We start from the raw sequence: 144,179 nt of genomic DNA, 5'->3' as shown, positions 1-144,179 counted from the left end.
GTTTGAATTGTTTTTTAATCTTGTGTTGACTTCCACATCAAAACAGTTAAGTTAGAAGACAAAGGATGCTTCTTCAGTTGCTGGTAGCAAAAAGCTCCTTTGTACTTTGAGCCTTCTCTACAGTGACATCAATAGGCATTCCACTGGAGCCACTAAGATGTCTGTCTTTCTACAGAGCAGTCAAGTCTTTTTTTATTTGTTTTGTAATTAAAGCCTGGTTCTGTGTGGGAGAAAGGGAAAGCAATACCCTAGCAACTGAAGTTAACTCATCTTGCTGCTTCTAATTTGCAGCTACTCTTTCAACAAGATCAACTTTAAGGTTTGCTCCAGCATTGCTCTTTTGAAACTATAGACAAAGAATCATGAAAGGCAATAGTGGGTATTTCAATATTGTTAAAATTGTGTGTCATCTTTGACGAAATTATTTTTAGCCAGTCAGCCCTACAAATGAGCTGAATGGAAAAGTGGAATTTGATAAATGTTCCACAGTTCTTTAGGAAGTACAGTCCCCATTCCCTTTGCAATGCTTTGCTTTGCTACTTTCTTTGGCAGAAGAACATTAGGTTAACATTAAATATTAGAATATCCCTTTTCTTCACTGGCCCATGAAAGGACCTAGTCTGCTCCTTAGCTTCTAGCTCTGATATTACTCTTGTAAACAAAGTTCCACTGAAGAGTCTATGCCTTTTACTACTTCTGTAAGGCTTGTTAGGTTACTAGAAATTCAATGACAGCAGAGAGTTTAGAATATGACATATTCAGAGTCTAATTAAAATTTATCTTGGGCTAAGATTAGTCTCCTAAATGACAATTCCTAGACCATCTCTGAGTCTAACCAAATATCCTGTGATTGTCAGCAATAAATAAATAAATAAGCCTATTGGAATGTACTAATTAAAAAAAATCCTACTTTCTACAAAACAAAATGCTAAGGATAACATCAGGTAGATCTCAACCCAATAGCAGTGATTTCCTGTTTTCTTCAAGTCTGTTTACTAATGTTCCACCAATGCATTTAAAAAGTGTTTCAATTTATTATTTTTTTATTCTGCTCCTATAAATACATCACAAACCTGTCATTATTGGAATGTTGACTTGGGGAGTAAAATAGACCAAGGCCACTTATACTGGTCTCAGAGTGTATTCTTTCTTATCGCCTTTGAGGTGAAAGGTGTAGTTTTGGTTAACACAATTCTCCTAAAGACTGTAAGCACTGCTCTTGGGTCCCTTTCTTTCATTGCTAAACCTCGGACTTTATTGGAGTTTCTGGTTCTATCATCCATGGTTAGAAGGGAGGAAAATATTAGCAACACAAATCTTATTTACCCATAAAAACAATCATTTTTGTTTCCAGTCTAAATGTGATTTCTCTATTTAATCTCTCCTATTATTTGATTATACAGAGAATTAAAAGTTGTATTATTTTTTTCTGTGTTACAGAGTGCAGAGTGGGGAGTCTGTATCTGGCTCCCAATTGCAATTGCAGTACATTGAGCTCCATAGAGACAGTCCTGGGGCAAGCAAGAGCCAGACAGGCAGTATGAGACTCTGTGCCTCATGGAAGAAATCAACTAAACATGGGCAAAGGAGATCCTAAAATGCCAAGAGGTTATGTGTCTTCATTTGCCATCCTTGTGTAAACTTGCTGGGAGTAGCACAAGAAAAAGCATCAGAATGGTTCTGGGAACTTTACAAAGTTTTCAACATGCTCAGAAAAAAATGGAAGACATGTGTGCCAAGGAAAGGGGCAGATGGATCTCTGTGAGTTCAAGGCCAGCCTGATCTACAGAGCTAGTTACAGGACAACAAAAGCCAGACAAAGAAACCCTATCTCAAAAAACAAAATGTGAGATATTTGAAGACCTGTCAAAGGTTGACAAGGTGTGTTTTGAAAGAAAAATGAAAACATACATCTTCTGCAAAGGGGAGAGCAAAAAGAAGTTCACCAATGCACCAAATAGGCTTCCTTTGGCCTGCTTGTTCGGTTCTGAATATCACCCCAAATCAAAGGAGAATGTCCTGGCTTTTCCATTGGTGATGCCGCAAAGAAAATGGGAGCAGTGTGGAACAGTAGGCAGCAGACAGTAGGCAGTAGCCTTACCAAAAGAAGGCTGCCAATATAATGGAAAAATATGAAAAAGATATTATTGCCTACAGAACTAAAGGACAACCAAATGCAGCAAAATAGGAATTGGTCAAGGCTGAAATGAGCAAGAAGAAGAAGAAGGAGAAGGAGAAGGAGAAGGGAAGGAGAGGGAGAGGGAGAGGCAGAGGGAGAGGGAGAGCGAGAGGGAGAGGAAGGAGAGGGGGAGGGGGAGGGAGAGGGAGAGGGAGGAGGAGGAGGAGGAGGAGGAGGAGGAGGAGGAGGAGGAGGAGGAGGAGGAGGAGGAGGAGGAGGAGGAGAAGGAGAAGGAGAAGGAGAAGGAGAAGAAGAAGAAGAAGAAGAAGAAGAAGAAGAAGAAGAAGAAGAAGAAGAAGAAGAAGAAGAAGAAGAAAGTAGAAAGTGTTGGCAGAGGCTGCTTGTTCATTTCCCTGATGCCCAAACCCAAGTAATAACACAGAAACTGTATTAATTAGAACACTGCTTGGCCAATCACTTTAGCATATTGCTAGCTAGCTCTTATATCTTAAATTAACCCATTTCCATTATTTTATATTTTTACTATGAGGCTTGTGGTTTACTGGTACTGGTGAGTGGGCATCTTCCTCTTCTGATGACTACATGGTGTCTCTCTGACTCTGCCTTGTTTCCTCCTTTATCAGCTTGAAATTCCCGCCTTGCTCTACTCTGCTAAGCCACTGGCCAAAGCAGCTTTATTCATTAACCAATAAGAGTAACACATTAACAGAAAGACTTCCCACACCAGAAGAGGAAGATGATAAAGAGGATGAAGAGGATAAAAAAGATGAAGATGATGATGAATAAGTTGGTTCTAGTGCAATTTTTCTTGTCTATAAAGCATTTAACCTCCATTTTTAAGAAAAAAAATTGAAATGTACGACTGTGTAAGATTTATATCTTGAAATTGTATGGTATCTTTTTTTTGTGCAGTTAACATGTTAGAGAATGTGCCTTTAGATAGCCCTGTCCTTGTAGTATTCTCAATAGCCACTAACTTAACTGATAAGAGTCTGGGGGCTGTAAGAAGGCATGGAAATTCCAATCAGGTCCTTGTCAGTGCAAAAGCACAAATTAGTTATATATCGGGATGGTAGTTTTCTGTTGCTATTTTAGTTTTGCTTTAGATTTGGTCTTCATATTTAGTTGTCTCTGATGAAGCTTATAAGAAAATAATTTTTCTGTTAACTGAATGCCACTCTGTAATTGCAAAAATTGCAACTGTTTTGTTGACATTTTGAGTGCTTCCAAGTAAACACATTTTTAAGAAATAATTTTTAAACAAGTATGGATTTTATACAAAGACATTAATATAAACATATTTCAAAATATTTTAAATATGACATTCTTAAATATCCACATTATGTAAAGGACAGTCATTTCTCTTAAGTTCTTGGGTTCTGAAAAGTTCCATCTTAATAGAACCTCCTATAGTTAAGAATGATGTTTATATATTAAAGCATTTATACAAGATTTCTCAAGACTCTCCATCCCCTTCCCCTGAAGCTTCAATATGCCAATGTTCTATTCCAGAGTTCCCAAACTGGTACATAGCACAAATCACAAGTGCTGCACATATATGAATTTAAATTTACTCATTTTCATAGTACAAAACATTTTTAAAAACCCACTCTATCGCATCTAATATAGCTGAAATGTATCATTTGTTATGTTACTAATGATAAAACACTATTATTGGGCTCGTTCCTTAATCATAAGAAAGTTTTGAAATCATTTCACCTGGGACACCTGTATACCACTTAGCTGCATTTCATATAAAGAGAGTGTCATCTGCACTAGGAGGTGCAGCTTTGCTTTATTGACATAACAGTCTTTCTCTCTGTAGACTGGGGTGTAAACTGAGAGACAGACAGTAAGTTTACATGTGAGAGAAGTCCTGACCCCCAGGCTTCTCCTGCAATAGCTGCAGAATATACAGGTTTTCCTGTAGCTGCCAATTTTTAGATTTCTCGCTCTCATGTCTTTCTGTAGCACGTAGAGACTAAACAGAGTCAAGAATGTTACCCAGATAATCATATGAGCTGTCTTGATTCCACTTAGCTGCTTCCAGCTTCCCATGCCAATAACCTACAGAAAGTCCAGCTAGAGCTTCCCACATTTCTGATTGCAGGTCAGTCTTTTACCACATACAACTGGTCACCCCTGACCACCTTAGGTAAATGAACAGCTCTGGTTATAGTCAGTTAGTAGTCTGGGCTTATCATCTCAGTACATAAGATTCACTTTCAGTGATAAAAACTCACGGGCCTGTGCTCTGTGTGGACGATACAAAGAGGGTAGCAAGGGTTTGGTCATCTCTGTTTACTAGAAGCAATCCTGGAGCTCTTCTGCCCTTCATCTGGACTGCAACGACAGGCACATCTACCAGGCAGGGGAAAGAAACAGGACTCAGTATTCCCAGGTTTTCACAATCCTTTTCTCACTCTGTTGCACATGCCTGGAGAGAAGTTTCTAAATTCTGATAAACCTAGCTGGCAGGTAATGGTTTTAGGAACAGGCAAGATGTATGCTCAAAATGAGGATTAGTACTTTTGTTTTGGCCACAACTAAAATAGAAAGAAAGCTCCAAGGAACAGACACTTCTGTGACTGTGAAAACTGCACAGCAGTGTGTCCAAAATGATACCAAGAAAATGTAGTTTTGTAAGCACAGCAGTGCAAATGTTGTTTTTAAAACTTTAATTAAAGGAATATTTAATTATGGCAAATAGGGGAGTGCTTTTTTTCTAAGTCCATTTCTTGATAAAGAAAATTAAGAAAAATTTTTCTAAGTAGTGGTTCTTTGTTTAGACGTCTGACCTTTTAAAATGACAGTGACGTGACCTAAATGAAAACTTCAGTTTTTTAAATTGCCATTGAATGAAAAGTCTTTATTTTTGGAGAAAAGGAAGAAATCCATTTTTAAAGCTAGGCTAAGGAAATCACACCTCATTGTTTTTAAGGCATTTATAGTCCGAGGGTCTCTAATATCCTATTATTATGTTTATTACATTTTAGCCCCTTCTAGAAGTAAGAAAATTCAGGAGTTTGGACAAAAAAAAAAAAAAAAAAAACCTATGTCCTTTCCCACAGTTTATCAGTTCTTGTCTGGTAGGCTACCAGACAATCGGCTTCAAACTTATATGAACTACAGTGTTTTCACGCTACTAAAAATCTTCTCCTTTTCATAGAATCTCTTTGAGATATTACATAGTAAGAATGTGTCATTTCTGCCCTCTAAAAGATTTGCAATGCAAATATCATGCCAAGAGGGAAATCATATCACTGCACTGTGATGATGAGCTCTAGTTCATCATCGGCTAATTGAGAAACTTCACAAAATATTAATATAAATGTCATATCTCCATTGGACAGGACACAGAGTAGTGATTTCGATTTGGTTATAACTTACATCATCAGTGAGCCTTGAAGTCTGCTATCTTACTCTTGCAGCTCTGGTCTTATCTAGGATGTGAATTTCATTGGGAAGCTGGCTGTCTTGAAAAGGAGGGAGAGGATGAGAAGAAAAATGAGGCTGGGAGGCTTAACAACATTTTCACTACTCATCAACAACATGGACATTTCCATGATCAGGGGATGGCATTGCCTTCTGTCAGTAATTCTCATCCTTTGTTGTAGCCTGCCCATCCAGGGTCACCTCCTGCCACAGCAGTTTGCATACCCATGCTGGCTCTGAGGTCTGATTGAAGAACAAGGAGAATCATGAGGACCTGGGTGATGAAAGAATTTTCCCTGGCTTGAGGCTCTCACTTTGGTTAAAGCCTCTTACCATCAGAGCATCACGAATTCCAGCATAATTAATAACTTCTCCTATGGAAGTTGCTGACAGGTGTAGAGTTAATATTTCTCTCTTATTTGTGTATTACATGTTAATGTAGCAATTAATCAGGCATGAAGCCTGAATGATAGAATTTTTCTCTTCTCAGGCATTCTCTGGGAATCCCAAATAAGATTACCAATGTTGTTGACTGTGAACAACAAAAACGCCCCGTCTTCATTTATCCCTGAGATCTACAGCTTTAATCTTACTTGGCATCCTCGAGGAGCTGCCTGATTATCTCATTTATGTTCTTTAGCATCACCCCCCTCAAATCCGACATATGGCTTTTGTAAAAACAGCAGAGTGGCACTCACTCCTATGGAAGTCCACACCTGTGCTTCCTGGCTGCCTTTTTTCCTCTGTTAACCCTCATGTTTAAGCCTACTCTAAAGCATCTTTATTAAACACAACAGTGCTTCATATTGACCAGTTCTGAAATTCTTTTTTTTTATTTGTTGAAAAAAAAAATCCGCCTCCTCCGCGTTTCCCATTTCCCTCCCCTTCCTCCCACAATCGCCCTCTCCCCCCCCCATTCCTTTCCCCCTCCCTCAAGAGACTGAAGAGCAGTCCAGATTCCCTCCCACTTCTATCCAGGTCCAGGAAGGCGAGCATCCAAACAGGTTAGGCTCCCACAAAGCCAGTTCATGCATTAGGATCAAAACCTAGTGCCATTGTTCTTGGCTTCTCATCAGCCTTCATTGTCCGCCATGTCCAGAGAGTTCGGTCTCATCCCATGCTTATTCAGTCCCAGTCCAGCTGGGCTTAGTGAGCTCCCAATATATCAGTTCCACTGTCACAGTGGGTGGGTGCACCCCTCTTGGTCCTGACTTCCTTTCTGAGTTGCAGTCACCCGCCCCAGCTTGACTGAGTCAAGATCCCTAAAAGATGAAAGGAATTCATCAATTACAGGTGACAGATTGGAACTGAGCATCTTGTGTCCCTTCCTTGGCAGATTTGCAGCGTAGTCCTTGTCCCAGCACAGCTGTGTGTGTTTTATCTATTAGTGAACCACCAAAAAATTATTAAGGATATTTTTTTTCTTTTCTGTTTTAAACTTTTAACATCACTTGATAATAATAAATACTTATCCTGTCAGGGAGTTACCTTGATCAAGAGAGGATAGTATAACACTGTGCTCTTGGATGGGGGCATTCCCAGGGTGAGGTTTATCTATTACATTTTGGTTATGATGACCCTGAGATTTCCACAAATGTGGGAAACCTTTGTGCATATTGTGGCAATAGAGAAACTACATGTATGCTTTCTAGTAGAAAGTAGGAAAGAAAAGAAAGACAGAAAATAGAGAGAGGGGGAAAAAGAAAAGAAGAGGGAAAGAGAGGGAGGGAAGGAGGGAGGAGGAAGGAAGGAAGAGAGAGAGAGAGAGAGAGAAGAAAAGCATGAAAAGTTTCTGCCCACTTCCCATTAGACTTACATGAAAGAGAAACTAGCCATGCTCTGTACTTTATAGATGTGGATAATTTCATGAGGATCTTATTAGAAGTTTATGGAAATTAAGTCCGAAGACAGAGCTACCTGGTCATATTTTCATGTGAGCTACACCAATTTCTGTCAACCTTAGCTTGATATTCCATTGTAATAAATATCTCTAGACTTTAGAGATCTGATTATATGCCATCACATGGAAGTATATTATTATCTATTCCATCATCCCTAGTGGGTTATATGTAGCTGAAAGATTTTAAAGTCATTGATATATTAAGTTATATTATGTATAAAATCAAGTTAATCTTCATAAAGTAATGTTTAATTGTAATAACTATATTAATCATAAAGAAAGAGGGTGTGTTAGCTTTATAGTCAAGACAAACACAATAGAGAAACAATATTAAAGGGGGAAATTTGTTCAAAGGTTTCTATCCAAGACTGACTGGAACCAGTATTTCAGAGCCATGGCAGAACATCATGAATTCCAGCATTTATTTAAGAGGCTCTGCTTTTTATGGCAACCAGAGTGGGGGAAGAGGTATTTTTAAGACAAGATACAGTGCTTGAAGACAGATTCCCAGTTATGTACTTCCTTGGTGTGTCCTACCACTTAAGGTTCTTAAGACTTCCAGAAACAAACTATCAACTATCAACTAAGGGCTAAATCTTCAATATATGAGCCTCTGAGGAACATTTCATAATCAAACTATAACAGGTAGACTGAGGCATAGAGTAGCTAAATAATTTACCAATAAATTTTCAGTCAGTAAGTGGATGAACCAAATTCAGTAGTCTACTAGCTTTAAAACAAAGGAAAGGGGTCTTTGCATGACGCAAAGACATTAATCTTGCTTAGTTCAGAGAGTTAAGGTGACAGACAAAATTAATGACCATGAGAACTATCACAAACCAGTGGATTCATGGCCTGTTGTCTTATAAACTCAAAGAATGATATTGATAAAGGCCATGATCTAAAGCTACATGGAAGCAAAAGACATCATTTTAAATTACAGTTTCTAGTTCATCATGAATGGATATCAAGGCTGGTATCCAAGCAGAAACCTATGACCAGGAGCTGAAGCAGAGTACATGAAGGAACTTTGTTTACTCACTTGCTGTCAATGGCATTTTCAGCATGCCAGGACTACCTTTTTGGGTGTTGTCATCAACCAGAATTGCCTGGTCACTCTCATATAAATCATTAATAAAAAAAAATGCACCACAGAGTTGTCACCAACCAATCTAATGGATGATGGAGGAAGGTCATTGGTTAATTATAATAAAGAAACGGCTTGGCCCTCATAGGTTAAAACATAGGTGGGAGAAGTAAACAGAACAAAATGCTGGGAGGAAGAGGAAGTGAGCTCAGATGCTATGCTTCCCCTCTCTGGGCCAGACACGATGAAGCAAGCCACCAGGTCAGACATGCTGAATCTTTCCAGGTAAGCACACCTAGTTGTGCTACACAGAATATTAGAAATGGGTTAGATCAATATGTAAGAGCTAGCCAATAAGAGGCTGAAACTAATGGGCCAAGCAGCGTTTAAAAGAATACAGTTTGTGTGTTGTTATTTCGGGTAAAGCTTGCCGGTGGCGGGAGCTGGGTGGCGGAATGCAACCCGCAGCTCCTTACTACAGATGGAGACATGTTCTCAATTTAGATTCCCTCTTCCTAGATGACTTGTGTCACATTCACAACAATCCAAACCTCAAACTATCATCATGAACAAAAGATAAACAAAGATTATAGCTAGAATACTGAAGGAAGAAGTAATTATAGTGTTGGAGAGACTGCTTAGAAGTTAAGAGCACTAGATTCTCTTCCAGAGGACCTGGATATGTTTCCTAGCACACACATGGAGATTTAAAACATTCTGTAAATCTAGTTCAAGGAATCCAACATCTTCTTCTTGCTTAGGTGGATACAGGCACATATAATAGTACACAGACATCCATGAAGGCAAAATACATATACACATAAAATAAAGTTTGAAAAATTAAAAAAATGGAGTTACTGTGATGGCAGTGTGAACCCAGAGAATCCTCATCAGCATGAAACCTGGTTTTCTTGCCTCCTTTCTCAAGTCATCCAAGCGACTAAGCTGTTTTCTATTTTTTTTTTAAGTGGGCTCATTTTGGAAGCTAATCAAAGGCTTTTTTTCTTCATGGGAAGAGATGAGTCTTACTACTTACCCATGCTGGTGTTTATGCAAAAATATCCTCACTTCAAAGGGAATAAGAAATATTTTGTTTTGAGTTGAATATGAGTGAACCTGGCATGGGAACAGAGAGTCAGATTGCCCCAAATAATATGTTCCAAAAAGGGAGTGGTTACATGAACTTTTATAGTCACAGGACAAAAGAAACTGTAAGTCAAGCCATTTACCAATTATGTTGACGAGAACACCAGAAAGTTGGGTTATAGCAAAATGGAGAGAAAATTCAGATATTATCAGATGACAGTCTTAGTTTTAGGGCTGGTGGAAGCTAGTGTTCTGTTAATATATTTTAATGCTCTTACCTGATTGGTGGCAGGTCAGACACAGAAGGGATCTAAAATAGCTGCTAAGAAACTTAAGATATCTTACCTTAGTTGTGAGTCTATAATACATTAGTACTCACAATCACCAAGTTCTAATTATTCAATCTGAATTATATAATCTTTCAGTAATGGCTTTGTGGGGAACTTTATAGATCCTCTTGGACAAACATCATAGAGAACAGATGAAGGTGAGGCTGAGTAGACCGGAAATCATTCTTCAAGTGATATCAGTCGCCAACAATCTGGGTGTGGTAGATTTTCTCCTCTGCATATGACATACCATTTGCATAGGTATATCAGCACAAATAAAGGTCATTCAATCAAGAATTGCCCTCTGTGTTTATCATTATACACTTTAAGTAGGTTGATGTAGTAGATTCCTTTCTTAATGTACACAATTATTTGTATTTTATGAAATAATTTATTTGATTCTTGAGTATTTTAAGTAGTTTATTACTTAAAATAAGTCAAGTTACCTTTAAAAATTTTTTAAGTTGGTTTGTTTTTTGTAGTAATATTGTTAAGTAGAGTTGATAGCACTAATTTTAAGAAATATTAGTCCTCAATATTCAAATGATTCTAACTACCACTTGTAATTAATAATTTATTTTGGTATTGCATCACATATATGTTTGGAGAAGTAAATATATACTTATATTTCAGAAAAGTTCAATAATAATACAGTAGTACTTTAAGTTTTTTCTGAAAAAATGCTCCATTTTCCCTGAGCCAAATATTTTTTGTAATAGAGATATATTCAAAGAGAGTACCTACTAAATATTTAAAATACACTTTTGTTAATTAAAATCTTAATTTTAAAAATCCAAATTATATTGAATAGTGAAATAACTATTTTATGAAAGCAATAAAAAGAATTTTTAACATGAAGACTTGATTTAAGTAAGCTGGAGGTTATTACAAATGTGCAATTAACACAAGAATATATTATTATCCCCACTTAATGTCATTAAAACTAAGATAAGAATTATGTTATTGCTTACTCAGACATTGTTTAGAAATCTGTGTTGTTGAAACTTCATGGATATAGCTTCACTAACTTTTCTAGGAGAGAAAATATTACAGCAGACTTCCTGACTTTCTAGCTCTTACAATCTTTCTATCCCTTCTTCTTCTTCCGCATTTCCCAAGTCTTAGGTGCAAAAGTTTTATTCTTACTGCAGTAGTTAAGATACTAAAGAGGAAGGTGTAAATTTCCTGGGCCCCAATCCCAAACAATAAATTTAAGGCAACTAAGGAATACTGACAGTAGGATAAATCATTTTCCCCAAGGAAGAGCAAAGCAATTACTTATCCAACACCAAGTGGTCAGTTCTGAAATTATAAACAGCCAGGAAGATCGTAAAGACTGAGAAGGTTGTATTTATTTATTTGAGGAAGAGCAATGAGAGGTACATGGAAGATGCTGGAAGGAAGAAGGGAGAAGAAAATGAAATGCAAATGTATTTTAATTTCAAAAATATATTTAAAGAGAATTATGTTAACCATTTAGGAATATTTAAGCAGACAGATTTCAAAATGTTTTTGATAAATTTTTAAATGTCTAAGTATAAAATGATTTTAAGATTCATGCTAGAAAAGAATGAGATCTAGTAGCAACATTTTCAGAGGAATTTTGAATTCAATTACTTGGTATACTCAGTTTTTGTTGCATTCTGCTTTGTGCCATTCAATTTTTTAAATTTAATTACTTTTTAAACTTCATACATGGACACTGCATCTTCATCATTTCCACTCCTCACTCCCCAGATCTAACAACTTCAGTATCCTACCAAACTCATGATTGTTACACATACACACACACACACACACACACACACACACACACACACACACACACACACACATATATACTGTTAAATGTGTTAAATGTCCTTAGCATTCCTCACATGTACATGTGACCAAGACTGAATAATTAAGCCTGAACAACCTGTTGTGGGACTCCCTAGGAGGTACTGATTGTCTCTTTCATCAGTTGCTGTCCACATATAGTTCCTCATAGAGTGGTAAGAATATACAGCATTTCTTATGTCCACATTGGCTTATTAACTAAAGTTGTCATTAAGCTAGTCTTGTTCAGGCAAATGTATTGTAGAGAGTTAGTGGATGCATTTTCCCTGTCTCGTCTAGGATACACCATCTAGCAACATGCATAATGGACCAATGGGTCTGACAGTCTTTCTCCTCTTCCATCACTTCTTCCTTATCCTAAAATACAGGGGTGGTGATGTAGATGTGTCAGTAGGAACTGGGAATTCTGCATGCTCTTATTCCTCATATATTTTTATCGAGTGTGTATTTTTGTATTGCTGTCTATTTGATAACAAAGAAGCTTCTTCAACTAAGGGTGAGAGTTATAGTTTTATTAGGGTTAGAAATTATTATGATTCAGGAAAACATTAGAACAAAGTTTCCTTTCCAGGTTTATGACCTCCCTAGACATGGGTAATAGTCTCAGTTTGTAGTTCAGAAAGGAATTACATTCTATTCAGTGGGTGTTACATAGTTATCCAATTGTATAACTATATAATCAGTTACCCCAGATAAAATTGACCCTATTTTACCCCTGAGACTATTTTGTCCATCCAGTCATTTTTTGAGTTTGTAGGACATTTAGCTAGGGAATTCCAACCACTGCTTCTTTCCCTTGGAAGCATATTTAACAGCCTCTGACAAAATGAGAGCCAGACCCCAGGGAGAAGGCTTGCAGCTCAGCTCCAGCTTGATTACTCTAAGTTCTATGTCCAAAGCATGCGGTTTATCGAGCAATAGGGTCTAACCTTCAAGTTCTGAAAGGCAATGACAATAGTGCATATCACTTTGGTTGTCTCTTGTATTCTTTTAACCAACTAATTAACTAAAACAGGAAGCGGTGTGGAAATGTTACACAAGTGAAAAAAACATACTACTGGTTACATATTCTTAAGAGCCCAGTGCAAGATGTGGAACCTCTTGCTCATAAATAATTTTATATTTCAAAATAGTCTAAACCAAGCTGTGCTCTGTTGGCTACTTGTCATGTATCCAGGTCTCTACATGGTAGAAAGTGTGGGATTGAAGTATGGAACACTGAGAACCTTCAACGGGAAGTGGAATTATTGTGGCTCTTGTAAGATGACTGAAACTTTTGATATGCATGGTCAGGCTCTGGGCCAAGTGTCTCCAGGTTCTTAGCCTCTCATACAAGGAATTGAGTATAAGATCCACATTGATTGTAATGTGCCAAGTAAAGTTTATTCAAAATCAAAGTTATAGATAAATTAAAAAAGAAAGATGATCTTAAGAATGGCAATAATCACAATACCATAAGAACAACAGTGCACAGGTTTCTGATATTGCTTGGAGAATCTTTCTCTGCTGTTCAAGAGAAGGAGTTTGTTTATTAATTTGGATGGTTTTCTATTCTGTTTGACAGTTTTAAAACTGTATAACCTGTTTCTTTTTTATATAAATTATTTTATTTCCTTTTTTATTTATTTTTATATTATTTAATTAAAAATTTCCACCTCCTCCCCTCCTCCCATATCCCTCCGGCTCCCCCCATGCCTCTTCCCCTCCCTCTCCAGTCCAAAGAGCAGTCAAGGTTTCCTGCCTTGTGGGAAGTCCAAGGTCCTTCCCCACTCCATCCAGTACTAGGAAGGTGAGCATCCAAACAGAGTAGGCTCCCACAAAGTCAGTACATGCAGTAGGATCAAAATCCAGTGCCATTGTCCTTGGCTTCTCAGTCAGCCCTCTTTGTCAGCCATGTTCAGGGAGTCTGGTTTTGCTGTCCTAACTTCCTTGCTCATGTTCTCCCTCCTTCTGCTCCTCATTTGGACCTTAGGAGCTCAGTCCAGTGTTCCAGTGTGGGTCTCTGTCTCTAGCTTCATCCATCACCAGATGGAGTTTCTATGGTGATATGCAAGATATTCATCATTATGGCTATATGATAGGGCCATTTCAGGCTCTGTCTCCTCAGCTGCCCAAGGATCTAGGTGGGGACATTTCCATGGACACCTGGGAACACCTCTAAAGTCAAGTCTCTCACCAACCCTAAAGTGGCTCCCTTAATTAAGATATATACTTCCCTACTTCCATATCCACTCTGCCTCCATCCCAACCATCCCATTCCCACAAGCTCTCCCCATCCTCTCCTTCTTACGTTTTTCTCCCCATTTCCCCTTACCCCCATCCCATGCCCACCCCCAAGTTTCCAATTTTTGCCTGGCAATCTTGTCTCCTTCCAATATCAGGAGGAAAACTTTATGTTTTTCTTTGGGTTCACCTTCTTATTTAGCTTCTCTAGGATCTCATATTATAGGCTCAATGTCTTTTATTTATGGCTAGAATCCACTTATGAGTGAGTACATTCCATATTCTTCTTTTTGGGTCTGGGTTACCTCACTCAGAATAGTGTTTCCTATTTCCATCCATTTGCATGCAAAATTCAAGAAGTCATTGTTTTTTACCGCTGAGTAGTATTCTAATGAATACGTATTCCATACTTTCTTTATCCATTCTTCTGTTGAGGGGCATCTAGGTTGTTTCCAGGTTCTGGCTATTACAAATAATGCTGCTATGAACATAGTTGAACAAATTCTTTTGTCATATGATAGAGCATCTCTTTTTACTTATTTATTTATTTTTTGATAGAGCATCTCTTGGGTATATTCCCCAGAATGGTATTGCTGGATCCTAGGGTAGGTTGATCCCGAATTTCCTGAGAAACTGCCACACTGATTTGTTTCTTTTTCTTCCTTTCTTCTTTCCTTCCTACCTTTCTTCCTCCCTCCCTTCCTTCCTTCCTTCATTCCTTCCTTCCTTTCTTCCTTCCATTTCCTTTCTTTCTTTCCTTCTTTCTGCAGATCACTTTCTTTAACACATCTGATTTTAATAATATAAATTCTGTAATGGTTTGAATGAGATATCACCAATATTCTTAGGCATTTTAATACTTGGTCTCCAGTTGGTAGTGCTATTTGAGTAGGTTTTGGAAGTGTGTCCTTGCTTGAGTTAAGTATGTCTCTATAGATGGGTTTTGAAATTTTAAAAACCTTGCTCCCTTCCAAGTTTGCTCTCTCTTCTTCCTTGTTGTGGTTGAAGATGTGAGCCCACAAGTCCGAGTTACCACCTGCCAGTTCCAGCCACAATACTTACTGCTTCTGCTCACATTTCCTTGATGTGATGGTGATGAACTCTTATTGTTTTGAAGCCACATGCCCCAAATAAAACCTTAATTTACAAGTTGCCTTGGTCATGGTGGAGAAAAAGCAACTAAGAGAAAAGTCTGATTATATACACACATAAGATTGTAAATTGGTGATTATCTCTAAAGTTTTATTTAGAGGACATTTTGTCTTAATTTTCATGAACCCAAACTAGTTCAGGATGGTATATAGTACCCTGATATATTGGAAATAGGATTAAATAGATTCTGTCTGTGTCTGTCAGTCAGTAAGAGAAGGGTACATTTATTCAATTGTTTAGAGCAGGTGTTGGGATAGTTAGATGTGGATAGAAGTTTGAGACTGCTAAGAGTTTGCTGGATGCAGGGTGTATGTGTGCATAATATGTGCAAGTAACAGTCTTGGGCTGCTGTGTGCATCGCTAGAATAGACGTGTGTGCATCGTATAAACCAAGTGGAATCCCAGGTTATTAACATCTTCCTGTGCTTTCCTGCTTCAGTTCGGCAAGGAGGAAAAAACATACTAAGCTAGGAAAAGGTCTTAAGAAAATAAGATAAGAGCTTTATGAAAACATACTTTCAGTCTGTTTGCAGAATGACAACTTTGTGGCTATGGAAGAGATATGAGAGCAGGGATGTTGAGGCTGTAGGGATCAGGGAATTATTGAAAGGAAACAATGAAAGAAAAAAGTGAATGATCATTTAAAGTTAATCTACTGCCTGAGATTTTGAGTATTTAATGTCTCTTATCTTCACTAATTTTCATCTGAAAATTAGGATGCTCTACTTTGGTCTCCACTACCCATTATCTATGAGACCTTAAATAAATCACTTTCTCTCTCTGACCTTGGTAATCTAATATATAAACAAAAGATTAGGATGTTCCTTGTATGCCCGAGGATAGCAATATGCCCAGGACACACCTAAACCCCAGCACTTAGTTTTCATTGCTGTCATGAATGGTGCAAGTGTTTGTTCACATGCATGAACAAAAGTGGTAAGAATATTGTGTATGCTGTAGTGTGTGTTCATATGTTTACAATGTTGTCTAACCAATTTGTTACAACTTGAAGTGTCTAGTAAAGTACCTCCATCTTCAGGGCTGTAAAATGAAGGTACTAATAATTTTTGACTTGCAGGTTTTGACACACAAACAGTCTTACTTAAAAAAAAAAACAAAAAAGCTCATTTTTCTGGAGCCCGATAAGTGACCATAGCCTGGGACGTAGAGTTAGACTATCCTAAATTCCATGTTTCAAATGTGGAAGCAGTGTGTGGCAATTTTTATTGTAACAGAACAAAGAAAATCATAAATTGAGACTTCTTTCAAATGCACTGAGGGAAATATCAGGTGGGGGATTGAGGCAAAGTGGTAAATCACTGCTACAGGCCTCAGATGTTATCTGATGACTCAGATTTTGATTCGAGAAAACAAGGGTTTTGTTAAGTTAATAGATTTCAAAAGGTTTTCTCTGTCCATCACAGTGTCACAGGCCTGGGATGGTACACATGGCACAGACGTTCTCAGGGGTGAAAGGGAGTCCAAGGCAAATTACAGTTAGGCTCTGAACCTATATAACATCCATCTTTCCCACCGCCACTGAAGCTCTAACCACAGGATTCAGCCTTGAGGAAACTTCAGTGGAGGCTTTGGTTCTTCCTGGGACCTTTTGTTAACAGTTACCAGTATGAAGACTAATGTTTAAGATATATGTAAAATCCTTCACAAATGTCAGGCACAGGAATTACTTTCTTTGTTCTTACTTACACAAATCATAAACTAAGCCCAAGAAGGTAGGTGTTTGTGTGGTTTTTTTCTTCACTCTCATCTTTCCAGACCCTCAACTCAGTTGTCTAAGTAGAGGCTCAATGTACTTGCTGAATTTGTTAATGGGCCACTGTGCAGTATTTTATAGACTAGACTTGGAATAAAAAAATAAACAATAAAAAGCTAGATCTGATGCTTATGGGGGTTGGCCATTTAAATACACTAGTAAAGGTCAGTTGGAATTACTAGCAATTATATTTTCCTTTCCTCTTTCAACCTTTTTCATCTTTCTCCATTTTTTTTCTTTTGGTTACAGATTAATATTAAATTTGAAGAAATAATATCTTCTTTTCTCATTATTAAAGTTTTTCAGAAATGATTAGTCATACACATCTGTAGTAGTTTGAATGTAATTAACCATGATTTTCTCATAGGGAGTGACACTATAGAGGTGTGGTCTTGTTGAAGTAGGTGTGGTCATGTTGGAGGAAGTGTGTCACTATGGCAGTGGGTTTTGAGGTCTCTTTTGTTCCAGCTTTGCTGAGTGTGACAGACAGGCGACTTCCTGCTACCTGCAAGATGTAGGACTCTCAGCTATTGCTCCAGCACCATGTCTGCCTCCATGCCGCCATGCTCCCTGTGATGATGATAATGACTGCACCTCTGAAAATGTAAGCAAGCCACCCCAATTAAATGTTTTACTTTATAAGTGTTGCTGTAGTCATGGTGTCTCTTCACTTCAGCAGAAACCCTAAGTAAGGAAATATCTTTCAAATTGAAAATTACATGAAAAGCAGGCAGAGAGCTCTGAACTGAAAGGGGTCTCACCAGGTAATGGGAACCAACTTGGTTAATTTTGTTGGTAACTGGCAGTAGAAAATGTGATTCGGACTTATGGAAAAAGCTTTCTCTTTCACTGTCTATGCACCTTTGTTCATCCTGGGAAATAAAAAAAAGTGACAGCTTTGTTGGAGGCACTTTACCAGGGATTGGAAAAGGCAGTTAGGACACACAAACAAACAAAAAACAAACAAACAAATAAAAAATCCCTTTCATTTTCCCTGACGCTCTTTTCTCAGACATTTCCAGGAGAACATGAGAACACGGATAGAGAATACTATAGGAAGGTTTAAGAAATGCAGGTTTAGATTTGCATTTCTCTGATGGCTGAGGATGTTGATCATTTCCTTAAGTGTCTTTTAGGCATTTTAGATTCATCTGTTGAGAGGTCTCTGTTTAGGTCTACACCTTTTTTTTTTCTTTATCGAATTACTTGTTCATTTGATGACCAATTTCTTGAATTGTATTTTGTAAATCAGCTATCTGTCTAATGTGGGGTTGTCAGTTTCAGGAGGTTCCATTTATTAATTATTGCTCTCAGGGTCTGTGTTACTGGGGTTATATTTAAGAAGTTGTTTCCTTGCCAATGTGTTCAAGTGTACTCCCCACTTTATCTTCTATGAGGTTCAATATGGCTGGCTTTATGTTGATCTTTGATCCATTTGGATTTGAGTTTTGTGCATGGTGATAGATATAGATCTATTTTTATTCTTCTACATGTGGATATTCAGTTACATCAACACTATTTGCTGAATATGCTTTCTTTTTTTTCCATTTTATATTTTTTCCTTCTTTTTCAAAAATCAGGTTTTGTAAAAATGTGGATCGATATTCAGGTATTCAACTCAGTTCCACTGGTCCTCCTGTCTGTTTTTTGTCAATACCAGTCTGTTTTCAGTACTATATCTCTGTAGTATAGTTTGAAGTCAGGAATTGTGATGACTCCTGAAGTTCCTTTATTGTACAGGATTATTTTGGCTATCCTGGGACTTTTGCTTTTCTATATGAAGTTGAGTATTGTTCTTTCTAGGTCTGTAAAGAATTATGTTGGGAACTCTGAAATTCCATTTTACTCCTGTCAGAATGGCCAAAATCAAAAACACAGATGACAAATTATGCTGGAAAAGATGTAGGATGAAGGGAACACTCCTACATTGCCGGTGGGAGTGCACATTGGTACAGCTGCTTTGGAAATCAGTATGGCAATTTCTCAGAAAATTAGGAAACAACCTACCTCAAGACCTTGCAGTACTATGTTGTGTTATTTATCAAAAGATTGTTAAATCATATCACATAACATCTGTTCAGCTATGTTCACAGCAGCATTATTTGTCAAAACCAGAACCTGAAAACAACCTAAATGCCCCTCAACAGAATAGGGATAAAGATGATGTGGTACATTTACCCAATAGAGTACTATACAGCAGAAAAAAAAATAATGACGTCTTGAAATTTGTGGGTAAACGGATGGATCTAGAACGCATCATATTGAGTGAGGCAACCCAGAGCCAGAAAAACAAATAAAATATGTGTTCACTCATAAGTGGCTTTTGTACATAAAGCAAAGAAAAACAAGCCTACAATTCACAATCCCAGAGAACGTAGACAGCAAAGAGGACCCTAAAAGAGCCATACATAGATCTAATCTACATGGGAAGTAGAAAAATACAAGATCTCCTGAGTAAACCTGGAGTGATGTGGGAGTGATTTCTTATTAATAAAGAAACTGCCTAGGCCCATTTGATAGGACAACCCTTAGGTAGGCGGAGAAAACAGAACAGAAGGCTGTGAGAAAGAAGCTGAATCAGTGGGTCGCCATGATTCGCCCACCCGACATAGCTGCAGGTTAAGATCTTCCCTGGTAAGCCACCTCGTGGGCTACACAGAATATTAGAAATGGGTTAGATCAATATGTAAGAGCTAGCCAATAAGAGGCTGGAACTAATGGGCCAGGCAATGTTTAAAAGAATACAGTTTCCGTGTAATTATTTCAGGTATAAAGATAGTCGTGTGGGCGGTCGGGTGCCAGGAATGTAGCCCGCTGCTCTTATTTCAACACTGGAGTGTGGGGAGCATGGGAAAGGGTAGAAGGGGGAGAATAAGGGAGTGGAACAGAGAAAATGTATAGTTCAATAAAAAAAATTAAAAAGAATTTTAAAGAATAAATACAGAAGAAACGACAATAGAAATCCCCCCTCCTCCCAAAAAAAAACCACCAATAAGTCCAAACCAAACCAACCAAAAAAAAAAAAACCCCACAGGCTTAAAGTAAAAATAAAAGAAAGTAAGGTTAAAGTGACAAACTTTGCTTTTATAGGCTGTACCAGACCTAGAAGACAGGATATCAGAAACCAGTCACTGAGGGGAACTGAATAAGTGAAACAAATTCACCTAGGGTCACATCCAGTTACTCAGAGTCTATTCTTCAGAACAGCTTTCTTTGAACCTGAAGCGCTGTGTAACTTCCCATTTATCAATAACTATGCTGCAATAATCTTTTCAGCCACAAGGGCAGGAAAAGTCAAGCTGAAAGGCTGCTATCATCAATCTCCCGCCATGCTCATGGTGTTCATTGATGTTTTAAAATGTTTCTCATTTTACAGTGTGTACACTGTATAAGGGTTTTCTTAGAATCTGTTTATATTATTCTTAGTCAAAGGTATGCCATATAACTGTCTTTTCACCCAAATGAGGACTTTACTCAGTGGCACACAGCCTGAGTCTTCAATTAAAGACTCAAAACAGTTAACATTTTCATTCCTTCTGGTTTTATTTTGGTGTTGTCTTCACTGCGGGGAAGGAATACTTAACGTTCTCAAGAAATCATTTGAGTAATATTATCACTCTAAGAATTTGAAAATCTTATCTTCTTTAAACCGCGTGATTGTGTACTAAATAAGGTAAGAGAAAAGCTTTTTTTCTCTCTCTTTTTCTTTTTCCCCAATGCAGAGGCGGCTATGAAGTTGAGATAGTGGAGATTCATGTCTTCTGGGCTGAAAATCATTTACATTTATTTGATCTGTAAGATTGAAATCAGATCATGAATGCTCCCTGCCTGGGAATGTGTTATTTGTTTTCCAAATAGCTTTTAGATATGAGTAAGATGTTCCCATTAACATTGTGTGAGGCTGATCCATTAGAATCTGGCTTCTCTAACAGACACAAAGTTGCTCCCTTCTGTGTGGGTGTTGGTGGAGGTTGGACAGGGAATTTTATTCTGTAATGCCTCATCTAGTGACAACACAGGACAACTGTAATAAATGGAGTTGAGTTTTGTGTGTGGTCAATAAGCAAACTCTTTTCTTGATAAGCAACTATGAAAGAAAAGTGGACAGAACTCATAAATATTGAAGGAGGTTGTTTATACTATACACAACTCAAACAGCAAAATGCCAAATTGGGAAGCATTTATATTCCATTCTTCTTTCAGAGAAGTGTTGTCAATTTACAAGAAAAATCTTAGTTTTGGGGTAGCAGGTGTCAGGTACTCTTTGTGCTGCAGCTTCATAAACACATTTTTTTGAACTTTGAGAACAGTAATATATGTATCTACCAACAGTTGTGGTGTCACACAAGGTCCTTGCTCACAAGACTACAGTTGGATTCATTGTCTTTAGTGAGGAAAGAGGGATTTCTCAGAAGGATCATAAAAAACACAAGGAGCGTCTTTAAACAAGAACAGTGATGACACTCCTGCCCCATGAGGTGGCTATTTTCTTAACTATTATGTACAAATACTTCATTAAGGAAGTCCAAAGTATGAATTAATACTTCATTAAGAAATTCCAAGTCCCAGGTAGAAAGGTCCAGCTAGCAGAGACCAGATCTTTGACTGTGACCAACTTTGAGGCTATGGGAAGAATAACTATCTGTTTAGAGTTCATAAAAAGGGGCAGTATGCACTTACATCACTGTTCCAGTGGGCATTTGTTCTCAGACAAAAAGGATGTCTGTATTCTGTAGACCCCTCCAATGACAAAAGTCTCACTATTATATATCTGTATTTTAAAAATAAAAGATTATTAACATATTTATAAAAAACATAAATATGAACATCTCTGTTTTTGCTATTTGTTATGCTTTTCTGTAACTTCATATTTCCCTTTTACATTTAATAAGAATATTGATGAGATTTTCATCTTTACCTACTATATCAATAGCTCAGAAATCAGTACTTTACATCTCTAGCCCCTCTATTTAAATTAAAAGCTCAGTGAACTTTCTGTTTATTCAAAATGGATAACAGGTGTTTTTCAATATCTGGGGAGATAAGCACTGTAACTTCCTACTATATACCCACAGCTGAGGACGCTTAATCCTGTGCATTAATGGTATAGTGCTATCACATAATCTATGTACAGTCTTCCATCTACTACAAATTATCTCTGGGTTTCTTATATACATAATACAATTTCAATGCTATGAAATACTTCTTACACTGTACTGTTTAGGGAAGAGTGACAAAACTTGTATGTACATACTCAATGCAGATGCAGTGTTGGAGTCTGGCATAGAAGTAAAGCCATGGATGCCAAAAGCTGACTACATTCTAAGTGGTGGAAGAAACTATGTACATATCCCAAAGACCATTATCAGAATTTTTCCCTGAATATTTTGATATAGTGGCTGGAAATACACATCCTTCTTAGAATCTTTTGCAGACAAGATATTATTTAACTAGATTCAAGCTCAAGATACATATTCAGAATCCATCAGAGAAGCTTTGGGAAGGTCTTTGTTTCCAAAACTAAAGTAGAAACGAGGCAGAAGCAGATTTCTTTCACTTTCCTTTACCTTGAGCACAGTAGTAGCTCCAGCGGCTGAAGTGAAAGCCCAAGAACTAAGTTATATTAGTCCTGAAATCTTGGCACTGAGTCTGGGCAATTTCCATCTAGACTCAGGCTTCTTGACATAGAGTAAAATCACCTCTTAGTGTCTTTAAATCCACTGTTGGTCAAGTATGCTGTCATTTGCAGCTTATAGCCTTTCCAGGTGATGTGGTGATTTAACTAGTTCCACCATTCACCTTTGCGTGTTTCACATCACAGTGCCTCCAGCAGTACTGAGTGTGGACTTTGACTTTATACTAAGAAAGGTGAGTGCAACCCATGCTCTCAAAGAGAGAAAGATGGTGCAGGGTATAGAATCAGTGGGGTTTTTTTCATTGCTTTTCTCTTCCTCTGAAGAGATGTCATGACCGACGCAACTTATTTTTTAAAAAGCATTTTAATTTAGTGACTAATGGCTACAGCTGGTTAACAGTGTATGATCATCATGGTGGAGACCACTGAAGCAGACAGCAGGAATGGTATTGGAGCAGTAGGTAAAAGCTTACATCCCAGTCATCAAGTTGGAGAGGGGGGGGGGGCAAAGGGAGAGGGAAGGAAATTGGGACTGGCTTGAGCTTTTGAAACTTTGAAGCACACCCCCAATGATACACCTCCTCTGACAAAGCCATATCTTCTCATCCTTCCCAAGCAGTCCGCCAACGGGAAATCTAACATTCAAATATATAATCCTACAGAGGTCATTGGCAGTTAACTTACCAGAGTGAAGCCATGTTTAAACTTTGCAAACATAAAATAAGGATGTAATTAATTTTTGATTATATTAAATAAATAGAATAATCTGGTATTGTGGTATTGAATCGATTGAATAAGATGGCATAAATAGTGCATTATAAAAAAAGCTGTGAGTTATAAGGAACAATGAGAATGATATTTATTATAAAGGACGTTCTATATAGTAGTGTCATTTTTATATCTATATAGTCACTTCTTACCAGTTTATAGGTGTGTGTGTGTGTGTGTGTGTGTGTGTGTATGGCATGAAGTCCAAAAGTTTTTATTGGCAAGTCAGCTAAAGACCACTGTTCAACTGTTAAAGATCCTCAGTCAAGAAGACCTGTATAAAGTTATTAAAAAAGCATGACAAAATTAAAATTAGGATCTTCACCATTGCTTCCTTCTTTTGTTTCTTTTTTTTTTTCTCCACTGGAAAATTTGAACCTATCCTACTTCAACTCAGATAGGACTACACAGAGATAATTTAATACTTGCATCTCCCAACTATAAAATCAAATCACCCTCCCTATCCACACACCTGAGATAAACTAGAGCGAGGTATCATTTCTTTTGATTTACTGCTTTTCTCACGCTGTCTATAGCTCAGCCACCTGTCTCAGGTTCTGGGATCAAGTTTATTCCAAATTAGAGAAAATTAAACAACTATATGCAACCATATACAACTCTAAGATTAACTTAGCTTTTACTTGGCTTGCAATGTATTCCAGTTCAGAATTTTTTTTTTGCATAGAAGACACCAAATAGTTCAAGTTTTGTGGAACATATGGTCTCTGTCACAGCTACCCAGCTTGTCGGCAGCTGGCAGGCAACCTTTGATAATGCGTCCCTCCTCTAATGAAACTGTGTTTACAAAACCAAGTTAGACTTTGCCCATGGGCCACAGTGTGCCAATGTCTGCTTTAGCCTATTTATCTAACCCTGTTTATTTAGCAAATCTTTCTTTTACCTTTTCTACAACTCAAATTGTAGCTCACAATCTCAGAAGAACAGGATATACAACTTCCTTTTCTTTAATTTAGACTAATGTCTAAATTCTGGTGAGTCACAAAGACTAAAGCTCACCCAACTCAGTTGGTTTATATTCATAATCATTTTAACATTATGTTATCAATCTTAAGGGCCTATTGACTCAGGTTGTTTGCTAAAGATAGTGAAAATATATATCAGCTCAACACTTTGTGACTTCTTTAAACCCTTGACAGGCTTCAGATTTTCAATATTTCTGCCTCAACCTCTTAAGTTCTAGGAATATTACTATTATTACTCCAGAGGCAGTGTGTGTGTTCAGGGGGGGTGCATACACAGTGCACCTGTGATGCTGAACTCACTGATTCACAAAAGCTAGGCACATAATATATACTAAGATAAATACCTTCTTTCAAACACAGACTAATCAGTAGGTATCTGATCTAATACACTCCTGGCCACACATCTCATAACTAAAGATATCTCCTACATATAAGAGCACACAGAAATTATTAAAAGATTCTGACCTAAAGCTTCCTTTTCTTCCCATGGAAACCCTAGTTAAGTCTCTGGCTGAAGCACCTCCTTTAGTTTCTGAACAGCACCGGGGCTTTCTACACAGAGGCTTTGATTGATATGCACCTTCCTTTTGAGAGCGGTGATAACAATGATTACCCTTCCCATTTCCTGATCTGTTGACCTTATCCTATCAAAAAATGAAAAAATAATATAGAAATGATAAAAACCTATATTAAAACATGAAGTGCCCTGAAGACTAACAAGCAAAAATAAGAATGAATATCTGAGATGATGAAAGCACAGAACCAGGTAGCTACTCCTTCTGATGCTTGGTATTCAGGGCCTTCGAAACACACACACACACACACACACACACACACACACACACACACTCACTCACTCACTCACTGCTGTTTCTGGAGGGATAGCCTAGGAATTAAGCGACTGGGGCAGGAATATTGAAAGGGAACCCGTTTGCCCAGGTTGAAGTAGTCTTCGCAATGTCACGTAGCTGGTTATGTTTTAACTCTTTGAGTTTTTTACTGTTTTGGGTATTTGCCACACGGTTTCCAAATAAATCACATATGGAGGATTATTCTTATAATTTCCAGGCATTAGCTTGGCTTATTTCTATCCCACTGGGCTTTTAGCTTTCTTTATCCTATACATCTTTTCCACCTTTCCGTGGCTTGCAGTATAGCTGGGAGGCTCGCTCCTTGATCTCTTTTTCTTTCAGATTTCTCCTTCTATTTATTCTCTCTGCTTGCCAGCCCCACCTATCCTTTCTCCTGCCTTGCTACTGGTTGTTCAGCTCTATATCAGGCCAATCGGTGTCTTAGACAGGCAACGTAAAACAACGTTACAGAGTTAAACAAATGCAACATAAAGGAATGCAGTATATCTTTGCATCATTAAACGAATACTCCACAATATAAGCAAATATAACACATCTTTAACAATATTCTACAAAAATGTCATTAATACATGGTTGTTATACTTTTCTCTTCATACTGGAAGTTCTCATGGCCCCTGCTGTCCAGCTGCACATACTTTCCCATCTATTTTTTGGTTTGTGAACTCTCTGCCCTGTGTCCCTTAGAACTGCAAATTTAGTAATTCAAAACCAATGTTTTTGAAATTGCTAACTGTTTTTGCTCATGCCACTCTTTGAGCAACAATTTCAAAATGTCTTAATGCTCAAAAGCTGGACTTCCAAATTTTTTTTTTTCTGTTGGTGTTTTCTTTTGAAACATCTCAGAGAAAGAGCTCTGGAAAGGAGAAACACATTGGCAGTTGAAACTGACTATTAACATATCCCAGGTTATGTTGTGGTCTGTGGCTTTCTTCTCTTGCTTACCATCTTTCTTATGGACTTTGTGGGAATGTTGGTCCTTCATTCTGGGTTTCACTAACCTATTATTGTTTTATAAATATTTCCCAGTCTCTCCCTAGCCCACCAATGCTGCATGTAGACCAATTCTATGTTTGTAGATGTAAAAATGGAGTTTAAAAATCCCAAAGAAACTGGAGAAATATAGGTTCTGAAACTTTTATGTTGTTTAAATTTTCTCTTTTAATTTTGTTCATTATAAACCTGGCTATCAGGACAACTGTGTAAAGAAATAAAAATGTCAATCCTTTAACGCGTACAAGGAAAGAGGCTTCTGCAATAAAGATATGAAGTGAGAAACTACCCAAACCAGTGTCTTTGTGTGCAGCCAAATGAGAGTTAACTAAGACCAGAGCCCTGCACACAAAAGGACAGCCTATCTCCCATGCTTTTGTTCTTCATTCATTCATAAGTTCAATAAATATTTATTGAGCATTTGCTGTATGCCAAGAACAAATCTGTTCAATGGGGTACATTAGTGAACAAAAGAGACAAAATCCACCACAATCCTCCAAAATAATGGCAGGAAATAAGTACTTAGTAGCTAACAATTTAATAGTGCTATTTTGTGCCAAGCATTGGTCAACTTGCTACAATCTCCCAATGAGAAACTTACTATTGTTCCATCCCTATTTTGTAGATAATATTTAGCAATTTTCCCTGGATTGGGAGATCTAGGAAAAGACTGAGCCAAAATTCGAATCAAACAGATGGGCTCCAGAATGTAGCTCTCAATCACTCAGTCTTCCCTTTGAGGTTAAGAAGTAAGTTACAGAGGATGTTAAAAGGCATTGATCTAAAACCTGGCCACCTGAGTTTGATTCTCAGAACGCACGTAAAGGTAGAAGAGAATGGACTCCATAAAGCTTTCCTCTGATCCATATGCCTGCTCCCCTATACACACACAGTACAATAATGATATTAATAATAGCAATAAATTTAAAGGCATTGCATTTTTAAACATTTGTTTGTTGAGACAACACTTTATTGTTTCAATACAGTATGTGCCAATGTATCTAGATTAAAAACCAGAGCTTCTTATTAAGAAAAAAAATAAGTGCAAAAAGGGAATAGAGCATAGTAGGAAAGATTTCACTAATGAACGTTTGGTCAAAAAAGACAATTTTACTGGAGTATAGAAAGAAGAGGTAATAGAAAAAGAGATAAAATTCTCTTGGAAGAGGGTTCCTACAGAGGGAATGGCAATTGCAAGGTCTCTGAGACAGGATTATTTCTAGCATTAACAAGAGCTATTTTACACACTATCTCATCAAAAGACACGTGTGTTCTTCAGAGAGCACCCATATTTAAGAAAATGCAAAATTTCCAAAAATGGTTAAGAATGCCTTCTTTCTAATAATTTCAAAATTTTGGTTATTTTTTCTTTGACAATTAAAGGGAAAATAATCGATAATGATGGCTTACACCTTTAGTTTTAGAACACTTAAAAAGTAGGGGCTGGAGAGATGGCTCAGCAGTTAAAAGTTCTGGCTACATTCCAGAGGACCAGAGTTCAATTTCCAGCACCAACATGTCATCTCAAGACTGTCTGTAACTCGAATTCCAGGGTCTCTGACTCCCTCACACAGACATACATGCAAGCAAAACACCAATGCATATAAAATAAAAAATAATAAGTTAATAAATAAATAAATAAGAAAGTAGAGGACAAACGATTTCAAGTTTGCAACTTGCCTGGGGTATATGGTAGGTCCAGTCTCACAAAAGCAAAGAAAATGAAAAATGCAAGTAGATAAGAGTAAGAAGCGTAGAAAAGAAATTGAAAAGCAGTAATGACTGACACTCTTTGATATCATTCATAACTCAAGACATTGATAAAATGGTAAATACAAAGAATTTTAATATATATGTTTATTTTGAGACAAGAATGATCATCTTTTTAGTTTTTCTTTAAAAAAAACTTTCTAAAACTTGTGACATAACAGCATATGACTCTTGGGAATGAAGACACTTGGCAAGTAGTCAACAGAAAGGGTCACACCTGCCCCCCCCCCAAAAAAAAAAGACATAACTCACAGATCTGGTCTTGGATGGATTCAGTAGTATTTTTTTGTATCATTTGCTTTTTACTAACCTCTCCAAACTCCTCACTAACCAGCTAATATTGTTCCTGTTTTACAGGAATTAGCGATTAAAGAGTTTGCAACAGAGACTCCCCAGCCAGGTCCTGGCAGTACTGCCTGCATTTGTGAATGCCTGGCTGCTTTGCTCTGCTCTGTAACAGATGGCTTGTTTCTAAGGACCAAGTCCTTTATTTTCTTTCAAGTTTTCTTTTGGTTGCAAATAGAATGGGGTCCTGGCAGCGCAGTATTCACTCTCTTCTGCCCTAAAAGACATTCATCAGGGTCTAATGAGGAGATAACTTGGACTTAGAACTAAAAAAGGAAAAAAAAAAGAAAGAAAGAAAACAACAAAATCAGATTTCAGCCTTTTTACTTAACTGGTGATGCAATTTATAAAAGTGAGCTTTGTACCCTCTTCAAAACTTATTTAAAAGAGGAAAACAGGCTATTCACATAGATTTCTTAAGACATTTTTATGATAAAGTCAAGCTGAAGTATTTCAACAATTAATGTCCTCAACAATAAAAGACTTTGTTATTGTTCTGTCTTGGTTTTCATAACATTTGGTTCGAGAATAATTCCTAATGTCTTTCTCAATGTATTATTCTCTTGTGTAGCTCCCAGACTCCTCTAATCTTCTGTTTTCTTCATCCATTTTCTGTTTAAACCATGATCCTTTTAAAAAGGATATGTTTAAAAATTGTACTCCTTTGAATTAATGCATTTACCTCAGTAATCCTGAATAGTGAGGCTTAAGTTTTCTCCCCTTCTCACCTCATTTATATGTACTCTTAGGTGACATTGGCTTTGCTCACTTCGACAGAATACAAGAAGGCCGGCAGTCAACTGGATTTCATCCAAATCTCTGGTTACACTTGTTTGGTCACACAGCTCCCATCTGCCAGTACCAAACAGCTGAAATGTAAGCAGCTGGTCCAGTGGAACAAGGAGATGTGTACGCATTTGTGGGGAATATGGGATCCATGCTGAGGAAGGCAGCAGAGAGTGAAGACAGCCTTAGCAGCAGTAGTCAAGAAACACAAAAAGTGACTTATTGTGTATTAGTCGGAAATTACACTAAAAGTAACTGTGGATTAACAGTGTTCTTTTTATTGCTGGACTTATTTCATAAGTATGTACTGCTTAATGACATTTATGTGAATATAACTTTGTATTAAAATGAGATTATCGAGGCTATCCCCAAAGAATATTTGCTTGGCTAGGGGGAGAAATAAATGGACAAAGTCCTTGCCATGGCAACATGAGGACATGAGTATAAATCACTAAAGCCTGTGTAAAGCCATACAATAAAACATGTTATCTGCAATGTATCTGTAACTCCAGCAAGATGGGAAGTACAGATGGGAGAATAAACAAAATTTTGTGGGATAGCCATCCTGGAACATGCAGCAGCAACAACAACAACAAAAGATATTTTCTCAAACAGGCTGGAAGGCAAAAAACAGTCACTGAAGTTCTTTGACTCTACACATTCACATGGTGGTATTAATATACCTGCAAACACACATACAGACACACCACACACACACACACACACACCACATATACAAACATTAAACAGTGACAAAAGTTTCTCTACTTACAAGTGATCCTGCTATTTTGTGGTGTGAATTTGATGTATATCACTTTCTTCTTTGCCATTTACTCCCTAAACTTTCTGGACTTCATTCTGTCCTGTTTCCTCTAATCTCTTACTTTTGTTTACTGTAAAACTGTTGTTTCTTTTCTAACATACACAGTTGTATTCTTCCTTCTTTTAAATAGTACTCATCTGAAGTCAGAGGTTGCAGAACTCATAGAGAATTTCTATTTCCAGCTCCACATATTATTGTAAATATGTCCTCAATTCTTCTTCTACTTTTGAACACTACTTCAGTGATTTAAAACAACTTAGTTGAGAGTCATGTGTTCCCAAGATGTGGGGAAAGAAAAACTGAAAAGCAATGTTACATTGAGAAGCTATGGTCAAGTCCACTCGCATACTAATGCTGTCAGAGGCAGGTGCTAAGAGGGACTTTGGAGGCAAAATATTTATTAGGGATCAGTAATCAATGCAGCTAGCAGAAAGACAGGTGGTAGAGTGGTGTGTTAAATTGTGATGCAGATAGAAGATACCAGAAGGGAGTTTTATTAGGTGTGTCCCAAGATGGACCCATACTAAGTCCTGGCACAGAGGTGTGATCACACAGGATCACACAACTGTGATCGTGGGAAAGGGGAACATTTGCTAAGTGTAATCAATCTAGAAATTACTAACAGCTAAATGCTCTGGCAGGATGGTACTGTCCAAAGTTGGTAAGCAAATGTTTTGTGAAGAGATGTTAGAACACATTGTGGACACACTGACAAGTAGACCTCTGAGAAATACAATTGTGTGGATACACTTAACAGTGCATGTACTGTTAGATTTTCCTTAGCAGTTTGCTACATTCCGCACTGGCAGCATCGACTCTTGGAATTTACCCAACCAATATCTCTAGGGCTCTTTTTTGCTCCCTCTCCACCTCTGTCAGACTCTCGCTATGTAATGGGGGCTGGCCTTGAACTAACAGATACCTGCCCACCTCTGCCAGCTGAGTGCTAGGGTTAAAGATGCTCCCACTGTGCCCATCTAGACAGCATTTTTAATCAAAGCTTAAGCTTCCCTAAGCTTCCTCTTTGTGCATGCATCTGTTATCCCATAGAATCGGTTGTAAACAAATACTGAGTTTGAAACCCTGGCTTTAGCTAGCTCATCACAGGAAATAGCTCAACTCTTGCAACCATAGTTTCAGAAAAGACTGGTTTTATTTCAGATGATAAAATTTGTAGACAAGTATCTCCTTGCTCAGTGTCGCTATCCTCACATATTTGTAACAAAAGAGAAGAGAGTTATGTGCCAGCCTGAAAAAGGCTTTGTGGAGTGTCTTCCCTTAGCAACATAAGGAGGGATGGACGAGTGCTGTAAAGATTAGTCAGAACTGCCCTTCCTGACACCTTCATGAGAAAGCAGCTGCTGTAGTGCTTCTCCTCCCGCCTCCTATCTCTCTATTCGCACTTCTCCAATCCCCCTTTCTCAATCCCATGCAATGCCTTCCCTTTCTTGATTAGACAGTTTCAATTCTTACATATATGTAAGCCTATTTCCTCCTAGGAAATAAAGAAGGTAGGCACATTGGCTGGAATTGATTACATGTACTACATCTGAAGTCATTCTTTTGAAGTGTCCCTGCAGGTGATTGCCCCAATGGTTCCCAAGGATCGTCTGACTTTCTAGAATGACTTTATGGAAAGTTCAGTACTGTCTGAAGATTTCTTCCTCCTGGGATTTTATAAATATGCTAACAAAATTTATTGTAGCTTGAGCAGAAGTGTCACTAAATAGCAATTAAAACTTCACCTAAATGGTTTGTCTGGACATCTGAACGACAAAAAAATCATCAAGGCTTTGGAATTTTGTTTTCTATTTCAGACTTGTGATTACTGTCCATTTGGGATTTCAAAGATCCATTGCAGGAGTTCAAGTGGCATTTACATTAGTGTCTCTTTTGACAGTAAGCTGCTAGCCTGTGAGAAAAACTGAGAGCAGAGCTGGGTGACTTCTTCAGGATTAACAGCAAGATGAGAAAGCTCATGTTAGCCCTTGTTGATTACTCTAGATGTGAACTCTAGGCTTATCTGAATTCACCTTAGGATCAACCATAGCACGGTACATAACAAGAATCATCCACATATTTGCACACTCACCATGGTGCACAGTCACCCGGCATAGCGTCCAAATTACACTCAGCATATGTTGTATTCCAATCACATTTTCTTTCCAAGTTTGTACAGATAGCGAAGTCCATATAATGAGTGTTAATCATTAGTATTATTTCCCTTATGTCATCCTCAGTCCTGAAAGCTCTTTAAGCAGACACATATTGTTTAATTATATGACGGTTACAATTTAATTAGGTACTATTATCCCCATTTTACTGACAAGAAAATTGTCTCAGAAATTTACGCAACTTTTCAAGTAGCATTAGCTAAAGAGGGTAAAGCTAAAACTAAAACCTGCTATTTGTGGCAGTGAAACTCTTGCTCATCCACCTAGGGAATGGCAGAACTAGAAAGTAAATCCAGGCCCTAGAGTGTCTATGAAGCTCCTACAGTATTGGGAATCAGAAAAAGTCAAGATAAATCCAAAGGAGATGGTGTATATATAGAAGCAAATTCCAAGACCAGATATAAGCAAAACTGCATAATAATAATAATAATAATAATAATAATAATAAAAGAAACTCCCCAAATCCCTGAGTTAGTTATGTAATCTCTGTGGAATGCATGCTTGCTCACAAGGAAAGAAAAGTTGTGTCTCCAAAGGTAGGTGGGGCAGCTTATCTTTTTTTTCTCTTCTTGTTCCTCTTCCTCCCCTTGCTCTCCTCTTTCTCAATTTTTGCCCATACAGATACCTCCCCACATAGTTCCAGGATCTAATTTCAGGCCTTTTTTATTTGTTTTATTGATTTTTATTGAGCTCTACATTTTTCTCTGCTACCCTCCCTGCCTTTCCCTTCCCCTTCATCCCTCTCCGAAGGTCCCCATGCTCCCAATTTACTAAGGAAATCTTGTTTTTTTTTCTATTACCCGTGTAGATTAGACCTATGTGGTATGGGTATCAAGGTAATTGTAGCCTCATAAAAAGAGTTTGACAGTGTACCTTCTGTTTCTAATGTATGGAATAATTTGAGGAGTATTGGTATTAGTTCTTCTTTGAAAATCTTATAGAATTCAGAGCTGAAACCATCTGGTCCTGGGCATTTTTTTTGTTTGGGAGACTTTTAATGACTGTTTCTATTTCTTCAACAGTTAAGGGTCTATTTAATTTGCTTATATGGTCTTGATTTAATTTTGGTAAGTGATATTTATCCAGAAAGTTGTTCATTTCCTTTATGTTTTCCAATTTTGTGGAGTACAGATTTTCAAAATATAACCTGATGATTCTCTGTATTTCCTTCGTGTCTGTTATGTCCTCCTTTTTATTTCTGATTTTGTTAATTTGGATATTCTCTCTCTGCCTTTTGATTAATTTGGATAAAGGTTTGTCTATTTTATTGATTTTCTCCAAGAATCAACTCCTTATCTCATTGATTCTTTGTATTGTTTTCTTTGTTTCTATTTTGTTGATTTCAGCTGTCAATTTGATTATTTCTGGCCATCCAGTTCTCTTGGGTGAGTTTGCTTCTGTTTGTTCTAAAGTTTTCAAATGTACTGCTAATTCACTAGTGTGGGATATTTCAAGCTTCTTTATGCAGGCATTTAGTGCTATGAGCTTTCCTCTTAACACAGCTTTCATTGTGTCACATGAATTTGGGAATGTTGTGTGGTCATTTTCATTGAATTTTTGGAAGTCTTTAATTTTTTCCTTTATTTCCTTCTTGACCCATTGATGATTAAGTTGAGCATTGTTTAAGTTCCATGTGTTTGTGGGCTTTCTGGAATTAGTATTGCTGTTGAATTCATGGTGATCTGATAAGATACATGGGGTTATTCCAATTCTTTTGTATTTGTTGAGGCTTGTTTTGTTACTAAGTATGTGGTTAATTTTTGGGAAGGTTCCATGAGGTGCTGAGAATAAGGTATATTCTTTTCTGTTCAGATAGAATATTCTATAGATGTCTGTTAAGTCCATTTGAGTCATAACATCTGTTAGTTCCCTTATTTCTCTGTTCATTTTTTGTCCAACTGACGTGTCCAGTGGTCAGAGTGAAGTGTTGAAGTCTCTCACTATTCTTGTGTGTAGTTTAATTATGATTTAAGCTTTAGAAGTATTTCTTTCACATCTCAGGGTGCCCTTGTATTTTGGGCATAGATGTTCAGTATTGAGATTTCCTCTTGATGGATTTTTCCTGTGACTAATATGAAATGACCTTTTTTGTCTCTTTTGATTGATTTTAGTTTTAAATTTATTTTGTTAGATATTAGGATAGCTACAACTGCTTGTTTCTTAGATACATTTGATTGGAATATTTTTCCCAATCCTTTTGTCTGAGACAATGTCTGTCTTTAAGTTGAGGTGTGTTTCTTGTAGGCAGAAGAAGGATGAATTCTGTTTTGGTATCCAATCTGTTAGCCTGTGCCTTTTTATAGGTGAGTTGAGTCCATCTATATTAAGGAATATTAATGACCAGTCATTGCTACTTCCTGTTAATTTAGTTTTCATTGTTGTTAATGTTAATTTGTGTTTTTTCCCCTTCTTTTGAATTTGCTGCTATGAAACCATCAATTGTCTATGTTTTTGTTGATATAGCCAACTTCCTTGGGTTGGAGTTTTTTTCTAGTACTTTGTGTAGGGCTGAGTTTGTGGCTAGGTATTGGTTAAATCTGATTTTGTCATGGAACATATTATCTTGTCCTTCTATGCTAATTGAATGTTTTGCTGGGTATAGTAGTCTGGGCTGGCATCAATGGCCTCTTAATGTCTGCATAACGCTTGACCATGACCTTCTGGCTTTTATTGTCTCCAATGAAAAAGTCAGATGTAATTCTGATAGGTCTACCTTTATTTGTTACTTTACCATTTTCCTTTGCAGCTCCTAATATTCTTTCTTTATTCTGTATGTTTGGTGTTTTGAGTATTATGTGGCTAGGGCATTATTTTAAATCTAGTCTATTTGGTGTTCTGTAAGCTTCTTGTATCTTCATAGGCATAGGTTTCTTTAGGTTGGGAAAGTTTTCTTCTATGATTTTGTTAAATATATTTTCTGTGATTTTGAGTTGAACTTTTCCTAATACATATTAGGCTTAAGTTTGACCTTTTCATGGTATCCCATATTTCCTGGATATTTAGGGTTAACCTTTTGTTAGATGTAATGTTTTCTTTGACTATGAGTCTATTTCCTCTGTTGTATCTTTAGCACTTGAGATTCTCTCTTCCATCTCTTATATTCAGTTTTTCATGCTTGTGTTTGTGGTTCTTTTTTTTTTTTTTTTTTTTTTTTTTTGGATTTCGAGACAGGGTTTCTCTGTAGCTTTTTGGTTCCTGTCCTGGAACTAGCTCTTGTAGACCAGGCTGGCCTTGAACTCACAGAGATCTGCCTGCATCTGCCTCCCGCGTGCTGGAATTAAAGGCGTGTGCCACCACCGTCTGGCTGTGTTTGTGGTTCTCATGATTTTTGTTTTTATAATTCCCTTGGCTTGTGTTCCCTTTATTGTCTCTATTTCAGTTTTCAAGTCTTGAATAGTTTTTTTCATATATTTGATTGCTCTTTCTTGTTTTTTTTTTTTAAGGGCTTAGTGATGTCTTCCAATTTTTTTGTTTGCTATTCCTCCATTTATTTCAGGGAATATAATTTCCTCTTTAAGAGTTTCAAACATTCTCCTGAATGTTTAGGTCATTTTCTTCTGCTTCATCTTGGTTGTTCAAGTGTTGCTGTTGTAGGGTCATTAGGTTTTACTGGTTTTGTATTGCTCTTTGTGGTGTTTCATGTGTTCTTACCTTTTCTATTCATCTTTTTCTTTCTAATTGGTGTGGTTGGGGCTGTCTGTAATTCTGTTGATTAATCTTCTAGGTGCCAGTGAATCCAAGGCTCATATGGTTGTTCTTCATGGTATAGTCAGTGCCACAGTTCTAGTTACCCGTTTGGTCACTCAGTGTTTCTGGAGGTCGCTCAATGCTTCCAAGCTTTGTTCCACTCCCTTTGAGTTTGCTGTCTCAGGTCTGCTCTAGCCTAGGTTGTCAGTTTAGACCTGTTTTTGTAAATATACCTGGTCTGGATCCTTTCCTGCAGAGGTCCCTGGCTTAGGGTTGGTTCTGACTCTGGCTCCTATCTACTTTCTTGGAGTTCCCAGGCTTGGGTTCACCCAGACTTGCAGAGGACCTGGTACAGGCTTACTCCATCAGAGGTCCCAGACTCATGCTTGGACCTGCAGAGGTTTCTGGTTTCTGCCTATTCCTTTTGATGTCCCAGACTAAAGCCCAGACCCACAGAGTTCCTCCTGGCTCAAGCATACTCCCTCAGAGGTCCCAGATTCATGCGCAGACATGTAAGAGGTCCTTGCTCAGGCCTAGTTCCTGAGCACTCACATTTGGAATACCTTTTTCTTAATAACAGATTGAAAGCATTCACCACAGCTTGTGAGCTTTGCAGAGAGATTGGGAGAAAATCCTTTCTGCTGCAGTCATCTAGGGGGACAGTGAAGTACTTTGATCCCTACCATAAGAAGCAAGAGACTTTCTGGTCAAACCTTTTCCACATCAGTCAGCAGAGTCAGGCCTTTCTAGTAATCAATAGCACGTAATTCTTGTGACCTTGACTTCTGTTGTTTGCAGTGTATCCATAGCATCATGGGTACAAGAGTTGGTGAACAGCCACAGAGGAAAGACTTGCTGTTTTTGCTATTTTTCTTCACAATGATATCCTCCCACTCAAAGTATATTGCACTGTGATCTCTGGTTACCTTAGCTTTATGTTTCCTGTATTACCCAGCAACAAAAAGAGATTGATGTGTACTTCCATTGCCCCCAGAGAGTTAACCTCTAATCCTTCTTTTGCAGTGCCAATACAATTACTCAGAAGCAATGGCAGTGATAGTTAGAGTCTGTGGAAATAACTCCAATCTATCCATCACTAAACTACAGTCTAGGACATCAGAAGCTCAAATATGAACCAAAATATACCAAAGAAAATCCTACACCAAACCAAACCAAACCAACAAGCATTCTTCTGTTTTAGGTCAGGGAGCATCGTAATACAGATTTAGCTTGTTCCTCTATTTTAGTAACTTAATGTTCAGAACAGAAAATTTGGTCATCATTTGTGAACATTTAACAGCCAACACAGATTGTTTGCATTCATAGAAATGCAGATTCTGTTGACCATGGCTTTAGATTCTAGCATCAATGTTTCCAATTAGGACACAATGGAATTGTAAATGGGATAGATACTGACATATACTTTTTAAAATGTTTTTTGAAGTTGTAATTCCATTATTTCGCTCCTTCCCTTTATTTCTTTCAACCCCTAGTATTTATACTCCTCTTGCTCTCTTTCAAATTCAAGATCTTTATTTAATTAACTATTATTATATCTGTATGTGTGCTCATAAATATTTAGTTACAACCTGCTACATCTGTATAATATTACTTATATGTATATATTTTCAGGGATGACCATTTGTTATTGTACAGTCAGTCCATATACTGAAAATATATGTCCAAGAAAGACTATTTCTCCTGCGCTCAGCATTCCTTAGTTATCTGTAGTGTTTTAACTAAGGTTGAGGCCCCTTGAGTTTTCCCTTTTCATGTTAGTATGCCTATTGATGCTATCCTTCTCTAGGTTGTGTTTAAGTAGCCATGATGGTGAGGCTTCATGGACACAGCCTCCTCAATATTTCTAGAATATACAACTCACAGAAAACATGCTATTCCTCTGGCCCTTTCAACTTTTCTGCCCCTTCTTTTGCAATGATCCCTGTAGTTGCAGGAGTTGTGATGCAGATATAGCAATTAAGACCAAGTTGTATCACTCTGCATTTTGATCAGTTGTAGTTTTCTATACTGTTCTCTGTTGCAAAGAGAAGATTCTTTGATGAGGGCTGAAGACTACATCTACCAATGTATATAAGGATGATTATTGAGAGTTTAGTTAGGGGGATTATGCTGGTTTAGTAAATTCGTGGTTGTAAGTTCTCTTCCAAGATCTGTGACTTCATTAACCCTAGGTAGCTGGCTAGATTTCCAGTACTGGATATGATTTCTGTCTGACTAAGCTCTCTAAGCCCAACAAGAAAGCTATTGATGACCATCAAGGTATTTCTGCTGCTCACATAGTTTTAGGTTTATTGTGCCATGTTGGTTGTTGTAGTTTCTGGCATTATAGATGGGTAAAACTGTTGGTTGTTTGATGGAGAAAGGTCATTGGTTAATTAATAAGGAAACTGGTTGGCCCTGATAGGTTAGAACATAGGTGGGTGGAGTAAACAGAACAGAATGCTGGGGGGAAGAGGAAGTGAGCTCAGATGTCATGCTCCCCTCTCCCAGGCAGATGCAATGAAGCTCTGACCCAGGATGGACGTAGGCTAGAATCTTCCCGGTAAGTGCACCTCGGTGCTACACACATTAATAGAAATGGGCAAGGCAGTGTTTAAATGAATACAATTTGTGTGTTGTTATTTCTGGTGTAAAGCTAGCCGTGCAGGAGCCGGGCAGGACGAAAAGCAGGCCTGCAGCTCCTACTACAGTTGTTTTCCTCCTTTGGAAGCTTGCATGACTACTTTTGATAGCTTGAAAGATAATCCTCAGGGAGGAGGCATGCATGTTAGATCCAGCCTAGGTCAACTGTGTTGGAGCCTACAAGACTATACAGTAAAGGCACAGCTGACAGACCAATAGACAGATCCACTGGAAGTGTATAAGTCCATGTTCACATGGAGCAACCAGTTTTGAAGAGATGTGAGAACACTTGTATTTTGGAAAAGTCATTGTCATATTTGAAAAAACCATGTGAAGCAATGCTTCTTTCCTTTGAAATAGAATTCATCCCCCAAACACCTCAGCAATGTGACTTCTGCAGGGGCAACAAAATGACCTTGCTCCATTCCCCACACCATGAGGCCTTAGAGAAATAACATTCATTCTTTGTTCTAACAGTCAAATTAACATACAGTCAATCCCACAGAATTACCTGCTAACAGATCATACAGAAATTTCTATAGAAGAGAGTTACTGAGCAGGAAAGCAACTTGCCCCACCTTTGCTTACAAACAAATCTGGGCATCCTCAAAGCTGATTATGACCAAAGGGATTAGATGAGGAGAATGGGTGAATGCAGGATTCAGAGATGTTTAGTAACTTTATCTAATGGTTTGGAATGTCAGGTACTTCCCTTTGAATGCTGGCTATTTCCTGGGTTTGTCACCTGTTCCAGAGTACAGCTTTGTCAGGTTCTATTTGCCCCTTTTTGTAATTTTGATATGCATAATATTATTGTCCTTCCCTGTGGAATTTTCCAACTGTGTCTGTAAAAACTTGAAACCTTGTGGAGATCAGCCCTTATTCTTACTCCTCTTCTCCTTGCTCTCCTTATTTTTCTCCTTATTCTCACCCTTACTCTTTTTCTAATTCTTCCTCTCCTCCACACTCCCTTCACTTCATTTTTCCCCTTGCATAAACAATAAAGAAGATGCTAAACGTAATGTACTTGAGTTAATTTTTTTACTCTCAGATCCTCATCTGCCATAGACATCCAATTATAAACCCTAAAGGGGTACTGAGGCTGATACTCAAAGCCCCGGATAGAACTATTTCCTGTTTCCAAAATGCATGGTATATTCAACAGTAATAACTTACAAGCTACCACTCCCAAGAGGCAACCAAAAACAAAAGCAATTGCCAAAAAATATTTTGTAAGTCTCTTAAACAACTCTGAACTCAAAAGAAGGCTTCTCATGTCTTGTGTTGGAATTTCTGTTAGTCTATAGATTTTGTGGAGAGCATTGTCAGTTTAGATGGGAACATTTTATATATAAACAATTAAAGGCTTTTAAATGTAGATAATCAATAGTTTGACTCATTATGACTTTTTAAAAAATTTTACTACTATTTTATCCTCTCTCCCATTTCTGTATTTCTCTTTCTCCCCCTTCCCTGATTTGAGCTTCCAGCTTCTCCTATTGCCCTGTTGAGATTACTTGTACCCTGTTCTCTCTTATGTCACTCACCCTACTCCCAACTATGGTCCTATTTTTAAGGATGATAGTCCTTTAAAAAACTTACTCCAAGCAGTGTACTCTAATCTGAATTTTGGAGCTAAGATTGCAGATGAGATGGAATATGGAAAACTTTTCTGTGTCTGGGTTACCTGACTGAACTTGATCTTTCTAGTTTAATTTACCTCAAAATTATTTTTTACAGCATAATAGTATTACACGCAGTATGTTTGCTACCTTTTCAATACCCACTCATCAGTTGAAGGATGTTTTGGTTGGTTCCATATTGTAAATAAAGCAACAATAAACATGACTGATTAAGTATCTGTAGAATAGAACATAAAGTGTTTGGGTTTATGCCAATGATGGGCGTCTTAGTTAGGGTTTTCATTGCTGTGATGAGAGATGAGTGTGTGCCTGACTGGCCAGCCGAACATCCTGGAAAGGGAGCACAGGCACCCTCCAATCCCCTAAACTTTCTGGTCATTCAGCAGGGGCTTCTCTCCCCAGCTACTGCCTTTCTCTTCTTATCCCATCTCAGCTTGCCCCCCAGACACCCCTTCCCATCTGTGGGTGTCATACGATCTCCCAACTCAGCTTCCTTTGGAGCTGAGGGTCAGGGGACAAACTGGCGAGTGTAACTGCTGCAGGAGTTTCTTTGTTTCACTGAGCCTGCACCCAGTAAGCCTGCCCTTTTATCTGGGATGTCCCTAGGCAGCAAGTGGCCCTGTCCAGTACCAGAAGATCTGTCCGGAGGGCCTACTTCAGGGTGGAGAAGATCTTAGTGACAATTCCAGTGCTGAGGGGACCTAAGAGAGGGCAGACCAAGAAAAAAAAACCCAAGTATACAGGTAGCCACAGCAAAGATCAAACCAAGCAGCCAAGACTCTCCTAACAGTATTTGAAGGAAGAGATGGTCAGTTGCCAATATGAGAATTCCTCCAACAATCTGAAAAGCAACAAGACAACACCAGAATCCAGCGAACATACAACAGGAAGACTTGAACACCCTATTCTGGAAGAAGTAGAAAATCTGAGTTTAGATGTAATATTATGAAAATGTTAAAGACCATTAAACAGGATGTGAAAAACTCCTTTAAAGAAATGGAAGAGAAGACTAATAAAAATTTTGAAGAAAACCAAGAAAAAGCAATCAAACAGGTAAAAGAAAAAGTCCAAGACTTGAAAACTGAAATGGAGGCAATGAATAAAACACAAACTGAGAGATAGCAGGATATGGAAAATCTGTATAAACGAACAGAAACTACAGAGACAAGTATAACCAACAGAATACAAGAAATAGAAGAGAGAATCTCAGATGCTGAAGAAACTATAGAGGAAATAAACACACTGATCAAAGAAAGCAGCAAATCCAACAAATTCTCATCACAAAACATCAAGGAAGTCTGGGACACCATAGAAAGACCAAACCTAAGAATAATAAGGGTAGAAGAAGAAGAAGAATTACAGCTCAAAGGCCCAAATATATATTCGACAAAATTATAGAAGAAAACTTTCCCAATCTAAAAAAGGATATTTCTATGAAGGTACAAGAAGCATTCAAAGCACTGAATAGACTGGATTAAAAAAAAATCCCCTCACCATATAATAATCAAAACTCATTGCTGTGATGAGACACCACAACTGTCACAACACTTATAAACAATTAAACATTAATTTTAGTGGCTTATGTACAGGTTCAGAGGCTCAGTCCTTTATCATCATGACAAGGAGCATGATGGCATGCAGTCATCTGTTGTGCTGGAGTAGCAGATAAGAGTATTACATCTTGCAGGCAACAGGAAGTCAACTAAAACACTGGGAGGTGTCCTGAATGTAGGAAACTGCAAAACCCACCCTCAAAGAGAAACACTTTCCCTAACTAGGCCATACCTACTCTTCAAGGCCTTACCACGCATAGTGGCATTCACAATGAGATTATAGGAAACCAATTACATTCAAACTACCACATTTACCAAAGCAATTGGAGTGAGAAAAAAAAATGTAGAGGTTTTTTTTGTTTGTTTACTTTTGTTTTATTGATTGGTTAATTATATTTCCCTTATTGCCAGTAATGATGAACATTTTCCCAGATTTTTCTCAGCTATTATCATTTCTTCTCTGTTCTCTGTCAGATACCAAAATCTATAAAAATCTATTTTTTTGAATAGGTCATTGTTTTTTTGTTTTTGTTTTACCTTTAATTTTATTTGACTCTTTGTCTTCTGAATTTATTTATATATTTTGGATATCAATCCTCTGTTAGATGATTAACTTCCAAACATTCTTCTAATTCCATGGGTTTCCTTTCATTCAGTTGATCATTTCTTATGTGCAGAATCTTTTTTGTTTTAAGTACCAGTTATCAATAGCTTGCATTAATTCTTCAGCATATGGAGTCCAATTCAGAAAGTTCTTTCCTTCATCTATGTTTTCTTTAACATTTTTCAAGTTTGAGTTTTCAGAGTTAGGTCTAGGATGAATTTGGAGTTAGATTTTGCACATAGTAATAAATATAGGTGAAATTTTATTCTTCTAGATATGTGGACTCCCCAGTTTTCCCAGTAGTTTATTTTTAAGATTCAGTATTTTCTTTTGCATGTTTTTGGCATTTCAGACAAGTATTAAATGACTGAGTTATATACATTGATGCTTAGGTGTTTAATTTTGCTTTAATGGTTCATATGCCTGGTATGTCATAATACTATTTTTATTAGTATGACTCTTTAGTAGATCTTGAAATTGGAAATGATGGTCATGCAGCACTGTTATTTTTGTTCAGGTTTATTTGTTACACAGGGTCTTTTCTGGGTTCACATGAATTTTAGCATATTTTTCTATTTTTGTAAAAGATTAGGATTTTGATTAAAATTGGGCTGAATTTTTAAATGATATTCAGTACGTTGGTCATTTTTACAATTAATTCTATCAACATGTGAGTATCAAAAGCCTATCCAGTTTCTGTTATTTTTCCTCATCTCTTCCTACAGGTGATATATTTCTTTGTAGAACTCTTTCTTGACTAATTATATTTCTACATATGTTATTTTCTTTGGTGTGATTGTGAATGTGTTCACAACTTCTTTCTCTGTTTGTAGTTGTTGTGTAGAAAATGTATTGGTTTTTGAAAATTGATTCTTCTCTATATTATAAAATTGATTTTGTATCAATTTTGCTAAAATTGATGATTAGTTTTGGTATAAGTTTTAGAATCTCTAAGGTGTTACATCATGTCATCTGCAAGTAAGATTAGTTAACTTCTTTTCTTATTTTTACCCTTTAATTTTCTTATCTTCCCTTTTTGCTGCAGCTAGTGCTTAAAGCAGATCATTGAAAAACAGTGGAAATAATGGAAAGCCATGTCTTATTTCTGACTTCAGTAAGATTGTTTCAATGAATTTATTTTTCCTCATTTAGGATGACATTGGATGTGAGTTTCTCATATGTAACTTTTATTAGGTTGAGGTACTATTCCTCTAGTTCTATTTTTTTCAGGACTATTATCATGAAGATAAGTTGGATTATGATAAAGGATTTTTATATATCTATTGAGTTGGTTGTGTGATCTTTGTCTTTAAGTTCAGTTGTTCAGTTTATTACATTTATGAACTTGCATAATTTGAATTATTTTTTACATCTCTGGATCAAACCAAATTGTTCATGGAAGATAATTTCTTTCATATGTGTCCATATTCAGCTTGCAAGGATTTTATTGGGTATTTTTTATTTTATATTCATTAGGTTTATTGATCTGTAGTTTTCTGTTGGCTATTGTTGTTTGCCTCTTTACCTAGATTTGGTAGTGATTAATACTGACTTCATGGAAGGAGTTTTGGAGTTCTCCTTATCTTTCTATTTTTGAACAGATTAGTAAAGATTTCTGTAGATCTTTAAAATTCTGACAGAATTCTGCTATAAATCTATGTGGCCCTGAACACTTTTTAATTGGAAGGCTTTTGGTACTATTTAAATTTCTTCATTTATTATTGTATATTTAAGCTATTGACTTCTTAGTATAGTTATGGTGGTTTGGATGAATCTAGAAATTGATCCTTGTTGTATCTTATTTTTTCCAATTTAATACAGTACAGGTTTCTTAAATATTCCCTTATAATATTCTGAATTTCATAGATATATGTACACTATTTCCCTATTCAATTCTATTTCTGTTCATTTTTGCTTCCTCTTTCTTTTGGTTAGTTGGGTCAAAGTTGTATTAATATTGTTTATCTTTTCAAAGAACTAACTCTAAGTTTTGTTGATTGAAGGGGTTAAGTCAGCTCCCTTTAGAGGGCGGGGTTTGCCTCAGGCGAATGCCTGCCAATAAATGGTGCGCGGAGAGGCGGCTCGCCCCTTTTTTCCTCCCTACCTGTGCTACACTGGAACTTTGGTTCTGTAAGTTTAACAATAAAGTGGTAAATATTCTTTGATATCTGCATTGCCTTTATTTTGTGCGGGTACAGTTGATTTTTTATAATACTTCTTGCTTGTTTATTTATTTCTATTCAATTTGCTTTTTCTCTGATTTTTATTATTTCTTGCCATTACCTAGTTTGAATTTCATTTGTTTGAAATTTCCCAAAACTTTTAAGTGCATCATTAAGTCATTTTTGTGCTCTTTATGAGGTTTGAATGTAGGTACTGGGAAATTTAAATGTGTTCAAGAGATTTTGTTGTGCTTTGTTTTCATTTTCATTTAGCTCCGTATTCTTCCTCTTTTTTGACTTCTTCATTGACCAAGTCATTTACAATACTTTGCTGCTCAATTTCCTTGAGTTTGTGCTTTTTCTTTTGGTTTTTGTTTGTTTGGGTTTGTTTTGGTTTGATTTTGCTGTCAATGTAAACTTTTATTATGCTATGCAATAGGTCATTTCGATACCTTATGTAATATGTCATTTGGATACTTGGAGTTATTCCAAACTTTTGTAAAGATTTGCTCTTCCTCCCAAGTCTCTTTTTATTCCCCCTCAACCCATAATATTGTTTCCTGTGGGGTATTTTTTCCTAGATTTGGTCTGCCTGATATAAATTTTAAGGCTCTTTATATAATGGAAATCTTTTTTTCCTCTCTTTCAGCTTTGGCAGATAGTTTCACTGGGTTCATTAATCTTCTATCATATTTTTTTAGAATTTGGAATTTATTGATCCAAACTCTTCTGGCTTTCAAAGTTCCCATCAAGAAATCAGCTGTTAGCCGGGTGGTGGTGGCGCACGCCTTTAATCCCAGCACTCGGAGGCAGAGGCAAGCGGATCTCTGTGAGTTTGACACCAGCCTGGTCTACAAGAGCTAGTTCCAGGACAGGATCCAAAACCACAGAGAAACCCTGTCTCAAAAAACCAAAAAAAAAAAAAAAGAAAAGAAAAGAAAAGAAATCAGCTGTTAGTGTGATGTGTTTTCCTTTACTACTTTTGTTTTTTCTTCCGTAGTTTCCAATGATCTTATTTTTTTCTGTAAACTTATTGTTTTAATTATAGTATGTCATGGGCAGTTTCTCTTTTGATCTTGTCTATTTGGTGTTCTGTGTGCTTCTTGTATGTGTATGTATGTGATTTTCTTTGTTTGGAGAAAGGTTCTCGTGTGATATTGAAGATCTGGCCTTCTTCCTCATCTATTTATATCATTCAAAAGTATGTTATTTTTATGATGCTTCACCTTTTAGGTATATTTCTTTCCTGTGTTTTTAAAACACTTTTTAGTATTTTTTTCTTTTTTTCTAGATTCTCTAGTTTACTGCTTAGTCATAATATCCTGTCTTCTGCTTAATTTATTCTACTTATAAGGTTTTCCTTTGAGTGTTGTAGTTGGTTGTTGGTTTTATTCAATTATCTTCATTTAAATTTCAATCCTCTTCAATACTTATATATTTGTATTAAATTACATTCTCAAATTCTGGATTCTTTTTGCAACTTTCATCAGCCTTGTATTTGTGTTTTTTATTGAGTATCTCTCAGCAATAAATGCAATATTCACTTTAAATTAACTGAAATTCTCTCTCTCTCTCTCTCTCTCTCTCTCTATATATATATATATATATATATATATATATATATATATATATATATATATATATATGTATGTATGTATATGTAGGAAGGGCCTGAAAGTTGGGGACATATGACAAGGTCCTGAAAGAAGCCTCTAAGTTTGTGGAAAAGACAAGAAGTGGTGGTCAGTCTAGACCAAAACATTGGATGTAGGACCTGGGTTAGATTTTGGTGGCTGAAGATGGTACATGGAAGGACTTACTACCAGGACTCTTTTGGTTATTCCCTAGAAAAGAATGTGGAGGATCTGGCTGGGTGGTTATTCTGCATATTTCTTACTTTTATAGTTATAAAAAAACTTATTTTGCCTGTCAATGTTTTGCCTAAAAATATGTTTGTATACCAATTGCATGCTTGGTACTTTTGAAAGTCAGAAGAATGTGTTGGGTTCTCTATGAATAAAGTTGCAGTTATGAATTTAGGAGCTAGTACCTCAAGCTTCTGGAAGAGAAGCCATTGCTTTTAATCACTGAGCTATCACTATTGTACCTTAAAGTAACTTTTGAGATGATCAATAGGTTTTGTTTATTGTTCCAAATGTTGCCAAAGAATAGAGTCAATAGGGATACCACCTAAAGGTTGCTTACAATCATAGTGGAATATGAAAAAGCTAAGCATATAATATCATTATGGGCAGAAGGCTCTAAAATAGATTTCAGAAGTTACTCACTCATATATGTCACTATTTGAGACAAGAGAATCCAACTTAATAAATTTAAATTCCCTGGGTACCGCATGGCAGAAACTGAAAACTCAAAAATCCTTGGAATTTTAAGAGAGGGTGGACAGTCTGAGAGATAGAGCTGATCTTCCAGAGGACCTGGATTTTATTCCCAGCACTCAACGTGGCAGTTCATAACCATCTAGTCCTAAAGAATCCAACACCCATGTCTTTATTCCATTGGTACCAGGCATGCATATGGTGCACAGATATACATGCAGACAAAGCTCATTCACTATACATGGATAATAGAAAAAGAGGACAGCCAAATAAAGGACATGGGAGACACGGAGAATAAGAAATGTCAAAGAGGCTACTAAATGTTCCCTGTAAGACAATGATATGATACTCCTGGAACTTAGGATTGTGGCTGCTTTAAGAACTGTATATGGTTAAACGTGACCTGAGAGAAACAATAGAGAGGAAAAGGAAATTCCATTTCTACAAAAGAATATAGACTGTATAAATACATACACTTTTCTGAGGAGCGAATCTTTGGGGTCATAATGTGATTTTAACCTTTTCAAGCTGAAAAGAAATTCCATATGCATACAAATTTTGAAACTTGTATCATTTAAAAGAATAACTCACAAAACTATTGTTTGCATATGTCTAATAAGAGAGCCAGATGCATAACCACAGTTTTGGTTTGACTATTTTCTCAGCTCAAACAATAGTGTTCCCTTAAGCAAAATTGGCTTGAGTTTGAAAGTGAATACTAAAACTTAATGTTTTGAAATCTTGCAGAAAAAACTGTTGGCAGCTCAAGACGTTGTTTTGCCAAGTTTTATTCCCAAATTATTTTCTTACTCGAAGTTGATACAGGGAATGGTGTGTCTAACTTGCATATATGGCAGTTATACAACTTACAAAATTAGCATGCTGGATGAGGGAATTTTTTTTGACATGTGGAAACAGCTTAGATTTTTTAATGATAAGGACTCTGAAGCTTAAAGCTATAGATGGTTCATCCAATACAATATAGTAGACTAGGAAGAATTACAGTTCTATTTCACTGACAAACATGAACAATGTTCTTTTCTTAAAATTAGAGGGAATTCTGGGAATGATGTTTGAGGTATTCCATACTGTTCTATTTAGGACTCTTTGACTTCATCTTAACACTTTTGGTGGGATAACAGGCAAGAGTATGCCAAACCTGTTTTTATACTTTCTTCCTATTGGGTCAAGTTTATGGCTCAACACAAAACTCCAAGTCAAAGATCTTTTATTTATTTATTTATTTATTGTTTTTTTTTTTTTTTTCAGGAGTCAGTAAACTGTTTATTCTACTAGGAACATTCAGAAATGTACAGACCTAGGCTTCGGGGTGGGATCCCCATGTGGTGGCTACATCACACGCTAGTTCCAGAGGCTCATTGGCTTCTGGACACAGTATGGGCCGAGGACAGGCACTGGCTTCCAATGGTCCGCCTCGACCTTGGGGTCCAGGGCTTGGGCTCTAGTCTTTGAGAATAAGCGGTGCCTTCACTGGTCCTCCCATGTTCCTGCTACCACCAAAGTTTCCACTCTTCATTGGGCCATAGTTAGAAGGTTGCTGGTTATAATTTCCGAAATCATTGTAATTTCCACTTCCATAATTTCCTCCTCCATAGTTGTCATAACCACCTCCGTAGCCCCCACCCTGGTTGCCATATCCAGGTCCTCCACCACCATATCCTCCTCTTCCTCCTCCATAACCAGGGCTACCTCCAAAATTGCCACCTCCAGGTCCTCCTCCATACCCATTATAGCCATCTCCAAATCCTCGTCCACTTCCATATCTATCAGATCCCCCCCTAAAGTTGCTTCCTGGTCCTGGTCCAAAATTGCCACCACCACCACGAGAATCTCCAAATCCGAAGTTTCCTCCTCTTCCACTCCTGGAACTTTGGACTTCTTGCATTTCTTGTCTAGACAATGCCTTTCTAACTTCTGCATTATGGCCATTGATGGTGTGGTATTTTTGCAATACAATTTTATCCACAGGATCATGGTCGTCAAAAGTAACAAATCCAAAGCCTCTTTTCTTTCCAGACTGCCTATCAGTAATAATTTCAATAGTATCAATTTTCCCATATTCTTCAAAGTAATCTCTAAGGTGGTGTTCCTCAGTATCTTCTTTAATTCCACCAACAAACAGCTTCTTCACAGTCACATGGGCTCCTGGTTTTCCAGACTCCTCTCTTAAATTTCTGCCTCCTCCCCGCCTCCCATTTCCCTGCCCCTCTCCCACTTCTCTCCCCCTCCCCCCACTTCTCTCCCCCTCCCCCCACTTCTCTCCCCCTCCCTCCACTTCTCTCCCCCTCCTCCCACTCCATTCCCACTCCATTCCCCCTCCTTCTCTCTCTGAAGAACAGTCCGGATTCCCTGCCCTGTGGGAAGTCCAAGGTCTTCCCCCCTCCATCCTGGTCTAGGAAGGTGAGCATCCAAACAGGCTAGGCCCCCACAAAGCCAGTTCATGCAGTAGGATCGAAAGCTAGTGCCATTATCCTTGGCTTCTCATTAGCCTTCATTGTCCGCCATGGTCAGAGAGTCCATTTTTATCCCATGTTTATTCAGTCCCAGTCCAGCTGGCCTTGGTGAGCTCCCAATAGATCAGCCCCACTGTCTCCGTGGGTAGGTGCACCCTTTGCGGTCCTGACTTCCTTGCTCATGTTCTCCCTCCTTCTGCTCTTCATTTGGACCTTGGGAGCTCAGTCCGGTGCTCCAATGTGGGTCTCTGTCTCTATCTCCATCCATCGCCAGATGAAGCTTCTATGGTAATATGCAAGATATTCATCAGTATGGCTATAGGATAGGGTCATTTCAGGTTCCCTCTCCTCAGTTGCCCAAGGTACTAGCTGGGGACATCTCCCTGGACACCTGCGAGCCCCTCTAGAGTCAAGTCTTTTGCCAACGTTAAGATGGCTCCCTTAAGATATATACTTCCCTGCTCCCATATCTACCCTTCCTTTATCCCAACCATCCCATTCCCCCAAGATCCCCCCATCCTCCCCTTCTCACTTTTATCACACTATTTCCCCTTACCCCCATCCCACCCCACCCCCAAGTTCCCAGTTTTTGCCCGGCAATCTTGTCTACTTCCCATATCCCGGCGGATGACTATATATTTTTCTTTGAGTTCACCTTCTTACAGTCAGTAGATTGCAGATCTTCTGGGCTTCGTGTGTTTTAAACTTCAGAATCTTTTTGATTCTACAAGTAAGAAGAAGAACAGCAGTTGGGCTTTTTTTGTCTCTACATCTGAGTTTTAGAGAAGGCGTAAGACTATAATATGGCACCTCTCAGAGACTACAGCTGCCAGGTTGGTATGTAAACCACAGAGTGTGAGATGTTGTGAATTGTATTGCTCTCAGGAGGGCTCCAGTATGAGGCATTCCAACAAGCAGTCAGAGAAAATAGCATCTTGTTCTAAGGACTTCTAGTCAAAGAGCAGAATGATTAGAAAATTCTGAGAAGGTTACTAAAGAAATAGCTACAACTGCTTTGTAAATCAGTGAGTTAAAAGAAATACAAGACTATGTCAACAGATAAAAATAAGAAACTTAGCATATGTTCTAGAACTAAATACTACTATTATTATTGATATTATTATTCATAGTAGCCATCTTATTTTGAGAGTGAAGGGATGACATAAAAGTTGGGAGTAGCACTATGATGTTTAAATGATCAAGTGAAAGAATAGTTAAAAGACAAGAAGAATAAGACGATGCAGAAATGTTCATGAGGTATGCAAATTTTGGAGTATAGTCATAAAAAAAAAGAAAATAAGTTCTAAAATAAGTGAAAAGATGCAGATTCAGGCGAGGTACACACACAAGTAATGGAAGAATGATTCCCTGATCTGAAGAACACTTGAGACAGTACAATATCACAACCTAGAGAAGACTGAGACAACATATCCATCAAGGAATGTCCTTTGAGTTCTTCAACTCAGTGATAAAGAGCAATAAATATTGAATATGTCCACACAGAAACAAATGTTTGAGAAAATACAGAAGTTAGCAAAATTAGTAACAAAACTTTTCAGTTCTAAAATCATATGATAGTATAGCAGTGCCAGGGGCATGTGATTTCTTCAGGGGACCTGGGAATAGCATGACTAAATTCTCCTTGTGACAATGCCCTGAAGAATCTGCCCTATTTTTGGCAAGGTCAATGGACAGTTTGCTGCATAATTCTGGGCGTGACCCCAGGAGCATATGTGCTACCAGCTCTCCTTTCTTTCTTTATATAAACCATGTTTCTGGCTGCCTTTAGTTTCACTCTCTCAGTCATGGATAAAATAGCTATTACAAAATGTAAACTTTCTCCTGATGATTCTCCTTTGGGTGAACCAGGGGGGATGTTGCTAAAAGTATACAGTGGGCCTAATTCAGTCCTTAATGCCTTTGATGCATCAGGTTTAAGCATGAATTCAGGCTTCTCACAATGCACCTTGTGACTAGCCTGAAAAAGTCAAGGAAGTTTATGACAATATTACAGATTTGCATAACTGTTCTGAAGAGGATGATTTTAACTACAAAGAATCTTGGAGAAATGCTAATAAATAAATAAAGTTAACATAAACAGCCTAGGAACAAGGAATGAGGCAGAATCATAGAAACCCACAATGCTCTCATTTCTAATTGTTGAGCCAATGCTGTAGGAAGTTGAGAGAAGAACATAAGAAGAAGAGATAAGCCATGCCACCTATTAAGAATAAACTTTTAAGTTATGTGATCTATAGGATGATAGGAAAAAAACCTGGTATATTCCACATAGGAGATAGAGTAGTATAGAATGAAGAACAAATTGATTCAGCCTTGGCTGATGAGTTGATTGTGAGAACTTAGATTTCAAATGGTAAACATTCATCATTAGAGACAAAATTTTCTTACACTTTACATGATGCTATAACTGCAAATGCTACCAACTGGACACACTCTTCTACCTATAAGTGTGCCTAGTTAGAAAACTTCCTTTGTTGTTTGGAATACTGCTTATGCTTTTAATATTAGAAATATGAATCAAGTAGGTAATAGTTACTGGAAGGAAAGATGAGAGATGAAATGGGAATGAGGTAATAAATTAAAAATTCCCTTATAGGAGTAGAAGAAACAGCAAAAAATGGAATAAATCAATAAATTTCTTAAAGAAAACCAAAAAGAAAGAAAGAAAGAAAGAAAGAAAGAAAGAAAGAAAGAAAGAAAAAAGCCAAGCAAACCCACCTATTCCCCATGACTTCAGGGGAACTCTGAGGCACAGGCTGTGACTACGTAGAGCTGATCAAGTGATGAGTGATCACCCTCAGCGGGGGACACCACTTTCTAAGCAAAACCCTGCGACCCCATCCATTTCACCTTTTTAGTCAGCCAGCAGGCAAGCTTCCTGAAGGTAGGCTATTTTAACACCCTCACCCCATCGATTGGACCATGTAAGCTATGAGTCCCACTCTGCCTCCAAACCTACCTATTCCCCCCCACCATGACCTCAGAAGAATTCAGAAGCACAGGTTGCAACTGCACAGAGTGGATCAAGAGAGCAGACCAAGAGAGTGGACCAAGACAGCAGGCCAAGGGAGACCTCAGCAGCTTCCTCAGACACAAACAGTGACAATACAGAGCAGACCAAGAATAGCTCACTAAGACACAGACAGCCACTGCAAGTATTGGAATGAGAGGAAAGGACACTGCCAGTGTCAACTGAAGGAAGAGATGGGTAGGTGCCAACACAAGAATTCATTCATCAACCTAAAAGGAAAAATGGTAACTCCAGATCCCAGTGATCATACAACAGAATGACTTGATCATTGTAACCCAGCAGAAGCAGTAGAAAATGATTTTAAATTTTATGAGAATAATGGAGACCTTTAAAGAGTAAATAAAAATTCCTTTAAAGAAATCTGAAAAGACAAATGAAAAATTGGAAGAAATCGATAAATCTCTTAAAGAAACTAGATAAAATACAAACAGGTGAAGCAAACTCTTCAAACAGTTCACGACTTGAAAACTGAAATAAAGGCAATAAAAAAAACACAAACTGAAGGAATTCTGGATATGGAAAATCTTGGTAAATAACTCAAACTACAGATGAAAGCATAACCAACATATTAAAAGAGATGGAAGAAAGAATCTCAGATGTTGAAGATACTATAGAGAAAATAAATTCATTGGTCAAAGAAAATGTTAAATCCAATAAATTCTTAACAAAAAACACCCAGGAAATCTGGAACATCATGAAAAGACCAAAGCTAATAATAATAGGGATAAAAGAAGGAAAAGAATTCTGACTCAAAGGCTCAGAAAATATATTAAATAAAATCACAGAAGAAAAATTTCCCAACCTAAAGAAGAATATCCCTATGGAGATATAAGAAGTTTACAGAACACCAAGTAAACTGGAACAAAATAAAAAGTCCCCTCACCATATAATAATGAAAGGGCAAAGCGTATAGACTAAAAAAAAATATTGAGAGCTACTAAAGGAAAAATGCCAAGTAACATATAAAGGCAGACCTATCAGAATTACACCTGACTACTCAATGGAAATTATGAAAGTCAGAAGGTCCTGAACAGACATGCTGCAGACACTAAGAGAACATAGATGCAAGCCCAGACTACTATACCCAGCAACGCTTTCAATTACCATTGATGGAGAAAACAAGGTATTCCATGACAAAAACAGATTTAAACAATACCTATTCACAAATCCAGCCCTACAGAAAGCACTAGAAGGAAAACTCTAACCCAAGGAAGCTAACTGTACCCACAAAAATACAGGGAACAGATAACTTCACACCAGCAAACACCAAAGAATGGAAACACACAAACAGGACCACCAAAAAATAACAAGAATTAACAATCACTGGTCACTAATATCTCTTAATATCAATGGACTCAATTCACCTATAAAAAGTCATGACATAAGAAATAGATATTATAACAGTATCCATCCTTCTGCTGTATAAAAAGAACAACTTCAACCTCAAAGACAGACATTACCTCAGAGCAAAGGATTGGTAATGGATTTTCCAAACAAATGGGCCTAATAAACAAGTATTTGTAGCTATCCTAATATATAATAAATTAGACTTCAAGCTAACATCAATCAGAAGATATGGAGAAGGACACTTCATACACTTCTCAGGAAAAATCCATCAAGTTGAAATCTCAATTTCAAACATCTATGCCCCAAATACAAAAATGCCCACATATGTAAAAGAAACATTACTAAAACATAAATCACACATCAAATGCCACACATTAACACACATCAACACCACACTTTCTCCAATGGACAAGTCAAATCAGATAGGAACTCAACAGAAATAAGGGAACTAACAGATGTAATGCCTCAAATAAACCTAATAAACATTTTTAGAACATTCCACCCAAACACAAAATAATATACCTTCTTCTCAGCATCTTATGGGACCTTCTCTAAAATTGACCACATACTTAGTAACAAAGAAAACCTCAACAGACACAAAAAAATATTGGAGTAACCCCCTGTGTCTTATCGAATCACCATAGTTTAAAGTCAGAATTTGACAGCAACACTACTTGTTGGAAGCCTACAAACTAATGGAAATAAAACAGAGCTCAATCGAATCACCCCTGGGTTAAGAAGGAAGGAAGGAAGAAAGAAAGAAAGAAAGAAAGAAAGAAAGAAAGAAAGAAAGAAAGAAAGAAAGGAAGAAAGAAAGAAAAGACTTTCTAGAATTCAATGAAAATTAAGGCACAACTTATTCAAACCTATGGGACACTATGAAACCAGTGCTAAGAGGAGTGTTCATAGCACTAAGTGCCCATATTTAAAAAAAAAGTAGAGAAACCTCACATTTAGTGACTTAACAACACACCTGAAAGCTCTAGAACAAAAAGAAGCATACTTGCCAAGAAAAAATAGATGACAGAAAATAATCAAATTGAGGGCTGAAATCAATAACATAGAAACAAATTTTAAACAATGCAAAGAATAAATGAAACAAAGAATTAGTTCTTTGAGAAAATCAACAAGATAGAAAACCCTTAGCCAAACTAATCAAAAGGCAGAGAAAGAACATCCAAATTAACTAAATCAGAAATTAAAAGGGAGGCATAACAACAGACACTGAGGAAATCCAGAGAATCATTAGGCCATTCTTTGAAAACCTGTACTCCACAAAATTGAAAAATGTAAAAGAAATAAACAATTTTCCGGATTGGTACCACATACCAAAATTAAATCAAGACTAGGTGAACTTAAATAGACCTGCAAAGAAATAGAAGCAGTCATCAAAAGCCTTCCAAACAAAAAAACAAAATATCCCAGGACCATATGGTTACAGCACAGAATTCTTCTACAACTTCAAAGAAGAGCTAACACCTATACTCTCCAAATTGTTCCACATAATAGAAACAGAAGGAACATTGCAAAACTTTTTTTTATGTAGCTACAGTTACTCTGATACAAAAACTGCACAAAGATGCAACCAAGAAAGAATTACAGACCAATCTGACCTCATGAACACTTATGCAAAAATACTCAGTAAAATATTGGCAAACTGAATCAAAGAACATGTCAAAAAAATATCATCCAGCATGATCAAGTTGGCTTCATCCTAGAGATGTAGGGATGGTTCAACATATAAAAATCTATCAATATAATACATCATATAAACTGAAAGAACAAACATAGGATCATATCATTAAAGGCTGAGAAAACATTTGACAAACTCATGTCAACTCATGTTGACAAACTCAACACACCTTCATGATAAAGGCCTTGGAGAGATCAGAGATAAAAGGAGCATATCTGAATATAATAAAACCAATATACAGCAAGTCAACAACCAACATCAAATGAAATGGAGAGAAACTCAAAGTGATTTCACCAAAATCAGGTACAAGACAATTAAGTTTAGTTCTAGTCTCTTATTGGCTAGCTCTCACATCTTGATTAACCCATTTCTAATAATAAGCCATGAGGTGGTGGCTTACCGGGAAAGATTCAGCATGTATGACCTGGTGGCTGGCTCCATTGTGTCTGACCTCACTTCCCATCTTCCCATCATTTTGTTCTGTCTTCTCCACCCACCTATGTTCTGACCTATCAGGCCAAGCAGTTTCTTTATTAATTAACCAAAGAAAGCAACAGATAGACAGATGACCTTCCCACATCAAATGTGAGGCATCTGGAAGGCTCTCAGTAGATATCATGATCTTGGACTTCCCAGACTCCACAATTGTGATGCACTTGATAAATTATATACACTGTAGGGTGGTGCTTAGTTGGTAGAGGTGTTTTCCACAAAACCTGACCTAAATTCAGTTTCATGAACCCACTTGGTCTAAGGAGAGAACACACTTCTAATATCTGCATGGGTACATGTCTGTTTGGGTTATCCTGTGCAATGTACACCCACAAACAAATACCTACAATTAAAAATAGAATAATTACTCGTTCTTTTTTTTTCAAAACTTACTTTAGTATGTGTGTGGGTGAGTGTGTGTGTGTGTGTGTGTGTGTGTGTGTGTGTGTGCTAATGTAAAGGACAGAGGAAAATGTCTAGTGTCCTGAGCTTGTATTTGAATTCTTCTTCCTTTATTCCTTCATCCTGCCCTTATTGCCTTCAGACAGGTTCTCTCACATTACCTGGAGCTCTGCTGGTGGTTAGAAAGTCCCAGAATTCCTGTCTCTGCCAGGCACAGGGATAAAACTCTATCCACACACAGATGCTTCTGACATTTTTCTATAAATACTGGCAATTTGAAGTCAGCTCCTCATGCCCAGCAAGTGTTCTTAATTATTAGGCTTTTGTTACTCTCATCTATTCTTTAAAACAGTAGACAGACTGAGACAATGGCATCTGAGACACTATTTTATAAAATTCAATAATTTTCAAAATAGGAATAGAAAAAAAACATTCTCCATGTAAAGTTGAAGTATTAGTTCTGTTATTGGTTAAATTGTTTTTCCCCCAGACAAATAATTTTGTTTCATTTGTAGTATCTCTATACAATTTAAAAGAGAGTTAATTTTTTATCATAGAATCAGAGTAATCATACCCTACCAATGACAAAGTGAATTAAGGGTTTAATCAGAGTCAGCACCAAAGCGCCAGGTGACCTTCTAATGAATATTGTAGCCACTTGAGTCTTGCACAGAGAAAGGGCTTGAATAATATTTGTTCACCATGAGTAAGTCACAAACACCTTCACAAACTATGGTTCTCATAACAGACCAGGAAATCATTCTTCTAGTTTAGTTTAAAAATAGTATAATCATTAATACATGTAAAAATTCTTGTGAAACAAAATGCACTTCTTCCAACAAAGCCATGCCTACTCCAACAAGGCCACACTTCCTAATAGTGCCACTTCCTATGGACCAATATGGGCCATCTTTATTCAAACCACTACTACCACAGCCTAGAAAAACTGGCACCCAGGCTCCAGACGGGGCTCAAAGGAAAAGTACACAGGGTAGGGCCAAGTGAGGCTGTTTTATCTGAGGGGATTAGGAAAAAAAAAAGACATTCACATATATTCTGATGGACTCTTTATTTTTTTATGTTGAATTCTATTCTCCTTTGTTCTTCTCAGATTGTATATCCAACAGAATCTTTCAGGCAATATAGGAGTTACATCTGAAGGTCACATTCTATTACTTAAGTAAATTAATAAAGAGAGGGATACATTCTAACAACTCACATGCAATAAATCTAAATAACTTGTCAGAGAATATGGAAGAAACTTCTTTTCATTTATCTCCTTAACTGATGTGGTGTACCTTGCAGTTGTAAAGAAAGAATGAGTTATTTTGCTATCTATCTAGAGAGGTAGTCTTATAAAGGATTTTAAGGGAATTATAACCCTAATTATACTACTACTGCAGAGTCCAAGATAATTAGGAAATTATGTAATATAACCTCTACTACTGAGTGTATAAACACTTTGTGATTAGTCTTCATAAAAGCCTGCCTCTTTTGAACTTCAGAGAGTGCTCCATTTAGACAGAGAGAAGTGTGACATAAACTGCTCTAGATTACCATATATCTTTTGGTGTCAGTTCTATCGGCACTCTCCAAGGCAAAATGATACTAAAAGTATTTTAAATCTTAAACTGTATTTTCTGTCCTATGTGTAACCTTACACCATGTAAGGAAAGTTGTAACTCTTGGGGTTATAAAGTCAGATTACTTTATGGAGCCCTAATCAGCCAGAGCTTCTCTTTCCACTTTGTTTCTGAACAAAAGTTGTAATTAATTATTATTGTCCTAGGTTATTAATTAGACTAGCAAATAAAGCACATGCAGTAATTATGTTGCTTTACACTTTTAATCCTGGCTCAACAAATCATACAGCTGACTATATGTCCTTGTAAATAAGATTGTTTGGGGGGGGGGTGAATAGTTTATCTTTGAAACAATTAGCAAGGCACCTGGTCAAATCTAAAGCTACTTTGAAGTTAATGCACAGCTATGCCAGAACCTGGGGAAAATTCAATTATTTTTATAAGTTTTGACTGTGTAGCATTTCTTTGTATTCAGTTTTATTCACTAAAACTTTGTATAAGCTAATATTGATATCAATTAGACAACACAGACTAAAGAGGAGTTACATTTTTTACAATCCACAGATGAGAAGGCCAGGCAGATCAGGATGTATTCTTGAGATACATACTACAATACAGGGAAGTTTGTTGTAACACATGTGACATTACAGACTGAAGCAAAAGATATTCTGGAGTTCACAGCCTTGTGGTCTTGCCGTACCCAGGTTTTTCCATTAGAGAGTTTCCTTTTGGTGGACTGGCACCTTGGATATTAATATCTGTTGTTCTTATGACATGGCTTTCAGGACACCACATCATTTTAACACTTAAAAGTAATTAGGAAACAGAGGCAGGTAAATCAGGAGTTCCAAGCCAAGTTAGAATACATAGAGATAACCATATTAGTGTGGGGTGACTGAAAAACCTTGTAGTTCACAGAATATATATATATATATATATATATATATATATATATATATATCATTCATGCATCCAGTCATTTACATACAACAAACACACTGCCATTCATACACAATACACACACTTTAATTCATACATATACAATATTAATCATATATGCATACTTATAAACACATACTGCCATTCATACTTTCATTTGTATACATGTTTCATACTTATACACATGTAAAAACATGATGTCATTCATATACACACACTCTCATTCATATACATGCTATTGCAAACACAGAAATACAGCATCATTCATATAAATACTGTTATTTAGACATAAACACTTTTATTTATACACAAATATATACACACATTCATCCATGTACACATACATATGTAAAATTACATTACACAATAAACTGAGAGATGAATCTCAGAGATGACACACTATGAAGTTCTGGCAAACTAGCTGGCTAATATCAAATGGTTAATGACTACTGAGCTCTCTTACTTGCATTCAGTAAAAAATAGAAAGATGGGAGGGTAGATTCAGATAATGTAATGCTCATACTCTGTATACTGTAATTAATACACTATAGTGTACATCCATATAGTGAAAGTTGGAAGATAAGTATAAATGCTATGCTATGAAAAGACTCTTTTGGGGTTTGGTGTTGTTGTTTTGGTGTTTTTGGTTTTTGGTTTTCTGAGACAGGGTTTCTCTATAACTTTGGATCCTGTCCTGGAACTAGCTCTTGAGACCAGGCTGGCCTCAAAGTTCCATCTGCCTTTGCCTCCTGAGTGCTGGGATTAAAGGTGTGTCTCCAGCCGGCTGAAAAGAATCTTGTCAGTGTAAAAACCCAGCTCTACCACAAAAGGGGAAAGAGAGAGGAATGACTGAAGTGAAATTTAAGTGACAGGATAGCACAGATTTAGGTTACCCTGGTTCTACACGACAATATTCTAATAATTTCATGAAGCATTATAGTAATGGAACAAAGAAAGTCACAAATCACTATACTTAGCAAATGTCTTGGGCAAACATTAAATAGGTAGGTTAAAGCAAAGCAGGGAACTCTGTGCTATAGGTTGCTGAAATTATATAATGGTATTCTTAATATTTTGATTCATGGACGTTAGGAGTTTTTTGTTTGTTTAAATTAATGCATTCTAAGAGGTTTTTTATATAGGTCTGATACAGAGATAGTCAAAGAATACCTAATTAGATGGCTAAATTAATTAAAAATAATTAAACTATAACATTCAACTTTTCCACAACCATTCATGTTTAAATGAGGAAATCAGCCTTAGAGAAGGCTGACAATAAGATGCAGCTTCTTCTCAGGAATTTCTCTTCATATTCCACAAAGTCTTTGCAAGAACACAAGTTAATAATCATTTGCAGAGGATTTGTAGTAGCAGGCTAGGTAAACAACCACCAAGTGGTAAACTGGAGGAGGCAGATAAAAGGAAAAAAATTCCTCAATTCTAAGAATATAGAACCATATAATTTCCAGGGTAATGGCAGAAAATGAGCAAGGTTTTTAGGATATTGGATTGGAGTCTCCAATTCTCTAGAAAATGTTTCAATACAACATGGAAAAGATTAACACATTTTTTTATTGTTGAAACTTTTAGGCAAAGTAGTTGATATTAATAGCCCTGAAATTATAATACAGGCATTATAATGCAAATATTTCCATTAATAATATACATTAGGCTGGTTCAAACATATTTCCTACAGAATAACCTTGAATAGTTCATATATGTATATGCATACATACATAATATTATATTTTCATGCATATGTCTTTCTACGTGATCTTTTAAAATATAGTAATTGTTCAATATAATATAAGCCACTTGTTAAATGATTGAACTGATTGTTTTTATTTACCTTTGTTTTGGTTTAGTTTTTATTTAGTGAAAATAGGTTATTTTTTTCATAGAATATGTACAGTTTCTCTCACCAACCAATCCCTTTGTCTTAGCAGCCAACTTCCACAAGAAGTCCATAGAATCTTGCTGACCACACTGGCCAGAAAAGAGCTGACATTTTTCAAAGGGCTTCACTGAGATGCCTCTGTTCATACTGCCCAGAGTGGAGGATAGCCCAGGAAAGTAGGTAGGCAGCCTTCAGACCTTCACTTTCTTCCTCTTCTCCAGACACAACCTACCAGTCTCATGCCAAATCTGTAGCAGACTACCAGTCGTGGCTCTCCCGACACTTTGTGCCCATTATGATGGTAATGAACAGATCCAGGTGCCACAACCAGCTTTTCTCCCTCCTATGGATGCACTCAGCTCCCTTTCTTTCTAGCATATCTCCATCCCTAAGTGTCAGCTCCCAATACCAGGAAACACATTCTAACTGGAATGTCCTACGACCACATAGAGCAGGATCTCAGAAGCATTCTCTGCCAGACAATCACACCAACCACACTCTCTTAGAACCAGAAAGAGGACAGAAACCAATGAGCAGAATAGCTACCCAAGAAAGACAAGACCAAAATTCAACACATAGAATTACAATTATCCAAAACCCAGATGCCTTGATACCAGCAAAACACAATAAATGAAATCCAAGACAATATATCTCTCCTAGAGCCCAGAAACTCTGATGCATTAGGCTTTGGGAAATGAAATATTGAACTATAGTTGACATACAAAACAAGGACCACAATTAATATGTTAGGAGTCCTTAAAGATAAAATGATTGACTCTAATAAAGAAATATTTGAGAACACAAACAAACAATGTAATGAAATGAAGAATTTAAGACTGGAAATAGGATTAATAAATAATACCCAAACTGATGGAAAATAAAAAAAGGAAAACTTTAGGGACTTGTACAGTAAATTCAGAGGCAAGCCCCATCAAACAGAATAGAAGAGATGAAAGAGAGAATGTAAGTTATTGAAGATAAGATGTGGTGAGAAGAGTGGCGGACTGTGTCCTGCTGCCCAGCTAGCTTATACTCCGAAATAACAATACACAAATTGTATTCATTTAAACACTACCTGGCCCATTAGCTCTAGCCTCTTATTGGTTAACTCTCATATCTTGATTAACCCATTTCTATTAATCTGTGTATCACCACGTGATTGTGGCTTACCAGCAAGAGTCTAACCTATGTCTTTCTTGGGCAGAAGAATCATGGCATCTGCCATACTTCCCTTCTTCCCAGCATTCTGTTCTGTCTACTCAGCCCACCTAAGGGCTGCCCTGTAAAAAGGCCAAGACAGTCTCTTTATTCAACCAAAGAAAACAACACACACATACAGAAGGAACTCCTACACCAATAAGATAGAAGAAATGGATACTTAGGTCACAGAAAATATAAAATGTAAAAAAAAATCCAAGCACAAAACACACAAGAAATCTAGGACACTATAAAAAGTCTAAATCTACAAATAAGAATAATAAAGGAAGGGGAAAAGAACCATATCAAAGACACAGAAAATATATTTGACAAAATTACAGAACAAAATTCTCCCTAACTAACATGGAAGATGCAAGATGAAGATGTCTATCAAGATGCAAGAAGAACCTAGAATACAAAACAGACTGGGCCAGAAAAGAAATTATACGTGGCTCGTAATAATCAAAATACTAAACATACAGAAAAAAGAATATTAAAAGTTGCAATGTAAAAAGACCTAATAACACATAAATGTAGATGCATTGGAATAATATGTGACTTCAATGGAAACTCTGACAGAACAGATATTCTACATACTCTGAGATACCACAGATGCCAACCCAGACCACTAGCAAATGTTTCAATCACAATAGATAGAGAAAGACATTTTATGATAAAAATCAAATTTAAGCCGTAGCTGTCTACAAACGCAGATCTGTAACAGCACTAGAAAAAAGCTTCACATTTAAAAAGGCTAACAACACAATAGAAAACACAAATAATAAATAATACCAGAAAAACAAATTTAAAAAGGGGGTGACCCACAGCAGAGTACAAGAACAAAATAATGTGAATAAACCATCACTGTTCAATGATAACTCTCAACATTAATGATCTCAATTACCCAATAAAATGACAGAATGAGAAATAAGGTTCATAAGAAAGATCCATTCTTCTGTTTCATTCAAGAAACATGATTTAACATTTAGGAAAAGCATTTCTCAAAGGTAAAATGATGGAAAATATATTCCAGTCAAATGGAAGAAATAAGATGGAGTATCTACTTTAATATCTGTTAAAATCTACTTCAAAGAAAAACTAATCAGAAAAGATAGGGAAGGACACTATGTATTAAATAAAGAAAAATACAGCAAAAGATATTATAATTCTTAATATCTATGCACCAAACACAGTGGCGCTCAAGTACATAAAAGAAATGCTACTCCTGTAGGAAAATATCTGTATGATAGTTTTCATTTGTAATTTTATTTCCCATTTATTTGTATAGTTCATGGACATAAATTAAAAGACTTTCCATATATGTCCCTGACAAAAAGGGCTATTTAGTTGAGTCTAATTAGTGTCTTTTGCTCGCTAATATATTAGATGCAATTCTGCCATGATTAAAAAAAAATGTATGAAGCTTCATAGTGTACCATCATATCTACAGCACTTCCCAAAACACCACCATTTCCACAGCACTCTCAAAGACACAGCTATTTCTTCAGAGAGTTAGAACAAAACATTGTGGTTTTTTGCATTTTCCTTGATTTATATCACATCTCTCATATTGGACTTAACCAAAATTCTTAAAGGAAAATTTCTTGTTGTTAAATTACATACACAATATCTTTTATTTCTCAAAAAAGAAAAGAAAAATCAACAGTTCCCATTCACAAAAGAACATCAATAGTTTGTATACCTTTTACACTATTTTAGCCAATCTGTTTACCTATTTAGCCAGATAATCTGTCAGTCTCATTCTGCAGATCTCAGACATGACTCTCTCTTCTTTGCATTCTGGGCTTCTATGAATTGCTTTCTGTCTGCTTTCTATTAAAATCCCATTTATATTTTATGAAAAATATTCAACTCAGTCCTTTTCTCTATCACTTATTTTCTGCAAACTCATTGTATTCCTATCTCTGCACCTGATGGAGATACTTCCTAAACAAAGGCAGTGTCTTCCCTAAAGGAACAGCTAGTAGATGTGGTGAGGGCCCACTTTGCATTTCTCCCATTCATTCTTCTAGCCCTCCTCTGCACAGTAACTTACTTTAAAACCATCCATGGGGTATGAGTTAAATATATATGTTTAAGTATGAGCAGATAATTGAAGTTAAACCTTCAAATTAAGTGAAAAACATTCCATATACATTATTTTGCCCTTTTGTATACTAAAAAAGCACATTAGCCAGATGCTACTAATCAGCATGAATAAGGAAAAGCTTAGGGTGGAGAAGAAATAGTACCAATTTATTTTCTTCTGACGTTTTTTATGCACTATCGGATACGTTTTTAAGCCAGTCTGATTAATTTCCTCTCCCTTGCAGCCAATTATGCCACGATAGTAACAATATGCTTCCTCATAGATAAAGGTATATCTTTTCTTACAAATCATATCAGGATTGTCTTTTCCTTATCTTTCCAATATAACAGTTGCTTTTATTTTCATGAATGTAGTGAAATATTTTTAAATCAATGTGATATTTTCATAGTGTGAAATTCATCTCTTAATTTCAATTTGTAAAATTTAGTGTGTTTTAAAAGATGTGTTCAACTTTGTGAAATTAATCTTTCTGATTTCTAAAACTTTGTATTACTCCAGAGAAAAATACTAGAGGAGAAAAGGAGCCCCAGAAAATGGAATGGAGATAAGTCCCTTTTGCAAAGAGATAAACAGATTAAACAATAGAAGAAAGGGAGTTGGCAAGATCCCATTCTGCTAACTTTCCAACTTGTGAAAAGGAACTAAGGAAAATTTTAGAGTGCTGTGTGCTGGCACAAGCCTTTAACCCCAGCCCTTGAAAGGATGGCAGATTTCTGAGTTGGAGGCCAGCCAAGCTTAGGCAGTGAAAGAAACCATGGAAGACAGAAAGTTGGTGAAGATTTAATTGAATGAAGGGATCATGCTCCTGTCCCAGCAAGCAGTAGAACTTGTAGTTCATCCATGTGGTTTTGGATTCAGTGTTAATGATAGAAAAAGGAATTAATGAATTTGCCTGCAAATCTAAGAAAATTGCTGAGGCCAGGTATATATCAGTGTTGTGCCTGAATAGAAACCTAGAGAGTACACTGTCTAAAGCAGTAAATTTGAAGTCTGAATTGCCTTGGCAATACCAAGATGTTGAAGACTTTAGAACTGTAAAATACCTACTAAGGAAAGATGATGACAGGGAGTAGAACCAGCCTAAGGGAAAGAAGTGCGCTACAGTCAACAAACCTGAAAGAAGTTGGAGATCTAAAGATCATTTTGACATCAGACATGGAGTTGGAGAGTTGGAGTTTGCCCAGTTGGTTTTTGGTCTTGTTTGGGTTCAATATTTCCTCACTATCCTTCCTTTCCTGCATTTTGGAATGCAGTGTATTATCTGTGTAATTATGAATGATTTCCCACAACAATGTATATATTCTGTGTCATTATACGGTGAAAGAGGGGGGATCTCTGTGATCAGCTTAGATTTATTAACAGGTGCCAATCAATAAAGTACATGCACAATACAGAACAAACCTGCTGCTACTGCAGATCCAGCCATTACACTGTCAATATCTTGCTCCCTCTGCCATTGCTCATTCCAAAATAGGATGAGAACCAAGTCACCAGTCATGTGTGTTCCTGTGCCTTGCTGCCAGATTGCCTCTGCCCAAGAGTGTGTCCTTCACTCTACCCTCAACTTTTATTTGGCTATACATGACATGCACCCCCAGAGAAGACCATACCCATTGGGCTAACTTATCCCAATAAAATTGATATCAGAATTGAATTCTCACAACAGGAAGTATGTGATCTGTTTTTATTTTGCATTTATAAGAGATTACATTTAAGACATTGAAGAAGGACATTTAAAAGAAATCCCACACTAGCTCAGAGTTGAGAACAATAGGTGGTTATTTATTTAGGGGTAGACTCAAAATCAATATCCTCTGCTGTAACTGAGAACAGCAACCAAATACCACAGCTGAAAAGCCAGAGATGCAATAAGTATTCATCTAGCATCTGGGTCTGTTACTTGTATTTGTACAGCCTTAGTTAATCCTTTTAAAAGTCACTAAAGTGTTCTCTCTGACCCTGTTTAACCCTGGTATATGATTCAATTTGTTTCAATTTCAATTTTCCTAGTTCTTGAATCCTGTCCCAAGCATTGAAGGCTGCTTTGTGGCATAAAGAGAAGATTTGTTCTTCATAAAGAGCCTAAACCTGTGGGTCAGCATAAGTGTCCTCACCAAGAATTTGATCTTTGGAAGTCTCAAGTCCCCTTGCTTTTCCCTGTTGTTCTAAAATTTTTAACCTCTTTCTTGAAATAACAACTAAACATCAACTGAGCTCATCATTTAGGACTTCTAAAACTAACTGAAGCCAATCATGTGGGGTAGGCTTATTGCTAGAAGCTCATGCCTTAACCATCTCCATAACAAATGTTGAATGCAAGTCATAAGATACTACTGCTTACTTAATTTCTTTTAGATCATTCAATTCTATAGATATCCATCTACTTTCTTTGGGTTCGTTAGGGCCTTTGGAACTTGATGCTTTGTCAAAGTAGATTACAGCGTAGGAAGCTAAAACCCTGGGTAAGTCATCTCTGACTACTACTGGCAATGTTGAACCCTGTCCTTGTGCCCTCTTTCCCTGTTCATCAGCTACAATTTCCTTAATCGTTTCAAATTATTTTACTGTTGTCTTTTGTAAAGCCTGAATCTCCTGGCCTATATATATTTCTAGTGATTTCATTGAGGCACCTAGCCTCTGATCCTCATTGCACACATGTGATACCAAGGTCTGAAGTTTCTCCTTTAAAGATAACACTTCATTTTAGTATTTCAATTTTAGTATTAATTATTTAGGTAACATTTGATTTTTGATGACATTAATCCTGTCAACTAGCTGTTCATTATTAGTCTGTAAACACTGTACCATTCCTAAAAGTGCCACATTCTTTCTTAATTATATAATATGAAGGAAAAAACTGAGTCTCAATATCCAATAAATGGAAGTATCACCATAACCATATGAGCCTCACAGAATACAATCCATAGTATTAGCAAAAAAGTTACTAAAAGTTTCTATATTAATGTAGTCTGACATATTAATTTATTAATTACCTGTTATGAGATCTGGTAAATTGTTTTATCTGTAATAATCTTTATTGTCCAGCAGATGTCATGGTGGCAGAATTGTGACAAGCAGCAATGCAACTGGTGGTGGCAGAAATGGTCCTGAACTGCTTTAGTTTCCTGCCTTGGTACTGGTTAAATACTGAGAAATATACTTTGCTTGACAAATTAAAAGCAATTAAATCAATTCCATACCTGGAGCAAAAAACCCAGAACTCATGGGCAGAGAGCATGAACCAGACGCTGCACAAGTAGCCATGTGGCAAGGAACCAAGCCAGGGAATTGTGCCAGGGAACATGGCAGAGGGGGCAGGGGTGTGTGTGTGTGCTTGAGAAATTTCAAAGTAACTGCACATGATAAACTTCACTGTGGTGGGGTTTCTACAAAAAAATGATTAGTTAAAAGCAAGCCATGTGGGCAGGGTTGCGAGACTTTCTGGGCCACAGACTGGTTAGGCCTTTACACTGTCCACCTGGTAAGTGTGGAATCTGAATCCACATGGGTGCCAGATGAATAAGTACACTTAAAAGAAATCCTACACTAGCTCAGAGAATAATAGATGGTTATTTATTTTGGGGTAGACTCACAAATCAATATCCTCTGCTGGAACAGAAAACAGCAACCAAATCCCACAGTCAGAAAAGAGGCCAGATGTACCCTTTACATTGGTATAAATAGTATAAGAGGTCACCCCCAAGTGGGCGGGTAACTTAAAGGCTACTGGCTGTAGCATTTCCTATAGCAAGACATTGCATGAATCTCAGAAGAGACTTTGAACTTTAGACTTTTAAATCAGTTTGAGACTATTATGGACTATCGGGACTTTTATAGTTGGACCAAATTCATTTTTGCATTGTATATAGCTACAGTGTTTAAGGGCCAGGGAGTGAAATGTTGTAGTATGAAAAAAGATGGTTCCCCAAAGGGAGTAGCATTATTAGAAGGTATGGCTTTGTTGGAGTGAATATGACCTTGTTTGAGAAAGTATATCATTGTGGAAGTAGGCTTTGCGGTCTCATATATGCTCAAGCCATGACTAGTGGATCAAACTGATTTTCTGTGTAATAATACTTTTGTATTTTGTAAAGATTTGTCAATCAAATTGGTTTAATAAGAAGCTGACTAGCTGTTAGCCAAACAGGAAATATAGGAATAACGATGGGCAGAGTCAGAGGAGATGACATCAGATGAAGAGAAACCCTGCAGTGTAGGAAATTAGCTAATAAGCAAGAAGACACATGGTAGAAGGTGAAGGTAGATAAGAATAATAGGTTAATTTAAAATGTAAGAGTTAGCTAGTAAAAAACCTGATCTATTGGCCAAACATTTATCGTTAGTATTAATTATCAGTGCTGGTTATTTGGGAATTGGTGGACAAGACAGAAAATTCCACCTACAAATGCTGCCCAATATTTCCACATAAGGCCTTCAAAAGTATAAGGAAAGATCTTAAACACACAGAAATGTAGTCAAATGTAGCTTCTTGGTAACTACCATTTCTGGGTTTGATTCTGTTTGCTAGCAACAAGCAGAGACAAGGCTTCTTTAAGAGACAACTTCCTGGCCCATTGCTAGCCGCCAAAAATAAAAAAGATACAACTCTTTTAAGAGGCCCTGTAGAAATTAGCTCCATATAGGAAATAACAAGGCTACCTAAAGAATACAACAATTATATTTTTATTTATTAAAAGGGGAAAACTTAAAAAGCAGGAATGGGAAGTCCAAGCTCAGCTGTGTTGCAAAAGTACCACAGAGAGAGAGAGAGAGAGAGAGAGAGAGAGAGAGAGAGAGAGAGAGAGAGAGAGAGAGAGATCGCACCTGGTCCATGCCCCAGTTTTTTTCTGTCAGGCTCCAGGAAGCTACACCTTAACTAGGTACCACTTCTTAAAGATGATTGGTTAACAAAGCTTCCCCCATCATGGCCCTGCTACTGAAATGGGGTTTATGAACAATGGGGGTGAAGGCACACTACTCTGTGGCAGTATGAATCAAAAACTCCCCAGAGTTGGAATGGTAAAGTGTGGCTCTCACCAGTTAATACCTCTGTCATAAAGCCATGCTCTCAGGGAACTAAGCAGGGTGGAGCCAGCTGCCAAAATAAAAGTGGAGATCCTAGCCACAGCACTTAGCTGTTAAATACTCATGTGTTCAGAAAAAGATTGCAGACATGTAGTGAAGTCAGATTCAGATGTGAAAAAACAACCTCTAAACAGGTTATAGTGTGTTTAAAGTTGTACAAAAGTTTAAGAGAGAACAGGTAAAAACAATCAGATTAACAATACTTTAAAATAATAAAGGAATGCATATGTAAAAACATAATAATCCTTATAAAGATGGAAAATACACAGAGAGTATGGTTTCTGTATCCAGAACATCTTTAAGGATGCTGGCTGAGATAATCCAGGCTCATAGAGTACTGTAGCCAAAATTTAACAATTATCCTGATTTTCTCAATTTTCCCCAAAGATATCAGCATTCCCAAACAACAGGGATTCGTCTATAGAGCAAGACCCCCATACCCTGCCCCCCCCCAAAATGGTTTATGGATGTTTGTTATAATTTAAGGGGAGTTGGTTACAATTTGTTATTTGTCATAGACAAATAATAAAGCTAAACAAAAGAGTTAAATTCAGATATCTCTTTCTAAAGGCAAAAAGAGAGATATTACATAGAAATAATAAAATAAAAGCATAAATTATTGAACCTACTTTTATACAAAAACCAACTTCCAATCTCAAAATATTTCATATTGTTATTATATTATTGATACAAATTTAAGGTTAATGTTGTTATGCTACATTATGTTTCTACTTTTGTTTAATGTATTGTGCTTATGTAGCTTGTTTTAAAATGTAATGTAGGGAAGGCGGCCAGATCACCGGGCGGCGGAAGGCGGCCGGATCACCGGGCGGCGGAAGGCGGCCGGATCACCGGGCGGCGGAAGGCGGCTGGAGGACGCCCAGCACAGCCAGCGGGGACCGACTGGGATAGCCTGGTACTGGCTGGGACTGGAGCAGCAGCAGAGGACACAGGCTGCTGGCGGCAGGAACCCTCCCAGCAGCAGAAGCAGGCAGCAGGGACCTCGCACAACACCGAGAACAGATCGCCTCACTACAATTAAACCAAAGAGGTAGGCCTTCGGTTGGAGAGGTCCCTGGCAAAGGAGGAGCCGGGTCCTATTCCTGAAAACCCTTCTGAGGGGTGAGAGGGATCTTGGCCCCCCGGCAGGAACCAGGAAACAGAGCAAGGGCATTTTGTAAGAGGAGCCCCTGGCCAGCAGGGAAACCTGAACTAGTTTTAACAGACCCCTTAGATAGATAGCATCGATAGGAGGAGATGGGTAGGTGCCAAGGGAAGAATTCACCCAATAATCTGAAAAACAACATGAAAACACCAGAACCCAATGATCTTGCAACAGAAAGTCTCCAACACCCTAACACAGAAGAAGTGGAAAAAATTGACTTTATGAAAGCAGTGGAATCCCTTAAACAACATGTGAAAAATGCCCTTATAGAAATGGATGAGAAGTATAAACAAAAATTTGAAGAAATGAGTAAATACGTACATAATACCCTGGAAAACCAAGAAAGAACGATCAAACAGGTAATGGAAACAGTTCAAGAATTGAAAACTGAAATGGAAGCAAGGAAGAAAACACAAACTGAGGACCAGCTGGATATGGAAAATCTAGGTCAACGAGCAGAGCCTACAGAAACAAGCATAATCAATAGAATACAAGAAATAGAAGAAAGAATCTCAGATTCTGAGGACACCATAGAGAAAATAAACGCTCTGATCAAAGAAAACTGCAAAACCAACAAATTCTCATCACAAAACATTCAGGAATTATGGGACACAATAAAAAGACCAAATCTAAGAATAATAGGAATAGAAGAAGGAGAAGAGTCACAGCTCAAAGGCCCAGAAAATATTTTGAACAAAATTATGGAAGAAAACTTTCCCAACATAAAGGAAGATATTCCTTTGAATATTCAAGAAGCATACAGAACACCAAACAGACTGGATCAAAGGAAAACATATCCTCGCCATATAATAATCAAAACACAAAATATACAGGTTAAAGAAAGAATACTAAGAGCTGCAAAGGAAAAAGGCCAAGTAACTTATAAAGGTAAACCGATCAGACTTACACCTGATTTCTCTATGGAAACAATGAAAGCCAGAAGGTCCTGGATAGAAGTACAGCAGAAGCTAAGAGACCATGGATGCAAGCCCAGACTACTATACCCAGCCAAGCTTTCATTCACTATAAATGGAGAAATCAAGACATTCCAGGATAACAACAAATTTAAACAATACGTAGCCACGAACCCAGCCCTACAGAAAGTAATAGAAGGAAAACCACAAACCAAGGAATCCAACATTGCCAACACTGCCTACAATAACTCGGGCATCTAGCGACCCTTCGCTAGCACAACTCAAAGAAGGGAGACACACAAATTCTACTTCCAAAAACAATAAGAATATCCGGCATAAACAACCACTGGTCATTAATATCACTTAATATTAATGGTCTCAATTCACCTATAAAACGGCACAGGCTAAGAGATTGGATACGAAAACAGGATCCAACATTCTGCTGTTTGCAAGAAACTCATCTCAACCACAAAGACAGGCATCTACTCAGAGTAAAGGGCTGGGAAAAGGTCTTTCAAGCAAATGGTCCTAAGAAAAAAGCAGGTGTGGCCATATTAATTTCTAACAAAACTGACTTCAAACTAAAATCAATCAGAAGAGATCGAGAGGGACACTTCATACTCATAACAGGAACAATTTGTCAGGATGACGTCTCAATCTTGAATATTTACGCCCCTAATATAAAAGTACCCACGTATGTAAAAGAAATATTACTAAAACGCAAGGCAGACATCAAACCACACACACTAGTAATAGGAGACTTCAATACACCTCTCTCAGCAATGGACAGGTCAATCAGACAGAAACCTAATAGAGAAGTAAGAGAACTACTGGAGGTAATGAAGCAAATGGACTTAACAGACATCTATAGAACGTTCCACCCAAATAGGAAAGAATATACCTTCTTCTCTGCAGCCCATGGAACCTTCTCGAAAATTGACCACATACTCGGAAACAAAGGAAACCTCCACAGATACAAAAAAATATCAGTGTCCACCTGTGTCCTATCAGATCACCACGGATTAAAGTTAGAATTCAACAACAATCCTACCTCCAGAAAGCCGACAAACTCATGGAAACTGAACAGTCAACTACTGAACCACACCTGGGTCAAGGAAGAAATCAAGAAAGAAATTAAAGTCTTCCTTGAATTTAATGAAAATAAAGGGACAACATACTCAAACCTATGGGACATTATGAAAGCAGTGCTAAGAGGAAAGTTCATAGCACTAAGTGCCCACTTAAAGAAAACAAAGAAAGCATACATCGGAGACTTAACAGCACACCTGAAAGCTTTAGAAAAAAAAGAAGCAGACACACCCAGGAGGAGTAGAAGACTGGAAATAATCAAACTGAGGGCAGAAATCAACAAAATAGAAACACAGAAAACAGTCCAAAGAATCAATGAAACAAAAAGTTGGTTCTTGGAGAAAATCAACAAGATCGACAAACCCCTATCCAAACTAATTAAATGACAGAGAGAGAACACGCAAATAAATAAGATCAGAAATGAAAAGGGGGACATAACCACAGACACAGAGGAAATTCAGAGACTCATTAGATCTTACTACAAAAGCCTGTATGCCACAAAACTAGAAAATGCAAAAGAAATGGACATTTTTTTAGATAAGTGCCACATACCAAAGCTAAACCAAAACCAGGTGAACGATCTAAATAGACCTGTTAGTCGCAAAGAACTAGAAACCGTTATCAAAAATCTACCTTCCAAAAAAAGCCCAGGACCAGATGGTTTCAATGCAGAATTCTACCAGAACTTCCAAGAAGAGCTAATACCTATACTCCTTAATGTATTTCACAATATAGAAACAGAAGAGTCATTGCCAAATTCCTTTTATGAAGTTACCCTGATACCAAAACCACACAAAGACCCAACCAAAAAAGAGAATTACAGGCCTATCTCACTCATGAATATTGATGCAAAAATTCTCAATAAAATACCGGCAAACCGAATCCTAGAACACATTAGAAAAATTATCCATTATGATCAAGTAGGCTTCATCCCAGATGCAGGGCTGGTTCAACATACGCAAATCTATCAATGTAATCCAGCATATAAATAAACTGAAAGAAAAAAACCATATGATCATTTCATTAGATGCTGAAAAAGCATTCGACAAAAGTCAACACCCCTTTATGATAAAAGTCTTGGAGAGATTAGGGATACAAGGGTCATACGTAAATATAATAAAAGCTATTTACAGCAAGCCGTCGGCTAACATTAAATTAAATGGATAAAAACTCAAAGCCATCCCACTAAAATCAGGAACACGACAAGAATGTCCACTCTCTCCATACCTCTTCAATATAGTGCTTGAAGTTCTAGCAATAGCAATAAGAAAACATAAAGGGATCAAGGGGATTCGTATCGGAAAAGAAGAAGTTAAGCTCTCGTTATTTGCAGATGATATGATAGTATACATAAGCGACCCCAAAAACTCTACCAAAGAACTCCTACAGCTGATAAACACCTTTAGTAATGTGGCAGGATACAAGATCAACTCCAAAAAATCAGTGGCCTTCCTATACACTAAGGATAAGGAAACATAGAGGGAAATTAGAGAAGCATCACCTTTCACGATAGCCACAAATAGAATAAAATATCTTGGGGTAACTCTGACCAAGGATGTGAAAGATTTATTTGACAAGAACTTTAAGTCGTTGAAGAGAGAAATTGAAGAGGACACCAGAAAATGGAAAGATCTTCCTTGCTCCTGGATTGGGAGGATCAACATAGTAAAAATGGCAATTCTACCAAAAGCAATCTATAGATTCAATGCAATCCCCATCAAAATCCCATCAAAATTCTTCACAGATCTGGAGAAGACAATAATCAACTTTATTTGGAAGAACAAAAAACCCAGGATAGCCAAAACAATCTTATACAACAAAGGATTGTCTGGAGGCATTACCATCCCTGACTTCAAACTCTACCACAGAGCTACAGTATTGAAAACAGCTTGGTATTGACATAAAAACAGAGAAGTCGACCAATGGATTCGAATAGAAGACCCTGACATTAACCCTCAAACCTATGAACACCTGATTTTCGTTAAGGAGCTAAAAGTATACAATGGAAAAAAGAGAGCATCTTCAACAAATTGTGCTGGCAAAACTGGATGTCAACCTGTAGAAGAATGAAAATAGATCCATATCTATCACCATGCACAAAACTCAAGTCCAAATGGATTAAAGACCTCAATATCAGTCCGAACACACTGAACCTGATAGAAGAGAAAGTGGGAAGTACTCTACAACACATAGGCACAGGAGACCACTTCTTACGTATAACCCCAGCTGCACAGACATTAAGGACCTCATTGAATAAATGGGACCTCCTGAGACTGAGAAGCTTCTGTAAAGCAAAGGACACTGTCGCTAAGACACAAAGGCAACCCACTAACTGGGAGAAGATCTTCACCAACCCCACAACTGACAAAGGTCTGTTCTCCAAAATATATAAAGATCTCAGGAAATTAGACCGCAAAAGGCTAACCAACCCAATTATAAAATGGGGCATTGAGCTGAACAGAGAATTCTCAACAGAAGAACTTCAAATGGCCGAAAGACACTTAAGGTCATGCTCAACTTCCTTAGCGATCAGGGAAATGCAAATCAAGACAAGTCTAAGATACCATCTTACACCTGTCAGAATGGCTAAAATCAAAAACACCAATGATAGCCTTTGCTGGAGAGGTTGTGGAGAAAGGGGTACACTCACCCATTGCTGGTGGGAATGCAAACTTGTGCAACCACTTTGGAAAGCAGTGTTTCGGTTTCTCAGTAAATTCGGGATCAACCTACCCCTGGATCCAGCAATACCACTCTTGGGAATATACCCAAGAGAGGCCCTAACATACAACAAAAGTATATGCGCTACGATGTTCATAGCAGCATTGTTTGTGATAGCCAGAACCTGGAAACAACCTAGATGCCCTTCAATGGAAGAATGGATGAAGAAAGTATGGAATATATACATATTAGAGTACTACTCAGCAATAAAAAACAAGGACTTCTTGAATTTTGCATGCAAATGGATGGAAATAGAAAACACTATCCTGAGTGAGGTAAGCCAGACCCAAAAAGAGCAACATGGGATGTACTCACTCATATTTGGTTTCTAGCCATAAGCCAAGGACATTGAGCCTATAATTAGTGATACTAGAGAAGCTAAATAAGGAGAACCCAAAGAAAAACATATAGGCATCCTCCTGAATATTAACCTTCAGCAGGTGATGAAAGGAGACAGAGACAGAGACCCACATTGGAGCACCGGACTGAAATCTCAAGGTCCAAATCAGGAGCAGAAGGAGAGAGAGCAAGGGGTGCACACACACACTGAGACAATGGTGATGCTCTACTGGGAACTCACCAAGGCCAGCTGGCCTGGGTCTGGAAAAGCCTGGGATAAAACTGGACTCTCTGAACATAGCGGACAATGAGGACTAATGAGAACTCAAGAACAATGGCAATGGGTTTCTGATCCTACTGCATGCACTGGCTTTGTGGGAGCCTAGGCAGTTTGGATGCTCAACTTACTAGACCTGGATGGAGGTGGGGGTTCCTTGGACCTCCCACAGGACAGGGAACCCTGATTGCTTTTCGGGCTGGGGGGGGGACTTAATTGGGGGAGGGGGAGGGAAATGGGAGGCGGTGGCGGGGAAGAGACAGAAATCTTTAATAAATAAATAAATTTATAAACAAAATAAATAAAAAAATAAAATCAGTTAAAATAAAAAAAATAAAATGTAATGTATAATTAAGAAATACAGGTCATCTATAATAATCAAATTTATAGTCATGTTGAGTACATTTTCAAGGTCATACGCAGATACATTCAGAGAGATGATCCTCAAACACTTCAAAGACCTATAAATTATTATATTTAATATGTTTAATAACATAAGATTTTTCATGACAGTGAGACACGTCTGCTTCTGGCAGCACCAATTTACTTCATAAAAGATGATGGACATAGAAGAGACTTTGTATGGAATTTACTTTCTTTATGGCAAAAACTAGTCATTTGAGCAAAAAAACATTCCTTTGCCTACTGAGTGTGGACCTGGCATACCGAAGCAAGGGGTTAGAACCAGAAGCAGGGGACTCGGAGCTTCTTCCTATACATCTGACACTGTTTGTGCAAAATCTGTCATTTGGGGGCTCTGATAGATGACCTGTTCCAAGAGATCACTTGGGAAGACTTCTCTATTGAGTCTAATCTCTTGGAGAGAAGGGGGCATGTCCCAGGAAAAGACTGGCTGTGACATCTTAGCAATGCTGTCCATTGTAATTTCCTCCTGTGGAGAAAAACATCAAAACAACTCTAAGTTCTGATTCACTGGTAATTTTGGATGCAACAAATTTCATCATTTTGAACATCTAAAATTTTGAAAATAAGATAAGCTAGATAAAATGATAGTTTTCTAAAGCGGAATGTACACATTTGGACTGGCATACAAACACATTTTCTAATATCCTGTTTGGTATCTAGTCTATGTTCTCATGTGTGAGCTGAGGAGTTCAACAATCAATGTGATAATACCTCTCTCCTTTTTTGTCTTCCTAAGGATTTGCAATATTTAGACACTGTTTTAATCTTTAGCCGGATTCATTCCAAGTGTCTTCTGGGATGGCCGCTTACATATATAAAGAAACTTTTCTTCATCCTCTTTATAATCATTCACCTTGAAGAAGAGTGTGTAGCCCTCTGTGTCACAACACTGTGTCAGTTTACCATGATGGTATCTGGCTGATTGAGCACTGAGATGCAACTGCCTTCTAATTATCTTTTTTCTTCATTTGTAAATTAAATTTTTTAATACAGTATTTTTTTATCATCTTTTCCATTCCCTTCTACTTGTCCCCCACCCATCCAGCTCCTCCCAGCACCCTACCAACCCAACATAATTCTGTCTCTCTTTAAAAAGAAAAACAATCCAAGCAAACAACAACAACAACAATAACCCTAAAAGAAAATAAGCAAAGAAACAACTGAGTTAATTTTTGTTGAAGAACTATTTTGGGTATAAGTATAAGGCCTTCCCTGGAGTTGTGATTGATATACCTGGCACTATTCCATTGGAGGAAAAAAGCTGATTTTCCTTTTGTCAGCAGTTATCAATTTCAAATAGCTTCTTGATTAGGGTTGGGACCCCATGTCAACTTCCCCTCTCAATGCTGTGACCCTGTCTGACTTGTACATGTTCAGTTCCTATGTGAACAGCCATAAGCTCTATGAGTTGGTATGTATATTAGTCATGTTTTATCTAGAGACACTATTTGCTTGGAGGCATGCACCATCTCTGGTTTTTGCCAACATAATGCCTCATTTCCACTTCCACATAGATTAATGAAACTTGAGAGGAGAGGTTTGATGAAGACATCACACTTAGGATTAAATGATCCAATGTCTCTCACTTTCTGCACATTGTCCAGTTATGGGTCTCTATGTTAATCTCCGGGTACTGAAAGGAAAAAAAAACTTTCTCTGATGAGGGCTGAGTGAGGCATTGATCTTTGTGTATAACAATATGTTATTAGGAGTCACTTTATTGATGTGTGTAGTTCAGCAAAATTATAATAGCAGTTTTTCATCTTGGCCATTGACATATTTCATCTTAGGTTCCTGCTCACTGTGACAGTGTTGGAAATAAACTGAGTTTCACTGAATGGATCCTAAATCAATCAAAAAGTGGTAAGTTGCTTTCATTATAACCATGCCACTATTACACCTGTATATATAATAGGAAAGTCAGTGCTACGAGTTGCAAGATTTGCAGCTGGTTGATGTTGATTTCTCTTTTCTCCTACAGTAGTGGCAAAAGTCACTACCATCACAATTAACACTAATTAGAGGTGAATCTTCTAGTCAAGCACTAGCCAGTCTTCTTTATATTCAATGACATAACCAAGTGTTGTCTTCAGGAATAAGGTCTTACTGTCAGCCTGTGGAGAGCAACTAATAGCCTTGACAATAGCCTGTGGTGTTTGTGAAGTACCTTAGGAATCTTTGTGCTAGTAATTCAAAATGATACAACCCATTGCTGGTACTGGCGGTTATATATAAGACGTCTAGTGGGGCATAATCCTCTTCCCATTATTTGGTGGCTCTATTTAAATTCTTTCCATACATGTGTATATGAATGATGCTTTCACAGTAGTAGGCTTTTGTGTGCTTTTTGTGTGTATTAGTTGTCCATCAAAGATTACCTCTTTGATGCTGCACTCACATCCCCTTTCAGATTTAAAATTCATATTCTAGTTTTGCCTTTGTTTTTATAATATGACATTCTATGTTCCTTTTCCTGGGAGAACCCCTTCTTCGCTATCCTTAATCCAGACTTCTATGGTTTTACAGATTATAAATACATTTAAAGCTTAAAGACCATCATTTTCATATAAGACAGAAAATGTAGTATTTGTCATTCAAGGACTTGGTTTCCTCACTCAGGATGTTTTTTTTTTCCCCTACTTCCATTCATTTACCACAAATACATTAACATGCACTGAGCATCAGGTACTGAGACAATTTTTCACATTCAGAAATACAGTTTATTATTCCTTAGACAAGTGAGGAGTTATTTTTAAATGTAACAGATTTGGATAGCAGTCATAAATTAGAAACTTCAAAGTCTAGGACTCTTTCCCACTTGATGTGTCAATTTCTAAGGGGAACTAAACTATAAATGGAGAGGTCTCCATACCTCATAGAAAAAAGATTCAGCAACATTACTGCATCCTGAACTAACATTGTACAAGAGAAATTTTCCTGGAGGCAGAAATTTTCTGTACTTATTATTCAACATTATGTCCACATATTGGATATACTTATTAAAGTTTCTGAGAGTAACTTCTGTGATGGAGGAACTAGGTTTTATTTTAGGGAGAAGATATTTTATTTTGAGACATTGTCTTGTTCTGTATTTCAGATGGCAATAGAATTTAGTATGTAGCTCATATGTCATTAAAACTCACAAAAACCCTTCTGTCTAAGCCTTCTAGGTGTTGTGATTGTAGACGTGAGCCACCATGTGTGATGAGGTACTGTAATTTTTTAATTACTGCACACTGTTCAAAGTTTTCCTTGTTGTATAGAGACTTTTTACAAATCTTTCAATCCCATTTGTCAATTTATGGTATTATTTCCTAAATTAATGGATTACTTTCTGACACTCTTTGATTTTGTCTGTATCTTGAAGAGTTGTTCCAGGTTCACTCTATAGGTTTTAGAATTTACATGGCTTTATATTAAGGTCTTCAATTCATTTTGAAAGATATAAATGGAAATGTATTATTCTACATGTGGATATCCAGTTTTCTTATCACTATGGTTTAAAAAGGCTTATGTTTTGGCACCTTCATCAAAAATTAGGTGATTACAAATGCATGGATGTGTTTCCAAATCTTATCTTTAATTTTACTGGTCAATGTATGTATTTCATTGCTAATACTTTGTGTTTTGCTACTATATTTCTGTCATAGAACTTGATGCCATGTATGGTGATACTTCCATTGTTTTCCTTTCTTTCAAGGTTGTTTTGGCAATCCTTGTCTCTTTTACTTCCAAATGAAGTTTATGAATCTGTTTTTAGATTTTTGTAGTGTGTCACTGTAATTTCAAAGAATATCATTGAGTCTACATATTATATTAATTATGGCAAACTAAGAGTTAAGAAGACCTTTCTATCTTCTAGTGTCTTCTTCAATGTTTTGTTCAACATCTGAAATTTTTCACTATAGATATTTTTGTTACTTAGGTATATTCTCAAGCAATTAGTTTTACCTTTGAAGCTATTGCAAATGGGATATCTTTGTTAATTTTTTCTCTGTAAAATTATTATTATTATTTAGAAAATCTACTGAATTAGTCAATTGATTTGATATCCTATTCATTTGCTAGAGGTTATTTTTCAGCTGTGCATGATATGATAGAGGGTATATGAATTTTTTTCGTGTGGTGTGATTTCTTCTGAAAACAGGAAATTTATCTTCTACCTTTCTATTCATATATCTTTCATGTCTTTATCTTATTGATTCCTCTTTAAAATTCTGGAGGAGTTTGACAGTCTGGTAGGCATTTTCCTTGCTTGTAGACTATCACCACTTCAATATTATTGCTTTTTATGAAGTTGGTAAATTCATTTTGATATCTTGCTTTTGGTTTTGTAGGTCATTGTGTATAGAAATTTATTCCTCTTGTTCGGCTTTTCAGGGTTTTTTGGAATATAAATTTCAACGTATTTTCTAATACCCTCTGAGTTTCTTTAGCACATGTTGATGTGTCCTACTCACTCCCCTTCTGTTCGGCTCGACTTTGCTAGGCTTACTTGTTTTTCAGAGGCTGTTCTTTGTTTTGCAGTGTCTTGGCAGAGTTCTGTGTATTCCTAGTGTATTAACTTCTGCCTTCATCTTTATTATTTCTTTCCAATCACTACTTTTAAATTTGGTATGTTCTTGTTTTCTGAAGATCCTAAGGTACATAATATATTCAATTATTTGTGATCTGAGATTTTACTCTGAACACTCTTGGCTCTACATTTTCTGTTAGAAGTACCTTTGATAAATTCCAAAAGTAATTTCAGTTTCATGTCAGTTCATTTCAGGAACTTTTAAATTTCCTCCTTGATTTCTTTCCTAAAGTGTATTATCAGTTGAGCTTTAATACTTAATCTCTAAGTAGTTCCATCATTTAGTTGGATTATCTTATTATTAATTTAGTGTTATATTCCATAATAATCTAATAAGAAATAAGAAATTATTTTGATTCTTTTTGCATTTTTAAATATTTCTTGAGTAACCTAAAGAGTAATCCAGTTCCAAGTTCTACAGGCTATTAAGAAAACTCTATATAGTACTCCATTGTGTGAATGTACCACCTTTTCTTTATCCATTCTTTGGTTGAGGGGCATCTATGTTGTTTCCAGGCTCTGGCTATTACAATAATGCTGCTATGAACATGGATGAGCACCTGGCCTTGTGTTATGTTCGAGCATCCTAGTGTATAACCCAACAGTGATATTACTGGGTCTTGATGTAGATTGTTTTCTTAATTTTCTGAAAAATTGCCATACTGATTTTCAGAGTGGCTGTACAAATTTGCATTCCCACCACAATGGAGGAGCATTTTCCTTATCCCACATATTCTCCAGCATAAGCTGTCATAAGTGGTTTTTTTTTTTTTCTTAATCATCCTGACGGGTGTAAGATGGAATCTCAGAGTTATTTTGATTTGCATTTCTCGAATGGCTAAGGATGTTGACAAATTGAAATTTGCAGGGAAATGGATAGATCCAGGGAAAAAAATACTGAATTTGGTAACCCAAACTCATAAAGATGAATATAATGTGTACTCACTCATAAGTGGCTTCTAGACGAAGCAAAGAAAAACCATCCTACAGTCTACTACCCCAGGTAACGTAGACAATAAGAAGAACCCTAAGAGATACATAAATGTATCTTCATATAAAGGAGAAAAAGATAAGATCTTCTGAGTAAGTTGGCATAATGGGCATTGGAGAAGAGAGTAGAAGGGGAAGGGGAGGAAGGGATGGGAGCAGAGAAAAATGTATAGCTCAATAAAAACAATAAAAAAAGAAAAACTCTATATTCTATAACTCTGGGTAGAATATCCAACAGGTCATGTAATGTATAGTGCAGGTAAACTCTGAAGTTTCTTTGTTTATTTTTATTCCACATGACTTACCTGTTGCTGAGAATGTAGTATTGATTTCATCTATCATTATTGCATGTGCATCCATCAGTTCTTTTATATCTATCAGCAAGGTTTTATGCAGTTAGAAACTTCACTTTTATATATTTATAATTGTTATATATTTTTGTTAAATGCTCCCTTTATTAAAACTTAGTGCTGTTCTTCATCTCTTCTGACACATGTTTGTTGGAATGATACTCTATCAGATTTCACAAACATTCTTCCAACATGTTTTTTGCTTCTATTTGCTTGTTGAAATGGTTTTTACTCTCTGAAGGAAGAAATACCAAACTCTAGGATGTTTCCTAGAAGCAACAAAGTTGAATTTTTCATATATATTTATTCAGTTGACTCACCTGCATTTTTAGATTTTTAGGTAAAAAGTGAAAGCTGTTTTCATTTTTTGGTTATTATTAAAGCAGACATACATACAGGCAAACCACCATAAAAATAACATAAAATAAAATATTATATACATTAAATGTACATATATATGTGTTTTAGTTAGGATTTTTATTGCTGTAAAGCGATACTATGCCTCTAGCATCTCTTATAAAGAAAACATTTAATTGAGGGAGGCTCACTTACAGTTTCAGTTCAGTCCATTATGATCATGAAGTGGAGCATAGACATGGCAATGTGTATCACATGTGGTACTGAAGCCAAGAGTGTTACATCTTATACAAACATGAAGTTGATTGTTAAACTAGGTGGTATCTTGAATATTAGAAACCTCAAAGCCCACCTACACAGTGGCATACTTCCTTTTACACAGCCACAACATAAATGCAACATCTCCTAATAGTACCACTCCCTATAAGGTTATGGAGGCCAAATATATTCAAAACTACCAAAAATATACACATACATCTTCTTTGCTACCTCTATCCTGTTCTACCTTCCTCTTCTGCTTCCACCTTCCCTTCTGTCCCAACCCCATGCACCTAATTTTCTCAGGAGATCTTGTCTATTTCCCCTTCCCAGGAATATCTATGTATGTTTCTCTTAGGATTTTCTTTGTTATCTAGCTTCTCTGGGTCAAAGACTGTAGGCTGGTTATCATTTGCTTTACATCTAATATCCACGTATGAGTGAGTCTGGATTGCCTCATTCAGAATGGTATTTTTTAGTTCCATCCATTTGCACCTACATTTCGAGATGTCATTGGTTTTTACTGTTGAGTAGTACTCCATTGCGTAAATGTATCACATCTTCTTTATCCATTCTTTGGCTGAGGGGCATCTAGGTTATTTCCAGGTTCTGACTGCTACTATGAGCACAGTAGAACAAATGTCCTTGTAGTATGATTGCACATTTTTTGGGTATATGACCATTAGTGGTATTGCTAAGTCCTGAGGTAAGTTGATTCCCAGTTTTCTGAGAAACTGCCATACTGATTTCCAGAGTGGTTTTTCAAGTTTGCATTCTCACCACTAATGGAGAAGTGTTCTCCTTACTCTGTGTCCTCTCCAGCATTAGCTATCATTGGTGATTTTGATTTTAACCATTCTGACAGGTATCTGATGGTATCTTAGAACTGTGATGGTACAAGATGGCATCACTGAATTGTGATGGAGACGGGTGGTTTGGGTGCAGAGTAGGATGTCATAAACCACATGTTTTTGCCGGTGACCTTTGTTGTGGTCAAGATACAACGGGTTCTTACGTTTCAGTATCGAAGTGTATGGATTAGAAATGTTAGATAGGAAGAACAGAGATGAACAAAACACATAGGATAGTCCTGGGAGGGCAACTCAGTGGATACAGAATGTTGAATTTGCCTGAGTTTATATTTCATATGCTTTTACACACCAATATAAAATGGGGAAGAAGGTAAAGAAAGAGTGATTAACATGACACAAAAGACAGCCAGAATAGTTCCTTGCTTCAGTACTTGAGACATCAAGCCACTATTTCATGAGTAAAGCATTTGATGTTTTGGGCAGGATAGACAGTGATTACACTCTAGACCATGTGTCCTGTATGCAACCACCTCTTTTATCAAACCTCCTATTTTAAATGAAGGGGCAAACTTAATGTCCAGAACACCAAGGTAAACCTAGGTCAGTGTGTTTAGCCACACCTATGTCAACAACTTTAAAAGAGCAAAAATAAACTCAAACTCTCTGACCTCCAGTCAAGGTGAAATAGGCTCACATTTGTGGATCCCCACAGTGGTACTTGTAGATTACAGGGTCCAATTAATACAGGATTGCTGGAGAAGTCTTCCTGTAGTAGGCTTGCCTGATGGCCGGTTAGTGGACCTGAGGTAGGTGGGAAAGATGGCTGGAGTTTTGCCCCAAGGTCTAAGGTCTAGAGACTGGGCTGTCCAGACGGAGAGCTGGTCACTCCCCTCTTGGTCTGCTCTGTGCAGTCACAATTGCATCAGAGAACCTCTGAGGACATAGGGGGATCAGTCTGTAATATTTTCATGTTTTAGTTTAGTCTATTGGTGATGCTTTTCTGTGGTTTAAAAAAATTCTAATTCAGTTTTTCATTTCTATTATCCTTTAAAAAAAAATCAGTTTCCTTAATGAATTTCCAAACAGATGATGTTGATTTTCCTCTGAAAGGTCTGAATTGATATCCTCACTTAATTCACATGTTTGTTTGTATCCTTTTTGAAGTCATTAGCAAATGTATTAAAGGATTGCAGCATTAGGAATGTTAACAACCACAAAGTAGGAGTCTTCTCAGGGAATCGTATTGTTTTGCTTTTCATGTTTCTTATGTTTCTGTGTTTCAATTTGTTTATCTGTTGGCTTATATATCTCTTCCCTTATCATTTACAGATCTTAATGAGCAGGCTGTTGATGAGGTCTCAATCTCCAGATTGAGGCAGAGAAGAAAAAAATAATTGCTGTATTGGCAACAAAGAAAATACAAAATTATGCTTAAAATGAGATTTAAGCCTACTAGTGTATAAGCCATCATCACAGAACCAAAGGTCTCAAAAAATAAGTAATTTATTATGCAATTATGATTTTCACAGAAATGTAGAAATAGTAATAGAATGAAATAAAGGAAGAAGTAACAGAACAGGAAAGAGGCAAGGTTGAATAAAAACAAGAAAAAAAAGAGTGAAGAAAAGTTTTATAAAAGAAGTGAAAAAAGTGAGAGAAAAATTTCCTAGTACAAAAAAATAAATAAAATAGATGACTAAAATGGAATTAGAAACACATAAAAGTCCTTTATAAGGTATGACAATGTCAAAATATTGTTAAGTTATAATAAAGGAATAAAGGAGAAAACACAAGGTATATAATTTAAAAAGTCAAAAAAGGGGAGAAAATAAATTGTCCAAAAATTAAAAAAAAATATTAGAGGAATCAGATAGATGTATGAGGAATATAAAATATTAAATTAACAATACTACTAAAAGTAAGGGAGTAAAGGGAGAAACACCAGGTTAAATAGAAGTGTTGGAGCAGTCTAAAACTCCACAACCAAATGCCCTGGGGTGCTGTGTCTTTCAGTCCAAGTAAATGGGAGTGGGGTAAGTACACAGTACTAGATTACCTCTATTCTGACTCTCAAAAGTCTTATTCATCAACCATCCTGATACTCTGTACAACTGTGGTTGTCAAATTGGAATTCTCAATTTTAACATCAATCTCCATCACAGATATGACTCCAGACGGTAATCTACTACTGAACATAGATTTGAAACTATCAGATTCTGACGTTATTCGGAGAAATGTAGTTTTACCCAAGTTATCAAATTGTCTAAGGACTCCATGAATTGAATTTTAGATTCCTGAACTTTGTGGAGTATCTGTCCCCTACTTCCTATTGCTATATCCTGGAGCCATTTCCCACTTCCAGTCAGTGACAGGTTTATTTTAGGCTCTATGTCTGATGACAATTCCTTGGTCTTATACTCCTGGGCTGCCTCAGTTATAAAGAGTAGATTTTTGTCCAGATGGTGCATGGCCACAGCTTTTGGAATTAAGGGGAATGGCAAAACTGAGCTGCTCTCCAGTGCTTTTCCCTCCATTCAGAAAATTTAGTACTTCAAGAAAACCATCAAGTGGATTTGAGACCTGTGATCATTATGGGAAAATTCTGTGGTAAGACTATCTGTGTCTTTCTCCCAAGCTTCTTATCTTAATTTTTAAATCTTATATTGCCCCTTTCTGCTAGGGCACCATGAGGCTACAGTTATACCTTGACTACTTTTTTTCTTATTTGACAGAGTCCTTCTGTTCTTTTAGCTATCACATTGCTTCCTTTCTATGTGAAATTTCAATGTTCTTCCCGTGTTTCTCTTTTTAGAATGAGGGCGTTATTTGTTGCTCTTCCTTTGTTGCTACTATGTTGCATCTTCCTCAAAACACAAAATTTTGCCTTATTTCTAGGTAATGATCACTATCTGCCTCCACCATGGTCTCACTATGTACTTTTAGCAGGCTTGAAACTCACTATGAAGACCAGGCTTGTCTCAAATTCATTAAGAACCTGAGTCTCTGCCTTTGGAGTGTTGAGATTCAAGGTGCACTCAGCACACCTAGCTGATGTATTTTTTTCCTTATCTGTAAGACTATAAAATAGTTACATTATTTCCATATGCCCTCTCTCCCTCCAAATCCTCCTCCAGGCCCTTCCTTCCTCTCTTTCAAATTCACAGCCTCTTTTTGCAATAATTGTGACATGCCATTGTGTGTTTGCATATGAATATATATTCCTAAATACATAAGCCTAACCTACTAAGTCTGTATAATAGAGCATGATATGTATGCTTTCAAACCAACAATTTGGGATTGAGTAACCAATTTTTATGTTTTTCCCTGAAAAGACTATTTCTACCATTCTCTGTATTCCTTAATTGTTTACTGTTTTTGGTTTAAGGTTGAGACCTCATTGTCCTTCTTTCATTCACTTTGGCATGGTCATTGCTATTGTCCCTGTTCAACTCCCATTTTGTCAGTTATGTTGGTTAGACTTTATGAATATAACTTCTGAAAATACTAGTAGGCACAGTCTTACAAAAACTTTCTGATTCTCTGAATTTTCCAAACTTTGCAACCCATTTCTTGAAATGTTCTATGTCTTAGACGTGGAAGTAGTTTTATAGATATTTCCATTGGAACTGGGCCCCACAGATCTATAATTTTATCAGTTCTAATTTTCTACAATGGCTTCTGTCTGTTTCAGAGAGTTTACTTGATGGCATATAAGTATGAGTATTTAGACTGTAGTTATGTTGGTTTAGGAAAGTATTGGAGGTAGGTTCTCCTCTAAGATCCATAACTGCACATGCCCTTGATAATTAGCTAGGTTTCCAGTACCAGAAATGGTTTAATTCTTGTTGAGTGAACCTTAGAACTGATTAGAGAGCTGTTTGTCAACAAAAATATATGTGTGTCTCTACTGATCCATTAGAGTTTATCTTGTCATTATGGTGGTTGTTGTGGTTCATAGGCCAAGCAAAATTTGTTCCTACCTTCATTCGGAAACTTGCATGGAAACACAATTTTGGCACCATGAAATCTAGTTCTAGGTACGGAGGAAGCATCCAGGAAACCCACAGTGTATGGATCTTTGGAATCTGAATCTGGTATGTGGCATGTTCAGCAGTAGGGAATCACCTTCTATAGCTTATAACGTTGTGGAGGTTTCTTGGACATAGCTAACAAACAGTTTAAAAGAGAGCTTCCTGTGCCTTGTGCTAGGATTTTTGTTAGGTGGTCTTTGGCTTCTAAAGCATTGTCAGATCAGATTAGAAAATCTCATTTAGACTATATATATATATATACACACACACACACATATATATATATATATATATATATATATAGAGAGAGAGAGAGAGAGAGAGAGAGAGAGACTTATATGTATTATGTTTTGTAAGCTAAATAGTTAATAGTATGATTTCTTAAGACATTTTCAGACATCCTTATTGTCATTTTATCTTTACCCTCCTTCTATATTTCTCTCTATTCTCCATCTCTAATTTAAAGTCCATTTTCTCATTTTTATTCTACCTTAAAAAAAAGAAATCCTCACAATTTAGTGTTTAAGTTTTTTTTTCAATAACACAAAGAAATAAAGTGGTATATTAGGTAATAATCATACATAATATCCTGCTTTGCTTTTTCTTGATAGTATTTTCAATTAATACTGTTCTGTGATGGATGGATCCTTGTGGCATCCATTATGCTATGTTAATATTGTCCAGTTACTATGTATAACATTATTTCAAGTTCATTTTTTATTCATTTGAAAATGTAGAGTTTGGTGGCACTTAGGACATATTTCAGAATTGTCCTCTGTTTAACCCTTTGTAATGCATGTATACTTTACTTAATATAAGTTCGCATAGATTTTATAAGCTGTTAAAAAGGAAGTTGCTTCATTAAAATTCTCTCAATTCAAGTCATGGAAAGAAAATAAGTTAAATGTTTAGAACCAAAGAAAAAGGAAAAAAAAAACAGAACATAGTAAAGCCATTCTTTTAACAAGAGTATTTAAAGAAAAGTGCTTCTTTAGTTTGGTGTCAGCTTCCAAATTTCCCTGAAGAGAACCAGAATTAATAGTATTTATCTGATCATACCACTTTTAGTTTGATCTTGATGGCCCTTGATAACTGAGTATCTACTAATACATGCTTATTTTGTTGTTGTTTATTTTTCTGAGTGGTTTTATTTTTATGATTGTAACCTGCTGTGAACTGGACTAATCCCCAAGATGAAAGAGTAGCCACCCATTCCCAAGAACATCTCTAAACTTTATCAGACACAATTTATTTCTGGTAATGACTTTTCTTGTCTGTCTCTTGATTTTTGATATTTCCTATATGTTGACCATTCTGGAAGGACTTGAGATCTACTATTAAAAGAAGAATTTCAGTCTTCTTCTGGAGTACTCATACATAAACATATAAGAGATATCTTGAGGTTTTTCTGAGTATTATTACTTGATATAAAAATCTTAGATGAGGACAACCAGCATAATAGATTCTGAAATAGGAACAAAGATATAAAACTAGATATTATTTCACAGGGAGCTTCTGTGGAAACAGTGTGGAGAGGTATTTTATTTAATAAAAATACCCCCACTTTACTTTTTGTGCTGATAAACATTTTCCTTGGGAATCTTCCTATAACATGTCTTCACGCTTGTCACTTTATTTGACACAATCTAAAAGTATTTGGAAACAGGAGGCTCAATTGCAAAAATTCCTCCATTAGATTGTTTGTAGGTAAGTCTATGTGGCATTTTCTTGATTAATGGTTGATGTGGGAGGGCTCATGCTACTGTGGGTGGTGCTTACTCTTGGTAGGTAGTTCTGAGTAATATAAGAAAGTGGATTGAGTAATTCGTGGAGAGCGAGTTAATAAGCAACTTTACTCCATGGTCTATTTTTCAGTTCCTGCCTACAGGTTGCTGTTTGAGTTCCTGCTCTAATTTCCTTTAATGACAAATTATAAGCAATCAACCAAATTTTTTTTTCTCACCCAAGTAGTTTTCTGTTATAGTGATTTATTGCAACAAGAGTGCTGTGGAAAAATTCTTTTGTACACTGTGAAGACCTGTTGTTCTCATTGTTAATAAAAAGCTGATTGGTTGATGGATAGACAGAATTTGGGGATCAGAGAGAATGCTGGGAAGAAGATGAGAGTGGGAGGAGATGCCATGAGATGTAGAGCAAGCAGATTGTCATTTTTATTATGTTGATCCTACCTATTCAAGAGCATGGGAGATCTTTCCATTTTCTTATATCTTCTCCAATTTCTTCCTTCAAACACTTAAAGTTTCTGTCAAAAAGGTCTAATGATTCAGCCACACAGCATGGCTGACACTTCCAGGTTCTAGGGCCATGCACACATGGACAAGCCCTCAGGTCATAAGTGCCTAATGACCCCGGGGGAACTTAAAGGACATTGCATTACCCACATGTGGCATGGTTGCATTACCTGCATTGACACAACTATGTGAGCTCTTGCATGCATGCGTGAGCTCCATCATTTGTGTATTATGTAACCACATCATCACTTTGTGCACATGTACTAGACAGCCCTTAAAATCTGGACATGCCATCTTCAGCCCTCTCTCTCTCTCTCTCTGCATACTAACCTCATGAGGCCTGCACATTCCCTCCCAATAAACTCCTAAGCAGGTTTGTTGTGTGTTCTGAATTTCCTTCTCACTTGTGCCAGGTAATTTCATTGGTACCATGTGACTTGGAAGGCTCTCCAACCCCTCTCCTGGGGTCAGGATTTGGAACTGGGTATTTTGTCCACAACAAGCATATGTTCCATCTAAGTGTGACCTCTATGCACACCACCAGCTTTAATTGGTGAGTTTCCCCATTCTCATCAGCTTAACCATTTCTCCAAACCCAAGGAATTGACCATTGAGCTCCCAAAAATCTTCTGTGTTCCTAGGAATTGGGGGACAGCTCCCAACCATGGCCTTCATGGCTATGATTGAGCCCTTCACTGACATTCATTCCTATAAGCCTTGTGGTGTTGCTGTTCTCATGGGTTTTCATAGTTTCAGCTAAGTGTAGCAAGCCATCTAAGACCATCAATCCAGACTCCCCAATGGGATGCCTTTTAGAGGCCCTGAAACCCTAGGCCTTAATGCCCTACTTACAGATTTACATACTTGTCCATCTTTGTTTAAAAAATGGCTTTGTTACAATTTAGATAAAAAGTTAAAGTGGCTGTCTAATGGCACCTTTGATCCTGATATTTTACAAAAGCTTTCTAACTACAGTAAGCACACAAACAAATGGAAGGAGTCTCCTCATATCCAAACCTTTTTGTTCTACTGATAGTCCAGAGAACCAAACACAATACATTCTTACTGTCTGACAGACAAAGATGACAGCAGACACAGAGAGAAGGACATACCACAAAATTGACAACAGTCAGGAAAAAATAAAAATCTAGTGGCTATTTCATATCATACAAAAAGTCCAGCTACATAGAAGTGCTAACTGTAACCAGGAATGATGGCACAGGCCTTAGTCCCAGGCATTTGGGAGGCTGAGGCATGATAATTTCATGAGTCGAAGAGTTTCAGAGTTTTATAGATAACGTAGAAGGACACCTTTTCAAACACAAAATTCACTAAATGTAGAAAGCAAACCCTTTAAAATACCATAACACCACTCTCCAAACAGCTGCCCTTCTTTTTTTTCAGATTCAATATGTACAGAAAGTTTTTTTAACTTTTTTATTTAACCTTTGTATCTTTCATATCATGCACCTTGAACCCATTTATTTCTTGTCCCTTTGTATCTGCCCTTGCAACCTCCCCCTCCAAATTAAAAACAAAAACAAAATCTAAGAGCATAAAAAGAAAAGAAAATGAAAGAAAGGAGACTAAAATCTCATCATAGTGAGTCACACAGTAAACTCTTTTATGCATGTATCTTTTTGTGTTCATTACAGAGTCATTGGTCTGGCGTAAGGCCTCTGGTTTCTGCTACACTATTGATGCTGAGGTCTCTCTGGAATGGCTCTTAGATATTCTGCTGTTGCCTGTGACATGGAGATCCTCAAGCTTTGGGTCTATAGGACTGGCCACTTCACATGCTCCAACAGATTATATATGTGTCAGTGTAGTAGGCCAACTCATAACCCTGGTTCTGGGCCTGAGCAGTTGCAGGGTTTATCAGTTCTCCAGCTTCAGCATTATCTATGCTTGTTCACCCCTTGAAATGATGAGCTGGGTATGTAGGGTGGGGCAGTTCTTCTTTTTTCACATCCTCAGGGTTAGCTATTCCAAGTATGTACCTCTCCCAAGTGCTCCAGCTGATGAGGGGCAAGGACAGCTCTCTTGCTTTTATGATCTCAGTGCCAGTTCTGACATGGCCAGGTCGCCCACACTCATGATCTTGGGTGGTTCTCCCACACCCCAATCCAAAGGATCAGCTCTGTGGTGTTACTCAGGTGAGGTTCAGGGTCCACTCTCCTGAGAGCTGAAGCTGATAATGATAAGCATCAGCTTTGTCACCTACCACAGTTGGCAGCATCAATGTGGAGAGGGAATTTATCCCTTGTTCTCACCACTACAAAGAAAAAAATCTTAAAGGGATAATTAATGAAATGGAGTAATTAAAGTCTAGTTTTTATTTTTTAAATACTATTATAATTTAAACATAGGAATTTATTTTTATTTTCTGATTTTTCAATACAGGATTTCTCTGTGTATCTTTGGAGCTTGTCCTAGCACTAGCTCTGTAGACCAGGCTGGTCTTAAACTCACAAAGATCTGCCTGTCTCTGCCTCCCAGTGCTGGGATTAAAGGCATGTGGCACCACCACCCAGTGAAACATAGAAATTTCTGATCAAAGTTGCTAAGATTTTATGTGGAGCAGAACAAAAAGACAGAATACATATAAGCTGGCAAAGATTAATATTCAAGCTTAACTTCACACATCCTGAAAAAAGGAAAAAGATATATAGAAGAAAGACTGCTCCAAGGGAGCAACAGGAACTCCTCTAGAGCTGGGAAAGCAAACTCTTTAACATCAAGTATGGCTTTACAATGCTGTGGAAAATTACCAAAAGAAAAAAGAAAGAAAGAAAAAGAAACAGAAAAATAAAAGAAAGAAACAAAGAAAAAAAAGAGAGAGAAAGGAAGGAAGGAAGAAATATATAGGGCAATCTAACATTAACAAATAATTGCTTCTACATACCAATATCCACAAACAAACAGCTAAATGCTTATCATAACATTTTTCATACAATAAAATCTGACCATAATAGTTGCCCATCCATAATCTCAACATGTGAGAAGTGAGGAGAAAATCAGAATTTCAGAGGCTACATAAGACTGTTCTTAAACAAAATAAAGTGCCTGAAAATATTCTTTAGATTTCATTATAAATAATTATGGTAGAATGGTTATGCAAAACAAAATTACGCAAAAGTGTCCTCAATTGTGTCATAGTCATGTTATTAATTATGAAAACAAGGTATAGAAAAAAAGCAATCAGTTTCCAGAAGGACACACAGTATCTGTATGCCATGCATTTGTAAATGGACATGCTACATTTTGTGAATACGAGTGTGCAATTGATACTATGTAAACAGATGCCAAATCAGGAAGGAGCAATGTGCATCATTTCCATATCACCATGATTTCTGAATACTTAGTAACAGCTGAAGCTAGTGGGGAAAATATTAACATTTGATCAGGCTGCCTGGTGCATCCATGGATATTTGTTATGCAATTCTTTAGAATTTTAGGTTTTTAAACATTTTACAACTTTTCGGGGGAACAAAAAGGTGAAATGCATTTTGTGGAAATCAAATATAAGTAAATACAATAGTGTGTATCCTAGCTAAGGATTGGCCTAAACCTTGAAACTAAGACACCGACATTTGTAGTTTTCTCCTAGCTCTTGCAGGACTCTCTCAGGAGTGTTCCTGCTTTCACCATAATCAGTCTTTGGCTCCAGCCTTGTATTTGATATCAATGAAATGCACTTAATATATAAGTTTCTTTTTCAAGTCTGCAAAAAGTTTTTTACAAAGCCTTCTGATTTCAACAGATTCTTTTAGTCCAATATAGCATTTGTTTAAATCCTTTGAAAGACAAGTTCTTGATTTTTCTGCTCAGGTACATCTCTGGTTTTGAAGTAGTTGTGACCCATTTATACTCTAGAACCCTTCTAGCTATTAGATAAATCCTAGCCAGGTTATTTTCACATGGAAATACTAAATATAATTAGGAGTAAAAGAAGCAAGTCTTTTCCCCAATAATTTTTCTTATAGCAGCCCTTATATGTAGTGGTTGCTGACATCCATTCTGACCAAAGAGGAGGTATGAGCTACCATCTTCAAAATGTGACAGCAGAAACTCCTAAAATGTCATGGGCAAAGCTTCTGCTCTAATATTTAATGCAAACACAAATGGAATATAGAATTTTATGAATGGTAGATTTTAACATTCAAAAAAATTGCATGATGATATGCAAGATATTCGTCAGTATTGCTCTAGGATAGGGTCATTTCAGGTTCCCTATCCTCAGCTGCCCAAGGAACTAACTGGGGACCTCAGCTTGGGCACCTGGGAGCCCCCCTAGGGTCAAGTCTCTTGCCAACCCTAAAGTGGCTCCCTTAACTAAGAATTGTGGTTCTGTGCTCCCCTATCCAACCTTCATCTGGTGTGGAGATAGAGACAGAGACCCACACTGGAGCACTGGACTGAGCTCCCAAGGTCCCAATGGGGAGCAGAAGGAGGGAGAACATGAGCAAAGAAGTCGGGACCACGAGGGGTGCACCCACCCACTGAGACAGTGGAGCTGATCTACTGGGAGCTCACCAAGGCCAGCTGGACTGTTACCGAAAAAGCATGGGATAAAACTGGACTCTCTGAACATGGCGAACAATGAGGGCTGATGAGACGCCAAGGACAATGGCACGGGGTTTTGATCCTACTTAATGTGCTGGCTTGGTGGGAGCCTAGCCAGTTTGGATGTTCACCTTCCTAGATATGGACGGAGGGGGGAGGACCTAGGACTTACCACAGGGCAGGGAACCCTGACTGCTCTTTGGACTGGAGAGGGAGGGGGAGAGGAGTGGGGGGAGGGGGAGAAAGGTGGGAGGAGGGGGAGAAGAGTGGGAGGAGGGGGAAAGAAATGGGAGGCTGGGAGGAGGTGGGAACTTGTTTTTTTTTATTCTCCTTTTATCAATAAAAAAATTGCATGGAGAAAACAAAATTAGAAAGGAATGGAGAAATGAAAATAGATTTTAAAACAATATGTCAGGATTGTGGGTAAATGTCTCCTCTTTTGTATTCCATCAACAGTTATATATTTGTATAGCAAGTTATTTCATGTGATTACAAAGAACAGTTCATCTCCAGACAAATAGAAGCAATCTGCAATCTTTCTTGTAATGAACAGTGAGTTTTTTTCTAAGTTAATAATGGGCTTCAATTGTATTGTCAGAATGAAAGTTCTTTGTAATTCCAAGACAACTATTTCCCAGTACCCAGGGATCAAGTGCCCTGGAATAAGTAAGATAGAGAGCACTGCTACATTACTGATTTTTTCTGAAATTTTCCTTCTACCTTTCTCGTCATTGCTTTTGAATTAAATACTTCATTTGCATTGTAGGAATGGTGATCACATGTTGCTAATATTACCAAGATTGTAGATAGAATTTTCTCTCCCACCTGGTTCCACAACATTCAGTTCCAAAGAAACACAAAGAGGCTTTTGTCAATTTAAATTGTTTGGTCAAGTAGCTCAGGCATGTTATTAACTATCTCTTACAACTTAAATTAACCCACAATTCTTATCTATGTTTAGTTACATGGACTGATACCTCTTATCATGCAGCATTCTCATCTTGCTTCCTCTGCATTTGGGTGGCAACTGCATCTTGCCTTTCCACTTTACAGAATTCTCTTAGTCTGAATGCCCTGCCTATACTGATTACTGGTGAATGAGCATTTTTATTAAACCTATATGAATGACAAAACTTTACAGAGTACAAAAGTACTAACCCATAGGCAAAAGTAGTTGAAGTTAGTATAAATAATCACTTGCTTCAATGAGTTGAGTATTAAGACCCTTCTTGGTAGAACCACCAAAGGCTAGTAAAACCTGCAACAGGAAAATAAAACAATTGTAGGGCCAGGAATATGACAACTGGTCCAAATGATAGACTTTGGCAGTCACAAGTCCTTTGTCCCAGGCTTGGGCTGTGCTGCTAGGTGAGAATTTTGAGCATGCTGGTCATTCCTTCTATGTTTACCTTCCATCTGGGGACACTAAAGAGCAATGGCCAGTGTTCATCGAACTGAATAAATTGAGATAGTATATGTAACAGGCAGCAGGAACTGACTCAGCCAGAAGCAGAGGCTCAAGAAATAGCAGAATTTATTTCTACTTGACACTTTCCTAGAAATCTATTAAACATAGTCATTAAGTATATGTATAGACCATTTCCAAGCAAACCTTCAGGTAGCATGGTAATTGTCATGAAATGTAATGGCCAAGGATTTGGCAAGTCTGGAGAATACCATTATTTAGAAAGTAACCATAAATATGGATATATAGTAGGGTTTAATTCTCATAGTTTTTCTACCTAGAACAAATTTTTATATTTGACCACTCTACCACAATGGTTTGAGCTCATTATAGTCTGTAATTATCTCAGACATGCTTATGAGTGGTATTATTTCAGTACCCCACATGATCCAAGTGGTAAACAATCCTAAACTAATAGTGTCTCAGCATAATTAAAATGAAAGGCAGGATGTAGTCTTATTTGTTACTTTTTTCCTGTTACTGTAATAGAATACCCAGACAAAATTTCTTAAGGGTGGGAGGTTTTACCCAGGTTTATTGTTTGAAATGGTACAATGCATCATGACAGAGAAGACATGGCAATAAGAGCTTGAGGCAACTGATCACACTGCTATTGCAGTCAGGAAACAGAGATTGAAAGTGCCTGTGCTCAGCTTGTCTTATTACATTCAGGATCCCAATACCTCTCACAGTTAAGGAGAGTCATATCTCCAGAAGTTACTATTCTCTAAATAATCCTTCACAGGTAAACTTAAAGTCTTATCTTCTATACGTTTGTGTATCCTGTCAAGTTGGAAATCAATATTAACCATTACTAGAACCACCTCTGTCCCACTGCTATGGAGCAGAAAAATTTGAGGTGTAATGAAGGCTCAGTTAAATGTAGAAGCTAGAAGGAAATTTCTGTTGATGTTGCCACTGTAACCCAAGAGTCACTACCTTATCTTTCTGTTTTTGTTTAGCTATGACTAAGATACCAGAGAGAGCAATAAAAGAAATAAGGACTTATTTTAGCTAATTGTTTAAAATCAGTCTGTCTTTGCTTGGCCCATTTGATTTTACAAAATATCATGCTGGTTCCTCAGTTCTGATAATCAAAAAGCTAAGAGAGTAACTTTGAGGTCTTCAGAAACGTGAACCCTAGTGTTTCATTTCCAATATCTTCCCAAAGTTTTCATCACTTCTCAAAATAGTACCACCAGCTGATGTGGAAGTCCCCTCTGTGTGCTCTAATTAACATTAATGAATAAAGAAACTGCCTTGTCCTGTTGATAGGGCAGAACTTAGGAAGGCAGAGGGACTGAACTCAATGCTGGGAGAAAGAAGTGTGGAGTCAGAGAGCCACCATGGATCTGCTGCCAGAGTAAGACATACAAATGAAACTCAGCCAGTAAGCCACAACCACATGGCGATACACAAATAATAGAAATATGTTAAACTATGATGTAAAAGTTAGCCAATAAGAAGTTAGAGCTAATGGGCCAAACAGTGTTTTAATGAATACAGTTTCTGTGTGATTATTTTATTCTGGACAACAGAGACAAACAAGCAGCCCCCTTCTTCCTACAACCAGCTGAGAACCAGAAGTAGAACTAAGCTCCCAACAGAGAACATGGTATGGGATGTTCTTCCATAGTAAGAGGCCTGCTTGTTTAATCCTGGCTGTCCAGACCTGAATAATAAGACAGAAACTATATCAATTACAACACTGCTTGGTCTATTAGCTTAAGCTTCTTAACTACCTCTGCATCTTAAGTTAACACATTTTTACTAATCTGTGTATCACCATGTGGCTGTGGCTTATTGGCCAAAGTTTTGGTGTCTGTCTCCTTTGGCAGCTAAAAGGCATCTCCCTAACTCTGCCTACTTTCCTTCTCTGTCTGCTTGGAATTCCTGTCTTACTCTATCCTACCTACCATAGGCCAACACAGCTATATTCATTAAGCAATAAAAGCAACACATATACAGAAGAACTTCCCACGACACCCTTCTGCATTGTTCTTATTGCCTAACGAATAAGGTTGTTTTGACCAATGACTTAGCAGAATATAACGAGGCTCTGGAAGACATATATATATATATATATATATATATATATATATATATGTGTGTGTGTGTCTGTGTGTGTGTGTGTGTGTGTGTGTGTGTGTGTGTGGAGAGAGAGAGAGAGAGAGAGAGAGAGAGAGAGAGAGAGAGAGAGAGAGAGAGAGAGAGAAACCAGGTAGCTGCAAAAGGAAATAGACAGCGGATCCTTACCAGTAAGTCATAATCTTGTGCAAACACAGATTAACAGAAATGGGTTCGTTTAAGATGTGTGAGTTAGTTAATGAGAAGCATAAGCTATTGGCCAAGGAATGTTATAATTAATGTGTAAATATTCAGCTTTGAGAAGCTAGGAAATGAATGAGTAGTCTCCACTTAAAAAATGGCATTCCAGCATGGGACAACTATATCTACATAAAAGCTGAGAGAACATGGAAAGGAATTCTAGACTCAAAAGAACAGAGTTTTGCACAGCTTCTTGGTAGCCACAGTTTTTTTTTTCCAGATAAACTGTTTGCTGGCAGCAATCAGGGGCATGGCTTCTTTAAGAGTAGTCTCCCTGACTCAGTGTTAACAACAAAAAAATTGCCTTGCTTCTTTAAGATCTGGCTTCCTGATTTATGCTGGCAGAATGAGCTCTCGCACTTTTGGGAGGTTCTCCATTTAAATTGCATATTACAAATTGCTTAATGGCGACATAGACCCATTGCGTCCCTGGAGCTGGAGTGGTGTACATGGATCGCAGAGGAGGTGAGCATGCCTCCACCACAATGGACTGGGTAGAACAAACAAGCAGGGCCCCAGAGTTGACCCTACTCATGCCTGCTTAGCATTTAAGAAGCATTCCTAGTCATAAAATGCTTACAGATAAGCAGTAAAGACAGATTCAGACAGAAATAAACCTCTGAGTGGATAATAGTGTATTTAAAAAAAATGTACAGAAGCTTGAGTGAAAGAAGAAAAAGAGTACAAACAGTTACAAAAATAAGCAAATGGTTTTAAAAAATAAAACAAATTCTTTAAAAAGACAGTAAAAGTAATATAAAAGAGTACAGACAGTCATAGATTACAGGAGTAAAGAAAAATGAGCCTCATAAAGATGGAAAAACAAAGAACATTTGGATTATTTATACTAATGTGTTTTCTTTGTATTTTTTTCACTATAGAGAAACATTTGTTTATGGGGGCTACTAAGTTAAATAAATATAACTATCATGACTTCAAAATTTGGCTCTAAAGGAATGTTACTTTGGGAAAGAGGTTCTACTTTTGTTTCTGCAGAAGATGAGAAACTGTGAAGTCCTTCAATGCTAATGTGGTTTGATGGAACAAAACACCCACAAAGGTCTCTGTGAATCGTAAAAATACTTCATCCAATAAACAGCAGGAAGCGCTTTGGAGAAAACTATGCCCAAAGTCTCAAAATGATTGTTTATAAATCTTTGTTTTCATTTAAAGAGGGTGGATTATAAGTGATGAATGGTCACAGTCAATTTCTGAAAAAAATAGGAGAGATATGATATAGACATGAATACTTTGCAACGGTATGGATCTTAGTATATTGATAGAAATTTAAAATGTATTTAGTTATATGTATTTCTGTTCTTGTTTAAGATATATTTAGAATGTTCACTTAAAATGTAATGTATAATTAAAAGTTGCAGATTAATAGGTAGTCACAATTGTCAAACTTATAGTCATGATAGTTATGTTTTATAGATGTACAGAGATATATTTCAGATGGATAATTATTCTTACAAATGTTCAAGGACCTATAGAACGTGGAATTAGAAGCCAAGGACAATGGCACTAGGTTTCGATCCTAATACATGAACTGGCTTTGTGGGAGCCTAGCCTGTTTGGATGCTCACTTTCCTGGTCCTGGATAAAAGTGGGAGGACCTTGGACTTCCACAGGGCAGGGAATCTGGACAGCTCTTCATTCTCGAGAGGGAGGGGGAATGGAGCTGGGGGGAGGGGGAGAGGGGTAGGAGAGTAGAGGGGGCAATGTGTGCGAAGAGGGGGAGGGAAATGGGAAAAGGGGAGGAGGCAGAAATTTTTTTTTCAACAACTAAAAAAAATAAAACAAACAAACAAACAAAAAGCACGTAGACTTTTCTTGACAGTGAGACATGTCTGATTCTGGCAGCACCAATTACTTCAAGAAGACGATGGCCTTTATAGAGGCCATTTATGCAGGTTGCTAGCCATTTGCACAAGAAACTGCTCCTGCCTGGACTCCTTGATAATATGCTGTATAAACTGGACATACAGGACCCACAGAAAGATGACTGCTAAACTTGTTTAATGAAGGTTAGACAGTCCTTCTGTGTTCCTGCTTCATGAAAGAGTCTATCAGACATTCTGCAGTACACAGAAGAAAGCAACTAATTAACTTTGCCAGTACAAGGCAAAACAGATCTTTACATTTCCTGCTTCATGGAAAACTCTGCCAGATACTATGGTCCTGTAGGCTGATAATGGATGCCCCAATGTTACAGAACTTTGGGTGACTATCCAGGCAGTGAGATATCTCTGTCAATTTTGGAAGTTGCTTACAATGCACTTCCTGTTTACTTCTGAGGTCTTTGAAGAGTTGAAGACACATAGCTATAGTTTTCTTAGTTATGATAAAGGGTAAATTAGATATAAAACTTTAGGCTCAAAAAGTAGGATAAATGATAGAGTATTTTTTTAATTTGCCAAATGTAAATGGACTTAATACTGCAACTATAATTATTGCTTGATAACTATTTTTATATGTAATTTTACTATGTTAAAGTTAAAATATTCCTTTTAAATTAGACAGAAAAGGGGAGATTATGTGGAATGTTCTTCTGTATATGTATTGTTTCTATTGGCTAATGAATAAAGCTTTTTTGGCCAGTGGCTTAGCAGAATATTGCATTGCTGGAAGAGATATATAAAGAGATTAGATGAAGTCAAGGAGACACCATGCAGCTGCTAAAGGAGACAGACACTGGATCCTTACCAGTAAGCCACAGCCTCTTGCTGCTACACAGATTAGCAGAAATGTGTTATTTTAAGATAAGTGTTAGTTAATTGGAAGCCTAAGCTATTAACTAAGCAATGCTGTAATTAATATAGTTTCAGTTTGATTATTCAGGTCTAAGCAACTGGGAAACAAAGGAGTAGTCTCTGCCTACAAGGACATTTCATTTCAGTCATATTATTTCCCTTCTTTCCATTTCTCAGAATCCATAAGTGCATATTCATAAATGTTCATTGATGACCAAGTAAGTAAAAAGGAAGATGATGCTGACAAGAACTTAGAAAAAAATCAGGTCTTGTTGATGACTCTTCCCTAAGGTTCTCAGAGGGTGTTTCAAGGACATTGTCAGAATGTCATCCCACATTCTGGTGGGATGCTAGCTCAGCTGTAGGCTTCATAATAAAGCCTTTCTCACTCTCAGGTCTCAGTTTGCTTATTCTGTCTGAACTTTGCTTATTTTCATTAAAAATACTATAATAACTTTTACATTAAGTATTTTATCTTCCTCCCAGATATGTTTTCCCATTTTCATTAGAAATAATTCCCAGAAAATCTTTTGAGAATTAAATAACACTGCAAATAAAATAATAGAGATCCTTAATCTTTGGGGAATGGTTTCATGTTGCCCATCTTAAGTAATCATTGGTATCTGGGATTACCATAAATATGTGTCCTATTGCATCATTGTGAGACATCTAAAAATTACAGTATTGGTGGGTTGTTATGGAAAGAGAATGATGGAGTGGAAGCCATGGGAAGTATGCAGTGTAATCTGTTCAGCATTCCAGTGTCTCAAAGGCCTAAGTCACCATACACAATCTCAATGTTTAATGTCTTTCAAATTGATTTCTTATGATCACTGTGAATATTATTTATTTTATATTTTATTTATTTTTTAGTAATTTTATGTATGATTGCAGTATATTTAGATTACATTCAACTCATTTTCCAATCTCAAACCTCTTGTATCTCCTATCTTCATCCTTGCATTTTCTCATCTTTCCTCTCTCCCTTCTCCTCTTTCCTCCCTAAATTCAACATCAATCTTTTTGTGAGATCTGTATGAAAATATTCTAAAGGAAATCACAATTGTACACATAGTCATTACTATTTTCAGGCTTGAAGTTTTGTTTTGAGTGGATTTTTTTTATTTCAATTAAGTTTTACTTACCATAGTTGTCATTTCTCGCTTACTTCTGCAAACCCCAAATGTTGGAGGAGGCCCCTTGTTAGTTCCCAACTGCTAAGTCCCAAAATAATCACACAGAAACTATATTATTTAAATTACTGCCTGGCCCATTAGCTCTTATTGGCTAACTTAACCCATCTACATTAATTTGTGTATCATCATGAGATTGTAGTCTACCAGCAAAGTTTCAGCACATCTGTCTCCAGGAGAAGTGTCCATGGCTTCTCTCTGACTCCATCCTTTTTTCTCCCAAGATTCAGTTTAGTTTTCCCTGCCCACCTAGGTTCTGCCCTATCAACAGGCCAAGGCAGTTTCTTTATTCATTAATGGTAATCGTAGCATACAGCGGGGCCTCACATCACCTCCCCTTTTCTGTTTAAATAAAAAAGAAGATTTTAACTTTAACATGGTAAAATTACATATAGCAAAATAGGTATCAAGCAGTAATTACAGTTACAATATTCATATCTATTTTATTTTTTATCATAACTAAGAAAAACTATAATTATTACTACCTATTCTTCATTTCCAACTAAGACTCCAGAAGGTCATAGTATTACCTAAGTAAACAATACGTTCATTGTAAGCCACTTCCAAAACTCTAAAATTAACAGAGACATCTCACTGCCTGGACAGTCATCTAAAGTTTTCCTGTGCCTTTAAAGTATCTATCTTTAGCCTACAGGCCCATAGTATCCAGCAGACTCTCCCACAAAGCAGGAAATCTCAAAGACAGTTCCACCTATATTGTCAGATTGTCAGTCACTTTCTTTTGTGTCCTGCAGAATATCTAGCAGATTCTTTCATGAAGCAGGAACCCTGAAGAATCATCATACCTTTAGGCAAGTTTCAATAGTCATTTGTCTGTGGGTCCTGCATGTACAGTTTATCAAATAGTCCAGGCAAGAACAGTTTCTTGCCCAAATGTTTAACCAATTCCATAAAGAGTCTCTTTGATGTCCATCTTTTTCTTGAAGTAATTGGTGATGCCAGGAGGAGATGTATCTCATTGTCATGATAAGTTTTAAGTTATTAAACACTCTAAATGTCACATTCTCTAGTCTTTAAAAGATTTGAAGAATCCCTATCAGAAATACATCTCTGTATATCTAGAAAATCTAACTAGCATGACTACAAGCTTGACTATTATAGATGACTCTTTATTTACCTATATTTCTTAATTATACATTACATTTTTAAATGAACTACAGTCACAATACATAGTCAAGAGTAGAAATATATATGTATGTACGTATGTATATATATATATAAATATATATATATATATCAAAATTGGCCTAAAATTTGTATCAATAAACCAAGATCATACCAATGCAACTCTCTATAGCATATCCCCTTTTAAATGTAAACAAACATTTATAAACAATATTAAGGAATTTGGGAGTAATTCTCTAGAGTATTTCCTGCTGTTTGGGGGTGTTGTTAATGTGGTTTTTCATGGTGTATCCTGTGTGCTATGTTCATCTCAGTTGGCAGTTAGGCAAAGGAATTTGGGGTGGTGATAGCCCTAGCTAAAAATACAGAAAGAGAATAAAATAGATGAGTATCTTGTTCATCTTGATCAGGACCAAAATATTTCATTCCCAACAAGTTTTCTGTACGGTGATGCTTTCAAAAATAACTATGAGGATGGAGAGATGGCTTAGTGGTTAAGAGCACTAGGTGTTTTGTCAGAGATCCTGGGTTCAATTTCCAGTCCCCATGGTGTAGTTCACAACTATTTATTACTCCAGTCCTAGAGATCTGATAACTCCTCATGGCCTCCATCAATACCAGAGACACGTGTAGTATAAAACAATACATGCAGATAAAATATTCAGATGCAAATACTTAAAAAAAGCTTCAAAAATATTTTTAAGTTACTAGAAAAGGTAATAGTCACTCCTATATTCCTTGTTGTCTTGTTCCCTTTTTGTAAACCCCTCAACAAAGCACTCTAAGTATCAGAGCTGGAATATCTTATAATGCATATCTTGAAAAAACTGGGAGCCAAATAAAGTATAAGCCCCAATGATACCCTTATGATTGTGCCAATTAAAGTTGTTTCCATGTCATTAAATTTGTTTGTGGCTTAAGAAAGTTCATGTGCCCTGATGGGAATGCAGATGCCTGACATATCCAAACTGCAGATCTAGTTTGGATTTCTAACATCTAAGCCAACTAAGGTGTCTAATTTTCCACCATGTTTGGCCACTGTGCTTACTAGTCAGTTAATTAATTATAGTTAGTTTATTTCTTTTTGTCAACCTGATAGAAGCTAGAGTCATTTGGAAAGAGGAAACCTCAACTGAGAAAATGTCGCCAACAGACTGGCCTGTGTGAAGGTCTGTAGGACATTTTCTTGATTAAAGATTATTGTAGGAGTGCTCAGCCCACACTTGGGTGCCACTCCTGGTACCTCGGGAGATATAAGAGTCCTCCATGGCCACTGCTTCAGTTTCTACCTCTAAATTATTCTTAAGTCCCTTCTGGGACCTATTGGGACATCTAAGCAAAATAAACCTTTCCTGTCCAACTAGCTTTTGCACAAAAATACAAAGCAAAATAATGCAGCACAGAACAACAAAAACTTTCTGTAGGGGTTCTTTGTTGTGATGGAGAGTCGAAGTGATACTGATGAAGTTGAAAATTCTTCCTTTATTTTTGTTTATAAACATGTGTACTTTGACTACCTGTATTTAGCCATATTTCAAACTCCATTAAAGTAATTCAGGATTTGCTACTGCAGTCACCCATTTGATTATCCTTCTAGTTATTATGGATATACCTTTTCAGAAACAGTATGTTTAGGAAAACATGTCACTCTATGATTTTCTTGATTTTTAATTATCTGTACAAAGTGGAACATTAGTCCCCAGCCTATTCTTGCAGTTATCCAGTGTATCATCATCTCCCATTCCATTCTCCTGTCTTTCTGGTCACAGAACAAACAGTATGACTGAGACTGCTTCCAATCCTCAGATGACAGAAGGACACCCTCTTTTTCTGCTCATAGAACTGTTTTTTTGTCCCTTTCCAGCAGTGCTTTTCCACCTGCACAAAATGCCAACCACTTCTTGGCAGAGTGGGGCATTCAGAGTGTGTGGTGTTGCAACTTTAGTAGCAAGAGCCAAAAAATAACTGTTTCACCATAAATAAGAATCTAGTAGGCCTGGTGTGAGTTCTAGGCACCTGGGGCCTCACCAAATGGCAATCCTATTTTCCCTCTGCCTTCTGAGCCTGGCCACATGGCCTGGCTTACTGCCTCTGTTTCCTGCTGGGACTTCATCCCTTTGCTGAGTTCCAGCACTGTGTACCCAGACCTTCCACGTTGCTCCACTCCTCAAACTTTTCCCCTGGGGAGAAGAAACATGCTACATGGTCTCACTCTCCCTCCCTCCTTGCTGCTGACTTCCCCACAACTGGCTCCACTTCTGTCTGAACACAGACTCCCAGAGGAATGTCATCCATACAACCTTAAATACACCCCGGTGGGGAACAGTAACTGAGCCAGTTTGTCCCTTTTCATCTGTCAGCATGCAGGGAGAAAGCAGAGATTGTTCTTATCCCCTTCAAGTATTGAATAACCACAATCTGTGACCAATTCCACACAGATGAGGAATCAAAGACTCCTGTGAAAGGATAAGGCAAAATTCAATGGGATAATTATACACTATAGGTTTTAGTTCTATAATACTTGCCATATACCCAGTATACAAGAGGGATATCTCTATGATACATTCTCATTTCAAAGGTTTTTCCTCATCAATATGTCTCACCATTCCTATATAACGACTAACATATCAGAAGCTGGAGTGGTAGGTACTCACTACTGTAAATCAGGAACTGTGTTCACTGGCAGAGAAGGGACACCCAAGTAGCTATTTTTGCCTTTCCTGTTTACATAAGCCATTTTGTCTGATTGTTGACTTGAATCCTTCACCAGCCTTCTTCAAATAGTTCTTAATATTTGAAGTTTCTTCAGCTAGGTTTTGTGGAATTTCATTTGTGTTGTTGTTCAACCAAAATTTTTTATTGAAAAAATATGTTTACATAGAATATTTTTTCCTTTCCCAACTCGTTCCAGATCCTCCTCAACTGCCTGCCCACCCACTCACACTGTTTCTTTCTCTCTCTTTAAAAAATTAAACTACAAAGCACGAACACACACACCATAAAAACACAAAACCAGAAACTAAAATAAGCAAGTAAAAGAATAAAAGAACAATCAAATAAAGCTATATGAGATAAAATTTCTATTAAAATATTATTTAATTCACTTTGTTTTAGGCATCTACTTCTGGGAATGGGGTCTCCTTTAAGTGTGGTTACTATATCAGGTAAGATTTCATTAGAGAAAACAAATTTTCCCTTTGCAAGAGGAATTTTCCCTTTGCAAGAGGATACCAATTGCAAATCCTCTGGGTTAGATGTAAGAACCCATACCCACTTCTCTCTCTCAGGATTTGGATCCTGTCTGGCTTGGACCCGTGCATGCAGTCCCTCTTCATGCTGCTAATGTCTCTGTGACATTATATGAGCATCAGTCCATAATGTCTGGAAGTCTCCTTAGTATCATCCATCCTTGATGTCTCTTACAATCTTTTGGCCTGCTTGTCCACATACTCTAAACCTTGAGGGGAGGGTTGGGTGAAAAAACCCCATTTTGAATTGAGTGCTGCAATATTTATCACTCTTATTCATACTGTCTAGTTGTTGGTCTCAGTAAGGGTTCTTGAGGATTTTCAATAGGAAAAAATATGGGACTACCAACTCATGACTAGAACATGGGACAGTGGTATAGAAGAAGTCTATAAGAGGATATTATGAGAAATGAAACTTTAGGGGAAAGTTCCTTGAACTCTGTTAGTAAAATGTTAGATATAATATTTAAAAACCTCTGATGTCACCCAGGCTCCCAATGAATGAATTTCTTACAATTTCTAAATTATGATTTTCTATTTAACCTATGTGCCACATATCTATGTATGTATATAGGTATATGTGCCATAAGCACAGCATAACCCTTCCAGAACTTAAGCAAGAATCCTCAAAGAGTGCTATGGAAATTGCGGAATGATTAAATAATAATGAAGTCTGGTAAAACAGGTGTTTCCAAAGCAGGTTCAGTCTTCAACAGAGAAACCTTTTCACTCCTCTACGTGTGCTTCTCTAGTATTTCCACTGAAGTTGCAAGAAGTTACTTTGACTTGTGAATCCAAAATGGGGGCACAGCAGTTGTTTACTGTCCTCTGGCAAAAGAATTGTTTTCTCATCTGTCTCTTTTCTCTGCTCAGACATCGATGAGTTGGTTCTTCCAAACTTTTTGAATTTTATTTTAATCATTATTTAACAGAAATAACAGTAAATATATTTCATTTAAATAATTGGGTACCACATTGGAGCACCGGACTGAGCTCCCAAGGTCCAAATGAGGAGCAGAAGGAGGGAGAACATGAGCAAAGAAGTCAGGACGGCGAGGGGTGCACCCACCCACTGAGACAGTGGAGCTGATCTATTTATTGGAATCTCACCAAGGTCAGCTGGACTGGGACTGAAAAAGCATGGGATAAAATAGGACTCCCTGAACATGGCGGACAATGAAGGCTGATGAGAAGCCAAGGACAATGGCACTGGGTTTTGATTCTATTGCATGAACTGGCTTTGTGGGAGCCTAGCCTGTTTGGATGCTCACCTTCCTAGACCTGGATGGAGGGGGAAGGACCTTGGACTTCCCACAGGGCAGGGAACCCTGACTGCTCTTTGGACTGGAGAGGGAGGGGGAAAGGAGTGGGGGGAGGGGGAGAGGAGTGGGGAGAGAGGGAGAGGAGTGGGGGGAGGGAAATGGGAGGCGGGGAGGAGGCAGAAATTTTTTCAATAATAAAAATAAATAAATAATTGGGTACATGTATATATGTACGTATATACATTATATGGACATATACATGGATTTATGTGTCCTCTACTCAAATACTTATTAATTTTCTTGTAATTTATATTCAGACTATAAATTTAAAAACTAACAAAACAATTTTGAACTTATTAATATTAGATGCCTTAAATGTTCAGTCATCATTATGTTCCAAGGCAGATACTACTTGTATTCCCACTTTATGCTTCAATACAAGAAGACTTGAAAAAGTAAATGACATATTCTTAATAACTCATTCAATAGGTAGCAGAGCAATCCTCGAGTTGCCTTAATAGCTGAGAAATTTACCTAACCTTTCTAAATTAAGATAGTCCATTCTGATATTGACTTCTCATTTATAAGGAAACTGCAGCTGGAACTTCATATTTTTTAAACATTACATACATGATTAATTAAAGTTTAATATATTCTTCAGTATACCTCTGATAATGATCATGTTTCACGGTAGAGAGAGATTTATTTTCCTGATTAATTAGATGTTTGTCCAGTGTATTCCAGAATATTACGGAATTACCTGAATATATGAACAGAGATATATAAACCCTGTCATTCCTAGCAGCTTTGTTTTCTATAAACTTTAATTTTTAATTGACATATGAAGTGTTAGTTGTTCTTGTAAGATTTTTATACACAATTAGAGTTAACATCCCTGCATTCTCAACTATCTTTATGCCCACGCTTCCGACTTAAAACTTCTATCTCTAGTATTTATACTTCTATATCCACATGAATTTAAACACCCTTGCTCACCCCAATTTAAAGTCTCTTTTCTCTTCTCAGTGATGTCCTTTCTACTTGTCTGACCTTTCTCTATATATACTCACTCCCACATGAATAAACACATTTAAAAATTAGAAGCTAGGGGGCTGGAGAGATGGCTCAGTGGTTAAGAGCATTGCCTGCTCTTCCAAAGGTCCTGAGTTCAATTCCCAGCAACCACATGGTGGCTCACAACCATCTGTAATGAGGTCTGGCGCCCTCTTCTGGCCTGCACGCATACAGACAAAACATTGTATAAATAAATAAATAAATAAATAAATAAATAAATAAATAAATAAATATTAAAAAAATTAGAAGCTAGGATTTTTTTAATATTATTGATTTTTATAGAGCTTTACACTTTTCTCTGCTTCTCTCCCTGCTTCTTTTCTCCCCTTCAACCCTCTCCAAAGGTCCCCCATGCTCCCAATTTACTCAAGAGATCTTATCTTTTTCTAATACCCATGTAGATTAGATCTATTTAAGTCTCTTTTAGGGTCCTCATTGTTGTCTAGGTTCTCTGGGATTTTAATTTGTAGGCAGGTGTTCTTTGCTTTATGTTTAAAAACACTTAAGAGTGACAATTGTCTTTCTGTATCTGGGTTACCTCACTCAAAATGATGTTTTCTAGCTCCATCCAGTTGTCTGCAAAAGACAAGATGTTGTTATTATTTTCTATTGTGTAGTACCCCATTGTGTAAATGTACCACATTTTCCGTATCCATTCTTTGGTCGAGGGGCATTTAAGTTTTTCCAGTTTCTGGCTATGACAAACAATGCTGCTATGAACATGGTTGAGCACATGTCCTTGTGGCATGATTGAGCATCCTTTGGATATATACACAAGAGTGGTATTACTGAGTCTTGAGGAAGATTTCCTTTTGATGGATTTTTCCTATGACTAATATGAAATTTCTTCTTTGTCTCATGGCCTACCAGCAAGGTTCCAACTGGCAGCTCATGTCCTTCCCCTCTGGCAACTTCATGGCATCTCACTGACTCTGCCTTTTCTCTACATATATTTCTTCCAGTCTGGCTATATGCTGTTAAACCATTGGCTTAAAACAGCTACTTTATTAATTAACCAATAAAAGCACCACATATACAGAAGGACTTCCTATACCAGTGTACTTGAGTTATATTACTTAACATAATTTTATTTTTCTTTGTGACTAGATAAAATTCCTGTGTAAATTAAACACATTTTTTGCCATCTTTTTATCTGTTGGTGGGCATCTAGGATCTTTCCACTTCCTAGAAATGTGAATAGAGCAGCAATGAATATGTAGCAGTGGGGATATCTTACTGGGCTATTGTGGTGTAGACATTGGCTACACAGTTTAGGATAAAGGAAACCCTGCCCCCTCCCCAAAAGCCAGAAAAATCTTTGGCACTCTTGGTAGTTCATCTTTTATACAGGCGAAGGATCCAAAAGTGCTTTGCAGCTCTGACCTCTGATCTGATTTCTAAACGATTCTATGGTCTTAAGGAGGGAGAGTGTATCTATGAAACCCTGTCAAAAGAAAACTCCTGGATAACAGAACAGAATCTCTGACCTGGGTACAGATTAACATTCCAATGGGGCCAGATCAGTTTTTACTCTGTTCTAAGAATTTGATGACCTGGAGCAATGAACTCTCTCCCTTTTCTCCTTCATTTCCTGTGTGACACTTCTTTTCAAACTAGGAAAGATTATGAGGTCAGATCCCAGCTAAAGGGGAAAAAAAGACACAGCCATCACCTGAGTTAATATAAAAACAAATGCCCTTCTTGTCTTGGCGTGTGTTTGTTCTTCCAAACATACCCTTTTGATTGAGAGTAAAGTTTTTCTTGTCTAGACAGCCAGTCCCAAATTTTCCAACTCTATTCTTCACAGAAATATGTATAAAATCAAAATCAAAATTCTTTTCTAATTGCAAAATATTTTGGATAGGAAAAGAACTACTGCTTCTCCTACCCCTATCCCCAGTAAATAAAGTGGCTTATCATGTCACCAAGCTGATTTCTCTAAAAGTCATAAAAGACAAGAAGCATGGTACTTGTTATGAAATAGCCTAAGGTCATGAGCATGGTATGTGTTAGGAAATAGCCTAAGGTCATGAGGAATTAAGTTAGGCTGTACTAGGCAATAGCTCCTAGTTATAAAGAATTGCTTAGCCCTATTCTGACCATTCTGTTCTACTTGCAGAAATAATATGCTAGAGTTTACCTAGCCCACACTAGCCCCAGTCAAACCACACACACACAGACACAGACACACACATACACACACACAGTGAGTGGATTAGCAAACTGGGCCAGTAATTGTGTCAATCACTGAAGATGTTTCTCAGAAACCTAAAAAGTAGGCCCTTATGTTTTCTTCTATATGTGTATCCTAGAGTTAGGTGTAGGGAGGGGGGTAAGCAGGGCATGTTTGCTGTGAAGGGGAAAGGCAGAAATGTAGGCACGTTACTGGAGATGTGCAAAGAAAGTAATTCTGATAGATTGGGAGAGAGGAATAAATAACACTAAGAATATCAGGAAAAGCCACAGGAAAGACTATTACTTTTTAAACCTTCATATATGCACATGCCCATCCCCCACACATGCATAGATTGTTTTAAAGCTGTTATTCCACATGGTGGGATAATGTATACCCTAGGAGTTACAGCTTATCAAAAAAACAAAAACCAAAATACCAAAATAACTGCCAAGTAGAAATTATTTCCCTTTGATTTTCAGTCAGGGGTTCCAGGAGATCCCCCAGACAATATATCTTTGCCATTACTCTTGGATGCCTGCAAGATCATCAAAGTAAAACCTTATAACAAACATATTGGCCAAAGGAAACTTCCTTATCCTCCAGCAAAAGATATCACCCATTTCTGCCATAGGACTTGGAGAAATTGAGCTCAGACTGACTTGGAAGCTACCTTTCCAATGACTAACAATCATAGTGTGGGAAGGTAATATATAAGCTTATCAAGAACCTCTGGGTGCCAGCCTCAGTGTTGTTACACCTAGATCATGGGGTCCCCCAAACCAACTAGGAGACTGAGTTCTGTATGTAAAAGCAAAGAGCCTTGAGAACTGGGTTCGCCTCCATCAAAACACATTTATTCTGGTGGGTCAGCCTTCTACTCTATCATCTTAAATCTCACTGCATAATTCCTAAGGACCACAGCACAAGTTGTCCAGAAAAAGAGAAATATCAACAGTCATCACTAATGCAAAGCCTCCCAGCCACTGATAGAAATAAATTCAGGATTACAAAGAAAGAGATGTTTGTTATGATCTGCTGATCTGGATACTCTGTCCCCTTAAGAGACAAGCCCTGCCCACCCACCCCCCTTCTGCCAAGGCAAGCAGATCTTCTGCTTCCTCAAGCCTGAACTCTCTCTTTCCTTTCCTTCCCTCTCTTCTGAAGAGGTAACTTCTGCCTCTCTTCCCCCCTTCTCTCCTCCTCCCCTTCCTTTACATAACCCACAAAATAAACTCTATACCCAAACTCTGCATGGAATATCTGTCTGTCTTGCACCCATCGTGGTCTCCCATCTCCCAGCCACCCACCGTGTCCCCTAGAGGGACCAACTACCCCTTGTAGGACTGGCTGTCACTGGCCTTCCCTCTACCATATCTCCAAAAACAATAACACCACCACTTCCAATTAAAATGTCTGGACAAGGCAAACTTTACTCGTAATCAAAAAGGGATGCTCCCTAACAGAAGCATACATAGATCTAATCTACATGGGTAGTAGAAAAAGACAAGATCTCCTGGGTAAACTGGGAGTATGAGGACCTTGGGAGAGGGTTGAAGGGGAAAGTTGAGACAGGGAAGGGAACAGAAAAAAAAAAATGTAGAGCTCAACTAAAATCAATAAAAAAGAGGGCTCTCAGCAGAGGAAACATATAGAGATAGGAAGAACATTTGCATTTTATTCTAGCTCAGGTGGTGATTGGGGCTTTTGCCCATTCATTGCCTGGGGCCAACCTTACAGTCTTAATTCAATTGACTAGTCTGAAGAGAATTGGCACATAGAAAATGAAGACAGGGGAAATTGGTTGCTACTGTTCTAAGAAGAAAAATGGAATTGCTAGATTCCATTAAATTTCTGGAATTCTTGAGAGGACCTTGGTGTAAAAAAAGGTTTTACTGTGTTGTTGGGATTAAATCATTTGCATAACAACTTTACAAATTTGGGGAGATATAAGTATTTGATTTCTTTGACCTAAACATAAGTTTTACAGTGTCTTATAGAAAAGACCTATAATTTGATATTATTTATAAATCCCTCCTCTTCTAAAATAATTTTATAAATATTTTTATAATTATAGTTAAATATTTCTTATAAATCTGTTCTCTTTTTTAAATAATTCTTTTTTCAAGGTCATTAGCTTATGACTCTTTTTTTTTTCTGTACAATCTTAGAGTAGGACACTGCAAGGAGCAGCTGTTTAGTAATAGTTGACCTAATAAACCAGAGTTAGGTTCCTATAAAGAATTAACTATTACATCTACACAATTTAAGGTAAGTCCATCTTCCTAGGGGCTCCTTGTTCAGGCGACTGACCAGATCATACTGATTTTTAATCATCCATTTCAGGTAGTACTTGATGGGGTCTGAGGAGTCATCAGAAAGGCTTCCTCCAGAAGCAGATGAGAGGAGGTGCAGAGACCCACAGCCAGACATTAAGCAGAGAAAAAGTCTAAATTGGAGGTCCTCATTGGATCCCTCCCCTCGGAGATTGGGACCCCCTCTTAGAAGGGGAGGAAACACTGTAGGAGTCAGAGGGGATGGGGGGGCACCAGCAGAACAGGGCCCACAAAATCAACTAAATAGGGCTCACATGGACTCCTGGAGACTTATACAGCAAGGTCAGCGTTCTACATAGGGTTGCCCCAGGTCCTCTAAATGTATATTGTGACTTTTACCTTGGTGTTCATGTGAGAGTCCTAACAGTGAGAATGGGTATATTCCTGACTCTTTCGCCTGCTCTTGAAAGCCTTTTCTTCTTTCTGAGTTTTCTTGTCCAGCTTTGATATGAACACTTTCACCTTGTTTTATTATGTATTGTTTTGTCCTGTCTGGCAGTCAAGTCTTAGAGTCCTACTCTTTTCTCAAAAGGAAAAGGAGGGAGAGTGGATCTGGGGTAGAGGGTAGCTAGAGAGGGTTGCTAGGAGGAGGGGATAGTGGGGAAACTAAGTATCTATTTTCAATAAAAAAATTGATAAATAGATAAATAAAAGGATTGTTAATGGGTAAATACCAACTTCACCAGGCCTGTACACACCTCCTCTAATAAACTCCTAAGTGTTGTTGTTGTGTATTTCATGCTTCCTTCTCATTCACGCCAGGCAGCAACCTCAGTTCAAATCTGAGTCATGGCACCAATGAAATTATCTGGCTATGACTAATTGGAAGGTTGTCACATTCTATTTTACTCTACTGGCTTTAAAGATAGGATTTAGCCTACCTATTTTAGACCCAAGCATATTTGTCTAAAAGTTTTCTCGAAAACCTCTGTCCTAGGTCAAGTTGTGACCTCTTTCTCTGTCACAGGGAGAAAGTAACCAACCAGGAAAAGACTATCTGTATGTGAGAAGCTAAGAGGTAATGAGGAAACTCCTGGACTCCATTCTGAAGGCAGGAGCAATTATGCTATTTTGTTAAAAATATGCTTCTTTTCTGTCTCTGTTTCCTAGAATGTGACCTTCCTCATTCCATGACTTTACTTGTTTTGGGGAACACCCAAACCCACCTTAATAATCCTTAATCACATGATGACCACGTGGTGATAGCTGTTTTTTGTTTTGTTTTGTTTTGTTTGTTCTTTTATAGATTTTTCTGTATGCTCTTACTGTTTCATTGTCTTCTATAAACCTCCTCTGCATGAACGCATAATTTTGCTCCTTAAGAGGACCCTAAGTAACAGACTCAAGGCTGTTCTCTTTAACATGATTTAGGTGGCAGTTGATGGCCAGCACTTGGGTGGCCTAATAAATAGCAAGCTTGCTTCACATTTGGCTAAATGTCATTGTAATGGTATTATTTTTTCCTGATGGGATTAACAGTAAATTATTTCCATTGGATGTTACTATTATTTATTTCATGCTATTTAAATTTTTTAATGAAGGATAATTTATGTATAAAATTAAAAAGACAATGGAATCAAATATTAGTTTAGCTTTCTGAATGCCTTCCCCTTTTCTTGGTTTTGTTTAATAAAATGTTGCCCCTTTCAAGGTCAAGAATATTTTTAAAGCTTTTACAAAAATGTAAACTTACTACTTCTAAGGATCTGTAAAAATCACTGGTTTAAAAAAAAATCTGTCCCTTGTTTGGAGCATTGGAAGCATTTTTCTTTAATCCCAGCACTTGGGAGGCAAAGGCAGGTAGATCTCTGAATTTGAGGCCAGTATGGTTTACAGAGTGAGTTCCAGAATGGACAAGGTAAAAAAAAAAAAAAAAAAAAAAAAAAAAAAAAAAAAAAAACTGAAGGAAGGAAGGCTATAAGGAAGAAAGGAAAATTTGTCCCCATTGAAGATCATGGATATCATTGAGGATTTGTTGAAATATAAACCTTTTTATTTCAAGATTTTTAAGAATAGTGAGGGTACAGTCTTAAAAATCTTCAAAATCCCAAGAAGAGAAAAAGTTAGCTGAAAATGTATAAGAAAAATGATTGATTGTTAAAAATCTGTGTAAAAATACTCTTAATTTATTACAGCATACCATATATGTAACTTGGACTGAATCCTTGTTTATAAAAATAGATTTATATTAGACTAAGAAGGGAATACCAGGCCTTAAGATATTTTGGATTAAAAATAAAAAAAAATAATAAAGTAAATGATGGCTCTCAAATGCATCAAAGAGTTCTCCTAATACAATATTTAATGTAGTTGGAGGTTGTTTGTTTGTCCCAAACTATTCTGACCTGAAATAATCACACAAAAACTATATTATTCGCAATGCTGTCTGGCCAATAGCTTAAACATATTTTTAGCTAGCTCTTATATCCTAAACTAATCCATCTCCACTAATCTGCATCACCACGAGGTTGTGGCCTACCAGCAAAGTTTTGGTGGGTCTGTCTCCTGTAGCAGCTCTATAGCTTCTCCTTATCTCTCTTCATTTCTGTTTGTATTTTTTGCCTGGCTTTACTCTGTTAAGCCATTGGCTGAAAGTAACTTTATCATTAACCAATAAAAGCAACACATGTACAAAAGGACTTCCCACACCAATTTAGTGTGTTTCATGAAATGGGGGAACAGAAAAAAAGTTAAAAAGACTTCCCATGGTAGGCAAAAATATCAGTTTCTAGCAGAACCCTAAGGCTCTCATGAACTCTACATGCTTCAAATATGGTGACATCGTTCATTCAGCAGAGAACTGCCTTTCACCTTTCACGTTGCCAGGACTCTGCCCAAACTGTGGATAGTTTGGACACTGAGGGTCAAGTGCTCCTCTTTGTCTCAGCATGGTAGTTTAGTTTCCCCATGTTCTTCCTCCACAAGAAAATCTTTTAGATTTTCTGGGCCAAGTGGACACAGACTGAGGTTCACTTGTGACTTCAGGCCCTAACAAAGTCAGCAGATTCACAAGGAGCCCAATGCAACAGTCCAGATAGCAGGTACATCTTAGTCACTCTTAATGGATATGGAGTTCCATCGTGTTACAAAGTCCCCTCTGTAGGCTGTGAATACCATTAATGAATAAAGAAACTGCTTTCGACCTATAGCAGGGCAGAACTTAGTTAGGTGGTAAAAAATAAGCTGAATGCTGGGAGAATGCAGGACGAAGTTGGAGAGAAGCCATAGAGCCGTAGCGGGAGAGACATGTGCTGAAACTTTTTCCGATAAGCCACAGCCTCATGGCAATACACAGATTAATAGAAATTGGACAAATTAAAAGGTAAGAGTTAGCCAATAAGAAGCTAGAGCTAATGGGCCAATCAGTGATTTAATTAATACAGTTTTAGTGTGATTATTTTAGGCTGGGCAGCTAAGAACCAACAAGGGGCCTCCTCCAGCACCCACTCACCCTGGTAAAACTTATCCTTAAGGATCTTGCTTGTAGATGTTGATGGCCAGCCACACCAGCCCCATCTACAGGTCTCTTTTCCCTCTGGGACCAACTCACTCCTACCCCGTTATACCTAATTGTCCAATCGTGGTTTGGGGCAGGCATCTCATAGCTAAACGATATGTTTCCTTTACTATTCATCTGCCTCTTTCCTAAATTTTCCTTCTCCTTGCCTTTGAGGACCAATTCTCTTTGGTAGTTTTCTTTTAAATACAAATTGAGTATATTTTTCTAATTTATGTAAGGTAAATAAATTATGCCAGTCATTTGGAAGAAATCGCAGAGATGCTTTGAAGATTATAATCTTTTTGGTGCTTTATTTTGTCAAGTAAAAAGGTTGCTTTCCCTTTAAAAACATTCTGGCTTTACAATAATTTTGGGAACAAAAGATGGACATGTTACTTGCTAATCATACAGATTGGAGACTTTTAAAGGAAAGTTTAAATTACCCAAGTCTCTTAAACAAAAAGCTTCAAAACTAATGCTCAATTGCCTGCACCCTCAATGTTTCAAGTATAAAAATCAGGCCTTGCTCCTTTCTAGCATCAACAGGACAGGTTTCAATGAAAAAGGCAAGCTCAAAACTATCATGCTGTCGTTTCTGACTTAAAAATTGCTTTTCACCGTTCCTTTGTTCTCCAGCGGTCTTAAAAGGACTTGCCTGTTCAATGATTGACTGCTCTAAATAATCAAACACTTCTACCTCATGGTAAATGATTGGATGATTCCAGAAAGGAAAGGAAAAGGAGAAGGTTGAGGCATGTTGGAGGGTCTGAGGAAGTCATTTAAGGCATATGAAAAAAAAAATGAGACTTATGTTTTAGAAGTGTTTCAAATTTTAAAATATAAGACATAAATGTTAAATCTCTGTTTAACTCTATAGAGTTGTCATAAGTAAACAATCTTTGGTCTACTAGAATGTAAAAATAATCAAAATTATATAGTCAGAGGCTCAAAAACTTAAATTCCCTTTGTTAGTTTTAAACTTTATGTTTATATTGATAACTTTTCAGGCTTTATTTTTGCTATGATTCAAAATCATGATTTCAATACACATTAAATCAAACAATTTGGTCCTGCTGATATATCTAATATCTTGATCTCTTTATGGCAACTTTTAAAAAAATTGTGTAAGTTTCAGGAAGTCACAACTAAGATTTATCTGTCACAACTAAAAGTTTTCTGTATCCCTTGCCTGAGAAGCATTCCTGTTAGTCAGCAACTTAAGCTCTCCTGTCTACTGCCTGTCCCTGGGAGTGGTCTCATTCTAGCCTTGGTGGTCCTACAAAACTGGTGAGTTTTGAACTTGTTTTCCTCTGAAAAAGGGGGCACATGTTTTTTAATGAAAAATATTGCTACTATGTGAATGAGTCCCATCAATTGGAAGAGAAAATGAAAACTTGCACAAACCGGGTACAAAGTGTGGCCTCCAGCAGACAAGTCCAGTGAGCGATTCTAGGTATGGTCTTCTCTGTGTTTCTGGGTCCTACCTGCTCCCTTCCGTATACTGTTTTTCTATACTTATAGTAATAATTGCTCCTTTCTCTTCAGGTTCCTTTTTTATTTTTTATTTATTTTTTTTTTTTGGTTTTTCGAGACAGGGTTTCTCTGTGGCTTTGGAGCCTGTCCTGGAACTAGCTCTTGTAGACCAGGCTGGTCTCGAACTCACAGAGATCCGTCTGTCTCTGCCTCCCGAGTGCTGGGATTAAAGGCGTGCGCCACCATCGCCCGGCTCCTTTTTTTATTTTTTTAAATTTATTTATTTATTAAAGATTTCTGTCTCTTCCCCGCCACCACCTCCCATTTCCCTCCCCCTCCCCCAATCAGGTCCCCCTCCCTTGTCAGCCCAAAGAGCAATCAGGGTTCCCTGCCCTGTGGAAAGTCCAAGGACCACCCACCTCCATTCAGGTCTAGTAAGGTGAGCATCCAAACTGCCTAGGCTCCCACAAAGCCAGTACGTGCAGTAGGATCAAAAACCCATTGCCATTGTTCTTGAGTTCTCAGTTGTCCTCATTGTCTGTCCGGTTTTATCCCAGGCTTTTTCAGACCCAGGCCTGCTGGCCTTGGTGAGTTCCCGATAGAACAACCCCATTGTCTCAGTGTGTGGGTGCACCCCTCGTGGTCCTGAGTTCCTTGCTCGTGCTCCCTCTCCTTCTGCTTCTGATTTGGACCTTGAGATTTCTGTCCGGTGCTCCAATGTGGGTCTCTGTCTCTGTCTCTTTTCATCGCCCGATGAAGGTTAATATTCAGGAGGATGCCTATATGTTTTTCTTTGGGTTCTCCTTCTTATTTTGCTTCTCTAGGATCACTAATTATAGGCTCAATGTCCTTGGTTTATGGCTAGAAACCAAATATAAGTGAGTACATCCCATGTTCCTCTTTTTGGGTCTGGCTTACCTCACTCAGGATAGTGTTTTCTATTTCTATCCATATGTATGCAAAATTCAAGAAGTCCTTGTTTTTTACTGCTGAGTATACACTAATATGTATATATTCCATACTTTCTTCACCCATTCTTCCATTGAAGGGCATCTAGGTTGTTTCCATGTTCTGGCTATTACAAACAATGCTGCTATGAACATAGTAGAGCATATACTTTTTTTGTATGATAAGGCCTCTCTTGGGTATATTCCCAAGAGTGGTATTGCTGGGTCCAGGGGTAGGTTGATCCCGAATTTCCTGAGAAACCGCCACACCCAAAAACTCTACCAAAGAACTCCTACAGCTGATAAATGCCTTTAGTAATGTGGCAGGATACAAGATCAACTCCAAAAAATTAGTTGCCTTCCTATACACTAAGGATAAGGAAGCAGAGAGGGAAATCAGAGAAGCATCACCTTTCACGATAGCCACAAACAGCATAAAATATCTTGGGGTAACTCTGACCAAGGAAGTGAAAGGTCTATTTGACAAGAACTTTAAGTCTTTGAAGAAAGAAATTGAAGAGGACACCAGAAAATGGAAGGATCTCCCTTGCTCTTGGATTGGGAGGATCAACATAATAAAAATGGCAATTCTACCAAAAGCAATCTATAGATTCAATGCAATCCCCATCAAAATCCCATCAAAATTCTTCACACATCTGGAGAAGACAATAATCAACTTTATATGGAAAAACAAAAAACACAGGATAGTCTTCAGGTTTCTTTAGAGGAGAATTATCGAAACAACCCAACAGTCAATAAATCAGATGCTTTGGACAGAATTCCCTTAGATCTCCTAACATTGACTGTAGTAATTTGGGGAGCGCGGCGGCGGGGCTGCGCCCCCAAAACCCCAGCCGTCTGCCCGGCTCGGCTAGCTTATGCCCCGAAATAATTACACAGACACTGTATTCATTTAAACACTGCTTTGGCCCTTAGCTCTAGCCCTTACTGGCTAATTCTCACATATTAATTTAGCCCATTTCTAATCATCTGTGTAGCGCCCCTAGGTGCGCTTACCGGGAAGATTCTAGCCTAAGTCCATCCTGGGTCGGAGCTGCATAGCGTGCGTCTTCCCTGGAGCAGGTAGCATGGCGTCTCTCTTGCGTCTGCTCCCAAGAGGAGAGCTGTCGGGTCTGACCTCACTTCCTCTTCCTCCCGGCATTCTGTTCTGTTTACTCCACCCACCTAAGGGTGGGCCTATCCAATGGGCCTAGCAGTTTCTTTATTGCTTAGAGCCAATGAAATCAACAGATTGATATATGACACTACCACATCAATTGACTGCCTGCCTAAGACCCTGCTTTGATTCAGTGTTCCAGGAAACCATCCCCTACTTATCAATGCCACCAGTTAGCTGGAAGTACCCAGGTGACTACTGTCAACTACTATCATCAAGAAAAGACTGGAATGTTAAGTACAAAACAAATCCTCATAATCTGCTGATGACAACGTTATAAACAAAAGTACTCTGACTAGGCCAGCAAAAGATTGTTATTGAGTAAATAAAAGTCTGCATTCAGCATTTTTTAAGAATCATGAGAGCCAGATTTCTATTTACTTGGAAAGTGGATCATGTAAGATTGGTTTCTGTTTCATTAAGCTCCTGATTGAATTGAACAGACTTCATACACTCAAATGTGCCCCCTTATTCTGTCCACAATTCTAATATAAAATCCTCTTTTTTTCAACCAAGCTACAGTTCTCTATTGTCAGAGAAAACCCAGTCATTTGTTACCCCAATTAGAATGGTCCAGTTTGGTGGTTTCACTGAGTTCTTGATTATACCAAGGGTGTTCTGGCTTTTAAAGAAAAAAAAACTCTTTATTTTTGTTGCATTCTTTTTACCTTAAACTACCGAACAATTTTCTACCTTGTGTTATTACCATACTGCCTCCTCTGAAAAAAAAAAAACTCTAAATGCCATTATTGGATTTGGACAATAACCATTATGGTTTCCTCCAGCTGAAGTTGGGGTGTCAGACATGGTAGTATGGGAATACCCTTTCCAATGGTCTGTCCATGAACACTAATATCAGATAGAAGGAGGTAAGAAAGACTTTGGTGAAAGTTGTCTGGAAAAGATTAAAATGTCCACAGTTGATTAGACTATCTTGATGAGTTCCCAGGAATACCCATCTGATAGACTCCTTATTTTTATTTGGTCTCCAGTGTAATGAACACACAATCTTATTTTATGTCCTTAAATAGCTGGAAAATCAGATAAAATTTGGTATGATTCTGGTTTCTCCTTCATCATTTAATTTTTAGGTAAAAGAATAGTGGACCTGGCTCCCTTGGCTCTGGCAATGTGCTTCAGTGAGCAAAAATCTGAAGTCTGACATCTGGGCTGTATCTTGTTATCAAGAATAAAGTATTAGTAAAATACAGTTGTCTAACATCTCAGATAGACTTACATCTAATGTCTGGAGAGTAAGACACCTTGGGTTGTAACCAAGTTTTTAGTCTTTATTTAAACTTTCCAGCTGAATGCTTAATGCTGCAGTTGTCAAAACTAATTTTATTCTAGTGTCAATGCCAATTGATGATATAATTCTTAGTAGTCATATGACCAGCTACTATAGTCTTTCTTTGCCATTTGGCCATCAATGTGAGGATAAGTCAAAGGCCTTGTGTGACCTGACTGTGGCTTCCTTTGAAGTATTGAGGAAATACTTCCTGTACTGATTCTTTTCTTTGTAGACTGGACATTGGTTTCAATTCATTGAGCATGGTCCTCCCTGAACAAGGGAACAGATGACCTACCAAATTATAGAACATCAAGAGATTACTCATAGTCCCTTGAGACCTTATTGACCTTGGAGGGCAAGAAGGGAAATATTTCCCCTTTTTATTCATCTGATAACATTCAAAGTTTGTTTAGAAATTTTGTGGTGATTTTTATTGAACCTCTTGGTAGATTATTGGCAAGATATTCATTTTCACAGTATTGAATCCTATTTTACTTATTTGATTATTTGTGTGTGTGTGTGTGTGTGTGTGTGTGTGTGTGTGTATGAGAGAGAGAGAGAGAGAGAGAGAGAGAGAGAGAGAGAGAGAGAGAGAGAGTAACATACTGAAGTCTTCCTTTTTGTTGTTATTCTATGATTTTATGTTTTATACTATTTGCTTTATGAATTTTCGTATGCCAATTACAACTGTAATGACCTTTTGTTGTATTACTATTCCAAACAGTATAAAGTGAACTTTTATTCTATCCCATCTGATTAATTTTACTTGGAATCTAATTTGTCAATTACAACAATTGACACCTGCTTGATTCCTGCTTCCATTTTCTTGTCCCTTATTGGATATAGGCAGCAAGTACTCTGGTACGAAGTACATGAGGATATATGCTGGCCCCTGATTGGCCTATTGAGAAATACGGTGACCTTTATAAGGCTACCTTTTTAAGCTTCTGCAAAAATGTGACTCACCACCATTCTGTGAAAACTCTGGTATGGATGTGGCCAGAGACCATCATCCTCATATATTAGTCAAGATTCTTTAGAGTAGTAGAAATTTTGGGATGAATCTTTCACTATATATAAAATTAATTTATTAGAATGACTTACAGACTGCAGTCCAATTAATCCAACAATGGCTACCTGTGAACAGAAAGACAAGAATCTAGTCTTTTCTCATTCCCACAAGGCAAGGTGTCTCATTTTCTCCTCTGCTTATGCTTGAAACCCAAAAAAGTAGGCTCCAATTCCAGTAAAGGAGTAGATAAGCTAACAAGGTTAGGGCATACAGGCAAAGAACAGGCTTTCTTTCTCCCATGTTCTTACATAGACTTCCATAAGAAGGTATATTTCAAAATAAATGTGTGTCTTCCCACCTCATGATCCTGATCAAAAGCCTGTGTCTTCAGTCTCAGGATCCAGATCACAGGTGTGCCCTCCATTTCTGTGTTCACTCCAGACATAGACAACCTGACAATCAAAAATAGTAGTTAATTAAAGCTTGCTTCAAATTTGGCTCAAAATTTAGAGAATTTGAAGAGACTTTAACAGGCCTAAATATGGCAAACTTAGTTCTGGCAGGCCTTGCCCTCCTCCCAATTTCCTTTGTTTGCTAAAATCTGTTAGAATACATTCCTAAAGTGAGTCACCAGCATTTCTTCCACCTGAGACTGATTACCAAGGTCTAGCTTTACAAAATATTGATGCCCAGCAATCAAAAACCCCCTTCGGTTAGCCTAATTAATATGCCCAATCAAAATTAAATACCTCATCCTACCACAGGGTTTTCCCATTTACCTTTATAAACTTACTTTTGCCCATCAACCCTGTCTGTATCCTCTCCATCCGGGAGAAAATTATTCCTTCCTCCCTTCTCCTTTGTCTATTTCTATCTTTCTCCTTTGTCTTTCTATATTTGCTGTCTCTTTCTCTCATTCCCTTTCCTTTGCTCCAGATGTGCAAATAAATCTCCTTTGTGCTTAGAACTTAGTTTTGACTGTCTTAATGCTGATACCAGTCCTTTCAGAACTGGTCTTTCTTTTTCGATTTTCTGATTTGACAATTGGCACACCAATGTGGTTGACTAAATCCTTGAAAAACCTGAGAAAGGTTATAAAGTAATTCTACACACACACACACAAACAGAGTTAAGATGGCTTAACACCATGCCTCCTTTAAGGGAGATTTTCCTGATTCAGTGGTAACAGAAAAAAAGCTGCACAGTTTTGTAATCATGGCTTCCAGGGCCATGCTGCATGAACTCTGGCTCTTTCAGGAGGCCAATCATCTAAATGAAGTTTCTGGGTAGCGTGCTGCAAATTACTTGGTGATGGCATGAGCCAACTGGTTATCCGAGTTGAGGTGCTGAGGATGGATCCCACTCTGCAGTTTCAGAGCCAGTGAACAAACTTCTGCCATGTTGTACTGGGTGGAAAAAGCAAGCAGGGCCATACTTCCCCTAGCAATGCTACCACTTACGTTCATAAGATGGGCTTAGCATATTAAGAAACACTTCTGATCAGAAAAGGACTACAGATACACAATAAAGATAAATCCAGATAAAAAAGATTTTTATATGTATCACTGTGTTAGATAAATGTCCATAGGTGGGAGAGAGAAGAAAAAGAGTATAGAGTGTTGTAAAAGAAGTAAATCCTTTAAAAAATAAAACAAGGTCTTTAAAGTGACAGAGTACAGACAGTCATAGATTGAAAGGAGAAAAGAAAATAAGCTATAAAAGATGGAAAATTTGCAGAGAGTCTGGATTATGTATACTATTGTGTTTTCTTTAAATTTTTTTGACTGTGAGGGAACTAAGTAGAAAGAGACATTTCATTGTATGGACTGTTAAGTTAAATGACCAAAAAGTATCTTGATCCCAAAATTTAAGTCTAAGGATATGTTGCTTTGGAAAAAAAGGATCTTCTTTGGTTTCCACAGAAGATGAGAACCTGTGAATGTTTTCCAGACTAATATGATTTTATGGACCAAGACCACCTGAAAGTTTGTTCAGAAAGATCACTGTGAGCACCGCTAAAAATACTTTGGCAATAAACAGCAGAAGTTGAAAGCTTAAAAAGTGGTCCTGGGTGCAAACGTGGGATCTCTGCACTAGTTGCACTGAAAGTGTGTTGCCATCTGACTGACCCCATTGGGATCCTAACACTGACCAAGGAAAGGAAGTTGTAAGAGGAGGCCACTTGTTCAACCCAGCCACCCAGAATAAAAATAACCACACAGAAACTATATTATTTAAAACACTGCTTGGCTCATTAGCTCTAGCTTCTAAATGTCTAACTCTTACATCTTCATTTAACCAATTTCTGGTAGTCTGTGTATTGCCACGTGGCTGTGGCTTACCAGCTGAAGTTCCTTCCGGTTCCAACAGGGCTACATGGCTTCTCTCTGACTCCACCTTCTTTCTCCCAGCATTCTATTTAGTTTTCCCCACCTAACTCTGTTCCCCTGTAGCTCTGTTATAGGCCCAAAGAAGTTCCTTTATTAATCAATGATATTCACAGCACACAGAGGGAAATCCCACATCAGGGAGTGCTGCCAGACTTTTCTAGATGGGATCCAAGCATCAGCACAGAAGTACACAAACCTGTCAAAAGCAAGTGAAGTCATTCGGGCCATCCCATCACATTCCTAGAGAATGTCTTAGAGGTTTCACATACCTATTGACCCAGATGCACTGGAGAACAGGAGCACACTTGTCACTCAGTCAACCCCAAATATTAGAAGTTACAAAAGCTAGAGGGATTTGAATGTAAAAATAGTTTCTAGTTGCTGGAGGTAGCTTAAACGATGTTTCAGAACAGAGAATTGATTCAGAGTAAGAGAACAAGAGACTTACCAAGTGGTAAGTCTTCATAGTGGCAGCTTTATGAAAAAGAAGTCCGAAAAATAAAGCAGTTTGGTACAGCAGGAGAGATGGGGGCCAAGAGATAGGTAAGTTACCATTAGAGAAAGCCCAATGTTCCTCCTGTAAGGAAAAAGGACATTGGAAAAAAATTGACCCAATTGCAGATAAAATTAGTACCCCCACAAGTATTAATGGAAAAGTCATAGGCCTAGGCTTCTACCTTTTAAGTTCTCAGGAGCATGGAGTAACATTTAAAGTTGGGAACAAAGCAATTGATTTCTTAATAGACACTGGGGTGATATAAAGACTCCTAGGCCAACTGCCTGACCAAAAGATTTCAGTCCAAGGGGCTACAGGAAAATAGCATACTGCCCCTGGACCAGAACCCATTCTACTGACTTAGGAAAGAAGACAGTATTCCACTCATAATTGGTCATGCCTGATTTCCCTACCTTCCTATTGTTATGAGAGTTCTTACATAAATTGAAAGTCACCATAACCTTCCCTAACAATGAGATATAGTCTTACAGACACACAACAAAATTTTAGTGTCTTGCCTTTCAGAAGAATGTCTACTATCTGAAAATTCTGCCCCACATCAAAAGATACAGTTGGGCTCTCTCTCAGATTTGTAGCAGAAATTCAAAGGATATGGGCAGAAACTAACCCCACAGGAATGGTATTACACCAAGTTCTTATAATTGTTCAATTATCCAGTTATCTACACCACTCAGTCCATATTTAACAAAACCCAGTTACCTTGGATGCAAAAAAAAAAAATAATTCCATATTGTCTGCTTTAGAGAAACAGGCATCCTGCCGCCCTTCCAGCAACCCTGAAAAACACATCTCTGTCCTGCTGAGAAACTTTGGACTTTTGATTATAGATCTTTCCAAGATATAAGGGAAGTTAATAAGGCGATCAAGAACATCTACCCCCTGTTTTCAAACACATACACTCTTGTGAGTCTGATCCCCCCCCCCCAGAAACAAGTGTACAAAGTCTTGGATCTGAAGATGCATTCCTCAAGCTCCCATTGGCAGAGGTGAGTCAACCCATCTTTTCTTTTGAATAGACATCCCTAGGATGAGGTTATAATGGAAAACTTCCTTAGACCAGATTGCTCGAAGGATTTAAAAACTCTTCAACTCTGATGAAGCACCGAATGCTATCCTCCTGTCCTTCTATAAAAAGAGTTTTCTAATACTAACTTCTTTAGTACAGTATGCAGATGACCTCCTCCAAGCATCTGAATCTGAAATAGATTGTAAAAGGGCCACTGAAAGGTTGCTACAAGAGTTGCAGACACTGAGCTACAGAAGGTCTTCTAAGAAAACCCAACTTTATACATCAAAAGCTATCTACGAACTAAGGAAAGACATAAAGATCCAAACTCAGATAGGATTGCTGCCATCCTTAAGATTCCAACTCCAAAACCAAGAGACAGGTTGAAGAGTTCCTAGGGGTGGCTGGGTCTTGCTGGGTTTTGGATATCAGGGTTTTCAGAAATAGGAAAGCCTCTACACCAGCACAAAATGAGATACAGAGCCCCTCTCATCTGGAATGAGACTGAATAAAAGGCATTCAGGGCTTTAAAACAGCTCTGAATTTTGTTCCAACCCTAGCACTTCCAGACATCTTTTTGTCTATGGAAAACCTAGAAGTGTTGGAAAATGGGGTTTTAATGCAAACTTTAGAGTCTTGAAAACGCCCTGTGGCATACTTGTCCAAATGGATAGACCTTTCCATCTTTTTGTCTATGGAAAACTAGAAGTGTTGCAAAATGGGGTTTTAATGCAAACTTTAGAGTCTTGAAAATGCCCTGTGGCATACTTGTCTAAATGGATAGACCCCATGACTTCTGGATTGTTCACTTATCTAAGAGATTTTTTCTAGTAAAAGAAGCAGGTAAGTAAATTCTGGGTCAGGATAATATACTCATAGCACCTCACACAGTTGAGACCCTCCTGTGAGCAACACCAGAATGGTTGTCTAATGCCCACATTACCCAGGAGCAGGCTCTACTCCTGGACCATGCTCAAGTCCCATTTAATAAATCCACTGGCATCAATCCTGCTGTTGTATAGCTTGATGACAACCCACAGATATTAATCCATGACTGTCTTGAGGTAATGACAGTAGTTCAGAGGATCCACCCAGAGAAAATGGAATCACCCACGTAAAGATCTTGATGTGGTGCTCTACAAGAATGGGAGCCACTTCATTAAAGACAGAATCAAGTACGTAAGGTCTGCAGTAGTTACTTCAATTCAAACTATTTGGGCCTGTCTTAGGGCAAGGTACCTCAACCCAGAGAGCAGAATTGATTGCTGTTACCCCGGCTTTCAGATGGGGAAAGAGACTCTACCACCATACATACAGATAGGTACGATGCTTTAGCTACCATACATGTCCATGGTATTATCAAAGGAAAAAGGGCTCCTCACTGCTGGGGAAAAGGACAATAATAACAAAGAGGGAATCTTGGCTCTCCTAGCGGCTACTTGGCTTCACCTATGACTTTCTATCTTCTACTGTCAAGGACACCAAAAGGACCATTACCCTCAGATAAGATGTAACCAGGCCACTAACCTTGCAGTTCAGTAAGTGGCCCTAACACCAGTAGGATTATTTATATTTTTGTGACATACCATATCCCAGAGCTACCTGAGACTCTGTGGTATAACCAAGGAAAAGAAGAAAATGCAAAAGGAAGGAATCAACAGCTTGAAGCCATAGGTGGGCAGAGGACATTGTAGGGAAAGATAATTATCCTAGAAAAAAAAATTAGCAGAACTCTGGTAACTGATTTTCACCAGGCTACAAATATGGGGTCCAAAACAATTTCTTCATTGTTCATATTAAGGTAAGTTATACCTAAACTGGAAAATCTAGTACAGGATGTCTCAGCCAGGTGCCAGGTCTGTGCTCAAATAAATCCAAAACAGAGGGCCTTAAGCCAGAAAGGGGTACAAGTGAGAAACCTTGGCAAATGATGGGAAACTGACTTCCCCAAAATCTGACTTGCCAGGGGAAGATACAAGTATGTTCAAGTTTTTATAGAAACTTTTTCTGGGTGGATAAAAGAATTCCTCATCTAAGCTGAAACTGCTCAAATAGTAGCTAAAAAGCTCCTCCAGGAACTGGTCTCCCAATTTGGCCGCCCCCTAGCCATGGGGTCCAAGAATTGCCCCATCTTTCATATCCAGAACTTCTCAATTAATAGTCAAAGATTTATGCATAGAAATGAAAATTTAGTTGTACATATAGACCTCAGATTTCTAGACAGATAGGAAGAATGAACAAGATGTTAACGAAAGGCTAATATATGTTTCATTAGTGTTAGATGAAAGGTAGATTTACTCCTTTTGCTTTGCTTTACTTCTTCCCTCTGCCTTACCTTGCTTCTGCTGTTCCCAATATAAGGAAGGATTTACTCCCTATGGGATTATGTTTCGAGGGCCTTCCCCAATGTTTTCCCAGCTCAGAGACCAGCAACTAGTAGACCTTTTTAACTATTCCCTTCTCAAGTCACTACTGACCTTCCAGCCCTCCATAGAGGTTATTTATTAGAATATCTGTGAGACGCTGCCTACCTTCAAGCCCACATCTAGTTTTCCCATGTTCTAGCCCAGTGATACTGTCTAGGTCAAACAAGTAGTTAAAGGGACCCTGGAACCTACTTCAAAAGGACGTTACACTGTGGTCTCTTTACTTCTATAACTAGGAATGTTGTTGGCGTCACACCATGGATCCACCATAACCAGGTCAAGAAAGCAGAATCTGTAGCCACTGTTGTCAATGGGCTGTCTCCCAGACTATGGAACCTTTAAAATTAAGGTAACAGTGGGCCCCAGGTCCTTCTATTTCTTGCCCCTCTTTCTCTTTCTGAGTCTTATTTTTGGTATGATCATGGTCCAACCCCTACCATCCTCAGGCCTATACCTGTGAATTGGGGAAGACTGATAGAAGAGAGGTGATAGCTATGTAACTGATGCCCCGTGGAAGTTTCTGATGGTATTAATAAAGGGATGATGTGAGAGTTTATTTTTTGAAGTAGGAATACAGATTTTACAATTCTATGCATGTTCTGTGACTTAGCTCCCTAATTGCCAAAAGCAAGATAGTTTCCATTATAAAAATTTGGGCCAACTCCCAAGGAATGCACAATAGGAAAATGTAATCAAGTAGTGATAAAATTAAATTAAAGGTCTGGAAGGAAGATTCTGGCCTTTAGAAAACCAAGAAAACCTGGGGAATTGAACTCTATGCTATAGAAATGGACCCTGGGGATAGGTTTACAGAAGATAATGTCCCTCAAGGTCCCCAGAACTTTGGCTCCTAATAGAGATTTGCTACCTGCACCAAATCCCCAACTAACTCTCCACTCCAAAGCACTTGACATACTAGGGGCCAGAGTCCCACCTATTAGCCAGGAAGTAGAGAGATTCATATCCTTATTTTCCACACTTGACAAGATCCACTGCTAAGTTAATCATTTCCAGGCAGAAATTGGCTGGAATTGCTGGTTATGCTTAGTCTCGTGGCCCAAGGATAGGATATAATCAAACTGATAAAACTCACTGTGACTGGGGGCAGCCCAAATCAACATTAGAGAATGTACAAGGGACTGGAACTTGTCTGATATCCAAAACCTATAATTTAGGCACTTCCCCTTATTTTGATTCTTGCTATCCTGTCTTATGGGTCAGTTCATACGGACAACAATATTAGTGAGGTCCTGAGACTACTTGGTAGGCATGTACTAAGGTATTCTGCTCCAGGTGTATCTATATAAGGGGAGAAAAGGAGAAGATATTTTCATATGAATCCTGAATTTAATTAAAAGAAAAGAGATTCATCAGTTTTCATTCTAATTGGAGATGGAGCTGGGATAACTGGTGCTATAGTCATAGGTACACCAGCCTTTATCATGTGGATAAAAACTTTAAGGAAATAAGTAGATCAATTAATCAAAACATAGAGGTATTAAATTTCTATTTCTGAGTTAGAACAACAGTTAGTCTCTTTTGCAGAAGTGGTCCTACAAAATTTGAGAGGCTTAAACTTACTTCTAATGAGATAAGGAAGAATACAAATGACTTTCAGTGAAACCTGTTGTGTCTGTGTTAATTAATCAAAAGTAATTAGAGAAAATCTTGCTATGGTTGGGGAAAACCTAAAAGAGAAAGAGAAAAAAAAAGGCATGAATCAGATAACTATTACCAGTCCCTGTTTTCTTGGTGTCCCTGGTTAACTAATCGGCACTAGTTAGGCCTTTAATTCTCACTTTGATTGGATTAACAGTGGGGCCCTGTATTTTAAATTGCCTAGGCAATTATGTAAAATAAAGGATTAATTGAGTCAAATTAATGATCCTTAGTACCATCTACAACTTTTTAGAACAGGATGAGTATGATTTGACTCATTCACTAAGACCAATAGGGAGTGTAAATGAGTAAAGATTTAACCAACTTGTCTCTGCTGAAGCCATCTTTGATTTCTACCCCATGCCCTGATGAGTCTCATGGGAAAGTAGTATCCACCCCTGTTCTAGAAAACCAGGATCAACATGTCCAAACTAACTATATGTTTTTTGGCTCTTACTAAAGTGCTTGGTTTCTTCTGTCTACAACTGCTAACCAGGTTGTAGTTTTTCTGTGTTCTTTGTCTCTAAAATCTTTCTGTAATGTACATTCAAAGAACTGCTCTGTGAGAGGTTGTTTATCTCCAGGTAGTTGCAGAACTGCTTAATACTGACTCTCTATTTGAACTTTGGTTATACTGAGTGGTCTCTGGATTTGACTCCATAACAATATTTTTCTTTTCTTTTTTTTTTCTTTGCCTGTTTGGTGTTCAAATGCTCCCTGTACCTGGGTTGGTATCTCTTTTTCAAGCTTTGTAAAAATTTATGTCATGATTTTATTGAAAATGTTTTCTGGGTTTAGAATGCATTTTTTTCAATGTCCATAATCTTTAGATATTTTTGTCTCTTAGATTTTATTTTTATACATAATATCTTGAAAATATCATTTTTATCTAATTATGTTTGTTCTCTTTGGAAAATTCTACTTCTTCTATCTTGTCTTCAGGTTCAGTTATTCTGTGTGTTATTTAATGAATTCTATTGGTTAGGCTTTCTGTGGAAGTTTTTTGGGAGAACTATTTGTTTATTCATCTATTTCAACATTTCTTACATCTTGAGTTGACTTCCGTATTTTATTTAGCTTTTTGTGTCTTGTTGGAATTCTTGCAAAATTTTATTTTATTCTTTGGTCTCTTTGAATATACTTATACTTTGAATATACTTATATTTTGAATTATTTGTCTGGGTTTTTACCTCTCTCTCACTAGAGGCAACTATGAGATCAATCATTTTGGAGAAATTTTCTGACCTTGGTTTTCCTTGTTCTTATATTACTGTGTTGGGACTTTTGCACTGTGATTTACTTCATTACTTGGATTTATTATTTTTTTTTAAATATCAACTACAGTCTTTTTAAAACATCATAAAGCATACATTTATCTATTTTTCCTGTTGGAGAACACACATATGCTGAAGTATCTATGATTTGGTCAAAGGAAAAATAGCTCTTTTTCTATCATGTAGGTTTCTGAGATTAATTTCAGAGTGCTTGGCTTTGCAACTTAGCAGCTAAGCCACCTCAATGGCCCTTGGTTTACTCTTTAAACTGAAGCATTTGCACTGCTTAAGTGTGGGTAGTTTGTGAGAGAACTGAGGTGTATAGTTAAGAATTTAGAGCCTTAATCTAAAAGCTAAGAGGTCCTGCTATGGTTTTACATTATTCCTAATTCAGATTATTAACTGCAGGATCAACTATATCTTCTGTATCTTAATACTAGGCAAACATCATACTGGCAGAAACATTGGTGTTGTGGGAGCTGCAGATTGCATTGCTACCACTTTGCTCCCAGCCGACTGGCTAGCTTATGCCCCGAAATAACAACACACTAACTGTATTCATATAAACACTGCTTGGCCCATTTCTATTAATGTGTGTAGCACCCCAAGGTGTGCTTACCGGGAATATTCTAGCCTACATCCATCCTGGGTCGGAACTTCATCGTATCTGCCTCAGAGAGCAGAGCTATGGCATCTGTCTGAGGCGTCTTCCCTCACTTCCTCTTCCTCCCAGCATTCTGTTCTGTTTACTCCACCCACATATGTTCTAACCTATCAGGGCCAAGCAGTTTCTTTATTAATTAACCAATGACCTTCCTCCATCACATTGGTCCTTTTCATGTCAAAAAAGTTTATCAGGTATTTCTGGAAAAATTTTAATGACAAATGATGTAATTCTTAGTTTCCTCCTTGGTATTCTCTCTAGCACTGCTCTAAAAGTTTTCAAACTACTGTTAAGAACCAAAGCAAGAGCTAGACTTACTTCATCCTTTGCAAAATGTTATTATTTTAAGTTTATTAATTTTGAATACTAGCTATATTTGAATAAGTGAATAAAACAAATGAAAAATTCGGCATCATTATTTGTTTTTCCTTACTGTGGCATCAATCCAAGTTCAAACAGCACAATTTTTTCTTATTTTACTAATAATATTTATACTCTTTGCTTATGTTACATAATTGTAGCAATGTTTGTTGTCAGAAGAAAGTGTATTTCTGCAAACATCCCTTAGATATGGTATATTCAAGGAAAACATGCTGGAGTCATCAATGGAGCTTGGAATTAAACACAAAAGGGTGTAATGTATGTCACAGGCAGTTACCTGACATACAATTAAACAATGCTGAGCAAAGCATAAATATTATAAGCAGCCATTCTCTCTTGACTATGCATGCCATATACACTGCTCTCAAATAAATGCCTTCTTTTTCAGCACAAGAAGTCTCGGGCTTACAACTGCTTCCAAACATGAGGTCCTACATATCATCTCTCTAAGAAAGGGAATTTTGGAGGATGTTAAAAGTATCCTATCATTCATCATGCAATTCAGAACTTCCCCTGGATATTTTTAAAGCACATTTCAAAAAGATAAGAAAAATGGATGTCTGCTCATAGAAACTTCAGGCAAAAAAAAAGATGAATTCTGAGATTTAGTCAATTGTTCACAAGCAGTTTATCTTAGTTTCTTTCAGGATTGAGAAATAATGCTTTCTTCTCTTTATCAAGTGGCTTTGTCATCTTTGATTTTTTTCCTTTAGGAGGGTATGAAGTTAGTTAATGGAAATCACAAAGCTAACCCTAGAAAATTTGAATTAAGATTCTACTCTAATAATTCTGGTATTTTGGTATTTCATAGAGATTCAGTCTATTGGAGAAGTGAATATTTTGTCTGTGAAACATTTTCAATTGTTTTTAAACATGTCTTGAAGATTTACTTTTATTATTTGTGTCTATACATTTGTGTGTATTTCTATGTAAGTGAATGCCACATGTATGCACTTGCCTATAGAAGTTAGAGGAGGGTTTCAAAAACCCTACTACTGGATTTAGTTGTGAACTTCCAGGCATGCATGCAGGGAACTGAACGTGGGTCCCCTGGAAAAGCAGCAACTGCTATTAACCAATGAACTGTTTTTGCAGTTCCTTAGTTTTGAGTGTGTGTTCTATACTTTTTGTAGTTTGCTTTTAAAGTTAGTGATATTTCTAGTTAAACACAAAATTCAGAGAAAATATATTTTTGTAAAATATATGTGTCATTTTGGCAACAATAAACTGTTTTCCTGGGGAACAAAAATTTCTGTGGAAAAAACTTCATGTGCCCTAAAATTGATTGGTCATTAGCATTGAGTAAGTTTCGGGAACATGGATGCATTCATTTTTCCATTATAACTGAACAGTCACCATTTTTTACACCTTCAAATTAGGAGCAAAATGGAGAAAATAGTAACAATAATAATGTAGCAACCTTTGGATACAGTTACAATATGTAGTGTAACCCATAGTTTCGTGCGTGGCTAAGGGTGCTATTTTGGGAGGGTGTGGAAACTGGCAGGTAGGGCCTCCCTGGAGAATGTGTACTCTTGTGGGTAGGCCTTATGGGGGTATAGTCTATCTCTGATTCAGGGTTGAATTCTCTCTAGTTCCAATTCAATATGTTAGAGCAAGCAGCCACAACATACTCCTGCTGCCTCTCCTGCTGTGATAAACTTCATCTCCTGAAGCACTCTAACAAAGTTTTTTTCTTATTTATTTTTATTAGATTTTTTCATTCAAAAATTTACACTTCCTCCCCTCCTCCCATTCCCCTCCCACTCCCCCATTCACTCTCCTCCCTCCCCCTCCCTCCTTAAGAAAGAGCAGAGAACCCTGCCCTGTGGGAAGTCAAAGGCCCTCCACCCTACATCCAGGCCTAAGAAGCTTTGAAGACTGGGGTCCCAAAAAGCCATTACATGCAGTGGAAACAAGTCCCAGTGCCTTTATCAATGACTTCTCAGTCAGCCCCCATTGTCAGACACAGTCAGAGAGTCCAGTTTGATCATATACTCATTCAGTCCCAGTCCATCTGGATTTGGTGAGCTCCCATTAGAACAGGCACACTGTCTCAGTGGGTAGACCAACCCCTCGGAGTCCAGACTTCCTTGTTCATCTTCTCCCTCCTTCTGCTCTTCAATTGGAACTTTTGGGCTCAGTCCGTTGCTCTGGTGAGGATCTCTGCCTCTATCTCCATCCATTGCAGGACAAAGATTCTATGGTGATATTCAAGATAATCATTAGTGTGATAGTGGGGCAAGGCCAGTTCAGGCACCATCTCCTCTGCTGCCCAAGGACCTAGCTGGGGACATCCCTGTAGACACCTGGGATCCCCTCTAGAGCCAAGTCTCTTGTCAACCCTAAAATGGCTCCCTTAATGTAGATATCTTCTTCCCTACCTCTATATCTGCCCTTCCTCCATCTTCACCCTCCTATTCCCCCAAGCTCTCTCCAGTCTTTCCTTTCTCTCTTCTCTCTCCCCCTCTCCCTATGAAGTTTTCTGAAACAAAGAAAACAACCCTTTTACCCTGTTCATTTACTTATTTTTGGATATTTGGTCATGGTGACAAGGAAAGTAGCAAAAACAGTCTGAAACTACTGTTTCTCTTGTGTTCTCTCAGTCCAGGAAAAAATTTCCATGATTGAAAAGGTGTTGATGAAAGAAAAGGGACATTTTAACATTCAGTAATACTGAGTACATTCTATGGAAACCAATATTTGAGAACTCCTAGCTTTGATGTGTCTTTGAGGATGTGGTCATCATTTTGGGTCTCTGTATTTGCATCTGCAAGAGGGCAATACAACATTTACCCTGTGACATCCCAGGACTGGTCTGCTACAATAGCTGCTGCATGTGAAGATGCTTTATAAACACATAAGTACCCAATGGTCCTATTACTAACAATAACCTTCTTCTCAGATTCTTTTGCTTTCTTCTTTCCTTGATGGTAGTTGACATCATTGTCAATGCTGTTCAGTATGACAGCTTCCCAGGAGAAGCATTTCAGTGTTCACGGAAATCCCAGAGACAACATTAATGCCATTCAAGTTATCTGTGTTGTACACACAGTTCTGCATAGAATACTAGGTAATCAATAGTCCTTCCTCTCTGATGCTAACAAAATGAATGATCAAAGCACCCTAAGTAGTAAAGAGGCCTGACTTGTTTAGAAATTCAATGTGTATTATAACCTTTGTCTGGGGTAACTGCAGGAGCAAGGGAGCCAGCAAAACTAAACAGAAGACTGCTTTGCTAAATTCAGAAATGTTAGAGTCCTGGGGACTTTTAACTAGACTCAAGAGTTATCTATCTGTACCTAGCTGAAGCTCTTCATAAAGGCAAAACAGGGTGGTAAACCAGAGAAGTAGTATGTAAATCAGTAGATGGACCAAGCAACAACTGAAAGTTAGAGAGACACAGTAGATAGACATATAAAATTAAAAATATACTTTTGATGCATTTAAAAATTCACATAAAGTAAGCCAAGCGGTAGTGGTGCATGCCTTTAATGCCAGTAATTGGGAGGCAGAGGCAGACAGATCTCTGTGAGTTTGAGGCCAGCTTCATCTACAAGAGCAAATTCCAACAGGACAGCTAAGACTGTTACACGGAAAAACCCTGTCTTATAAAACCAAAAAGAAAAAAATTCACATAAAGAACTGAAGAGAAAATGTACCTCTGATTTCATAGATATCAGTAATACATGTATGTTTAATATTTATTGATATTTTTCACAGTATTTGTGCACTTTCTGTTTATTTGCAAAATTGAATTAGTATTCTCATTTTTGATTACTGTGTCCCCTAAAATTAATATGCTGAAGTACTAACTTTAAATATAACATTAGGAGGTGAGGCCTTTAGAGAGTTATTAGTAATTAGACTGGGAGAGTATTAAGTGGAATTGTAAAAACAAGACAGGTAGAGGAGAGGTAGCTGAGAGTTCTACAGACAAAAGGGTATGAGCTGTCTGCTATATTGGATATTGCTTAAGCATAGCAGACCTAAAAGCCTGCCCCCATAGTGGCATACTTCCTCCAACAAGGCCATACTTCCTTTCACAAAGTCATACCTCCTAATAGTGCATTCAAACTCATGAGTCTGTGGGTGTCATACCTATTCAAACCACAGCATTTCATTGCCTGGGCTCCATGGACTTGTAGCCATAATACAATGCTAAATACATTTAGTCCAATTTCAAAAGTCTCCATATTCTATCACAGCCTCAACAATATTTAAAGTTACAAAGTTTGAAGTCTCTTTTGAGATTCATACAATCTCTTAACTATCATCCACTATAAAATAAAAATAAATAGATCACATACTTCTAACATACAATGGCTCAGGATACACATCAATATTTTTTTTTAAAGTCAGCGAAAGGGAGCATAGTGAGAAAATACTGGAGCAATGGAAGACCAAAAAGAGCTGGGCAAACTCCAAACTCTGTATCTCCACATTTAGTTTCAAAGCACTGTTCAGATGTACCATTCCTCTCAGCTTTGTTGACTGCAACACATTTCTTTCTTTCGGACTGGTTCCAATTCCTGTTAGCAGATTTCCTTGGCAGGTATCCCATGGCTTTGCTATCTTGAACATCTTTGGGTCTCCAAGGCTATCCAGGCTTCATCTTTACACCTTTATCCAACGGCCTCTCTTGGCCTCTATTCAGAAAATCCCTCACACATGCCTGGCTTTAGCAGCTTTCCTTAGTCATGGAAGAATATTCCATAATCTCTTCTATCAACTCTAAATCCAGAACAACATAGTGGATACTGCCAATTTCTGTTGCTTGCTGGGGCTAGAACATGGCCTCTTTATTCAATCACATCTTTACCAACATTCTGCTTTTGATGCTTTCCTCCACTGCCTAAATTAGCTATCTTGAACTCAAGGCTAAGCTGGCCTCAAACTCAGAGAGAGCTGTCAGCCTCTGCCTTCTGACTACTGAGATTATAGGCATGGAATAGCATGCCTAAAACCTAAGCTTTCCTTTATTTCCTTTTTACAAATTAGAAAATTAACTGGGAGCAGTCTTGCCCTGAGGTCACCATTTCCTTTATCCCATTTCTTAATCTGTTTATCTCCTTGAACATAGGATTTAACTTTATTACACTTCCTAAAGACCCTTTTCTCGTCAATACATACATTTTGTATTTTTGCTTGATCAGTTTGTTCCTTTTTTTTAAAAAAAAATAATCTTCATTAGCATTAACATTAATAACCACTTGACAGTCAATTCTAAGCTGTTTTAAGATTTTGTCAATGGAATTAATAAAAAAAAACCCTTTCACTTCATCCTCAGGCATACTTTTTGGATAAAGGCAAAAGCAGTCACATTCTTTATCAAAATATTACAGGAATGATCTCTAGGCAAAATACTAAAATTCCTTTCCTCTGAGCCCTCTTGTGCCAGGATCCCACAGTACACATCACCCTCAGTACCACTGTCTTCCATGTTCTTACTAGCATGGCCCATTCAGCAGCACTTAAAGTGTCCCGATGCTTTCCTAACACAGAGTCCCAACGTCCAAATCCCTACAAACAAAAACATGGTCAGGCCTATTATAGCAATACGCTAGTCTCTGTTACCACTTTTATGTTAGTTAAGGTTTCTATTGCTGTGAAAACCACAGAAACTCTTACAAAGGAAAATATTGAATTGAGGCTGTCTTCCAGTTTTAGAAAATTAGTTCATTATCCTTATATTGGGAAGCCATGAATCATGCAGGCAGACATGATGCTAAGAGTTCTACATCTTGATCTGCAGGCAACAGGAAGTGAACAGCCTACTGCACTGGGCATAACTTAACATGTGAGGCCTCAAAGTCTTCCCCAACAGCGACACACTTCCTTCAACAACACCACACGTATGGCAAAGAGGTCATACCTCCTAATGGATCAAGCAATCAAACACATGAGTCTTTGAGGGCCATACCTATTCAAACCGCCACAATACCCCAAACCATAAACATTCTAAATGTTCTTCAGAGGGACCAGTTGAACAAATTACTTATTTCATTATTTTTTTGTTAATTTGGTCACTTTCTGAAATTTGGATTATTTATAGTTTCAGGGCATAACACTTTCTCCTCCAAAACTGTCATAAATATTTATATATCATATGCAAATTTTGGGATTTTCCTTCTAGTAAAGCAGGAACATTTATTGATAGTTTAAAATGTTTATAAATAGTATTTTAAATATTTTTCTGCTGTTCATTAACTGAACATTCTATAATTTACTTAAATTCCGCCATACTTCCCAGACATTTTGGCATATGCCTTTATTTCCAAGTACTCTGGAATTTGAGGTCAGTCAGGTTATACAAGATGATCTTTTCTCCAAAACAAACAAACAAATAAAGAAAATAACATCTATAACTAAGTTGTTTTTCTTTATTTTTATTGCCAATAAAGGTTTTCAGAATAATAATAAATGTAGGCTGTCACCAAAACATAAATTAAAAAACAACTCCACATGTGTTCTCTTCATTCTTCTACAATATGCATGAGAATGTTGAATATTCTACCAGAAAAATTTAAAACATGTTTAAAATTCAGTTCTTCCTTTTCTTCACTTTTTTCTAGTGTTTGAAGCATGTTATTTTCAGAAAAAAATAGCTCCTTCTTTTTGTCTTAATATTAAATAGCCTTGAGTAGTAGAGGACACATCTCAGTTGTTTTTCCATCATTTGTAAGGGGAAAAAAATGCCCAATGAGGACTAGGTTGTGTATGTTCAGTGTTGTGGTCCTCTAATTCTGATAAGCTTGCTTTTATAATATGGCAGCCAATGTCATACCAAAGACACAAAAGGTACAGCAATAGATAGAATTTAAAAAAAGAAAAAAGAGGGGCTGGAGAGATGGCTCAGCGGTTAAGAGCATTGCCTGCTCTTCCAAAGGTCCTGAGTTCAATTCCCAGCAACCACGTGGTGGCTCACAACCATCTGTAATAAGGTCTGGTGCCCTCTTCTGACCTGCAGGCATATACACAGACAGAATATTGTATACATAATAAATTAATAAATATTTTTTTAAAAAAAAGAGAAAAGAAAAGTCACCAAACTAAAGCATCAGTTGCAGAGCAATAGGATGAGAGCTGCGGGGAACACAGGCTGTACGTGTGTATGTGCATGCTAAGTGAAAACCTTAAACAAACAACATATTTTAATATTTTACATATGCTTTTGTTCAGAATGTCCTGGGACAAATTTTTCTGAGGAATAGTACACTGTCTATATTTTCATATTTTATCTTAAAGAGCAAGATTATGTTCACAGTACTTAAAATTCAACTCCTGTAAATCAGCAATGATCTCCAGCTTCCTTTATCTCCCATACCCAAAGCTGTGGACTCTGGAGCCACCTCATTGATGTTTCTCCATTCTTTGTCTTTTCTCTGCTTTTAGATACATATTCCATACATTTTTGGTAGCATATAAAATAAGAAGTGTCAATGTGAAAGTTTCATGCACAGAGAATTCTGTAATTTTCTCAGTGTGCCACCTTTTCTTTCTGCGTCATCAGTATATTTGCCTGTCTTGTGCCCCAGAGGCTCTGGCTTATAAGTCCGTATGTTTTTTTTCTTGGATTTCTGGGATGTAGATGCCACTGCACAAATAATGTAAGCTGGTCAGAAAACTACCAGTTGCAAGAAACCAGCCTGGATGAAATATTAAAAAGGCAGAAAAAATAAGGGATGTGCTAAAAAATGGGTTCTTGGTTTGAACATGCCAAACTTGATGGAGAAAAGCCAGCAAGACCTTAACCTAACAAAAAGACCTATAGGCAACTAACCAAAGACAGAAACTAGAGAGGTGACCTTCTACAGAGATCACACAAGCTGGTTGTTCAGAGCCAAGTGTTCAGTCCTAGAAACAAGCAAACAAGTAGTATTTATGGACAGAATATATTATATTTAGGAATTATATATTATATTTAGGAACTTCTCCCCCCCTCTCTCTATATGTGTGTGTGTGTGTGTGTGTGTGTGTGTGTGTGTGTGTGTGTGTATAAAGTATATATACACATATATATTTTCTTGCAACAACAATTATAAAAAGAAAAAGTCATGAATTTGAAGAAGAATGCAGAATAGTGAATGAGAGGGATTGAGGCAAGGAAGGTAAAGAAGAAATGTTATAATTACATTAAAATCTCAAAAATAAAATAAAATAGTACCTGACAAAAAAAATCATAGAATTGGTTTCAAAGTAATTATTTGATAACTTAAATATAAGAACCTGATAAAATGTTTTATCATCTTTGTTCTTAGAGAATTAACTTAGTTACTATGTTATTGCTGTGAAGGCAAAGTGTTTGTCACACATGATGAGAAAGATGCAACCAGGAGATAAAATAAATAAAAAATTTAATTAATAATAAAAAGAATGGTTCTATACTTAGTCCCTTCTCTGGATATGACAGTCTCACTAGGTGTGTTTCTTGTACTAGTGATATTTGTCAGAGAAGCTTAGTTTTTCCATCAAAGGAAACTTCATCTCTCCTTACTTCTATGTCTTTCTCAGGAGTAATAGAAAAATTAATACAAACATAATATTTTAATTCTATAATTCTTGCAAATTATTTCTAGATTACTCTATGTCTGCTGCTTACTCTTTACATAATATTTTTTAAAACTATTTTTATACTCTTTATTGAATCCCAGATGATATTCTGGAAATAGAATCTAGGACTTGAAATAGCATTCATCTCACAGTAGTTTGATCTTTATTAGTAAAATTTGAAGACATATATTCATTGTTATCAGCTTTTTGATCAACAATATAATAACCTCTCATGGATATGAACCTATCAAACCATGTCTTACACAGCTCAAAGCGGGCAAGTTTTGAACCCAACTTCCTATAAGAAAGATAGATAATAGATAAGCAGAGTTATAGATAGATTATAGATACCCACACATACACATTTATACACACACACAGAGAGAAAAGTTTAAGGATAAGATATTTAATTTACAAATGTAGTTTTAATATTATGATATATTAATTTTATTATAGAGGAAGAGACTCTGAGTGTAAATACTAAGTGTCAACTCAGTCACTTTCAGAAGCACCAGGAAATTGGAAAAAGATTACATTTAAGGGTGTCTGTTTCTGAAAGAGAATAATATTTGAATTAGGGATCAGGTACAGGTCCCACAATTTGAAGGGATGTAGTCCACCCCAGGGGGCATGACTGCAAGTGAGAGGTGGCTAGTCACATTGAATCTGTCATGAGGAATCAAAGAGAGAGAACTGAATTCTGTAATTCCTCTCACTTTCACTCTTTTTAAATTTTGTTCAGTTTGGAACATGACCCATATGATATGGTGGCTCATATATATGGTGAATTTTCCCATCTCCATTAAACTTCTCAGTAAACACCTTTACAGAAACACAGATAGGTATATTTTCCTGGTGATCCTAAATCCTTTCAGGTCTATACCCACATACCACCTCTGCCAGTTCTGAGTCATCGGGTTTAATATGAGTTGCTTTTATGTTTCACTGTGTGTGTCAATGAAATGGAAATGAGAAGTCTAGTTGCCTTAGAGATTTCCATATGTGTTGTAAGAGATCTCAGAACAGTAAATGGCTATCAATAGTCAACATAAATATATATTTGCAAAGATGATAGCACTGAGATGGACAGATGATTTAGAGACAAGACAAATACTATGCCCAAGGAATCATGAATGCCCTTTTAAAATTACTCATGAAAAGTCAAAAACAAAACCCGAACTATCTAGCAGGGTAAACTTTCTGTAGGTTTGCTAAAGTGTTTCCAAGCTTTCTCAAATAATTTCCAGTACTTCTTTAAATGATTTCTGAATCACAATTAATAAAATATCAGAGACAAAAATTGAGGTTCAACCTGAAGACCAGAAAAGCAAAGCAGCCAGCCACTGGCTATTGCCTCGACCTCAGTCTGAAAATGGTGATTCTGCCTTCAGGAAACATCACAAAGAGACTGGGACTGAAAGCTGTCTTTTCTTGTTTTATAATCCTCTTTAATTCTGGGATTAAGGGCATGCACCACTACTGCATGGTTTATATGGCAAACTAGTGTGACTACTGAGATTAAAGGTGTGTCATTGTGGTTACTAGGATTAAAGGTGTGTGTCATTGCTACCTGGTCTGTAAGGCTGGCCAGTGTAACTGTTTTACGTTTCTGATCCTCAGGCAAGTTTCATTCATTAAAATACAAAGCCAATACCACTACAGTTTTCTAGTTGATTATAGACTTTAAGTAGATAGCTGTCAGTTAGCTCCTGTGTCTTTATCACAAATATACATGTAATTTATGATGAGTACTAGAACTATTTTATAGGCCAGTTGCTCTATCATAGTCACCTATAAATGCATGGTAGCTTTTTTTTGAAATCTAATATGAACTTGGTATTGCTAACACCGTACAGATATGTGAAAACTGCAGAGTAAATGGTTTTGACAATGATCAAAATGCCATGCACCTGAGAATAATTAGGAATTTTAGTCTGATAGTTATTATTGTCCTTGAGAGAGGAATTCCTTGCTTGCTTCCCTCTTCATAGGAGAATATCATTTTGTGTATATTTTATGTTGCATTTATTTGTCTCTTTAAACTATATATTTTGCCTTGGCTTGGCTTGATTTTGACATGCCAGAGGAGACATTTGACACAGAGTTAGAGTCACTTGGGGTGAGAACAATAAAGGTATACTACAAAGCTGAAAATACAGAAGTCAGGCCTTTGGTAGGTAACTGGATCATGAAGTCTGTAACAACATCAAGGATTCATAGCTAAACTGACATTTAGGAAGTGGTAGAGCTTTAGGAGTTAGGTCTTAGCTGCCAAAAGTATGCCAGTGCGAATGCCTCAAGTCAATGCCCTTGGAGGGTCCATATTGTCCTTGATTTATATCTTATATAAGTAGACTTCCGTCTACTTATATCTGTCTCTACCTAGTGGCTCCTGTTGGATAGGCAGGTTTGGTTCACCAAAAGTTCCATGTCATAGATTAAAACAGGTCCCCGGTAGCCATGGATTAAAACTTTTGAAATTGTAATCCAAAATAATTATTTTTACCTCTGAGTTGATTCATCTCACATATTTTGTTGCAGCAATGAAAGGTTGACAGTTGTTTAAGAGTTGTAAGCTCAGCATCTTCATCTATACAGTAACAATTTTAAAGTATCAATTTCGTAAATTGGTTGTGAGGATTAAATAAGATATTAATGTAAAGTATTTAGTATAGCATCTGATATGTAGGTAGTTATCTTAATCACTGTTCTATTGCTGGAAAGAGACATCATAACCAAGAGTACTCTTATAAGAGAAAGCATAGTATTGGTGGCTATAGTACAGCTATAGAGAGT

The 144,179-nt window shown here is 37.3% G+C and overlaps 1 protein-coding gene and 1 pseudogene across 1 annotated transcript; one reads left to right on the top strand and one right to left on the bottom strand.

Annotated features, from left to right (window-relative positions):
- The first annotated feature begins 1,577 nt into the window (after positions 1–1,577).
- LOC142834266 (uncharacterized) lies at positions 1,578–35,993 on the top strand (annotated as a pseudogene).
- Positions 35,994–47,968: 11,975 nt separating this feature from the next.
- LOC142834265 (heterogeneous nuclear ribonucleoproteins A2/B1-like) lies at positions 47,969–123,913 on the bottom strand. The gene is made up of 5 exons (XM_075946553.1): positions 123,819–123,913; positions 122,872–122,965; positions 122,606–122,638; positions 51,109–51,194; positions 47,969–48,937 (listed from the first exon to the last, which is right to left on the bottom strand). Exons 1-5 carry the CDS (start codon positions 123,911–123,913, stop codon positions 48,205–48,207), a joined length of 1,041 nt encoding a protein of 346 aa, XP_075802668.1. The 3' UTR covers positions 47,969–48,204.
- Positions 123,914–144,179: the final 20,266 nt, after the last annotated feature.

The sequence above is a fragment of the Microtus pennsylvanicus genome, chromosome 13 (genome assembly GCF_037038515.1).
Source record: "Microtus pennsylvanicus isolate mMicPen1 chromosome 13, mMicPen1.hap1, whole genome shotgun sequence".
NCBI classification, from domain to species: domain Eukaryota; kingdom Metazoa; phylum Chordata; class Mammalia; order Rodentia; family Cricetidae; genus Microtus; species Microtus pennsylvanicus.
Note: the sequence above shows the minus strand (reverse complement) of the source record. Positions and strands in the feature narration are given on the sequence as shown.

Coding starts and splice junctions, on each gene's coding strand:
- LOC142834265 (XM_075946553.1), bottom strand. CDS start 123,913: ATGGCAGAAGTTTGTTCACTGGCTCTGAAACTGCAGAGTGGGATCCAT. Junction 122,639..122,871: donor CTTTTGATCAGGATCATGAG/GTGGGAAGACAC, acceptor TTCTGTTCACAG/GTAGCCATTGTTGGATTAAT. Junction 51,195..122,605: donor GATTAATTGGACTGCAGTCT/GTAAGTCATTCT, acceptor TGACTTTTTCAG/GCTAGTCACAAGGTGCATTG.